The sequence below is a fragment of the Mesoplodon mirus genome, assembly GCF_964341445.2.
Source record: "Mesoplodon mirus genome assembly, chromosome: 11".
NCBI lineage: Eukaryota > Metazoa > Chordata > Mammalia > Artiodactyla > Ziphiidae > Mesoplodon > Mesoplodon mirus.
Window position 1 is genome coordinate 40503084 of NC_138987.1, and position 106560 is coordinate 40609643.

Here is a 106560-nt window from a genome sequence, read left to right on the forward strand (position 1 = left end):
TGTTGTATTAGTTTTCTATTACTGCTGTAACGAATTACCACAAACTGAGTGGCTTAAAACAACACGAATTTATTACCTTACAGTTCTATATACGTCATATGTCTAATGCACGTGTCACTATGCTAAAATCAAGGTGTCGGCAAAGCGCCATTCCTTTCTGGAGGCTCTAGGGATAAAGCCAGTTTCTTGCCTTTTCCAGCCGCTAGAGGCCACCCACTTCCTTGGCTCATGGCCAGTCCCTTCCTCCATCTTCAAGGCCATAAATGCCGGGTTTAGTCTTTCTCACATCATATTACTCTGATACTGACTCTCCTTCTACCTACCTCTTCCACTTTTAAGGTCCCTTATAATTGTATTAGGTCTACCCAATAAATAATCCAGGATAATCTATTTTAAGGTCAGCTGATTAGCAACCTTAATTCCATCTGCAACCTTAATTCCCTTTGACATATAGCATATTCATAGGTTCTGGGCATTGGGACATGGACATATTTTGGTGGGGGGAGGCTTTATTCTGCCTACCACAGTTGTATTACTTCTTGTACCTTTTCTTTGGGTTTAATTTTTTCAGAATAGAAATCTAAAGAAAAACCTCTGTTAATGTAGAAAACCCTGAGAACTCTACAAAAAAAGCTACTAGAGTGAATAAATGAGTTTAGCAAGCTCATAAGACACAAGGCCAACAAACAAAAATCATCTATTTTTACATACTAGCAACAAACAATTGAAAATCGAAAATTTAAAAATACCATTTGCAATAGCATCAAAAAACGTTAAGTGCTTGGGAATAAATCTATGAAAACGTGCAAGATTTGTATAACAAAAGCTGCAAAACATTGATAAGATAAATTAAAGAAAACCTAAAGAAATGGAGACATATACCCTGTTGATTGATTGGAAGGCTCAACATTGTTAAGATGCCTGTTCCTCTCAAAATTCATGCATAGAGTCTATGCAACTCCAAGCAAAGTCCCAATGGGCTTTTTTGTAGAAATTAACAAGCTGGTTCTAAAATCTATATGGAAAAGCAAAATAATTAGAATAGTCAAAACTATTTTGAAAAAGAATAGCAAAGTTGGAAGGCTCACACTACCACACTACCTGATTTCAAGACTTACTATAAAGCTATTTACCTTAAAACTATAAATCAAGACAGTGTGCGATTGGCATAAGCATAGACATAAATAAATGGAAGGATGGAGAGCCCAGAAGTAGACACACGTCTATACAATTGATTCATTTTTGACAAAGGCATCCTTAAATAGCAGGAAACAGCTTCTTATGAGCCAAAACCGTCCACCAAGCCCTGGTCTTCCCCGTGGGTAGTAAACGTCCCTTACCTGGGGGTATTTAAGAGGCTGGATGGTCTTTTGTCCTGCAGAGACTCTTCCTAAGTAATATGAATCTGGAAGTTCTCTGCCCTCTGAGACCCCTAAGGCTGCAAAGAGGCAGGGAAGCCGGCGCCGGTCGCTGTCCGCAGTGCTGAAAGCGCACAGCTCACCAGATCCTAACGTCCTCCCAATCTGGCACTCTGGGTAGCCACAACACCCAGGGGCCCTGGGTGTGCTTTGTTTTATGTTCTATCTTGATGCATATTTTCCTATTTGTATGTACTATCAAATCTTTAAGGTTACATTCTCCTTTATTAAGGAAATGTCAAACAAATACAAAATTAAAGAGTATATCATGATGAACTTCTATATCAATGTGTACCCATCACCCACTGTCAACTGTTACCAACTCAGGTCTCATCAGCTCTCACCCACCCCTCCCCACTCAGATTATTTTGAAGCAACTCACGTATTATATCACTTCTTCCACGAACATTTTGACACAGATCTCTAAAAGATAAGAACTCTGAAAACACATTCCCAATACATTAACACAACTAAAAAGCAATGATTATTCCTTAACATCACCAAATATCCAGTTAGTGTACATTCTCAGATTTATGGGTGGGATGCTAAGCTCAGAGGGTTTGAGGTATCTGTGGATGCCTAACGTAGCCAGGATTTAGTGCTGGGGCAGAGGTCACCCACGAGCCTCACATGACCCCAGACACAGACTGGCACATACCAGCCTGCTTGCCACAGGTGACATTAAGGAAGTCTGAGTCACAGGGTACTGGCTCAGGCAGGTGGTCATACCCACAGGATGGCCCCTGAGAACACTAGTGCCCAGGGACTACAAGCTCCAACCACATTCCTGCCCAGACAGGTCTAGATCAGGTTCAAGATCAGAATTTCTGCAGAAGAAACCTGAGCATCAATATTTCTACCCAGCATTCTAGTGTGCAGACGGGATGGAACCACAGCCTGACCTGGGCTAGAACTCTAGCTCTACCACTGACTTGCTGTGGGACGTGGGACAAGGCACATCACAACTCTTGAGCCTCAGATTCCTCATCTGTTTAACTTGCTACCCCCAACCTGCCTCTGCATCTGCAGTCTCCACTCCTGGAATGGCTTTCTGCCAATCTAAATTCTAGGCTTCCGTACAGACTCAGTTCAGAAACCTATTCCTCTGTGGCTAATCCCCTCCTGGAACCATCTCTCCTTCCTCTGACCACAGTGGTATTAACTGTCTATGTTATGGGCTCAGAGCAGAGCTGGAGGCCCCTTAGAAGCCAACTAGTGATTTTAAAGACAAAGAAATGAGGAATTGATTGAGGAAAGAACTTGCCCAGCATCGTAGACCAGGTGCACAATGAAGCTGTGATGCTCCAGGGATCTTTCTGCTGTCTGGAGCACACACTTGGACATTTCCAGCTCTACCACTTACCAATGCACATAACCTCTCTGTGCCTCGGTTTTGTCACCCATAAAATGGGGGAGAATAATGCTTACCTCCCAGAGTTGCTGTGAGAATTAACTGAGATGATTGGCTTTGAAAACTGTAAGTTGTGTGCACGTGTGAGGGTTAGATTCCCTATTACCTCCACAGACATAGCAATAAAGGCATGTGGGCTCCTTGGGGCAGAGATCTGCCTCAGGCATCAGGACACACACAGCAGACAATTGGCATTCAGAAAGCCAGGGCAGGGGGCTTGCAGTCAGCGTAGAAACGTGGCTCAAGAATGGAGCCACACGGCTCTACCAGGCCCCAGGGCCCTGAGAGGTCCTTGGCTGGGACCCCAGAAGAAAGAGGAGGGTGGTGGCCCCGTGACTTTAGCACACATGATGGGACACCATGGTGTAGGGTCCAGGAGGGCTCTGACATCATAAAGGTCCTGGCCCCATCTCAGCTCCCCTGACTTTTGTCTGGACTGTCCCCCACCCAGGGTCAGTATGAGGCCCCAAGGGGGCCCAGAGGTCCTCCTGGTCTGATGTCTAACACAGAGCAGAAGTGTAGCTAATGCACTGTCACTCCCTGCTCTCCCTCTCTGAGCAGCAATCCCTATCATATGACGTAGTCTGCAAGGAGCGTTTAATTTTCTCAAGTAAATATTCCATGAGGTATGTGTTGTTGTGTCCATTTTATACAGGGGGAAACTGAGGTTCTGACAGGTAAGGGGATTTCCCTAGGTCACTTCAATGCGAAGTTGCAGAGATGGGACTCCAACATGAGTCGACCTGAATTCAGAGCCCAGGATCCGTCCTCTGTTCTGTCATACCTCAGGGCTGTGTCAGGAGTCCGTAAAGGTAACAAATCAGGGAGCTCTGACCTGGATCAGCTCCTGGGCTGTCTGCTTTGTCAGCTGAACCATCTTTAGGCTAAAGGAAGAGCAAGGCACTGTGGGTGGATGGTGGCTCAGTGAAAGCCACAGGGGTTGCTCAAACCAAGCTCATTCTTTCCGAGACCACATTAATAGGGTGCAGTGACCAGGAGGTGGGAGGTGAAAGGCAATTCAGGCCCGGTGCTGCTCCTATCATATGGAGGGCAGTGCTGGACCCCATGTGTCTAGAGGGACTTGGACAAACAAGGGGCTGGAGCTTACTGAGCAGCCTGCCTGGGTTGGGGATGTCCCTGAGGAGTGGTCGTAAGGCATGGGCTGTTCTCCATAGGGAAGTGCAGCCTCAGAGGGACCAGGTCACCACCTTTCCATCCCTGCCAGGCTGCCCCCAGGCAGAGGGAGCAGGCGGGGTCCATGGGCTCAGAGTGCAGAGCTGGGATCAATGGGGGAAAGCCACATGAGACAGCGTCTAAGAGCTAAATAAAAGAGAAAGCAGGAAAGTACTTATGGACTGTGAAGTACCATGAGCAATGCTTGTGAAAAGTCTCTGCAATTATCAAGCTGAGAATAGATGACCTTGACACATGAGCCACAAATAATAAAGACCAAAGAATAGTTCTCAGAGTATTACAAGTAAGCCAGGAACATTTAACAACATGCAGCTGAGTGAAGGAGGATGATGGAGAGGAAGGCGGGATTCTCTCTCCCCATCTAAGACACAAAACAAAGCAATGGGGACAAAGGTGGCCCCAGGGCAAGCCCCAAAGAACTGACGAGAGAGGGGGTCATGAGGGGAGGCCTGATGCCCATGGGAATAGAGGCCTGTGTCCTTGATGGGGACAAAGGACAAGGGAGCAAGAATATTCTCAGAGGCTTCCTGAGTCTCTAAATCCTTAATCTGGAGACCCACGTGGCCAGGCCTCCCTCTCCACTGGCAGAGGAAATTCCAAGCCCAGAACGTGGGAGTGGGGACAGAGCATCCCAGCTCTGGTCAGAGAGGACCACCAGGGCCTGGAGATTACCTGACTCAAGGGAGGACAGCCCCCTTCCTGCTGCGGGGGTTAGTATCTGTGCCTGCCCCCATGCAGCTGACAGCAGGATGGGGAAAAGGCCAGCTCAGGCCCCTCGGCTCATGGAGATGGATTGGGAGCTGGAGACCCTCCTGCAGGTCCTCACTCTCCCGTCCCTCTCCTCTCTCCCTTTCACCTCCACCCCCATCCCCAAGCCCTCCTGGATGTCACTCACTCTTCACTCACCTTTTTGCTTCTCTGCTCCTGACCCTCCAATGACTGCCCAATCCAAACCCCTTATCACGGGGACGGTGCCCTCCATGCCCCACCCACAGTGCACCCCGTCACTCTCATGGTCCAGCCACACTGGCTGCTCAGTTTCTTGAACAGACCAACTTCATTCTCAGCCCAGGGCCTTGGCCCTCGCTCTTCCTTCTTGGCCCTCGCTGTTCCCTCTGCTCCCAAAGCTCTTCCCCAGCTCTCACTTCTCATCTCAGGTCTTACCTCAAATACCACCTCCTCCGAGAAGCCTTCCCAGACCACCTGGTCCCATGTTGCTCCTCCTGAAAACCTCCCCACCGTCATTCTCAGCCTCCCGTCTCCTCACAGCACTGCCACTCCTCGGGATGATCTTATTTTCATATTTTTCCCATTTGCAGTTTAGCATCTGCTCTTGCACCCACACCAGAATGCAAGTTTTGTTTACAGCTGTGTCCCCAGAGCCTATAACTCATTAAGTGTAAGTCAAATGCATGCATGAATATGTCTTTTGCTCACATATTTACCCCTTTGCTCCTTTTTCTCTCACACCCGCCTCCCTTTCTCCGCCCTCCCCACCCCTCCTCGGGCTGAGAGTCCCTACAGGGCCTGGCCAGGGGCGTAGTGTGGGCTCTGCTCTGAGGACAGGAACAGCAGCCATTCCTAGGAGAGGCCCGAGGCAGTGTGGTGCCCCAGCATCCTCTGTGCCCGAGAGGGGGAGGGGGCGGCGGGGCTGGAGGCACTGCTCCCTGCTAACCCTCCCTGAGGAACAAGGGGCGGGGAGCGCTGTGTGGTGGCATCCAGGGGCCTTTGGAACCCCAGAAGAAGCACATGCAGCTGGGATTCTGAAAAGATTTTAATCCCTCTCTCTCCTCCCACCCTCTCATCTCCAGTCAGGGGTTCCCTGCCGATGGACCCAGAGGAAGTCAGAGGTCAAGGTTTCTAGAGTGACGTAGACCATGGGTCACCCCCGAGGGCTGGTGCAGGACAGAGAAAGGATGTGAGGGGAGGCACACCCCACCCCATCATTTCAACTTGCTCCCCAATCTGATATGAGCATGTGGCATTTTTCCATCTTTCAGTGCCCTGCAAGCAGCTCTACAATGGCACCCAAAGCCCTCTTCTCAGGAGATTCTGCCCCCAGTCCCCCCATATGGAAATTCCAGAACCAAGATGTGTACCTCAGCTCCCGCCTTCCTTTCTGCCACTGATGAGACAGACGCAGGGTGTCTTGGGCACCTGGCAACCCAGGGTGGACTAAGAGGCTGCACCTTGCCCAGAAAAGAAGTACCCGGGGCCCCAGGAGCGGGGGCTACAGAAGGATTCGGGGGCCCTCTTCCAGCCCTTGGAGGCCACCTGCCCACAAGGCCTGGGACAAGAGTCTCTGTCCTCTCGGTCCTCCATGTGGCTGACAATTCCAGTGCCCACCCTGGGCTAGGGGCCAGGCTCTGAGCTCGGAGAGATGGGTCAGGACTCAAGGACTGGGGGCAGATGTAGGCACAGGACCAGGGCCACGATGGAATTCAGGAGAGGCCAGTCACTGGGCTGGTCCAACTTGGTCCCCTCAGGCCTGATGGGCAGGTCTGGGCTCCTTGGGAGGAGCAGCCTCAGGCTGGAGGGGGCTGGTGACCAGTAGGCTGCAGAGGAAGAAGAAGTCAGCGAATGTGGTTTTCAGAGCTTGGGGTTGGGTGAAGCCTGGATCTCTCTTCTCCCAGACCCTGCAATAAGCCCTTTTTCTGGCTGAGCAGAGACTGCAGGAAGGTTCCAGGGTGCCACTCCCTGGGAGCGCTGCACTGATTTCCACTGGGTGTGGGAGGACTGCCGTGATCTCCAGCCAGAAGGGAGGGCAGGTCGGGGAGAGGCGGGCAGCCTCACCCCAGACCCCACACAGGGCCCATGGAGATGTCTGGAAAGATGGCAGAAGGACCGGTGGGGACCTGGCAGACCAGGGAGATCCACTCGTCCTCCGTGAGCTCAGCCCATCTCTGTGAAGCAGGCAGAGTGACTCCCCCCAGACTGACCGATGTGCTGGGTCAGCTGCTGCATCTAGTCCATCACAGGTCTAGCCCACAGCAGGGACCAAACACATGTGCTGGGGGCTGCGCGGATGGATGGACAGGGAAACGGATGGTGTGACTGCCTGTCCAGGGTCCAGGGAAACAGCTGGTGCCTTCCCTTCCCAGCTCAGCCACTCCTGCTCTGCCCCAGTCTGCCCGTCTCACCTGACCAGCCCGAGGAGCTGGTCCTTCGTCCTGGAATAGACTTTGAGGACCAAGTTCCTCAGCAAGCCCCGCATCCACCGCAGGTCGGCCGGCATGTCGGGCAGCCACACCACCACCCTGGAGGGAGAGGCGGCAACAGCTTCGCCACCCGGCCAAGAGCAAGCGTGCAGCCCCGCCAAGCCCACCCTGCCCACCCCACCCCCCCCTCTGGTCCAGAGCAGAGCCAGGGGGGCCCTGCAAAGAGGCGCCAAGGCTAAAGGAAGGGGAAGGGGGGGTATGAAGCACCGGCGGTGTTGGCTCCACCACAGAGCAGGTTGGACACACAGGCACCTGCAGAGGCCTGAGGGGGTGGGGACCGATCCCCGAGGGACTCTGAACTTGGTGGAGGCCGCTGGGCCCTTTAGGTATTCAACTCCACAGGGCACAAGTGGGAAGCCCAGGGGTGGAAAGGGTGGGGCTTTGGGGTCAGGCTGGCTCGGGATGCAGCCCGCTCCCCTGTTCATCAGCTGCGTGACCTGGGTGGGTCAGGGAACCTCTCTGGGCCTCAGTTTCTCACAGCCAAGTGAGGACCATTACCTCACCTCCTCCGTGTTTCTGTCCCTTCCTCTCTCTCCTCCCCAGACCAGCCCCTGCCCTCCAACCTCCACGCCCCTTCATCCACTACCCTCTCGGCAGCCAGCGACTTCCTAGACACACATCTGACCTTGGTCCTCTCTTGCTCAGCGCCCTCTCATGGCTGCTGTGGCCACTCAGGACCAGCAGAGGGCAGCATCATCCAACTGTGGCTGAGGGGATACCTGGCCAGGCACCGTCTCAGGCTTACTGGACACTGCAGGGCCTCCCCTCCCAATGTACTGCCCTTCAAAGGGCCTCTAAACCAGAGCCTCAAACTGGGCAGACAGTCAGTCCACAGGGTGTAGTGTGACAGTGGACTGTCCCCTCATTTATTCTGGACCTTCTACCTCTATTATTGCAGCCTATACATTGAGATTGTAGGTTACAGAAAATACCAAATATGAATTTCCCTGCGGTCTGGGCAGGCCTCCCCATCAATACTCATAAATGGATTTTTTTTAAATGCAAAGGCTAGCACTTGAATTTATCCTTTTTGATTTCAACCTGTGGTTTCAGTCTAGAAGCTCAGCATAAGAAAAATTCATGTCAGCAGAAAGCTGTCTCCCAGCTTTGGGTCACCAGCAATTTAGACGGCAGGGATGACCTAGTCATTAACTCAGCATGGAGCAGGACAGAGACTTGTGGCTCACTGTCATAGACCTTCTTGTAGGGAATAGAGAAGTTTTAAAAATACAGATCTCTCCATGACACTTTCCTGCCCAAACCCTTCACTGCCTTCATGCAACCATCAGGATAAAGACCACACCCCTCACCTGGCTACAGACTCCTGTCTGTCCAACCCTTGCCAGCCTCCTCAGCCCCACCTTGTACGCACTCCACATTTTGGCCCCAGCCACAGCAGCCCCCCTTTCTGTTCCTCAGATGAGCCTTACTCCCTTCTGCCTTCTGCCCCAGGACCTTTGCACAAGCTCTTTCATCCGTCTGGAACACTTTTCCCTTCCTTCTTTGCCTAGAGGACTCCTACTCATCCTTCAGATGATAGCTCAAAAGATATCTCCTCTAGGTAACCTTTCCTGACCAGACAGTCCCTCTTGTGAACTGTCCCAGTTCACAGCCAGTGTAGACCTCTCCTAGGAATCCACAGCCAGGGTAGACCTCTCTAGGTATCCCTAGGCTCAGCTGGATTGCACAGGTGAATGTGTGATGATCGGTGGGCTGTGAGCTCCACAAGGCCAGGAACTGGGTCTGAGTCAGTGCTGCCTCCCAGCCCCCAGCCCAGACTTGGCCCTTGGTAGACCCTCAATAGCTATTGATGGAATGAACGAACAAACAATGCAGAGTGATACATTAACCAGCAGAGTTAGAACAGTTACTGAGGGCCTAACCACAGCCAATCTGCCCTGGAAAGGCCTCGTTTTGTAGAAAAGGAATCTGAGGCCCAGAGAGGTCAAGATACCTGGCCCGGGTCACACAGTTAATCTGAGGCAGACCAGCCCCTAGAGTTATCCTCGGAAACATCACATTTTCTCTGAGGCTCTGACAGGTGCAACAGTGGACCAAAGATCCTAGAGGCAGGAGGGGCCAGGCACTGACGGCCAGCCCTGTTTCCAATGTATTGATGGGTCACAGCTGCTACCCCGCCTCCCCATCAGTCCCATCTTGCAGAAGAGACCACAAGACTCCTCGGGGTCATGCAGCCAACAGCAGGCGGCGTAGGGACACCAGCCGGGCTCTGCCCCCGCAGTGTTCTGGCCACCCTTCCTGCCATGGGCACTGGTCTCAACGAGCCAGGCCCTTCCCAGGACCCCTGGCCGGGCCTCACCTTCTGCTCTGGAAGTAGACATACTCAAAGGGCAGTGCGCAAGGCAGCAGCAGGTACGTTAGCGCCCACCCAGGGCCCGCCTGGCAGAAGGAAGCCCAGGTGCGGGGGTCCCTCAGACAGGCTTTCTTCAGCGCTACAAGAGAGGCCGTGGTGGCCCACCCCTCCCCCCAGCCACCCCCTCAAGGTCACCCTTAGGAAAGATAGCCGGAGCCCCTCTCTACCTCGCACAGGTCATGGAGGACACCCCACCCTCGGCTGGTCTGCAGAGGAAGCAGCTGCATTTATGGAACCCCTACCAGGCTCCCTCGTTATTCTTGAAATGACAGTGCGGCCCTTTCGCAGATGAGCAGACTGAAGCTCAGAGAGGAGAAGTGACTCACCCAAGCCCATTGCCGGGAAGTGGCAGGGCCAGGATGGACCCAAGGCCTGTCGGGCTCCCCACGCTGCTTCCATCTCTCCCGCCCCTCTGGAAAGTCTGCTGTGGCCCCCAGGGTGAGACAAGTGTCCCTCCATACTTCCCTGGCTAACAGCAACACATCAGCGGTATTAATAACAGCAGCTGTGACCATGTGACCACTTCCCGAGCCCCAGCCCCTTAACGGACCAGAGTGGAAGGGCCCAGCATCCTGGCCGGGGCAGAGCCAGAGCCCGAATCCCGGCCTCCAGACCATGGCTCAGCCACGCACACACCACCAGCCTCGACTCGGGGTTCACGAACAACAGTCCCAGGACCTGGCACCCCGTTACATGCCATGTGGCCTAGGATGGGTCCCTTCCTGTTCCTGAGCCTAGGTCACCTCCTCTGAAAAATGGGGACACGGGCAGGACCTACCTCCCTGGGGAAGGTGAGGATCAAGGGATGTGTGTAAGGGCTAAGGGCGGGGCCTGCGGTGTCGGTCTAGTGCCCCATCTGAAAGCCTCTCTGGTGCCCCCATGTGGCTGCAGAGACACTGCCAGAGTCCCAGAGCCCCAAGCTTGGACCTCAGGGGCTCAGCGCAGATCCAGGCCCCCTTCTGCGTGCCCTGTGTGGTCTCCTACGCAGAAGGAGGTGCCCTCCTCATCCCCTTGCCCACCCCCTTGTCCCTGCTCTGGCCTCGACCACCATCATCTCTCCACCCAGCCTCCCACCGTGTCAGCCTGTCCCCTCCTGGCTAAGTACAGCAAACACTAGACCCAGAGATCAGAGCCGTAGCGAACTCTGAAAAGGAGGGGTCGCCCCCCACCCCGGGGGCTCTCCATCTCTCTCGCCTCCTGCAGCTTTCAAGGCCGCCTGCCCCACCCTCCCAGCCTCCCCAGGCTCATCTCTGCTACCCCACCCCTCCTTCAGCCACAGGGGCCTCCAACTCTCCCCCATCAAACCCAGGACATTTGCAACTGCTGTGCCCGCTACCTGGATGCTCATCTTCCCCCTCTTTTGCTTGGCCACCTCCTCCTTTCAAGTCTCACTTAGATGCCACTCAAACTCGCACTCCCATTACACGTGCCTATCCTTTCCCGTTGCGGCAATTGTGACGTGTAGGTCACCGAGCAGGGGAGCTGACTAAATGGTTTGTTAGCTGTGTGGCCTTGGGCAAGTCACTTAAGCTCTCTGTGCTATGGTTTCCTCAACTGTCCAATGGCGACAATTCAGTACCATCCTCAGAGAATTATTGGGGGGGATGACGAGTCCATCTCCATCTGGAGAGTCCAGAACCTTCTGTGTGTGCCTCTCCTCTGTCCCTCAGCACCTCTTGCCCTTCCCTGGGCAGTGGGCAAACACCTGGCTTTCTCAGACACAGACATGTGTTCGAATCCCCCAGTCGCAGGCTCTGAGACCTTGGTGAGCCCCTTCCCCTCTCTGAGCTTCAGTTTCCTCATCAGTGAAATGGGCTAAGAAAAACAGGCCCCCAGTTGTGGTGAGGAGTGAAGGGGGCAACATGAAAGGAGCCCCAGCACCATGCCTAGCACTTAGTAGATTGTCGATAAATGAGTCCTGTCCTCTTTCAGACCACGAGCACCTTCAGGGCAGGGTCCCTGGCCCCAGGACCCTGCGTGCAGGGCAGCTGGTAGGTGAGCAAGTATAGGACGGGAGGGGCAGTAGCAGCCTCCAGCTCCGGGGAGAGTTGCTCAACATCGAGCACATTCCTGACCAGCACATTGGGCGCTGCCCAGTTGAGAGACAGGCCCGCCTTCTGGCCTCTGTCACAGTCAGCATCCCGGGTCCCATCAGTTGGGGCTGGGGGCTCCTTAGATACCGACGTCCACAGCACTGGCTCCTTGGTGAGTCCTGGGTCGGGGAGAGGAGGGATACAACAGGTCAGCACATCTGAAGCCTCCCGGTGACAGTGACCTCCCCAGCTCTGGGGACCCGTTTGCCCCAGGATGGATGGACCCGGGGCTTGTCCTGAATGACTTCGTCCTGTGCTCCCCAGCCCTGCTCTGCCCCCTGATTCCTATGCACTTGCTAGTGGTTAACAGACCCCAGGCCCTGAAGACTCAGCCCAAGGTTCAGATCCTGTGGTCACCACCTGCTATAGCTCTGTGACCTAACAGCTCCATGCTTGCTTTCCCTCCCTGGGAAAGGGGAAAATTAAGACCTGCTGCATACGCTTGTTCCGAGAATTAGATGTGATAAATATATAAAGCTCAAGCCCAGGTCTGGAATTAAATGTGATAAATATGTAAAGCTCAAGCCCAGGTCTGGGCACATATTATGTGCTCAGCAAATGCTTCCAGCTGCTGTGTGTTTGGGGCTGTAGAGTAGGGGTCAGGGCAAGGGTTCTGGAGCCAGATGGCCTGAGTTCAAATCTCAGTTCTACCACTTTGAAGAGCATTGCCCTGTGGGATGACATCCAAGCTCTCCAGCTAAGAAAACCTCTCTGGCCCACCCAGTGCTCTGTCACTCACACAGTGAGTGACACACACACACACACACACACACACACACGCTCTCCTGCGGCCCCACTGAGGTATGTGCCCTCAAGGTACCAAGCTCTGTTCCTTTGCTCTTGCCCTTCTTCCCTCTGCCTAGAGTGCCCTCTTCCTTTCCATCCTCAATCTCTCTATAGTCTATATATGACTAGTTAAAACCCAGCTTATACATCACCACCTCCAGGAAGCCCTCCTTGCCCACCCAACCCATTGGGCTGGGTTTGGTGCCCCCGCTGGGCTCCCACGGCCCTGAGCATCCCTCCATCACCCTGGGGAAATGCTCTCTCTGGATCTGTCTCCCTCGCACCAGGTGGTGGGCAGCTTGAGAGTAGGACACGTGTGTGATTCTTCTCTGTGTCCCCAGCTCAGGCCAAACACAGAGCAGACGCTGAGGAAGAGAATGAGTGAGTCGAGGTCGCTAAAAACTCAAGCAGCTGAAAACCGGGATCCACCGGGCACTCACGTGGGGGGCGATCCCCAGCTACCGTGGAGGCTGCCACCTACCGCATCTCTCCAGGAACCTCAGGGCATCCAGGTGGCCTTGTCTGCAGTTGTCGGCCACTACCTGCCAACACATAGGTCAGGGTGGGATGGGGAAGGCCTGGACCTGCCCCTCGAGCTGGTGGTCACAGGCCAGAGACTCATCTTCAACAGGAAGTGATCCCAGGGCAGCCTCTGCTTCCCAAGAGACCCCTCAGCAGGGCTCAAGGACCCTGAGGGTCCCTGCCCAGCACTGGGCAGAGAGGGTCCCAGGACCTCAGGTGGAACAGATCTGCTTCAGCTGCCTTCTTCCCCGCAGTCTCATTCACTTTCTGTCTCTGAGACTCCCTGGCTGGGGGCTCTTGCTCCAGACCCTCCTCTCTGGCCTCAGTTCCATCCCCTGAGAAATAGGATAACAAGGCCTAGCCAGAGATTCCTGGTTCCCTGTAGATCAATACATGGTGGTTCCCTTTGCCCTTTGATGTTCACCACCAGAACCAGCCTGAGATGGCAGAGGAGTGTCGAGGCTCAGCCCTGTCTGTCTCAAACAGAGCCCCACTCATAGGGAAAAAGTACCCGCAGGTCCAGGAAGGAGCTCTGCCACTTTTAAATGCCACTTTGTTATAAAACAGAAACTAACACACCACTGTAAAGTAATTATACTCCAATAAAGATGTTAAAAAAAAAAGTAAAAAGAAAGAGGTAAGATTACTTTTAATAATGTATTTTATTTAACTCAATATATCTAAAATATTATCACTTCAACTTGCAATAAATATAAACAAGAATAAGAGATTTTATTCTTTTTTTCCCTAAGCCTTCTAAACTTTTTGCTTTTAAAACACACCTCAATTAGGATATTAAATTTTCAGCAAGCCATGTTTTAAGTGCTCAGTAGCACAAGTGGCTGGTGGTGATCACATCGGACAGTGCAGGTCTAGAACCCAAGAAAGAAAGAAATTGACATCTCCTGGCACGTACTGCTTCCTAGACCCCTGGTGTCTCCAAGAGGAGTGAGTGGGTGGCTGCCCCCAGGGAGCCCATCATCCATGGAGGAAGACACACAAGCAGGGATGACGGGCTGGGACGGGTTGGGATGGCCAGTGTGGGTTAAGAAGGGTGGAGTTCAGGGGCCAGCCATTCCTTGGAGACATGTCCAGGGATTCAGAGGAAGAGCAATGTTTGAGCTGGGCCTTGGAGATTGAGCAAGGATTCATCAGGAGGTTGAGCAAGGATTCATCAGGTAGGGAAAAGAGGACAGGCACAGAGGGAGGAGTATGAGCAAAGGCACTGGGGCAGGGAGGAGTAGGGAAGGATGAGAACCCAGTGTAGCCCATGTGGGCAGGAGGGGGGGCGGGACAGCAGGAGGCCTGGGTGTCAGGCTGAGTTTCTGTGTATTTTGTGCTTCAGGAACTGGATTTTGCAAATCTTGGGGTGGCTGTCCAAGGTCTCCCAGAGATAGGCACCTGGAGGCCAGTGTTGCACAGGAGCACATCCACAGAGCACCGGAGGCTGGTCACCACGTCCCACCAACCCTCCCTTCTCAATCGTGATCCCGCCTGTTTGCTCCCCAGTCCAGCCATCCTCTCTCCAGTGTCTACTGCTGTCAGAGCCCCGCCAGCCGGCCTGCCCCGCCCTCCCCCATTTTCCCAGTGAATTATTTGGGGAACAACCTGTATCTCTTGTGGTCTTCCTTGGCAGAGGTCAAGAATCCTTCGATGGGCTTCCCTGGTGGAGCAATGGTTAAGAATCTGCCTGTCAATGCAGGGGACATGGGATCGAGCCCTGGTCCGGTAAGATCCCACATGCCGCGGAGCAACTAAGCCCATGCGCCACAAGCACTGAGCCTGCGCTCTAGAGCCCACGAGCCACAACTACTGAGCCTGCACTCTAGATCCCGTGCTCCACAACAAGAAAAGCCACCGCAATGAGAAGCCCGCGCACTGCAATGAAGAGTAGCCCCCGCTCTCCACAACTAGAGAAAGCCCGCACACGGCAACCAAGACCCAATGCAGGCAAAAATAAATAAATAAAATAAAATAAATTAATTTTTTAAAAAAAGAATCCTTTGAGTTGGTTTCCTACGGTCCCTGGCTTTTACTCCTGCTTTTAAGAAGTAAACTAATCTGGTGAATTCTTGTGTGTTGACCACTGGGCCCTGAGGTCACCCAGATGCTGGCGCCCATCCCAGCCTGGTCCCGCCTTCCCCGAGGGACCCAGGTAGCCACATGCCCTACTCAGTCCTCCTGAGTGTTTATGAATCTCAGGCACAGAGGAGGTGGCCATGCCTGCAGCTTCCCTCCCTCTCCCTCCGGCCTCTCTGGGTAACAGGGCAGGCCCGCCCCATCTCAGGGCTGTTTCTGGAGACAGATTCTTGCCAGAAACTCCAGCCCAGGGGGTCTCGTGTTCCCTGAGGCTCCTTATGCCCCCTGGGGCAGCTACTCATGTGCTGGTATCTTGGATGACCTCATCCTTCCCATCTGTGCCCTGCCAGCTGGGTCAGCCCAGGGCTTCTGTTGCGAGTCAGCTGCCTTCTCTTCCAGAAAGCAGGCCAGCTGCTCCTGCTCAGCTGTGCCCCTTCTGAAGGCTGGTCTGTGAAGACCTTCCTTCTTCCAAGATCCGTCATCACAGCGACCACCATTCAGAGTTACTCTGGGCTTGCTGTTGGCGGGGATCCTTCTCCGATGTTTTCAAAGTGGGGTGCATGTTCTCAAGGCTGGCTTTGCCTCCTCTTTCCTCTGTAGCTCTCCTCCAAGTTTCTTCAAGGGGAACCTGTTGCTGTCATTGAAAATGCCTCCAGGTCACTTTAAATAGATACGAGGGGTTTTTCAAAGTAAAATTCTGTGTCTGCGTGCCAACGCACATTGTGGAAACACACATTCCAGTCTTTTCAGCGCACCGTACACTGTTCCAATTTTTTAAATTGGATTTCGAGCTGGGGCGGGCGGGGGCTGCATCAGAAGCACTTGGGGCCCTTTCCCCAAACCTCGTGGTCCCTGTGTGCCCTCCACCCCAACACACACGTGGGTTCTGACATCTCCGCACCACCCCCACCTGGCCCCAGCCCCCCATCACCTGGCGGGCTGGTGGCCAGCACCAAGGTGAGCCCTGCAGTCACACTGAGGAAGAGGGCTGGGGGCCAGCATGCACAGGCATTCACGGTGAGAGGAAGGGGCCAGTGATAACGGTGGCCAGTGGGGCGAGGGAGTGACGGGGCAGGGCTGATGTGAGAGTCTGTGGAAGGTGGGCTTGACCAAGGCTGTGAGAATCCCAGGCAGCTGGGGTGGGAGCTGGATGTGGACCCCACCCTGTCGTAAACGCGTTTTTTTTTTTTTTTTTTTTTTTTTTTGCTTTACGATGCTGTGTTAGTTTCTGCTGTACAACAAAGGGAATCAGCTCTCTGTATACACATATCCCCTCCCTCTTGGACCTCCCTCCCATCCATCCCCATCCCACCCCTCTAGGTCGTCACAGAGCACGGAGCTGAGCTCTCTGTGCTGTACCGCAGGTTCCCACTAGCTATCTATTGTATACAGGGTAGTTAAACACGCATTTCTGGCTCCTTCCTGTCAGACCCCAGGGAAGCCGTCCAGCAGAGAGATCACCCCCTCCCAGCGCGGTCCTGTCCTCACAGCACACTGCTGGCGGGGCCGCCCTCTCCCTGGTCCCTGGGGGACCGGCCCTGCCTTGGGGCTGGGACCCGAAGCTCCTGCTGCGAGGCTGGCGACGGGCTGTCCTGGTGAGCAAGACAGGCTGGCAACGAGGCCCGAGGTCCCGAGGTGAGGCTGAGGCTCCTCACGCGTTCCTTCATCAGAGTCACCGAGTCCCCTTGGCCTGCCCCAGGGCCTGCACTGGGCACTGGGGACAGAGATGTGGACCAGCCCACCTGTGTACCTGTCTCCAGGGGGGAGGTGGGGTAACTAAGATGTGCATGTGTAAATCCCAGAAAATGTCACCTTCTCTGAGAAGCCCTCCCTGACCTCCTTTCCTCCTCCCCAACTGAGGTGGCCTTTCCCTCAGTGAAGAAGGAATCTGACTGCCTGGGTTCAAGCTCTGGCTCTGCCTCTTGCTGGCTGTGGGCGCTGGGTCGGTCACTCCACCTCTGAGCCTCGGTTTCCTCATGTGTAAAAGGGGGCAACAGTATTACTTACCTCATAGAGTTATTGCAAGCATTAAGCAAAATCCAGGTACAGCTCCTAGCATAGGGATCATTACATAGCACATGCTCTCAGCAGCATTAATACTAGCTACTATTATTATTGTTGCTGTTGTGGTTAAAATCACTATTGCGGGCTTCCCTGGTGGCGCAGTGGTTGAGAGTCCGCCTGCCGATGCAGGGGACGCGGGTTCGTGCCCCGATCCCGGAAGATCCCACATGCCGCGGAGCGGCTGGGCCCGCGAGCCATGGCTGCGGAGCCTGTGTGTCCGGAGCCTGTGCTCCGCAACGGGAGAGGCCACAGCAGTGAGAGGCCCGCGTACAGCAAAAAAAAAAAAAAAAAAAAATCACTATTGCCCTGTTATAGGACTTCCTATCCTTGATTATACATGTATGTGTCTTGGCCACTAGCCCATAAGCTTCCAGAGAGCAGGAACCACGAAGCATTCATTTCTGCATCCCCAGCAAATTTCCTGGCAAACACCATATTCATAGTAAAAACAATGGGATTGACCTATATACACTACTATGTATAAAACGGATAACTAGTGAGAACCTACTGTATAGCCCAGAGAACTCTACTGAATGCTCTGTGGTGACCTCAATGGGAAGAAAATCCAAAAAAGACGGGATATAGGTATACGTGTAACTGGTTCACTTTGCTCTACAGCAGAAACTAACACAGCATTGTAAAGCAACTATACTCCAAAAAAATTAATTACAAAATGTTAAAAGGATAATAAAAAATAAATAAACAAAATGATTCTGTGCAATGCTGAAAAAAAAATAGCAGCAGTAACAATAACCGTCACACCATCAGTTACCATTTCTTGAGCGTCTACTCCCTGCTGGACACTGTTCCAGGCACTCCAGGTGGACTTTCATTCATCTCAGCGACCCTCCCAGGAAGGGGGCCTCAGCCCCATTTCTCAGCCCTGCCCCAGGTCACAGAGCTGGTACTTATGACCCCTATGCCATGCGCAAACCACAGTAGGTCTGGGGCAAGGTGGGGGGCCTCTGTGAGGAGGCCTGGGTCCTGATCAGCCCCCATGTACCCCCGAGGGCTGACTGGACCCTGCCCCTGTGGACATCACCCTGTCTGGGTGTCAGGGTGCTTGCTGGCCCAGACGGCACAGGGGTGGAGCGGGGGTCTGTCCTGCGGAGGCCCCTCCCTCCCTCCTTCACAATTTCCGGCTCTGGGCTCTCCACCCCGAACGACATTTGGGGCCTGTGGAGGCTCCCTCTACACCTGATCCTGGGCACTGCTGCTCCCAAGCGGGATGCAGTGAGGCCCACCCACCATGCCCAGCTGCAAATGTCCTGATGGGGTGGGGCTATGGCCCTGAGCGGGCAAGGGGCTGGCCCGGAGTCACATGGCAAAACCCAAGTTGCCTCTGATTCTGCCTGAGGGAGGCATCAGAGGGGCTTCCAGAAGCCCCTGGAGAAGGTGCTGGGATGAGGTTGGGCCCGCCTGGGCCTCTCTCTGCTCCCGCCCATTGCAGAGCTTTGCTTCATGTCAGCCTCGAGGCACAGACCTGGACAGTGGGTGGGTCTTCACCCTCTTGGGGTCACAGACACTTTAAAAGTTTAAAGAAAGCACCTGGGACTTCCCCGGGGGTCCAGTGGTTAGGACTCCACACTTCCATTGCAGGGGGCACAGGTTCGATCCCTGGTCAGGGAACTAAGATCCCACATGCCACTCGGTGCAGCCAAAAAATAAATAAATAAAAATAGGGAAAGCAAGCAAACAAGCCCCGGGCCCTCCACACAGACTCCCACACTGGGGCCACAGCATCAGGGACCCCGAGGCCTGTCACCAGAGTCAGCTCAGAACCCGTCTGCGGCGAGTCATCAGGGCCTCACCCCAAAAACACACTCACATGGGTGGGAACAAAACTACCTGCGCCTCCTCTGCATATGTGTAAAGAAGGCTGGTGAAGGCGTCCTGGTTTCTGGACATCTCTCTCCATACCAGGTGTGTAGATGGAGCACTCTTTTGAAGAGGGAAATTTCCAGAAGGGTTGAATTGAAGGTGTTCCCCTTTCCCACCTGACTGTCCTGCACTAGCTCCTGAGAGGAACAAGCAGGGGTTCACTTGTCAGGGGATTGGGGTGCAGCGATGGGGTGGTGTTTCTCCTCTAACACAAATCTTAGATACCTAATAAGATGCAGAGTGTTCAGACACCATCATTTTCCCACCAAATTCCACATTCAGGGAGACTTGGGCCTCTGCACTTTGTGCTGAGCTGAACACTGAGCCCCCAGGGGCCGTGTGCTGAGTACACACACCTATTTTACAGAGGCAGAAACTGAGGCTCAGCAAGAGTGTGTGACCTGCCCAGGTCACAGTAATCAGCAGTCAAACTGGGCTCTGCCTGGCCCCCTGGCTTGGTGAGGGGAGTGGAGGAGGGCTGGGGAAAAGACCCCCGAGAGAGGACAAAGAGTGGCTGCAGCTCAGCCCGGAAAGCACAGGTAGGGGGTAAAGATGCAGCGAGACCAGCCCACAGCCCGGGGCAGTGTTTGAAGTGCTCCAAGTTCCCTCCACCGTGTACAGACTGGACCTCGACAGCCTTCCTGCATCCCGAGGTCAGCCCTACCTGGGCTGGACCTTTGGGTCTCTCTCATCTCCCCTCACTCATCTCGGAAGCCCCTCTGCCAGGAAAAGGCCTCAGAGGCTACTGGGAGGGAGGTCCATAGGCATGACAGAATCCAGTGGAGCCAGGGTCACGGCAACACCCGCTCCAATGTGTGGAAAAAGTCAGAGCTGTCGCAAACCTAGGTTTGCACTTGATTGCCAAAGAGGGGGTGATTCCGTGGCTCAGGCATTGGCTTCTAAATACTAGAGAGGACGGTAAGTGATGGGGGAGGGACGGGAGGCTGGCTGGTGCCTTCACATGCCCCACCCCTCACTGCTCCAAACCTACACCTCTCCCCAAGGTGACAGTCACGCCCTCCCCAAAGCCCCTGACATATGAAACAGCAATCGGTTCCTCCTCCTTGGGAAAAAGATGGGGACGCTGCCAGTTGATTCTTACTGTGCCTCACCCTGCAGGCACCTCTCGGAAGGACAGCTGTCAGTTAAACATGTAACACTTACAGATTTTCGGTGCGAAGTCCTTGTTTCAAAACCGTGCCAGCCTGTGCTTGGTTGGATCTTCTAAGGACAAGTGGCCTCACAGTGGACAGTCAGCAGTGCCCGGTGTGGGCCTTCCCCCAATGGCCGTTTCGTGCCACACCACCCCTACCCCCACCAGAAGAGCTGGGGGTGCCCCAGAGGGCCAGATGTGCTTTAAAAAGTAGAGCACAGGACTTCCCTGGTGGCGCAGTGGTTAAGAATCCACCTGCCAATGCAGGTGACACGGGTTCGAGCCCTGGTCCAGGAAGATCCCACATGCTGCGGAGCAACTAAGCCCGTGTGCCACAACTACTGAGCCTGCGCTCTAGAGCCCGCGAGCCACAACTACTGAGTCCACGTGCCACAATTATTGAAGCCTGTGCGCCTAGAGCCCATGCTCCACAACAAGAGAAACCACCGCAGTGAGAAGCCCGCACACCGCAACGAAGAGTAGCCCCCGCTCGCCGCAACTAGAGAAAGCCTGCACGCAGCAATGAAGACCCAGCGCAGCCAAAAAAAAAAATATATATATATATACATATATATATATGTGTATATATATATATATAAAAAAGCAGAGCGCTAGGCAACGCTGTGCAGAGAGCACTGAGGTGTGGGGAGAACCGGGGACAGGTCAGTCATCCTTTGAAGGGTCTCCGGGCTCTGAGCCTCTGAACCACGGCCTCTGTTAAAAGAAGGAGAATTAGGTCTCTGGAACTCACCCCTGATTTTGACAAACCCTGATCCAAGTGTCTCAGGCCCTGCCACTTAGCAGGTGACCTGGGGTCCTCCCTCCGAAACCAAGCTCTGAGTCAGGGTCTCCCTCCACTTCGCTCTCTTTGGCAGCTAGAAAACTGCAGCCAAACCTTGCCCCTCTCCCGGCAGGCCCTGCATCCCTGCTGAGCCCCTTCCCATGCTGGCCCCCTCCCCATGGTCATTAGCAGCGCCCCCCCCCCATCCGCAGCCTCCGCTCTGCTGTTGCGCCCTGGAGATGCTGCATCTCACCAAGAGGCAGCCCCTTGTTCCTCACCTCTGCCTCCAGGCTGTCTCTCCACCCTCCGTCAAACCTATTTCACTCCCAGGCCTACTTCCCCATCCTGACCTGTCCCTGTCACCGTCAACACCCCCTGCTGGCCTCGTATCCTGGCTCGCTGCTTCCTCTCCACCCCGCTCCGGTCTCCATTCCTGGACACTGCACGTCCACATTCCACTGTCTCAGTCTCCGTGGGCTCCTCCGATGCCCTTGCCCTCCACCCCATGCCCATGCCACACCCTCACCGTGTCACCACCACGAACTGCTCCACGCCAGGACCCCATTACAATCCTCTCATCCCAGGACCCTCACCCTTTCCTCTGCAAGCTGCTCCCCAGCTCCAGCGATGCTCCAGCCCCATGGACCCCCCAGACACTGACCCTAAAGCTTTGCCACGAACCCACAGTTCCTTTCAGTCCCTTATGTCCTCCTTCCTCAGCTTACATTCTTCTGGTCCGCTCGTTCAAAGATAAACTGAAGCATATTAAAACTGTTGAGTTTTCAGGACTTCCTTGGCAGTCCAGTGGTTAAGACTCCACGCTTCCACGCAGGGGGCACAGGTTCAATCCCTGGTTAGGGAACTAAGACCCCACATGCCATGCAGCACCTCCAAAAATAAAGCAATAAAAATAAAAATGTTGAGTTTTTTTTAGCAAAAACCAATTCCATTGGGGGAGTGCCAAACGGGGAGTGGTTAGGAGCACCCCACCCACAGGAACTGGGGCGGGACCTCATAGAGAAGACTTGGGAAGCCAAGCCAAGCCAACAAGGACAGTGCTCCGTGGGCTGTAGCCTGAGCCATGGCCTTACATGGGAAGCCCCGTGGGCTGCGTGTGATTGGCTGTCCTCAGGCTTCCGTCTCTTCACCCCGAGGCGTTTACAGGCTTAGGTCTGGGCTTAGATTTGGCTGCTAAATCTAATCTAAGCGAACCTACGGGCTCCCATTCAATGAAGGAGCACGGGTCTCAGTGGCTCAGCATCTCCAGACAGCTCTGCACCTTCTCCATTTCTCTTCACCTCTATGCACCGTCCTTATAACCCGCACCCTCCTCCCCACTCGCATCAGTGACCTGGTTCTTTCCAGAAAGCACGCAATCCCTTCCTTGCTGACAACACTCATGCCCGTCCCCATGGTGCCTGTCCCCATCACAGTCGTTGATGGCTTCCCAGCGCGTCCAAAGGCAGTTGCTCCCTCGGCACCCTCCTCCTCCCACCGGGTCCTCTTCTCTAAGCACTGGCTCCAGCTACCTCCCCTTCATCTTCCATACCATCCGCGCCTCTCTCCTTGACCCACACCTGCTGCACGCAAACACACTTTAAAACCAGCCTCTTCTAAAAGGCCCTCCCTCGACTGACTCCCACCTCTCCCTCCACCTTCTTCAGAGAGCTGACGCCCCTGGCAGTCCCCATGCTTTTCCCCCACCCATCCCCCCTGAGATTTTTGTCCCTCCCCGACACCCCGAGCCCCACGGCCACCTTCAAGATGGTCTTGTCTGCGTTGCCAAAGCCGGTGGGCAGTTACCTGCTCTCATTGTTCGTCTCAAGGTGTCTAGGACACCTGCTCTCTCCTTCCTCCCAGACCTCCACGTGGGACCACTGCAGGCTCTGTCTTCCCTGTTTCTCCGTTTACCGGTCCTGGACGTTCTCCTCTAGTCTCGTGACTTTAAATATCACCTCTACCCCAGCAACCCTCAAATCGTGTGCTCTGGCTTCTGCCCTGACCTCCAGACCTGCACATCCAACTGTCGACTTGACATCTCACTTGCTGGTCCAGCAGCCTCTCCAGCTCAACGTGGCCAAGGCAGGATCCCCAGTTGTCTTTCCAAATCCTTCCCTGTCCCCTCTTTCCCTTCACACTCATCTCCAATCCACCAGTAAGTCCACTTTTCTCTATACCTCCAGACTCCTCAACTGCGTTCACTTCTCTCCATTGCCATCTCTACCCCACTAGTCTGAGCTGCCCCCCTCTCCTGGGTGCCTGAAGGGCCCCTAAGCGACCTGCCCACCCCCAGTTCCTCCTCCCCTCGGAGCCCCTTCTCCGCAAGCCGCCCCCAACCTGCTTCTCCTGGAGCCAATGGCCCCTTCTTAGAAGAATGTTTTTAAACATGTGAAATAAAATTCATAGAATCACAAAGGACACCACTTATTTTCAACTACAATTATAAAAGTACATTTTAATTGTGATAGCATAATCGATGTGCTTCTTTGTTCATGCATTAAATAAGATCTAGGGAATTCCCTGGCAGTCCAGTAGTTAGGACTCCGTACTTCCATTGTATGGGGCACAGGTTCAATCCCTGGTCGGGGAACTAAGATCCAGCAAGCGGTGTGGTGCAGCCAAAAATAATTAATTAATCAATTAATTAATACTTATTTTTTAAAAAAGATCTAACAGAGGGTCTTTTCAGACACCATAATTTCAAAGTAATAAGCATAAATATTATCTTGAAATTTACAACCATAATACGATGTAGAAAGATCTGTGATTTCTATTGGGAACAAAGTCACAGGTACTTGTAAGAGTATCACTATGGTTTGTTTCCCATACCTGTGTCTGAAGGAAATCCCACATTTCAGGTAGAGGTTCTGCAAATGAACATGTATTAATACCTCTTTCCCATCCAAGTTTACAAGCCTAATGAATCCTGTCCACTGAGGTTTGGACTCCAGGCAGATCTTCCCAATTTGTAAATAAGACTGTGTCCCTCCCCTGCCTAAGCCCTTGAGGGCTTCCTACTGCCACAAGAATCAGATCTAGACTCCATACTGGGCCCTCCCAGGCCCAGGTCGCCCCACACAGCCCTACTCCCAGCAACTCCCTCCCCTGTCCCCTTCTCTATCTTCCAGCCTCAAGGAGCTTTGCCCAAGACTTGAATTTACTGATCTTGTTAATCCAGCTCAGCTGTGTCTCCTTCTGGCTCCCTCCTTCCCTCTCAATTTCATAAGGCTCATCCCTCTTACCCCCCATGTTTTTAGGGCACTGACATTCCAAGAAGTTTTCTCTGGTCACCCCAGTAAACGACTTCCCCTGATACTGAGTAGTTTATTGTAATCACTGTTTCTTTTCTTTTTTTAAAAATTTATTTTATTGACATATAGTTGATTTACAATGTTGTCTTAATTTCTGCTGTACAGCCAAGTGATTTAGTTATACATATGTATATATTCTTTTTCATATTCTTTTCCATTATGGTTTATCACAAGATATTGAATATAGTTCCCTGTGCTATACAGTAGGACCTTGTTGTTTATCTGTTTTATATATAGTAGTTTGTATCTGCTAATCCCAAACTCTGAGTTTATCATCCCCCTGCCCCCTTTCCCCTTTGGTAACCATGAGTTTGTTTTCCATGTCTGTGAGTCTGTTTCTATTTCATAGTAAGTTCATTTGTGTCATATTTTAGATTCCACGTATAAGTGATATCATATGACATTTGTCTTTCTCTGATTTACTTCACTTAGTATGATCATCTCTAGGTCCATTCATGTTGCTGCCAATGGCATTATTTCATTCTTTTTTATGACTCAGTAATATTCCATCGCATATATGTACCACATCTTCTTTATCCATTCATCTGAATTTAGGTTGTTTCCATGTCTTGCATATGCACAGTTTCTGTCTGCTTCCCCGCAGAGACTGAATATAGGAATGGACAATAGCCAGATCATATATAAAAAGAGAAATCTGACCCACAACCTGCAGCAACCAGCCCAGGAAACCAATCTATCGTGTACAGTAGCCAGCCCGGGACACCTGCTGGGTAAATTAGACTTGTAGGAAGTCAGACCACTATCTCCAGGAAACAGCCCAGAAAGCCAAACAATAACCCCATAACGATCAACCTCAAAGGACCAGGACCTGATTACTCACTGACAGCTTCCCTCATTTTTGTCCCTGCTTCCAACTTAGTACTGAAGAAAGCCAAATACACTCAAAAATGGTTAAAATGGGGGCCTCCCTGGTGGCGCAGTGGTTGAGAGTCCGCCTGCCGATGCAGGGGATACGGGTTCGTGCCCCGGTCTGGGAGGATCCCATATGCCACGGAGCGGCTGGGCCCGTGAGCCATGGCCGCTGGGCCTGCGCGTCCGGAGCCTGTGCTCCGCAACGGGGGAGGCCACAACAGTGAGAGGCCCGCGTACCGCAAAAAAAAAAAAAAAAAAAAAAAAAAAAGGTTAAAATGGTAAATTTTATGTTCTGTATATTTTATCATGATTGAAAAAAAAAAGTGACTTAGAGCCAGAGCTGGGAAGCTGGGTGAGGGGCGGGGCTGAGGGGTGAAGTGAGGGGCCCCCGGGGGCTGGTAGTGTGGTTAGGAAATGGCAGGCCAGGTGTATGGGGGTGGAAGGGCCACGGAGGGCAGGACGGTGGTAGGGTCAAGGCATCCGGCCTCCCACAGTCTCAACCTCAGGCACTGGGACTTGGTAACCAGGTGAAGGAGGCCTTTCGTCATCCTGCCCCGCACTGTAGGGAGGGGTGAGTGGAGCCAGCACAGCCAGAGCAGGGGTGGGTGCGTGGGTGGGCTCTCTGGACATCAGTCTCAGGAAGGAAACAAACCCGAGTTCCAAGCACCTCCCACTCCCCTCCCTGTTCACAGCCCCTTATGTTCTAGAAATTCACCAGTTCATCAGTGAATTCCAAATCGCTGCTCCTAGGGGAAATACAAGGTGGGGTTCCTGCGAGCTTCCGGTCACAACATTTTCATCAAGTGATCAACATACAACCTTGTGTGATGGGTGCTTCTGTTTAAAGAAACCTTGTGTGATATACACTGATAATTCATTAACACTGAACTCACGGCCACCAGCACTATTACTCGTGCCGGAACGAAGCTCACCCGACACACGCATTTTCTCGGTAAGGCCGTCACAGCCTCTTGAGCTTGGCAACACCAGATGGCTCTTAGCACTAGGCTTGGGGCCCTTTTTTTTTTTTTTTTTTTTTTTTTTGGCTGTGTTGGGTCTTTGTTGCTGCACGCAGGCTCTCTCTAGCTGCGGTGAGCAGGGACCACTCTTCGTGGTGGTGCGCGGGCTTCTCACAGCAGTGGCCTCTCCTGCCGCACGGCACAGGCCCTAGGTATGCAGGCCTCAGCAGTTGTGGCACGCGGGCTCAGCTGCTCCGCGGCATGTGGGATCCTCCCAGGCCAGGGCTCGAACCCATGTCCTCTGCATTGGCAGGCGGATTCCCAACCACTGCACCACCAGGGAAGCCCTCTTTATTTTGGGGGGGGCCCATTTTAAACAGCAAAGTCACCACGAAAAAGCACCAAAATGTGAAATAAATAAATAAACCAGCCACAAGAAGGACTCTTGTTTACAGCAGGGACTGAAACAAGAAGGGACACCGTGGCCTTGTTCAACAGCAGCTGGGAATGCGCTTATGGGGCAACTCCAATTTTTTGGCTGCTCTGCAGATGTCCATGAATGGCCAAAAAAGAGCTGTGAGTATTAATCTGGAGTTACAAATACCCTTCAGCGAGTAGGCGAGTTTGCAAATAGACAGCCCATAAACAACGAGGAGTGCTGAGTGTTTGTTTATATTCCGAGCCGGTCTCATGCTCTGCACCTTCTCATTGGTCTCCCGGCCAGGGGTTTGGCCATTTCCTATTCAATAAGATGAATAATCCTAGGACCATCCTCTTGAAGACTTACAGGCCAGGCAGACCTACCCCTGATATTTCCAAGTGTTGTGGGGTTGACCCACGGTCCCAGTTCGTCTGGGACCAAAAGTTTTCCCAGGATGTAGGACTTTCAATGCCCAAACCAGAAAAGTCCCTGGCAAACTGAACCGAGTTGGACACTCTCTATACATGTGAAAATGATCTAAAAGTTTTAAATCTCAATTATTTAATATGGCTGAAAGTTAAAGCCTTATTAAATATTTGTATCAAGATAAAATCAGTTGCAATTCTACTGTCCCATACCCACCTAGCTGCCAAAGTAAAAAAGTATCAAGTTTCATGTGTTACAGCCAGGCCTGTGAATATACCAGCTTAATAGCAACATGAACTGCTTAATATTGCAAAGTATTCCTCGGTCTTCAGGTACAGCTGTTGCCAAAACATCCCTTGTTATATCACAAGTACCATGAATTAGAACATGAAGGGCCGCAAGAAAATGGACACTTGCTATTTCTGGGTAACGCCACCCAGGTGTCCTGCGACCTTAATTGCCTCTAGGCTATCAGATGGAACTTTGACCCTTCATTCCTAAATGCTCCGGCTGCCAGTAAAGTTCTGAGTCCTGTGAGCTGTTCTAGCAAATCATAAGGGGGGAGTCGTGGGGTCCCCCGACATTGGCGCCAAGTCAGACAGAAGTGTGGGTACCCCGGGGACTCGATTTGCCCCTGGCATCTGAAGCGGGGCCAGTCTTGTGGGACCGAGGCCTTCACCCGTGGGGTCTGTGCTAACTCTGGGTAGCAAGTGTCAGAACTGAACAGAACGTTGGACACCCAGCTGGTGTTTCTGAGAGTTGTAGAAGTGGTGTTGGAAAAGTTGTTGACATAATCGGGGTCAGAAGCGTGGTGGGTAAAAACAGCTTACCCTGGGGACTTGCCTGGTGGTCCAGTGGTTAAGACTCTGCGCTTCCATTGCAGGAGGTGCGGGTTCGATCCCTGGTTGGGGAACTGATATCCCGCATGCCGTACAGCATGGCCTCCGCAAAAAAACAGCTTACCCTCACACGGTTACTTTCTCCCTGATGGACCAGATAAGGAAACTAAGCTAAGAGGTAAATGATGCCTGCAAGGTCTAACTAACTCTGCTAATGAGTGGAGAAGCCTGCATTTGCGTTCAGCCGTCTGATGTCAAAGCTCACAGACCCAGCCACAGCCTTCCCCGAGGGAGCACTGGGACATGGGACCCCTGCCCAGTCCTTTCTTCTCTTTGTTTGGGCAAAGGGGGAGTCCACTTGCTGTCAACATGCAGCCACGAAGAGGAGGTCACTCCTCAGCCCTGCTCCTTTCCTACCTACATCTGGGTCATGCCAGGGAGGACAGATTTCCCGGGCGGCCTGCCGTGAATGTGTGTCTGTGGATAGGAAGAGAATACAAATGTCAGTGGCTGGCGGCAGGATGACTCATCTGGGGCCTGCAAGCACAGCCTCTAATTCCTGCCCCGAGCCTAGCCTTCCTGTCATTAGTCCTAAGGGTAGTCATGCAACGCAGGAGGGCTGGCAGGTGCAGGATGAAGGGGTCCCAGGTAAGGGGAGGAGGTGCGAGATTGTGGCCCCAGCTGACCCTGACAACAGGCTCAGTTTTCCCACCCAGAAATCTCATTTCTGTCCCAGCCCTGAGTGTAGGGTGGGTGTGGAGGGCAGTCAGCTGAGACGGGCCTGTGAGTGCTGCCCCCCCTCCCCCCGCCCAGCAAAGCCAACATGGTCAGGGACAGACAGAGGGACCAGTCCTTTCCTCACTCTGGGCCTCAGTCTATGAAGTGTCTGTGTGATGTCACTGTTGGCCCAGGTGGTCACTAGGGCCTGCAGCATCCACGCCCTGGGATTCCGGTCCATAGATGGGAGACAGAATGACCCACCCTGGGGGTCTGCTGTCCCTGAGGCAGCCCAGCCTCAGCCTCTGCCCTGATCCTGGGCCCCCCGACACCTCCAGGCACAGGTTCAGCCCAAGCAGGGGACGCCTCAGACTTGGGAAGCTGTGTGGGTGGGAGGGTCATGCATAACCCCTGTGTCCAGGGGCCTCACAGGTGGCATTTTGAATCCTGGCAGCATCTCCACCCGTCGTTTTACAGAGGACATGGGGTGGGAGGTGGGGCCTGATCCCAAAGCCCACACTCTGCACTCCATGTGGGCCTTGGTGGAGAGGGGAGGGGGCTTCTCTGTTCACAAAACAGGGGGTAGGATGGCCCAGTAACCTGGGTTGCTGGCTGTGCAACTCTGGGCAAAGGCCTAATCGCCCTGTGTGGGCTGCTCTGGAAATGCTCCGTGCAGTGTGGACACAGAGGTCAAGGGGATCCTAGACACTTCCTAAGGGCACCAGGAATCACCCAGGCCTGAGCCTCCAGAACTCCCATGGTCCTGCACTGCCCACCCCACCTCCCAGCACCAAGCACCTGTTATTCACAGTTTTTACTTAGAAGTGAAACTTTGAAAGGGAAGCTTCGTGTCATCATTAAATGAAAAATCTCTACCTCTTGCCATGAATTGAAGACATACAAAAACCTGCAGGAAATCAGACATGAAATTCTATTTAGATGCTGGTGTCTGCTGAAGGCTTGCTGACTCGTAAAAAGGGAAATGATAAAGCGTCAAAAAGATACTAACAACCTAAGTGGGCCACTGTTAGTTTCTCCCTGGTTTAAGGGATGAAAAGGAACGGAAAAGGAGCTGTTTCTCTCCACGACACCCACTGCCATTGGAGCGTCGGAAACCTCTCTCCACCCTCACGCGGGCACGGGTCCTCCCCTCTCCTCCGCCCGGGTCCAGGCCCTCCCAGCCCTCCGCCGCCGCCTGCGTGCTGCCCCAGCATTGGGCGGCCCACCGGCTCCCTCGCTTGGTCCGAGCGGGGGCGGGGCCGGCCGGGTGACGTCACGCCGGGAATGTCTGGGGTGAGTGCACCCAGGCCGTCAGAGAGCCAGAGTGGGTGCCGGGCGGAGCTGCGGCGCTCTCAGACCCCGGACGCCCGACCCGTCGCCGCTATGTACGACCTCGAGCACGGCTGGAACCTGTCCTTCGCCGGCTGCGGCTTCCTGGGCGCCTACCACATCGGGGTGACCAGCTGCCTGAGCGAGCGCGCCCCGTACCTCCTCCACAACGCGCGCAGGTTCTTCGGGGCCTCGTCCGGGGCGCTGCACTGCGCCTTCTTCCTCTCTGGGGTCCCGCTGGGTAGGTCCGGGCCGCCGCGGGGCAACGCGCGGGGAGGGGGCGCGCGATGGAGCCGGGATTGGAGATGGAAACTGCGGGGTACACCCGGGGTCTCCCCAGACAGATGCCTCCTCCAGTGCGTCTTTTTGCCCCGCACCGGGGAGCTCTGTTGCCGGGCCTGGGAGGGGGGCGCGCCGGGTGGGTGGCTCTTTTGGGCGTGGGAATCCGGAGCGCCTCCTCGCCCCGACTCCCTTTTGGCGCCCGGGCTTGAAGAAAGCCCCCCCGACCCAGCCTGGGACTGAGAGCCAGGTTGTCTCGGAGCGACGGGAAGGAGGGAGCGCGACGCCTGGGGAGGGGGGGGCGGGAGGCGGGGAGGGGGTGTCGGAGGCCCGATTTGCCCTGCTTCCGGCCAGGCCAAGAAGGAGGCTTTGGACTGTGGCCCAGGGTGGCTGCCTTCTTCTCTCTGGGGACCAGAGGGACTGGAGACCCCTGGCCCCCGGCGCCTTTGATCTCCGCCCAGCTTTCGTGGGAGCGCTGGGGGCGGCTGGGTGCCTCTCAGGTAGAGGGCAACTTGCTGGTTTGGATTGAAAGGGGGTTGAGGAGAGGTGTTTTGTGGAGCGGGGGAGAGGGGGGTGAGGGGAGGTAGGAAAGTTGTCTCCTCCTTTTCCGGTGTTTGAGACCCTTCTTGGGGGCTGGACATCCCACATCCCCTCCTCTCCTCCCCACCACACCCCTGCTCAGTGCCCTGGAAACGAGGTCCTGTGCATTTGAATCTTGTCCTAATGAAGCATCTCTGTACTCGTGGGTACCAGTGAGAGGGGCGGACTGGGGCTTGTGGCCAGCCGGCCTAAATTACTAGGGTATGACATCCTGGGCCTGGGATCCTAGCCAGGGAGCAGGGCCTGGAGCAAGTGGCAACATGGAGCTGTTGGCATCCAAAGGTCCCCAGACAGGAAGATAATGCACCTTTTCATTAGCCCCTGTTTGTCTCGGCTTCCTTAACGGTTTACTCTTTACTCTACCCAGGGACTGCTGTGTCAGACACTGCCAGCAGGAATCCCTTGCCAGTAAGCACAGCCCTGCCATTGGATAGGACCAGGGAGCAGACCCTGGGCTGATGGAGAGGTGGGGATCAGGAGAGGCCACCGCGGCCGCCTTCCCCATTGAGGGGGAGAGGAGCAAAGGGCAGGAAATGTGACCTCAAGGAGGATTAGACTGGCCACCTTGGGCTTGAGCAGTGATCAAAGCCAGCCCTTGTGTCCCAGGGTTGTTACCTGGAGACAGCCACATGGTCAAATGTTTAATTGGGACCAGATTCAAATGCACAGACCCCATCACGTGAAGTGCCCTGACTCCAGCGTAGAGGGCATTCGTAACAGGCAAGGACAGGTGCAGCCTGGGGTTGTGTCCTGCAGGGGGTGGCTTGGGACCACCAAGTCCCTGGAAAGTGGATCTGGAGGTCCTGGCAAGAACTACTCCGGAGGTTCTGGGTGCCCCATTTTCCTGCTGTGACTGCCTGTCTCACTTGGGGACCGCCAGGGAGCATTTCCCAGGGCCTGTGACTTGGGCGTGGCTCCTGAGAGCACCTCCAAACCCAGGCTGACTTGGCAGGAGAGACTGGCAGAACCAGCCAGCTGTGTGCAATTTTGTGCCTTCTGCCCGGGCTCAGTGGGGCCACATGTGCAGGGAGAGCTGAGTGGAGGTCAGAAGTGGGTCAGGACCTGCTGATGTGTGTCCGGTCTTCTGCATCCCAGGATTTACAGATGACTAGGGCTCGAGCTGGGACAGGTACTCTTGCCTGCTAGGGCAGTGCAGACCAGCCAGAGGGGACCAGGCCAGTGAGTGAGGTCAGATGGACCATGCACGTGCCCTGTGCCCACTGGATGGTCTGGTAATTCTGACATTAGAGGTTAAAAGTTAAGTCTAGTTGTTTATTAGGTGCTTCATCTGGGTTGAGCACCTATAGATTGTAGTGTATCTAATCTTCTCTATTTCCAAAAGGTAGTTGAGTGTGGTCCCACATTAAAAACATGCAGTCTGACACTCAGAGAGGCAGTGAGGTGGCTTATTTTTGTTGTTCAGCTAGTAAGAGGTAGAGGCAGGATTTGAACTCAGGTCCAAGGCTGCGCTTGCTCTCTGCTCCCTTCAGTGTTAGGCCCATTCACGCTCAAGCTCCGACGCTGTGAGTCCCTGGCTTCTGGCCTTGATGGAGGGATGGAGGTGAGGAGAGGGCTCACTGGACCTCTGGAGGCTCGTCCCTGTGGCCAGGGAGGGCCTAGAACAGCACTAACCAACAGAAATAGGCATAGCTTACATTTCCTAGTAGCCGCGTGGAAAAAGTAAAAGACATAAGTGAAATTAATTTTATTTATCCCAGTCCAGCCAAAATATTATCATTTTCACATCTAATCAATATAAAACATTATTCATGAGATATTTTACATTTTGTTGTTGTTCTAAGCCTTTGAGATCCAGTGTGTCTTTTACCCATTTCAGTTTGGGCTAGCCACATCTCAGGCCCGGGAGCCACACGTGGCTGCTGGATCAGACAGCCCAGGCCTAGAGAAAGGGAAAGGTCAGCAGCTTCCCTGCTGCCAGGTTTCTGGTCCTGCTGCAAAGCATTGCCATCTCCAGGGTGGTACATTCCTTTGTATATTTGTCTCTCTCCGCCCAGAGCAGACATTGCAGGCCTTCGTGGACCTTGTCCGGAGTGCCAGGAGTCGGAACATCGGCGTCCTCCACCCGTCGTTCAGTTTGAGCAGGCACGTCCGAGATGGTCTCCAGAGGTACCTCCCCGACAACGTCCACCAGCTCCTCTCGGGCAAAATGGTCATCTCGCTCACCAGAGTGGCCGATGGAGAAAATGTGCTGGTGTCTGATTTTCGGTCCAAAGACGAAGTCGTGGACGTAAGCAGTTTTCTTATCTGGGTGTTGTCAAGTCATAAAGACCGTTTCATTTCAGAAGCAACAAAGAGAGGGCTGTCGTAAGCCACCTGACCTGTTCTTTTCTTAAGATGCAAAAGAACCTGGTTGCCCACGATGCTGGTTAGCTTCCTGTACCAGGGCGATATCAGCTCTGAGTGCATCCAGCAGTCTGGTCCAGAGCGTATGCAAAACTGGAGTGTTCCAGGACAGTTTCAGTTTCAAATAACCCCTCCCCATCCTTCAAGACTTGGCTTATGACTGCTTGCTCCAGGGACCTCATCCCACATGTGTCCCTCCTCCCAGTGATGCCTGTTCCTTAATGAGGACCCCTCCAGTGATGTCCCACAAGGGTGGGAGTATGTCTTATTAGCCTCTAGCACAGAGCAGCTCATTGGTAATATGAAAATACCACTTAGTTTGGCTGATGCCTTTTATGAGAATTGCTTGGATATCATTTCACTTAACACAGGTCCCTACAAGCACGCAGCCTGGCACATATAACCAGCAGCTTCTCAGCAGCCAGTGCTATCTTCCACTTCACCTTGTTTGTGGAGGCTTTTTCTAGGCAGCCAGCACCTGTGCGTTCCCACGTGAGCCCTTTCTCTCCCTGCATCAGTGGTACATCCTGCTGAATGCTCGCTAGCGTGGCGCGACTCAAAGCGTGGGCCCCGGACCAGCAGTAGCAGCAGCGGCATCACCTGGGAGCTTGTTAGAATTGCAGGCTCTCAGGCCCCGCCTCCAACTTGCAGCATCAGAACCTTAGGGGTGGGGCCCCGAGTCTGTGGTTCGCCAAGCTTTCCAGGTGATTCTGATGAATGCCAGCGTTTGCAAAGCCCTGATCTAGCCCCTTCCCTGTCCATCAGCTAGTCGCCAACACTTGGTTCTGTCTCTGATGGCCCAGTGTGACCCTCCTGGGGAGCAGGGGCAAGAAGCTACAGCCTGCAGATGGTGTCGTTAGAGAATTGATACTTGGGCCTGAAATAATAAGTGTGTAGGTTGGTTCATGTTCATTCAACCATTTATTAAAGCACCTCCTCTGTGCCAAGAGTGTTTTCAGGCTTGTTGCTCTTCTCGCTTGGAGAAGGCTTATCAGGACCCAGGGGAACAAAAGGCAGCCTGCTCTGGGCTGTGGTTTCACTCCCTTTTGTCTTCACAGGCCTTGTTTTGTTCCGCCTTCGTGCCTCTCATCAGTGGCTTGATCCCCCCTTCCTTCAGAGGTGTGGTAAGTCCGCTTTTAAACTGTGTTTGAGGGAATTCCCTGGTGGTCCAGTGGTTAGGACGCCTCATTTTCACTGCCACGGGTCCGGGTTCGATCCGTGGTCGGGGAACTAAGATCCAGCTAAGCCAAGTGTCCAAAAAAAAAAAAAGAGGCACTGGGCTCAGGTACCCTGGGCCCCTGAGACCTGTCCCCAGACGTGGAGCCTTTTTGCCTCTCAGCCTTCAGACAGAGATTCCATAGCTGCCCCCTTCCAGGCTCTCTGGGCAGCAAAACCAACTTCGTGTAGAATAATTAGCTGGTTATCTGTAAGGTAAGCTCTTCACTTAATCTTTTTTTTCTTTTTATTTTGGGAATTTTTTTGACATCTTTATTGGAGTTTAATTGCTCTACAGTGTAGTGTTAGTTTCTGCTGTATAACAAAGTGAATCAGCTATATGTATACATATATCCCATGTCCCCTCCTTCTTGCATCTCCCTCCCACCCTCCCTATCACACCCCTCTAGGTGGTCACAAAGCACGGAGCTGATCTCCCTGTGCTATGCAGCTGCTTCCCACTAGCTACCTATTTTACATTTGGTAGTGTATATATGTCCATGCCACTCTCTCACTTTGTCCCAGCTTACCATTCCCCCTCCCCGTGTCCTCAAGTCCATTCTCTACATCTGCATCTTCATTCCTGTCCTGCCCCTAGGTTCATTAGAACCATTTTTTTTTGATTCCATATATATGTGTTAGCATACAGTATTTTTCTCTTTCTGATTTACTTCACTCTGTATGACAGACTCTAGGTCCATCCACCTCACTACGAATAACTCGATTTCATTTCTTTTTATGGCTGAGTAATATTCCATTGTATATATGTATCACATCTTCTTTATCCATTCATCTGTCGATGGACATTTAGGTTGCTTCCATGTCCTGGCTATTGTAAATAGTGCTGCAGTGAACCTTGTGGTACATGACTCTTTTTGAATTAAGGTTTTCTCAGGGTATATGCCCAGTAGTGGGATTGCTGGGTCATATGGTAGTTCTATTTGTAGTTTTTTAAGGAACCTCCATAGTGGCTGTATCAATTTACATTCCTACCAACAGTGCAAGAGGGTTCCCTTTTCTCCACACCCTCTCCAGCATTTGTTGTTTGTAGACTTTTTGATGATGGCCATTCTAACCGGTGTGAGATGATACCTCATTGTGGTTTTGATCTGCATTTCTCTAATGATTAATGATGTTGAGTATTCTTTTATGTGTTTGTTGGCAGTCTGTATATCTTCTCTGGAGAAATGTCTGTTTAGGTCTTCTGCCCATTTTTGGATTGGGTTGTTTGTTTTTTTGATATTGAGCTGCATGAGCTGCTTGTATATTTTGGAGATTAATCCTTTGTCAGTTGCTTCATTTGCAAATATTTTCTCCCATTCTGAGGGTTGTCTTTTCATCTTGTTTATGGTTTCCTTTGCTGTGCAAAAGCTTTGAAGTTTCATTAGGTCCCATGTGTTTATTTTTGTTTTTATTTCCATTTCTCTAGGAGGTGGGTCAAAAAGGATCTTGCTGTGATTTATGTCATGGAATGTTCTGCCTATATTTTCCTCTAAGAGTTTTAAGTGTCTGGCCTTACATTTAGGTCTTTAATCCATTTTGAGTTTACTTCTGTGTATGGTGTTAGGGAGTGTCCTAATTTCATTCTTTTACATGTAGCTGTCCAGTTTTCCCAGCACCACTTACTGAAGAGGCTGTCTCTTCTCCATTGTATATTCTTGCCTCCTTTATCAAAAATAAGGTGACCATATGTGTGTGGGTTTATCTTTGGGCCTTCTATCCTGTTCCCTTGATCTATATTTCTGTTTTTGTGCCAGTACCATATTTTGTAGCTTTGTAGTAGAGTCTTAAGTCTGGGAGCCTGATTCCTCCAGCTCCATTTTTCTTTCTCAAGATTGCTTTGGCTATTCAGGGTCTTTTGTGTTTCCATAAAAATTGTGAAATTTTTTGTTCTAGTTCTGTGAAAAATGCCATTGGTAGTTTGATAGGGATTGCTTTGAATCTATAGATTGCTTTGGGTAGTATAGTCATTTTCACAATTCACTTAATCTTCACATGAGCACTGAAACAGGTGCCCAGTGGCCTATTAAGGTATAAGATGCTTAAGAGTCAGTTACTCACTTAAGGTAATAAGTTTTGTTATTTTTTTTTCTTGGCTGCATTGGGTCCTCGTTGGGGCACGCGGGCTTTCTTTAGTTGCAGCAAGTGGGGGCTACTCTTCGTTGCGGTGCACGGGCTTCTCATTGCGGTGGCTTCTCTTGTTTTGGAGCACGGGCTTCAGTAGTTGTGGCACGCAGGCTCAGTAGTTGTGGCTCGTGGGCTCTAGAGAGCAGGCTCAGTAGTTGTGGTGCACGGGCTTAGTTGCTCTGCGGCATGTGGGATCTTCCCGGACCAGGGCTTGAACCTGTGTCCCTTGCATTGGCAGGAGGATTCTTAACCGCTACACCACCAGGGAAACCCAGTAATAAGGCTTTATTCTTAGGGGTTGAGGGTTATAATCCTCTCTGGGTCTGACTGTATCCTTTTCAGCCCGTGGCTTCGGGCAGAAGCTGCCGACAGGGCTGCGATTTGGTTCCATTCAACAAGTAGGTAAACACACGTGGCTAATCCTGAGCCCTGCCTCTGGTGGAAAAACAGAAGTTGAGGTGTTTGTCCTGCAGGCTCTGGACTGGATGCTGGGCTGTGCTGGACCACCTGGCAGCCTCCTTCTAGGGCAGCAGTTATCAGATGATTCTGTCCTCCCACCCGCGAACATCTGGCGATGTCTGGAGACAGTTTAGGTTGTTACAGCTGTGGGAGAGAAGACAACATTCCAGTGTGTCAGCAGGAAGGCACTTTAGAAACCCTCCTGGTTCACGCTTTAAGAGCAGCACGGTCCTCACATTCCAATCAAGTTGCAAAGGCAGGTTACATGTAGCCTCACTCATGCCCCAGAGCATCCCTGGGACAGACACATAGTTGCCCCTATTTACAGATGAGAAAACTGAGGCCTGGAGCCATGAAGTGATCACCTGCAATTCTAACAGCGCCAGCCTGGCAGACAAACCTAGAATCGCATGTCTGCTCTAGTGCACGTTAGCTGGACTACTTTGGACACATTTCTTAACCTCTCTGAGATTGAATTGGCAAGTGAGGGTTAATAATAATGAGGGTTAATAATAGTGCACAGTTGTAGTGTTGTTGTGGGAATTACATGCGATAATGCAGTGAAGATGCAGCATAGAGCCTGGCACAGGTAAGTATTCGGTAAATATGGGTGGCTTTGTCGTTGTTGTTATCTTTTCATTTCCCCCAGACTGCTCCAGCTGTGGTGCGCACACAGTCATCCCCCTCAGTGTACTCAGATGAAACCTGCTGAAAATTAGAACAAAACGTTGAGGTTCCACTGAGCAAACTCAGAACATTCCTGTAGAAAAGTTAAGGGTGGAGGGAAAATTATACAAGACAGAGGAGTCATTGGACTTTATCCCTTGAGTGAAAAAAGAGTGGATATATGTATATGTATAACTGATTGACTTTGCTGTACAGCAGAAACTAACACAACATTGTAAATCAATTATACTCCAATAAAAACTAATTTTAAAAAATAAATAATAATTTAAAAAATAGTCACCTGCTCCCTCCCTCCTCAGTCTTAACTAAAGATTCCCGACATTTGGTCCTGTGTCCCTTTCTGCCAGTGAGGGTTTTGACGCCTTCCTGTATCTTCCATAGAAATCATGTGGCAACAATTTAGAAACTACTGCTGTGTGCGCACATCTAATCATGTTTGGACTCAAGGCAAGAATCTCTTGATAGCCAAGCCGTGGCTGAACGTGCCTGATTCTTTTTTGGACTTGTTTTAGGCCAAGGTGTGCCCTGAGATTTCTCCCTTTGGAAGGATTGGCTGGGGAAATTCTCCCAGTTGTGATATTTGAAGGCCCCCCCGTCTGTGGGCACCAACAGCTGGGCTGTGATGGGCGTGGGTTTGGGAATCATTCTAGACGTTGGTTTCATAGGAGTAGACTCAGTCCAAATTGTACCAAAACCTGCCTGCCCCAGCCTGGCTGTGGGCACTAAGGTTGTTCAAGGATATGGCTACAGGAAAACTGATTCTCACAGGACTTAGCCCAAATGCACATTTGCTGTGGGATAAGATGCCATTTTCAGAGAGCTCAAGTCCCAGGTTCACCGCGTCATTTAAGTCTCCAGTGCTGCTTCTCATTTCCCAGGTGTGGACGGGCTTACAGGTTAAGTGTCTTGTTCAAGATTCCGCAAGCAGCAAGGGGCCTCTGGAATTGAACCCATGACCATCTGTCTCCCTTAGGGCCAGGTCTACATCACACTCTGTCCCCAGTGCACACAGTGCCCCTGGTCTAAGCAAATTACATGGGTATGCCTAGGGGCGCCCACCTGGGCTCGGGACTTGGCCATCATAACATGGGCCAGACGCCAGCCTCTGTCTGCCTCTTGGCCAGGCACTTTTTTATGCAGTGTGCAAACTACACAGCAGCATGTGGCAACCCTGAGCGCCAGCCTACAGCCTGGTCTGGCACAGAAATGCTCAGTAGGGATTTGCTGAAAGAGTGATTCAAAGCCCCTCACTGTATCTGCCTGCGGCTCTGAGAAGCCTCTGGCCATAATCTGAAACACACAGAAAACCCCAGCCCAGAGCTTCTGACAGTATGTCCTTTTTTTTTCTCCCTTAAAAGCGATACGTAGATGGAGGAGTGAGTGACATCATACCCTTCTCTGATACCAAAACGACCATCACTATTTCCCCCTTCTATGGGGAGAGTGACATCTGCCCCAAAGTCAAGTCCACGAACTTTTTTCACGTGGAATTCACCAAGCTCAGTCTACGCCTCTGCTCAGAGAACATCTACCTATTTACCCGGGTGCTATTCCCTGCGGATCTCAAGGTGAGGGGGCCTGGGGGCATTTAAACAGCGCTGCTGTTCAGATCCCACCTCCAGGGGCTATGGCTTAAGTATGGGTAGCCTGGATAGTAGGATTTTTTTTTTAATTATCCCAATGATTCTTATTTGCATCCGTGGTCAAGAACTACACTGCAGGACATCCCTGGTGGCACAGTGGTTAAGAATCCGCCTGCTGAGCAACTAAGCCCACACACCACAACTACTGAGCCTGCGCTCTAGAGCCCATGAGCCACAACAACTGAGCCCACATGCTGCAACTACTGGAGCCGGTGTGCCTAGAGCCCGTGCTCCGCAACAAGAAAAGCCACCGCAATGAGAAGCCCGTGCACCGCAATGAAGAGTAGCCCCCGCTCGCCGCAACTAGAGAAAGCCTGCGTGTAGCAATGAAGACTCAGTGCAGCCAAAAAAAAAAAGAACTACACTGCATTTGGTGGTTTAATTTTTTTTTTTTTTTTTTTTTTGGCTTGTGGAATCTTCAGAGATTGAACCTGGGCCCTTGGCAGTGAAAGCTTGGAGTCCTAACCACTAGACCACTGGGGAATTCCCAGTTTAATCTTTTTTTTTTTTTACGGTACACGGGCCTCTCACTGCTGTGGCCTCTCCCATTGCGGAGCACAGGCTCCGGACGCGCAGGCTCAGTGGCCATGGCTCACGGGCCCAGCCGCTCCGCAGCATGTGGGATCCTCCCGGACCGGGGCACGAACCCATGTCCCCTGCATCGGCAGGCGGACCCTCAACTACTGCGCCACCAGGGAAGCCCCTCATCTTTTTTTGATTGTTGTTTTAGCGACACCTAAAATAGTAAGAAAGTGGGTAGAATCTGCACAGTGCCAGTTCTCTGGGGAGAAGGAAGGCCGTGCCATGCAACATATACGACAGCGTGTGCTTGCGGGGAGAGGGAAGGCTGGACAGCAGGATTGGTTTGCCCATGTGGTTTGTACACCGAGGAGCAAAGGAGGCAGCTCTTACTGTCCCACGACAGGTAGATCAGGCCCTGGTATTTGTTAGGGTGGAGGCTCGTCCAGGGACCCAGGGAGACCAGAGGAACCAGCACCCGTCATGCTGGGGTGCCAGCAAGGGCTGCACGGAGGAGGTGTCATTCGAGCTGAGTCCTGCAGGAAAGCAGAGCCCTGTCCCACCCCTCAGCAGCTGCGCTGGGCACATGGCAGCGGCTTGGAGCTTGGAGGATTCTTGGCTTTGGGTCTGCCGTCTTCAGGTGATGTTGAAAGGAATGGTGCTTAGTGACTTAATTTACTTGATTTGTTCACAGGTGCTTGAGGAGCTATGCTTTCAAGGATATTTAGACACGGTCAGGTTCTTGGAAGAGAATGGTATGTATGGTAGGGCAACTGAAGTGCCCCTTTAACAAGCTTTCTGTTCATAGTCTTGGTCAACAGTCTTGGCTCCATCACTCAGCGCTCAGCACCTTCACCCACCGTCTCGCTTGGCCCTCTCATTAGTCCCGCGAGATAGGAGATATTTGCCCCATTTTACAGATGGGGAAACAGAGGCTTGGAGAGGCAGCCCAGGTCCGCACTCCACTCACTGGGAGCAGAGCTGGGACCTGAACCTGGATGTCACAGCCCCAGGGCTAGCTCTCCCTCTGCAGTGTCACCTATCTGTGTGCTGAAGGCAGTTCCTTTGTTTTTCTTTTCTGCTTGAACAATTGTGAACCTTTAGTTTGATAAAGAAGGAAGATAAACAGTTTCTGGGCCGCAGGTGACAGGAATCAGAATAGCTCCCGCTCCCTCGAGGCGGGTGTGGGCCACGCCCACTAGCCCAGCTGTGTTCTGGGGAAGGTTCCTGCCTTTGACTCATCCTGGCTTGTCCAAGCTGGGGGACTTGGGTTCTGGAAACATTAGAGTGGAACCAAATATGTTTGCGGCTATTTTTCTTCGATACTAACAGTTGGTTCATGCATTAATCCTCTGAATTAGTCTTTGTCCAAGACCAAGGAGATGGTGTGGTTCACGGGACATTTACCTACTCAGAAAATGTTTACTGCGTACCGTCTAGGTGCCAAGCAATTGACCACTCCACAGCAGACAGACAGATGTGGCCCCTGCCCTCCTGGAGCTTAGTCTCGTGGTTGTTGCCAAAATATTGGCTTCCCTGTGCACCAATGCCGAACAGAAATACGGAGACAGAGATTTTGGAGGAAGACAGAGATTGCTTTGTTTTTCTGCCAGGCAGAAGGGAAGACACGGCAGCCTAGGGCCTCAAGAACTGTGTCTCCCCTGCTTTGGGAATTGGAGAAGATTTTATATTTTATATGTGGGGCTCGCAGTCCGGGGTATATGATAAGGATCAAAGTAGTGAAGGTCTTGCATTCTTCTTCTTCCTGCTTTATTTCAAAATAACCACAGCTGGCGTCATGTCAGGCAGCCCAGTAACTGGGTTCATTTGTCTCTGGGTTATCGGCCTGTGACCTTTTTTCTGAAATGCAAATGCTGCAAGGGGTGATTTGCTACAAGGGAGTACAGGACGTAATTCACGTAATGTTACAGAGTAATGGGTTAGCTTTGTGAAGTACAGATTTACAGAAACTACAGATTAGTAACAGTTAAAAAAGAAAAAACAACAAACTAGGAGTGATTTAACTGTTTCAAGCCAGGTTATGTTTCTTCTCTAGCCTGCTCACTGTTACCTTTATTTTCCTTGTTCTCAGGAGAGGGAAAACTTCATTTCTGTGCTGCAACAAATTCCCCACTGCTAGTTCATTCCCTCCATAACAATGTAGGAAGGGAAACAGGCGTATTCTTGTCTGGCTGAGGAAAAAACTTCCGTTTTGCTCCATTTGACAAACACCAGCTGTCCGGCCCAGGGGCCCATCTATCTCCTATTTCAAATTCCCCGAGAGATGTGAACCCCAAGAAATCTTTATTGGGAGGATGAGGGACGACGGTCTGTCTTCTGTAGCTTCTTCAGGTTGGCAAGGGGCTTGTAGACCCTACCTAGTTGGGGTCATGGAGCTCTTGCCCTGTCTTATTAAGGGCCCCAGCATGACTTATGTTGTTTTGGCAGGATCTGTTCTGAGAAATGGCTGGAATCTTTGCATCATCATTATCTTGATGTGAACCTATTGTAATCTGGAAGAGACAGAATTTAACAAGTAGTTTTAAAAAAGAAGCCAAAGATTAATAAAAGAATTATTGTAGGGCTTCCCTGGTGTCTCAGGGGTTAAGAATCTGCCTGCCAATGCAGGGGACATGGGTTCGGGCCCTGCTCCGGGAAGCTCCCTCTAGAGCCCACGAGCCACAACTACTGAAGCCCGCGCACCTAGAGCCCGTGCTCCGCAGCAAGAGAAGCCACCGCAATGAGAAGCCCGCGCACCACAACGAAGAGTAGCCCCTGCTCACCACAACTAGAGAAAGCCCGCGCGCAGCAACAAAGACCCAATGCAGCCAAAAATAAATAAGTTTTAAAAGATAATAATCTGCCATCAATTTTAAAAAAAAGAATTATTGTAGCCAGGGGCCCAAGCAAGATTAAGAGCCATGTGTTTGGTAGTAATTTTGATCCTGATGTAGACAGAGTCAGTGCTTGGGTTACCCTGTTTAAAGGAATAGAGCCATTTGGTGTGGTCATATATATAATTTTATGTCCTATTAGCCCAGTGTGATTGATGTAGGTGTAACAGACCCCATTAGAAGTATTTGGAGGCGTGATGACCTAAACGTTAATAGACAAAATAGATCTCATTTCTTTTTAGCAGAATAAGCCTGAAACCCAGTCTAGGCCTGGCATTTCGGGGAGACTTGTAGCCAGGTAGCTGGTTATCTAGTTTCATCAAAGTAGGTTTTAACCTTTGATGTGGTATTAATATATAAATAAGAGGAGCTATTGGTCACTACATGTGTGTTTTCTCTTTTTGTTAACACATGACCTAAAGCAGTTTTATCGTGTAAAAGTGTAGTAGTTACAAGAGGACACCTTTAAGAAGTAAGGTTGCAGTTACCAGCGTCAGCAGACGTTGTTTTGGGAATGGCTGGTGGCATCCCAAATCTGACACAGCTCAGAGAACTCAAGTTCTTAGCAATAAAAGGACTTGGCTAAAATCACACCATAGTGTCACCGTTCATGATGTCAGTGTTTCTCTAGGTATGAGACGATTCAAGAAATGGGGCTGTAAAATCTTCTCCTGAAAGTATTTAACTCTCTGAAGGCCTGTCCTGTCAGTTTTTCCCAGAGCACAGAGGGCCTCATTTCAGATCTCCACCCTGAGCTCCTTGCTGGGGGTGTTGAAGGTCACCAGCTACAGCAACAGCTCATGATTTAATCCTTGTAGAAGTAGATGGCAAGTGTCAGTTTTCAGTCAGCGGGGCCCCTTTATGGTCATAATTTCAACCATGGTTTGGGGCATTTCATGACCATTTTGTCCCATGGTGCTAGGAACGCTCATTCCCAGGTCTGGCGAAGATTTTGCTGATAGGCCACTCCATGTGCAATTACTGGACTAGACCTTTACTAGTATCCAAAAGTCTCTGGACCACCTGTCTTCCTAGTCTCTTATGGTCCAGGACAATATTCCCTCTTGTTGTTTCTTCTCATATCTAGAGTTAGACTATTGCAATCATTGATCTCATATGGAACTATATATCATCATTTTATCGGAGGCTCAGTCACACATTTGGTAACGTAAGAAACAATACTTTTTTTGAAATAGGCAAAATACAAATAACATAGCTGGCAGTATTAATAAAGTCATACGTAAGAATTAAGCCAAGAACTTCCATTAGGTGCAGCCCAGTATATCCCAGGTCATCTGCCTTAGTCTGTTCTGTACCAATCCCTGTTGTTCAGGGAAATTGTCTATTGGCATTGTCCATAAGGTACTCAGCCCAGTTTCCTAGTGTTACTAGACTGATTATCCTTAGTATGATTTAACTGTTCCCAGCATAGAGTAGCCTTTAACCTTAAATTACCATAGCCTGGTGTTAATTACATAAATCCATCCCATAATTGTGGGAGGTTTTATTCCTTGGCTGAAATTTTGCTTGTTGTTCTGACTGAACTTTGAGTAATAGAGGAAAATTCATATTTATGGTCAGGGTCAGAGCAGGTATTATTAATTGGTCAGGTGAGGGGATCTCATCTAGTCATATCAATAGTGGCCTTGAACATGACAATAATTTTCCTTTTAAGATAAATTTCCTAAGAGTCAACCAATTAGAGCCTTGGAGTGGATAAACCCACTCAGGTAACCCAGAAGTACTAGACATAGGTAATTGGCCACAAACCCAACAATTGGATTGATTTTTAAAACTAGCATAGGATCGTGCCTGTGATAGAAAAACATTCGATTCATATGCAAAGGTCCAAGAAGTCAAGAAAACACTATAAATGAGCATATGAGATTTGGGAAGTTGTATCCAAAAAATCAAAAGGGTTTAGAACACTCAGTCAGATAAGATCATAGTCACTGTGAAACAATAGCTTGTGCACTTAGCCAAAGTAACAATGAAAGATTTTGAAGACAAATATCAAACAAACAAACATTAATACCAGGTGTTAGTTTGATATTGAATATTTCCCAGGTCACGTAAACCTGAAATTAATTTTTCTTGTATTTATCTATCTATTTATTTATTTATTTTTGGCTGCGTTGGGTCTTCGTTGCTGTGTGTGGGCTTTCTCTAGTTGGGTCGAGCGGGGACTACTCTTCGTTGTGGTGCACGGGCTTCTCATTGCGGTGGCTTCTCTTGTTGCGGAGCACGGGCTCTAGGCACGCAGGCTTCAGTAGTTGTGGCTTGCAGGCTCTAGAGCGCAGACTCAGTAGTTGGGGTGCTTGGGCTTAGTTGCTCCACGGCATGTGGGATCTTCCCGGACCAGGGGTTGAACCTGTGTCCCCTGCATTGGCAGGCGGATTCTTAACCACTGCACCACCAAGGGAAGCCCTTTCTTGTATTTAGAATTGTTTGATTTGTAAGCGCTTACTTTTCTTTTAAGCCAATTAAATAGAGCACATTTACAAATTAACCTCAGCAATGTTATGCAAAGACAAAAACACATACTGAGACATACACAGATAACAGACAGAGATCTCATAGTTTCCACTTGAGATTTAAAATGTCTCTTTGCCTCTTTTTTTTTTTTTCTTGGCCTGAAGTTCTACTAATTAACCCAAGGCTGAAGTCTCAGGCAAAGTGGGCTTTGTTTGTAGCTCAAGGACATTATACGAGTTAACTTCAAGCTTTGTCCTAGGCATATTTGTGTTCTCTCAGGGTCAGAATTTTGAAGAAAAGTATTTTAACAAGCTAGCTTTTTCTAATTGCACATGCAAAAAGAACTTGTTTTGCAATTTCAAGAAAAGTTTTATTTTAACCAATTTTCTCCAGAGTCTGAAGAATATTGTGGCCATACTGTCAAAAATCATCTTCCTCTTTCTGTGGTCATGGTTTCATAGCTAAAATTTAAACCAGATAGTGCTCAAATTGGCTCTGATAACAGGGGCAGACTGGCTGATAAAATGTCCCAGCAGGGATTGTCCCTCTGGGGAGGTGGGGTCTTAGTTTGGTCAGAAGAATCTGAAGAAGTGAGGGAACTTGCAGGAGTGGGGAAAGCTTGGTTCCCCCCCCACCCCGGCACCTGAGAGCTGGGAGAAGTTAGAAGAGGATCATTTAGAATGTCAAGAGAGTGGATTGTTTTGTTTTGTTTTGTTTTCTGATTCCTCAGGCTTTTGATTATGGAGCCACCTAGAGCGGGATTATAATAAAAGGGACATAAAGTCCTGAGCATAAGGGAACCTCAGTCCATTTTTCCCATCCTGTGGCAATAAAGATCTAATCGTAGGAGACCCATTTCTTTGTCATTGGATCATAGCTATAGGTCCACCAGTCATTTAAAATTTTCCCTAAGGGTTCCCAGGGAGAAAGTGCTTCCCATTTTAGCTCGAGCAGTTGGTAACAGAAGTTAGGTGTTAGCACGCTCAAATCAAAACATAAACCTTCACCTCATCAGCTGGAAGTCACACATAAAACATAAAACATAAAAGGAAAGAGCAAATGGATGCTCAAAAAGAAAAAGGAGAAACATATGGCGGAGACCCGCCCAGACGTGACTTCTGAGTCCCACTCGACCTGAACCGTTGCCCCAAAGTGGCACCTTACATCAGAATCTCCCTTTGCAGGGAGAATTCCACATCAGGATTTCCATTTGCAGGGAAATCCCCAGATTGGAATAGAAGTTCCTGTAAGGGGACAGTCAAAGGTCAGGGAGTGCACTCCAGGAGACTCACCGTAGGTGCTGACAGGTGCGTTGCGCCCTCTTTCTGATCCTCCAGTATTCAGTGTTTTCTCGGAGTGGAAGTCCAGGCCGGTGTGGGCAAGAGAAGAGAAGGTGTCCTCAAGGCAAAAGGAGCCTTGGCCGCTGCTAGGTCAGCCTCTCCCCCATTCTCCGCCGCAGCCTCAGAGTTCCACCGCCAAGTAGGCAAGGCAGGCCGGGTGTGATCGGGGCACAGCCCCCCTGGTGATCTGGCCTCAGAGAAATCCTCCAGCCCTCTGCTTTCCCAAAGGAGGCTGGTGTGGAGAGAGATCCCCGAGCTTTCGATCAAGCCTAGGGGCCCTGCGGGGCTGCCTGCCCGCGAGCAGATCCCAGACAGGCCCGCATTTTCTTGCCGAAATCTCAGCTTCTCTGTGCACCGAGGATGAACGGAAATACGGAGACAAGAGATTTTGGAGGAAGAGAGAGATGGCTTTATTTTTCTGCCAGGCAGAAGGGAAGACACAGCAGGCTAGTGCCTCAGGAACTGTCTCCCCCTCCTTTGGGAATCAGAGAAGATTGTATATGTGAGGCTCGCAGTCCGGGGTCTATGACAAGGATCAAAGTAGTGAAGGTCTTGCATTCTTCTTCTTCCTGCATTATTTCAAAACAGTCTCATCTGGCATCATGTCAGGCAGCCCTGTAATTGGGTCAGTTTGTCTCTGGGTTATCGGCCTGTGACCTTTTTTCTGAAATACAAATGCTGCAAGGGGTGATTTGCTACAAGGGAGTGCAGGATGTAATTCACGTAATGTTACAGAGTAATAGGTTAGCTTTGTGAAGTACAGATCTAGTTATAGAAACTACAGATTAGTAACAGTTAAAAAACAAAAACTAGGAGTGATAAACTCTTTCAAGGCCAGGTTATGATTCTTCTCTTTCTCTAGCCTTTATTTTCCTTGTTCTCAGGAGAGGGAAAACTTCATTTCTACTTTTGCTGCAACATGGTTGGGGACAGATGTGTAAAGAGAAGGCTGACGGCGTGCTCAGTGCCGTGGCAGGAAGATACAGGATGCTGTAGCATCACACAGGGAGCGAGGGGATCTGCAAGGCAGGGGAAAGCAGGGCTTCAGGAGGATGTGAATCCATGTTGACACTTTGAGGGTGAATAGGAGCATTCTAGGCATGGGGGACATAAGCATGAGGTGCAAAGAAGGCGTGTGTAACTGGCGTGGCGGAGGTGGGGCACCCAGAGAGATGGACAGAAAGGAGAGGGGCAGGAATGGGAGTAAATGAAAAGTGGAAGGACAAGGTTGGGCCTCATGGACGTGGTGAAAGGGTCTGCATCCCACAGCAATAGGGAGCCATGGAGGGCTGCCGAAGTGGGAGCGAGGGCGGTCAGAGGGAGCTTTAGAAGGCCCCCCCCACCGGCCGCAGTGCAGAGAGGGTGAGGGCAGCATCCAAGAGGTCAAGGAGGCCGCCGTGGGCTTGGCCGGGGTCACGGCAGCAAAGGAGGTGGAAGGGGCCTGAGGGAACAGGACTTGGAGGCAACCAACCAGAGATTCGGGAGGAGGAAGACTTAGGGATGAAGTCCTGGCCTCTGGCTTCTGCAGCTGGCACTGGGGGAGAGGGGCTCTGCTCAGTGTTCGGGCCCTCAGGAGGGCGAGGGTTCTGCAGGGAAGCTCAGGCCCCGTGTGTGGTGCCCCGGGGGCATATTTGGGTGGTTGTGCAAGGAGCACAGTGATGTCAGAGTCCAAGGTTCTGGAAAGCAGTCTGGACTGGGGATGCAATTTGGGAGCAACTTGGGAATAAATAACAGTGATGGACCCTGTGGAAGTTACTAGGTGACTTTGGGCAAGCCACCTCCCCTCTCTGGGCCTCCGTTTCCACATCTCTAGCAAAAGACATTTGGATTAAATGACGCCAGGTGATTCTTAGTAATTCTAAAGACTGGCATGCAGCTGGGCGCTTGCAGCATCTGTGCTGGGTTTGGGTTTAATGATCTAAGAGAGGTCCTCCCTCGGCCAGGCTGGCCTCCTCGGGGTCCTGCAGAGGACGTGTGGGGCTGGGCCAGGTGTCCTCTGGGAACAGACATGCCTAAGGGAAAGTAAGTCCCAGGGTGTGAGCTATGTGTCTAAAAGAGGCCGGAAAGATCCAGGGGAGCATAACTGGGAGCTGTAACTTGGGAGCAAGGTGTGGGCATCCAGGGGCAGCCCCTGGTCTTTTGTGAATTCTTCTTCTTGCATCCTCTTTTATTTTTTTTAAAATTTATTTATTTATTCATTTATTTTTGGCTGTGTTGGGTCTTCGTTGCTGCACGTGGGCTTTCTCTACTTGTGGCAAGCGGGGGCTACGCTTTGTTGCGGTGCGCGGGCTTCTCACTGCGGTGGCTTCTCTTGTTGCAGAACAGGGGCTCTAGGTGCCCAGGCTTCAGTAGTTGCAGCACGCTTGCTCAGTAGTTGTGGCTCACGGGCTCCAGAGCTCAGGCTCAGTAGTTGTGGCGCACAGGCTTCGTTGCTCCGCGGCATGTGGGATCTTCCCAGACCAGGGCTCGAACCCGTGTCCCCTGCCTTGGCAGGCAGGTTCTTAACCACTGCACCACCAGGGAGGTCCAGCCCCTGGTCTTTTAAGCTGAGGTTGGAAGCAAGAGGTGAGCCGAGGCAGGCGTGGGCATCCGAAACTACCTGTCCCGCTGCCCCCACCCAGTGTGCGAGCAGGAACCACCCACTGGTATCGGCTCCTGAGCCCCGGCACCTAGGGCAGGGCCTGCACAAACCCCCTGACCTAATGCTTCTTTCGAGGCCGTGTGATGGAAGGGTGCCATCTTTGACATCATATCTCGATTCGATTCTCGCTGTGCCACGTATTGGCTGTGTGGCTTTGGACAAATCTCTTAACTTCTCTGTGCTTCTGATTCCTCAGCTGAAAAGCAGAGATGATGATAATGGTAGCAGTTGAATGGCTGCTGCAGGGCCTGGACCGCTGGCTTAACCAGTGGTTCCGTTACTATAAATTAGTTATAACCCTTAGCTTTGAACATCAAGAATCCACACGTGGCTCCAGAGCCCACACAGCTGGTGAGTGATGGAGCCAGGCGCCCTCGTCACATCCATCCGGAGTCAAAGCCCCGCCCTCCTTTCTCCCTGCTAGGACTGCCTGCCCTCGTTCATCTCCGCCTTGTACTAATAACAGGCCTGCGGCTTCCCTCTAATTTGGTGGGCAGGTGTGTGTGGGTGAGGACTGACCCCGCCACCCGAAATTGCCTGACGGGTTTGTTTCTGTGCCCTTCGCAGGCATCTGTGACAGGCTCCCTCTGTGCCTGAGTGCATCCTCAGCAGAGTCGGAAGTCCTCGAGGCCCCCTGGGAGCACGGGAGCCTGCAGTCTTCCCCGGGCATGGCCGCCCGGGAGGCGAGGCCTGAGGAAGACAAGCTGCTGGATCAGCCGCACCTCAGCATCCTGCCCTCGGACGAGAGCATCCTGGAGACCCTGTCGCCCAAGCTCACCATAGGTGCCGGCTCTGGGGGCGGGACGGCAGAGGCTCTCTGTGACCCTTTATGAGGCAGAAAGGGTGGCTTCCCTGTGTGTCGTAGAGGAAGGTCATGTCGCCGCGTGGGAAGAGATGGGGCGGAGCGACCAGGGCAGGCCCGTGGGGACCCGCACCGCCCAGCACGGGCCTCCCATCCCCCTGGGTCCTTGCCCAGCCTCCCTTCCCATGGGGTCCTGGCCAGAGGAGAACACCCTCCAGCTAAGTTTTGTGTTAACTGGCTGTGCTCTCTGCTCCTGAAGTCCAGGCACGCTGGATATTGGGAACCCCAGGGTGGCCTGTTCTTTGAGAATGCCGTTCTCTGCCTGTCCTCCCATCTCAAAGCCTTTTCTCTCTCGAGAAGCCCCTCCTAATTTCTCCCTCCCCGCAAAATCACAGTTTTGAACCTTCACTGAATCTGCTTATTTTATCATGTCATCGATTTTTTAATGGATAGATGAATGCACCGTCCAGCTTCCAGCTGGGCATTTGGGGAAATTCAAAGATGAACAGGACAGGGATTTCCCTGGGGGTCCAGTGGTTAAGACTCCGAGCTTCCAATGCAGGGGGTTAGGGTTCAATCCCTGGTCGGGAAACTGAGATCCCACACACCGCAGGATGTGGCCAGAATAGAATACAATAAATCAAAGACGAATGGGATGCCGTTTCTTGCCCCTGAGGCACTAACACCTCAGGAGTTGCACTAACCAGAAGCTGCTCAGATTCATGCGATTTGAGGCATCCGCAAGGTCATTGCAAAGGGGAAATACAAGGCTAGGGGGTTCCAGGCAGAAGAGATGGAATCCAGCTGCAGGTGCAAAGAAGAGCTCATAAAACTGGGGCCAGGGGCACTTTGAGAAGTTTGTGTATGCCTCCAAAAATAGTCAGTTTAAAAGAGAGTCTTTAAAAGGGACCCTATACCCTGTAGTCGATCCAAGGGCTACTTGGGCACATTCCCCACCTGATCTCATTTGTGGACGCTTCTGATTCTTGGGCTGCCAGGATTTGTATATTTCACAGAAATTCCAAGTGTCCCCCGGGGAAGATGATTTGGTTTTTTTACACTGGTGAGAGACCTCCGAATTGTATTTTTCAGCCCTGAGGGAAGCAATTAGAAACCAAGATGGGTACATAAGCAAGATGTGCAACTTCTTACCAATTAAGGTCATGTCCTACATGGTGCTGCCCTGCACGCTGCCTGTGGAGTCTGTGATTGCTGTGGTCCAGAGGTGAGCGCATCACATGGCTTTGTGGCATCCTCATGGAAGTGGGGAGAGGATTAAGTGGGAGAAGCTGTGGAAGGCCCTCGGCCTGGGGCCTGGCTCCTTAAACATCGGGGTGGAGTTCACGGCCAGCGTGGAACACCCTGGAAAGGTGCCTCGTTGGCAAGCCCCTGCCCACCCCTCCTCCTTTCTCGTTGCTGTTACAGGTTTGTCACTTCTTGTAGGTCTGCACTTCTATTTTGGGATTTTATTCCTGGTGTGTTGGAGGGATCTGAGGCCAATGCTGGGATGCCTGCTGGATTCCTGGGCATTTGTTTTCCCTCAGTTTTCTTCTGATTTACTTTGGTGTTTATTTTCTTTTTAGCGAGTTAGTCAACATGTCCCTCAGTCCATCTTTTAAAGTCCCAACCGTCCTTCAAAATCCAGCTCAGTTCTCCAGGTTTGGGCATCCTCCCCAGAGCCCTTCTCCACCCTGCCAAATCAGCCACCCGTTCCCGCACAGCCTTGCCCTAGGTTGAGGGCTGCTCTGGCATTTCCCAAAGCCCGAGATGTGGGGTCCTTTTCATGTCCTGGGTGCAGGGAGTCTGGAGGGCAGTGGTCAGGCCTCCTTGGGCAGCTCCCTCTGCTGCGCTCGCACGTGGCCAAGCCCAGGAGACCTGGGCGCAGGGGGTGGTTCTCAACCGCAAGATGCTCTGCATCGGTGGCCATGTTGCCACAGAGGAGGAGGATCCTGGAAAACCAAGGTCTTTTCCTTTTATTTCCATGTAAGTCCCTTGAGCGTTCCCAAATCAAAAAATGGCCTAATTTTCCTTTGGGCTTTTAGGTTGGCTTGTCTTTGGGAATTTATCACAGCGGGGTTAGAAGTGACCCTGGCAGTTTACCTGGACGATGGTATCGTTGTAAGATGTCTGCCTTTGGTTAGGGTTTGGTTTTGTTCTTTTTGTTTTGGTTTGTCTTCCTGCTCATACGACGTGGGTGTCTCTCTGTTTTATTCCTGCAGACTGGTGACGTGGTTTCCAGACATGCCCAGCGACATCCAGTGGCTGTGGTGGGCGACCTCCCGGATTTGTTCTCGAGTGATGATGCATATGCTCCCTGTGGAGCCCTACATCAAAGACACAGGACAAAAACTCTTGAATTAACGAAGCCGCTATAGCAACTGTTGCCATGGGCTCTCCTAATATAAACCGGACAGCCCCGCGACTGCACAGTAGGTAAAATATTCACCATGTAGCAACCTTGTAGCACCCTGACCAATCGCCTGATGCCATCCTGCCAGCAGGAATTTTCTTTGTCTTCAGGCTATAAAAGTTGGCCACTAACCCACAAAGGGGGTCGGCTCTGCCTGGTCTGTCAAGAAGTGGGCCCGCTGTATTCGCAGCGCCCCTCACTAACTCTGCGCTTTATTCTCAGTAAACTCACTCTTTTCCAAGATACTTCTTCGTGTCTGGAAATTCTTCTTCCAACCCACGTGCGGACCACGACATTTTGGTGGCCTGTACGGGGATATCTCCTGGGGGGATCTCCTCCCCCACCTCCTCTCCTCATTCCTTGAGACAGACTCTCTGTGAACAGGCAAGCTGCTGTGGAAGCAACGGAGGAACTCTGGCCAGGGCCACACCCTGGTGTGTTCCGAAGGCTCCGCGGCTCACTTCGCCCCAGTAACTGCCGCCCAGACGGGTGAGGATCCCTCTGTCTTCCTTCCGGCTGAGGACTAGGCCGATTGTTATCGTGCAGGCACGGGTCAGGCATTTAAAAGCCATTAGGGCACCTGCCGCTTGAAGACTCCGTGAAAGGATAAGGGGGTCACGGAACAGACCAGGCTGTTAGAGCATCTGCCCCCAGCAAGACAACTTCCGTGCACCGTGAGGCACATATTGGTTCAAGCAAATCACGGAGCCCCCTCCCCTTGGCCGCCACCTGCCCGGCAGGACTATGAGGCCGATTCCTCAGCCTGTCTTCTCTGTTACTTTCACCTTTTTCTCAGTCCGGATTGACTTACAGGAGCCTAGGCGTTGCCTCTGAGCCGTCCCCGGAGTGCCTTCCACGTTTCAGGGCATCGCCAAGCGGTGAGCCACCCGGTGGGTCCCGGGAATCTCTCTCTCTTTTCTTTCTTTCCCTGCCTGAGTCGCATGGTGCCTCAGTCGCATGCTCAGGGGTCACCTCTCACGGTCGGACACGATTGTTGGGACGGTTGGCCCATTTTGTGCCTTAGTCGCCCGGAGAGATCACTGGGACAAAGGGGACGCCTCTCTGTCAGCCGGTGACTCTCAGTATGCCCATTCTATGGCGTACAGGCTAAGAATGGGTTTTGCGACGTCTCGGGAGCCTCCCTCGGACTCACCCCTCGGCTGTATCCTCAGGAACTGGGAAAATTTGACCCTGAAAATCTCAAAAAGAAGAGGCTCATTTTCTTTCGTAACATGGCTTGGACCCAGTATAAACTGGGGGACCGAGAACAATGGCCTGTCAATGGCACACTAAATTCTAACACGATCCTCCAACTTGATCTCTTTTGGCGGAAACAAGGAAAGGACTCAGAGGTTCCTTACGTCCAGACCTTTATGGCCCGTAGTCAGAATCTGGACCCGAGGGACTCATGCCGCATGTGTCTTTCTGTTGCCGCCTTATCCCCCCGACCCCCTCTGCCTCCCTCTCCAGCAGATCTCCTAGGCGACCCTCCACTCGACCTCTCCTGTCCCCCACCCCATGAACCCTCATTGCTTCAGCCCCTGCACCCACCTCAGCACAGCTCCCCAGTAGGTACCCCCTTATCAGGGTGAAAGCCCCCCTCCCCTCCCCACACAAGATCCAGGACTGCCCAACGCCAGGAAACAGATTCTAATATACTTCCCTTAAGGGAAGTGGCAAATGGAGACATGGGCACTATTAGAGTCCATGTTCCCTTTCCCGTGTCTGACATTTCCAAAATTCAAAACAAGTTACGTTCCTTCAGTCAGGATGGCCACAATATTCTTTAGAGTCCAGAGAAAATTGGTTAAGATAAAAATTTTTTGAAATTGCAAAACCAGTTCTTTATGCATATGCAATTAGAGGAAGCTAGCTTGTTGAAATACCTTTTTCAGAATTCTGACCCTGAGAGAACAAAAATATGCCTAGGACAAAGCTTGAAGTTAACTCTTACAATGTCCTTGAGCTACAAACGCAGCCCACTTTGCCTGAGACTTCAGCCTTGGGTTAATTTGTAGAACTTCAAGCCAAGAAAAAAAAAAAGAGGCAAAGAGACATTTTAAACCTCAAGTGGAACCTAGGAGATCTCTGACTGTCTGGATATATGTGTATGTCTCAGTATATGTCTGTGTCCTTGGATAACATTGCTGAGATTAATTTGTAAATGAGCTCTATTTAATTGGCTTAAAAGAAAAGTAAGTGCTTACAAATCAAACAATTCTAAATACAAGAAAGGGCTTCCCTGGTGGTGCAGTGGTTAAGAATCAGCCTGCCAGTGCAGGGGACACGGGTTCGAGCCCTGGTCCGGGAAGATGCCACATGCCACGGAGCAGCTAAGCCCGTGCATCACAACTACCGAGCCTGTGCTCTAGAGCCTGCAAGCCACAACTACAGAGCCCACGTGCCACAACTACTGCAGCCCGCACACCTGGAGCCTGTGCTCTACAACAAGAGAAGCCACTGCAATAAGAAGCCCGCGCACTGCAATGAAGAGTAGCCCCCGCTCAGCGCAACTAGAGAAAGCCCACATGCAGCAATGAAGACCCAATGCAGCCAAATAAATAAATAAAAATTAATTAATTAAAAAAAAGAAAATACAAATGAGATAAGAGCTTTGAGTGAACTTTTTAGGAATAATTATGTTTTAGGAATGTCTACTTAAGAATAATCTCTCCAGATATTTGACAATTTAAAACATTTAGAGTTGTGCTAAATTAAATTAAAGGATGGAATTTTATTAAGTAACTAGTCCATTTCCAAATAAAATAAGATACTGAAACATTAATTACTGAACACTGGCTTCCTTTTACAGAGAAACAAAAGGTTTAGAACTACTAAGAAATGTGTGGTGCTCACTGAGATACTTTCTGTAAGAAGCATATTTTTCAAGGAATCATTACTTAGATTTATGTTTACCAATCTACAGAGTGCTGCTATGAAGGACAGTTCATGGTTGCTTAAGGAAAGTAGGATGTATGTTTTCAGTAAAGAAGGTGTGAGGAATGGAATTACATTTTATTAAGAAAAAAGGAAGTAGGTCTAATTTAGAGTTGACTGCTTCTGAATGGGAAAATAAAGTGATGGATACAGAAAGTGATAAAAAGTTTTGTGAAAAGTGGACCCTGAGGAAAGAGTTTTTTGTTTTTGTTTTTGTTTTGCGGTACGCGGCCCTCTCACTGCTGTGGCCTCTCCCGTTGCGGAGCACAGGCTCCAGACGCGCAGGCTCAGTGGCCATGGCTCACGGGCCCAGCTGCTCCGCGGCATGTGGGATCTTCCTGGACCGGGGCACGAACCCGTGTCCCCTGCATCGGCAGGCGGACTCCCAACCACTGCGCCACCAGGGAAGCCTGAGTTTTATGCATGGTCAGGATTGACTAAGCTTAGAATAAATTTAATTAAGTAAATGAATTTTAAAAGTAAGCTGGTGCAAAACTTGAATTTGGCTTTTCTTTCTGTTAAGAGGACAAGTTTTCTTAAAGTGTTGAACTGCCTTTGATAACAGATTTTAAATTTCTTTACCTCTTAAGTGATCTGTTCTGTATTTGCCTTTGAAATCTTTTATTGTTACCTTAGCTAAGTAAAGAACTATTGCTTCCTTACGTGTTGTCATCTGTCATAACAGTAACCAAGTTACTTTGTTAATTTTACTGTAATCAGATTTTAAATGCGCCTTCTTAACATGCCTTCTTAAGTCTTTTTTTTTTTATTTTTTTTTGCGGTACACGGGCCTCTCACCGCCGTGGCCTCTCCCGTTGCGGAGCACAGGCTCCGGACACGCAGGCCCAGCGGCCATGGCTCACGGGCCCAGCCGCTCCACGGCATGTGGGATCTTCCCGGACCGAGGTACGAACCCATGTCCTCTGCATCGGCAGGCGGACTCTCAACCACTGAGCCACCAGGGAAGCCCGCCTTCTTAAGTCTTTTGTCATTATAGACACTTACAGTTTCACTCTAATGCCTTTGCAAAAATGCTTCCTCTTCAAGAAGATTTATAAAAAGGACTTTTGGATAAATACAAGTTTCTGACTTTCAGACTATAATGATAACTAGGTAAGAAATTGAAGAATTCTAATGAAAAACCTGATGGCTTCATAAAGCTGTTAACAAAAAGGATTACAAAGGACTGAATGAACTGGTAAATACGGTTATAATTTTATGGGTTCTATCTGAAAAATTACTGGTTTGAATCTGTTTTCCAGGTGTAAGGAAAACCTTCCCCTCAAACTAATTCTGACTTACAGTAATTTGGTAAATTATACCTTTGTAAGCAAACTTGAAACATTTACATTTTTCCTCTGTCTGCTCACTCCAGAGATGGGAAACTCTTAGGTTCCCAGCAGCTTTATCAGATAAATTAGGAAGGCAACCTCACCAACAGGTACAGAAATCTCAAGGTATTTTGGGAACCTTGAAAAGGGAGGAATTCACCTAGATCTGGTAAGCGAAATCTATGACAAGCCCTTGGTGTGACTTTCCTAGCCCTGAGAGGGCTTTTAAAAGTTCAGTCTGAGACTCCTTATGAAAATTGCTGCAAGCAAAAAGCCTATATGATATTAAACTTAAAAATAAAAAAGTTTATTGAGACCAGGATGAAATTTGGTTCTCTCTCTGTTAAGAGAACAAAGTTTTCTTGGAATGCTTTTAATAACAAACTATGTAAATTCCTTTGCCTTTAAGTGATTTGTATTTACTTTTAAAATCTTTTGTTACTTTAGTAAAGTAAATAAATATTATTTCACAATGATCTATGAAGATCATGGCACGCATAGATAAAGTTCATTCTGCTTCTACAAAAATTAACCCCTCATTGCCAGACTTTTGCCATCCTGATGTCCTTGAAACATGATGACAGTCTACTCCTAAATCAGGGAATTTAAAATGGGTTAACAATAGCTGTCAGTCAAACAGTCAGGGCTGTGGAAAACCCAAGACGGCTGCTTGGCTTTTTCCAGCTCCCTGACAAAGCTCATTTTTTTATTTGATGGGATAAAGCCTTCCCTGGCTGCAGAGTTAATTCCCTCACAATGAAAAAAAAAAAATTACATTTCACTGAATATTCTAGTTTTGTTCATTAAGGTCTGTGTTACCAAGACTCACTTCCCAGTTAGTTCCTTGCTGTCGTGTTCTATTGCTAAAAAGTTTAATTGAATTATTAAAGGACACTCTTAAATTCGTTTCTAAAGCTTATCTCAGTAATCTATTTTCGGATGAAGATCAGATGCCCCACGACCTACAATCAGGGGATTATGCATACTGGAAAAGACATAATTTAAAGGACTGTCTCCAACCTGGATGGATGGGGACCCATTTGGGGCTGGCTAAATGACTCTCTTTGTAACTACACCCTCAATTTTAATCACACTAGCCTGGAGTGGGATCCCTAGTCCGAGGAGGATGAATATGATGTACATGAAGGTAATTTCACTTTATGTTGGGGAAATTCAAGGAAAAATGCAACTAAGAAATATATTAATGAAGACCATATCCCCATAAATAGCTCGGCCCTGGGAACTAAATATGTGGGGATCGGTGTGACCACCGGACACTTACTTAGTTTAACCTCCCGACAAGACTCTCCTCCAAAGTATAACATAATTCAGCTGATATTCAGAATTTTGTTATGCCAATGCCCCTGTGACACTCATAATCAGTCAGAGCCCAGATTCTCCCCTTTATGTATAGATGATTACTTCCTCGGAGTTTGGCCTTCCCAGTATAATCTTAGGCCGTAGGACCCCAGTCTGTTTCCAGAGGAAAATTCCCAAAAGGTCAGGGCCTGGCTCTGGGGACCCACAATGGGGGTATCCTTGAGGGGCACCGGATTTTCATTTCTGTGCGGTAACGGGGTCAATCTGGATCTTCCCACACTTTGGAGGGGCTCCTGCACAATTATTGCTGTGGTCCCAAGGCGACCATTATGACTGCAAAGGATTTAGCTTCCTTAGGAGACATTCCCAACCTTGGGTCCTTCCTCCAGGAGGCCTTAAGACCTGTCCTGGAGAGAAAAAAAATGAACCGCTGATTGCGGGGGGGACATGCTTATGATAACCCAATTTTTGTTTGCCCCGAAATAGTGCATAGTGTCTTTAGAGGGCTCTCCTGGTTTGCAGGCATACCCCTTAGAGAGGAGCGTTCGCCACCTCACCGTCAAGGTCCAGGAACCTTGGAAGGCTACGGTAGCAGCCACTGAGGAACAGCAGTCAGCCCTAGGCTCTCTGGCCAAGGTGGTTTTACAAAATAGGAGGGCCCTTAATGTTATAACAGCTGAGGTGGGGGTGTCTGTGCCCTACTAAATGAGACAGGCTGCTTCTATATTAATACCTCTGGCCAGGCTGAAGAAGACCTCCAGATTCTAAAGAAAAACATCAAATTAATAGAAGATTTAAAAGAGAGCAGGACAGGGCCCCAGCTGGCTTTCCAGCCTCCTCTCCTCTCTGGGGATCCAGATATGGACATGGCTATTGCCCTTGCTGGGACCATTAATCCTGATAGCCCTTGTTTTGTTGTTTGGCCCCTGCATTATTAACGCATTATCTAAGTTCATTTCCCGACAGGTTCAAAAGATTCAATTCCAGATCGTGCAACAACAAGGGTACCAGCCAGCTGGCACATCGACTACGTCGGAACAAGCTGCCTTATCATTCCACGGGCTCTCATCTCCCTCCATAAATACACCCTGACAGAGAGCGGGCATTGGGACCCAGGGCCCCACGACGCCCCTGTCCAGCAGGAAGAAGCTAGGAACGGTCATCGCCCCTTTCCCCAATGACCTGGGTTCCTATGGCCTGAGATGGGGATAGGCAGATAGTCAGTCATGAGCGGGGTGTTAAGGGGCCAAAGATTTGGCCCATATATAAAAAGAGCGGGAAATGTGGAGCCCTACATCAAGGACACGGGACAAAAATTCTGGAATTAACCAAGCCCCCATAGCAACTGTTGCCATGGGCTCTCCTAATCTAAACCGGACAGCCATAGTCTAGACTAGACTAGGGCTCTCCTAGTCTAAACCGGACTCCATAGTAGGTAAAATATTCACCATGTAGCAACCTCGAAGCACCCTGACCAATCACCTAATGCCATCCTGCCGGCAGGATTTTTCTTTGTCTTCAGGCTATAAAAGTTGGCCACTAGCCCACAGAGGGGGTCGGCTCCCCCTGGTCTGTCAGGAAGTGGGCCCACTGTATTTGCAGCGCCCCTAACTAACTCTGCTGTTTATTCTCAATAAACTCACTGTATTACAAGATGCTTCGTGTCTGGAAATTCTTCTTCCAACCCGCGCGCGCGGACCGCGACACTCCCCGCTTCCACGCAGATGATTTGGCTGTGGGGCTGTGAGTCCGACAGTCACCCTCTCATCTGCTCAGGCCTCATGTGCCATTCTGGAAACGTCGTCGGGCCCCGGATAGGTGGCAAGGAGCTTACCCTCTGGTGCAGGAGTTCCTGTCTTAGGGGAGGCAGCTGAGCAAATCAGAGGTCTCAGAGCACCTGCTGAAAGCTAATAACCAAGACTTAGCTGCACAGGAAGCAGTGAAGCCCAGGGAGGGGGCGGGGAAGCGCGTCCACTGGGCTTAACTTTGACAGCAGAGGGGGAGAGAGCCGGCCGATGGAGCTGGGGCAGGGCAGAGGGACAGGTGCAGGTCAGGGAGGGTCAGGTAGCATTGGTTTTCCTAAAGGAAGTAGCTCTGGGTGCTGGTAGCACAGGGAGGGGGTGGAGTCCGGAAAGAGAGGCAGCGCCAGGCAGGGCCCCTCAGAGTGTGTGTGTGTGTTGGGGGGTGGAGGGTGGGATGAGGTGCCTGTTAATGCAGATTCCCGTCTGACCTCAGACTTGCTGAATCACCGTCTCTCCAGATGGAACCCGGCAATCTGCGTCGTTAACGTGGCCCGGATGCTGCTGCTGCTTTCTGAGTTCTGAAAACTAACTCGGAGGAAGAAGGGCCTGGTGTCAGTTACCAGGATGGGATCTTATCCCGAAGATGGTGGGCCCCGGCTTCCTCACCTGTTCCATGGGGGTAACCCTCCTCTCCTCAGTAGGTTTCTGCGAGGCTTCAGGGAACCCCTAGCACAGTCCTGGCCACGTGGTGGGCCCTCGGGAGAGGAGCCCACGGTTGTTTTTGCTATTAGCAGACACGGAAGTGTTTCATGTAGGGAGCGGAGGGATCCGGTTTGCTCTGGGAAATGACGGTAGTGGCCACGTGGAGGAGGCCGACCACCCGCAAGAGGACTTGCCGCCCGCTCAGCTGTCCTGGTGGAGGGTCCTAGAATGACTGGTGTTTGGAGGGGGTGTGGGGTGGGTAGAGGGAACCCTGTGGCTGGGGGCTGGGCTGCCCTTTGTGCAGTCTTGGGGGTTGGAAGGAAGAAAGGAGTACGGTCCCATCTTTCCGTACAGGAAGCAGTTACTGTGGGGCGAGGGAGGTGCCATCGTCCGAGGACACCCCTGGTTAGGGGGGCATTAAAAGATGGTAACTTATTTACATTCTGGTACATCTTTTTGACCTACTCTAAATATTTGATAGTTTTATATTAATTATAAGGGAATCTTCGTATTTCCTGTTGAATTATGTATTATGGGAATCAGTGAGATATTAGTAGAAGAAGCCTTTAAAAAAAAATCCAGTTCAGGGACTTCCCTGGCGGTCCAGTGGTTAAGACTCCACGCTTCCACTGCAGGGGGTGCAGGTTCGATCCCTGGTTGGGGAACTAAGATCCTGCATGCCGTGCGGCGTGGCCAGAAAACAAAAGAAAAAAAATCCAGTGCACAAGATGGTCACCCTGGCACCCCCAGGTCCTTACCTGGCCTCTCCACTTGCAGAGCCCTAATGGAGATGAGCAAGAGGTAGGCACCCACCTTCTCTCCAGGGTGGTAATTTGTTGGCAAGCACAGTGCAATATGACCCGAGGTGAAATGTGTGTGTCTGTTTTTCTTATTTATGCATTTGAGTATAACAAAAAGAAAAGAAACAATGGTAAGCTCAAAATCCTAAATGTTGGCCCCAAAAGTTGCAACTCTCACCCACACTGTGTATGTGTCCTGGAGTTGAAGAACCAGCAAGGTCAAACCCAGCACTCCACTGCAAGGACGTACACTTTAGAGGAGAGTGTGGTTCTGGGGGCAAAGCCTGCGTGAGCTTTGATGTGATCGTGAGCACCTAGAAGGCAGCGGCTGCTTGTGAAAACACGGGGTCGTCACGCGGTGCAGAGCTGAGCTCCTCGAGTTTCCAGGGGCTCCCATGCTGGTAGCGCTCCCTCCCTGAGTGAGGCAAGGCTGTGAGTGGTGGGCTCCCCCGGCCACCTGGGCCCCAGAACAAAGCACTGCCCCCTATGCTGAGCTGGCCTGGAGTGGGGGAGGTGACGCCTGCCTGACACCCGCCTAGACTCCTGGTGACGCGCCCTCATACCTTCCCGGAGCCCGGCTGTCAGGGTTCCCAGTGGCCTTTTCCGTCAGAACCACAGCGTAGGTCAAAGCAGATACAACCACACTTCAGCAGTGTTTTATAGTAGCCAGGATATTTCCATGTAGATAGTATTCTATACACCAGTTCTGTGATCATTATAAGGAAAGAAATATGTTAAGATGGGATTACATGGGACTTATTTTCTTGCTACTTTTTGTAATTATTCAACCTTCTTATGATGAGCATGTGTTTTATAATTTTTAAAAACTGGACAGTGAGACAAAGAAGTGAATTACTTTCTTAGAAACAGCCAAGGCTGCTCTCCCACCTGTGCCTTAAAGTGCTACCCCATCTCCTCCTCTTTGTGCTCCCAGAAGTCACTCGTCCCACATCCTCACCAACCCCTGACCAAGGCCCTCACCTCTCCAGCACGGCTGGTTTCTCATCAGCATGCAAAACATCCTCAAGTTCCTCTCACCTTGTTAAATAAAAGCCTCCCTCTATTTATGGTCCATTTACGCCCTGGGGAATCATCAGTGTGCAGTCTGTTTAATGCCAGGGAGCAACGGTCTATTTGGTAAACAGCAGAACTTGGTGCAAAGCATGAGCCCAGTCCTGTTAAAAATTAATATGTGGGCTTCCCTGGTGGCACAGTGGTTGAGAGCCCACCTGCCGATGCGGGGGATGCGGGTTCGTGCCCCGGTCCGGGAAGATCCCACATGCCGTGGAGCGGCTGGCCCGTGAGCCATGGCCGCTGAGCCTGCGTGTCTGGAGCCTGTGCTCCGCAATGGGAGAGGCCAGGGCAGTGAGAGGCACTGAGTCCCCCCACCCTCTCCTCCAGCCTGCCCCTGCCCTGGGCTGCTACCACGACTTCCTGGCGGGCTCCCGTGGCCTGCACCCCGCCTCAAGCCATCCTTAGGCTCAAACCCGGTCAAGTCACCCCCACCTCCCCACACGGAGAAGCCGCCTTCCTCCTGGGCATCCCTCCCTCGGTGCCCCCCAGCAGCTCGGAGCCTGGTCCTCCGGCACCTGCCTGCTCACCCCGGGCCTCTGCCTCATGCCAGTGCCCAGAGGCCCGTGCTCTTTCCTCTCACCGGCTCACCTTCACTCCTCAGGTAGCAGGCGCTGGGGACATGGGGGATGGAGGCGAGCCCCTCACTCGGTGCCCACCCTCTGGGAAAGGAATAAGGAGGCCAAGGCTGCAGCCCCAGGGAGTCCACACCACAGAGTGCCCCAAACTAAGAGTAGGGGTGACCTCTGCGGCGATCTGTGAAGACCCAGCATCCCTTCCTCGTGGCCTCTGAGATTTGGGGTTTGACTTTATCCAGGGAACCAGCGTAGTCACTAATCTTCATTTCTCTGAGTGATGGGACCAGATCAGGACTTCATAAACCAAATTTTCTGGAACGTTGTGGGGCTAGGGATTTTATCAGATGGCACTAGGGATTTTATCAGTTAGGATAGACGGGGTTATGCTGTGTTTAGCAAAGACTCCTAGACTCCCAAAAGGTTCACTCCTCAGACTACATGCCTATCGGACTTGGCTGACCCAGGCTGAGCCTGTCCCAGGCCCTCGAGGGTCGGGGTGGATGGTGGGGGAGGAACACGGTGCTTAAAGGTCTCCATCCAGAGTGACACCTCTCCCTTCTGCCTATAGCTAGTGGACCAAAGCAAGTCACATGGATGAGGGCATGGAAATGCAAGTTTACCTTTTGCCCAAAAGAGGAACAGCAGAAATTCTGGTGAACAGTGCCACTGAAAGCCACAGAAAACCTCAAAACCCAAAAAATCTTTAAGACAGAATAAATAACCCAGGAAATACTGAGTTAAAGAAAGCAAAACAAGTGTATGTACTGCAGGATTTCTGAGAGCGTTTAAAATGTTAATGTACAAGGAATTCCCTGGCAGTCCAGTGGTTAGGACTCCGAGCTTCCACTGCAGGGGGCACAGCATGGGGTGTGCCCCTGGGTGTTGGAACTAAGACCCCGCACGCTGTGCAGCAAGGCCAAAAAAAAAGTGAATGTACATTGTGACCGTCAGAGCGGGTAGAGCTGTGTTTTTGTGTTCCTGACGTGTCCTCTGCCACCCTGGCCCTTGTACACAATAGGCCTCTCAAATGTTATATTTGGCTCAGGACTCTTGTTGTAATATGCAGGGCAAAGTCATGGCTTATCTTTGAGAGGAGGCTTATTTAAGAGAATAACAAGGAAATGCAGGAAGAAAAATTTAGTTTATTCAGTGTTTACAGTGTGCCAGGTCCCATGCTTTATTTCATTAAATCCTCACTTTATGCTTTAAGAACTACTATCCCCATTTTACAGATGAGAAAACTGAGCTTCAGGGAACCAGGAGAATGAATTTTTGAATAAGTGTCCAGCCTCTGTGACTTGTGCTTAAAATTTGTTTGGTCTCATAGATTATCTTTAGAGATCTCTGTCCAAGTTTTCACACCTCAAACAGCCTTTTGAGTTTGAGCAGGGGGTCAGTGAGACCCATGAAACCCCACTTTGGTGGCCAGAGGCAGGTTGGCCGGGCCTGTGGGCATTGAGCCCTGGGCACTCGGAGTCTTGCTAGGTAACAACTGGGCAGTGTTTTGAGCTTCTCCCACTCAGACACCTGGTGGCTGCAGCCTGTTATGTATGCCCCACCCACCCCACCCCCCCTTTAAAAATTGCCAGAAGAGGGGAATCCAGGGTCGGGAGGCTTCTGAGACACCATCTACTCCACCCCCACGCCCCCCACCGCCCCCCGAGACCCTGGGACACGTGGGCATCATTCAGAGGTGGTTAAGAGCCAGAGGTGGGACCATGTCACATTCTCCTTTGTTTGGGTCCCACCTGGATTTAGGGTAAGTCACTTAGTCTCTCTGGCCCTAGGTTTCATCTTCTACAAAAGCCTACCTTACTGTGATGGTTAAATAAGACCATTTATGAAAAGCACTTGGCACCTGGCCTGGCACATGGGTATAGGGACAGCTAATCCTTGTGGGGGGGCACTCTCCCTGGGCCAGGCACAGCTTTACATCTATTAATTCACTGAATCCTCAAAGTGATCCTGTGAGGTGGATGCCATTACTACCCTCACTTTACAAAAGAGGAAACTGACCCAGAGAGGTAGGGGCCCTGCTTACAGCCACACAGCTTAGCAGTGGTAGAATCACGGCTGAACCCCAGCCAGCGGGTCTGTCCATAAAGCCAGAGTCATAACCACTAAACGGGAGCTAATCTGGTTGTGATTCCCTGGCAAGTGATGATCCAAAATGACTTAAAAGCCTGCAAAAGCCCAGGACCTATTACTTCCTAGTGGGAAATACAAGCCAATTAAAAAAAAAATCTTTTGTACAACTGGCAGGGTCCTTAGCAATCTCATTATTTTATAGTGGAGAAAAGTGACCCTTAAAATGGGTGTGACTTGCCTGGGGTCAACAGCTAACTTACAGCCCAGTTCTTTCATCAGCTTGCAGCCTCTTGAACACACGCCCAGGCCCAGACGTCTCTCCCCGCAGGCCTGGCCCTGCACACCTTTCCTCTTTACGTTCGAGGCCGTCTTGCCTGCCTGTATCACGGCCCTGCATCCTCGCCCCCATCTCCCGCGGATGCCCTGCTGCCGCCTCTGCCTCCCCCTCCTGCTGAGCTCCTCTTCCACCCATTTCTGGCCAAGTTCCTTATAAGCAGGTTAGCGGCCCCATGTCTTCAAAGACGTTATAAACTAGTGATGAAGTCAGACATGGACATAAAGAGTTTTTTTTTTTTTTTTTTTTTTGCGGTACGCGGGCCTTTCACTGTTGTACACTCTCCCGTTGTGGAGCACAGGCTCTGGACGCACAGGCTCAGCGGCATGTGGATTCTTCCCGGACCGGGGCACGAACCCGCGTCCCCTGCATCGGCAGGCGGACTCTCAACCACTGCGCCACCAGGGAAGCCCTAAAGAGTTTTTTAAAATGAGGGGTTCTTTTTTTTTTATAAATTTATTTATTTTATTTTTGGCTGTGTTGGGTCTTTGTTTCTGTGCGAGGGCTTTCTCTAGTTGTGTTGAGCGGGGGCCACTCTTCATCGCGGTGCGCTGGCCTCTCACTGTCGCGGCCTCTCCTGTTGTGGAGCACAGGCTCCAGACGCACAGGCTCAGTAGCTGTGGCTCACAGGCTTAGCCGCTCCACGGCATGTGGGATCCTCCCAGACCAGGGCCCGAACCCACGTCCCCTGCATCAACAGGCAGACTCCCAACCACTGCGCCACCAAGGAAGCCCAAAATGAGGGGTTCTTAAACCTAGTTGTCAAAAGAATTACCTGGCACACTTAAAAAAAAATTCAGATCTCCAGGTTCTGCTTTCCAGAGGTTGGTTCAGTAGGTCAGGGCTGAGGCCCAGGAATGTGCAATTTTAATAAGCAGTGTGTGTCTGTTTGCCCTAGCCTACGGCAGGGGAGCAGTAATTCAGCAAATATTCACCAGGTCCCTGCATCACGCCAAGCACTCTGCTAGCCTCTGGGCTCGTGGAGGGAACCAGACAGACTGGTCCCCACCTCTGGGGACTGACAGCCCAGCTGGGAAGACAGATGGATAGGTCAACTGGCAAGGGATGCAGTGTGGGAAGGAGAAGGGCCTGGGAGGCAAGAAGGGGAATGTGGACTTAATATTTACCCCAGGGATGCTGGAGGATGTGGGTGCTGCTACTCAAACAGAAAAGTGTCAGGGTCTCTGGGAAGGGGTGGAAACATTAGTGCACATGATACTGAAAATCCTTCTCTCATTTTGTCTCTTACTTGTTTCTCTCACTGCATTTATCGCCACGTGACTATTACTTATTATATACTGTCTTCTGAGCGGGGGAAAGCTGTTTCCACCACCCAAATGAAGCCCCAGGGCTGTCCTGTTCTCCGATGTGAGTGGCCCCCATGCGAAGCCCCGATGACATGCACGGGCATTTACTGCAGTTGAAAGAATAATGGTCATTTATTCGCTGCTCACTAAGTGCCCTGCCCTGTGCCAAGCGTTAATAACACTCTCTTGCGAGCCTTGTAATCCATCCTTGCGAAGCAGATAAGACCGTCACACTTCATTTTGCCAATGAGGAGGCTGAACCCTGTGGGGGTTCAGTGACTTGAAAGCTCCGTGAGGCCATCAGGAGAGGAGCAGGGCGCTAATCCGGATTTGTGCGGCTCCAGACGCCGGGTGAGGCCACTGTTGCAGCCGGGTGTGGCGAGCCTCGGCCAGAGCATGGGGACAAGCACTGCACCATTGGGCCGAGGTGCCAGGAGGGTTAAGGGAGACACGTAAAAAAAAAAAAAAAAAAAAAAAAAGGGAGACACGTGAGTGAAGTCCCGGCGCGCCCACCAGCTGGTCTGGTCTCACCCAGGGCAGCTCCGGCACTCCCAGCGGAACCCTCACGCAAACCCCCCACCACGCGCCAGCAGCTTCCCGGGAGCCACAGAACGCTCGGCGCTCTGGCGGTCTCCAGGTCGCAGAGCTTCCCGGCGTAGACGTGAACATCCGGGTCATAGATTCTTAAGGACCAATGAGCGGAGGAACCGTGAGCCAGGAGGCGGGGCGAAGGCGGGACATGATGGCCGCCCCCAGTCAGCCGCGTCCGGGGTCTTGTGGCTGTTGCACCAACCGGTAGCTCCGCCACCGGGGACTCGCCCTCTGCCTCACCCGCCGAGCCTTCGTCGGGCCAGGGCAGCTCTGGGACGCGGCGGCCAGAAGAGGAGCCATGGGGACAGTGCACGCCAGGGTAAGAGGCCCAGCGACCCACGGGCTGCGTGACCTCTGGGTGGGCGCCGCGGGGGACGCCCTCGCGGCTGCGCCCGGGGTTCCCTGGTTAGGGGACTGTAGGGCCCCGAGGCCGGTGCGGAACGGGGCCGGGGATCTCCGCCTGTAGCGCCCCAGCGCTGGGCCGCCGTGGGCCGGGTGGAGGAGGCCGCAGAGATGCCGCCAGCGGGTACCGCCGGCTTCCGAGCAGAAAACGGATACTCAGAGGAGGGGCGTGACTTGCCCAAGGTCACTTAGCGAGGCAGTGGCCCGGAAAGGACTCTCGGGCTTTCCGTGATGTCCTACAGCGGAGGAATAAATTCTTTCTATCCTCAGCGGTTTCGGGCGTCTTAGTTCCTTACCCGTCACCTTTTCCGAACTCTCCCGCCCAGGCGCTCCTGGGGTCTTGCTAGACTCTTAGAGCACGAAGTAGTGTCTTCCAACCCAGACCCAGCTAGGAGTCCTCGTGTCTCTTGGTTACCGTGCAAAGACAGAACCTCGCTGAGCTTTAGTTCCTCCTTTTAAAGTGGAGGCAGTGATAGTACTCACTCACCGAGCTGTTAGGAGAATTGAAAGACACAATACACGTAAAGCACTTGCTTGGGTGCTTAGCGCGGCACCCAGGCTGCCCAACTGCTCTTTATCGTAATCTTAACTGAGACCCAGAGAGTGACTATTTGTCCAAGGTCACACCGATAGAGTCTCAGAATGTTCTAAAACTCAGACCTCCTGAGTCCCAGCCCTCAACACAACTTCTCTTCTACAACGTGGATTGTTTCAGTTGCCCTGCTGCGAAGTTTTCAGGAGTTTCCCAAAAGAGTTTAGCACAGACTTCTCAGCCTGGTGTACGGGAATGGACTTAACTTCCATTTCCAGATGCTTCCTGCAAATGAAACACCGTTCCTCTTCCGACACACTTTGGACGGAGCTCCCTCTCTCATCACTCACCCCCACTCCCATCTTCAGCTGGCAAAATAGTCCCATCTTGTAGAACTCAGTTCAAGTCACTTCCTCCATAAACCTCCTTATCTCTCCTCATTTCCTCATTTTGGATGTGTTGCCAACCTCCTTGACATTTCTACTCTGGTGCCCTGTTTTAGCTCTGCATTTTTGACTTATACTTTTAAAGTCTAAGTTTCTAGATGACGGTAGGAGCTGCATCTTACTTGCCTTGCATCCCTTGTAGCATCTTGGCAGAGTAAGCATTCATTCGTTTGTTCAACTAATATTTACCAGTGGTCAGCTCTGTGCCTGGCACTGTTATAGGTGCCAGGAGTATAGGAAGAAAAAGTCTCTGCTTTTATTAAGCTCCTTTGACACTAAAACTGCTGCTCCTTTGATTAATGTATTGACAAGAAATAATTTCAGTTCTTTAATTTGGCCTTTACATTTCACTAGCCAGTGTTGTTTGAATTTTGGTCAGGACTCACAGTAAGAAAACATCCCATATTTGCTACCTAGTACCTTCATGCGTATGTGAAACAGAAGTTTTTGGAAACAGTATTTAGCCTTGATACCTATTATTTTTTCTTGTATTTTCTATCTGATTCTAGTCTATATCACTTTAAAGATGCTGTTCATAACTCATTAAATTTATTTCATGTCCTATTTCTTCAGTTAGCACTGGCTTGCCTAGTGCCTGGCACGTGGCGTTGGATAAAATTTGTCGACTCACTAGTAGACTGATCTGCTTAAAGGTTAGAGGCTAGATCCAAATATTTATTTTATTTCATTTCACTAAATGCTTACCCAGACACTGGAATGTAAATTCTGTGAGGGTGAGGACCTTGTAAGCGCTTATCACATAGTGGGTGGATATTTGGTGAATGAATGAATCTCTAGTAGTGAAACAGTTAATTTAGGACATCGAGCTTTAGTGCAGTTGTGAAATTGTAAAGACATCACCTTTTGAATTAAAGACTAAATTTCAGATTTAAGAATACAAATGGGTCTAGCATGTCTTTGGTGAGGTGTGTTTCATGCTTTTGAGGTTTTAGGAACCGTAATGGAAATTTTTTAGCATAGACTTTATGCCCAAAGTCTATTTGTCAAGCATTCAGATTAAGAAGAATGAATATGTGCGTATATTCCTAACCATAGTATATGCTCTGCGTAGACACACCTGCGAATCTATAATATACTTTTTTGCACTACATAAACTTAAATACAGAAAGCATATTCATGAAATGTTGCATTAAAAAGTTACTATTTTAATTTGTTCATATTTTTGAGAAATATAGTAATGATCTCATTTTAAAAATATTTACACAACAAAAACGAGAGGATAATTATGTGAAATAAATTCTGTTTCTTTGCCCAACGTTATCTTCCCTTTTTATTTATGTAAATAATCCACTTCAGCCACTGAGGGAAGGAGTGGTTCTGTCTTATTCACGGCTGCGTTCCCTGCTCTTTAGGGGACAGTAGGCACTCAGATGTTTATGAAATGTGAGAACAAAAGGAAAAAATCATTCACTCACCCATTCCGTAAATATTTGAGTATTTCTGATATAGCAGGGCAGATAAAAATAAGAAAAAAACAGTACCTGTAAAGGTCATAAATTTTCTCCAAGAGGTGTCTTGTGAAGGCGGGACTGATTCTCCCTGAAGAAGCCAGGGGCGGCTCCCAGAGGAGACGGCACTGAAAGTGGTTCTTTCAGCTCTTTCTGGGGAGGCAGGTAGTTAACCTGGGCAGAGAGAACCAGGTGTGCACAGACACAAAGGTGAGGGTCGGGGGTGGTGGGAATTTAATCTGGAGTAGCAGGTGGGGGCTGCATGGTGGAGTTCCTCATGTGCCCTGCTAAGGAATCTAGTTGCATTTGCCCCTGAGAGCACCTTTGAGGACTATCAGAGTCTTTTAGGGCAAGGATGGGAGAGAGGACATGGCGCTGTCAGGTCATTACCTTTCCAGAGGACCAGTGGCATGATGGAGGATGTGCTGACAAGAGGCTGTGAACATTCCAGGGAGAAGGTGAGAGGGGCCCGGGAGTCCCCACTGCTCCACATTCTGCAGATGTCAGATGCTCCTGTGCCCTTCAGGTGTGCTTATCTTTAGAGAACTGGTGGAGTGAGGAAGCAGCCAGATACTGCTTCCCATAGTTTTCCCCAGAGTTGCCTGTTTATACCATCACCTAGTGCCACACTAGACCTTCTGAATCCATTTCCACGAGTGTCTGGGAATCCCTGTATATATGTAATAAATACACAATGTTACGTGTTCATTATTATACATACTATTATATTACCATGTCTCCATAATTATTATTATAGAATCCTTATTCAGAAGATGCTAGAATGCTTTTGAGACAATGTCAGTTTAGACTGAAGGAAGGGACTGCTTTCTGGCTGGCCCGTTTTATGAGCATATGCAGTTCCCCTTAGTGTGTGAGACTTTCTGGACCAAAACGAATTATCAGAGTCCAGAAACATATTTTTTACTAATTTGGCTGGTTAATGTAATTATCCTAGAATGTATCCAGTTTTGATTTTAAAAATTAGGATACTTTCTATAACGGGAAAGCAAAAAAAAAAAATTTTTTTTTTGGGTCTTCAAATGGGCCTCAGGTGTACAGAACTAGGTGCAGTATAGTCCTCGGTTCATGGCGCAGCCATTGTAGGTGTGTGCCTGACCCTTTCGCTGATGAATTTTCGTCTTTGCTTTATGAATTAACAATACTCTGGACAGCGAGGGCTCAGTGCCAGCCTAACACCTGTGCGTCGACAGCCGCTTATGCTGCCTGTGTGCCCCCCACCCTGCTGCCTTCAGCCCCAGAGGGGACCGCGGTCCTGAGTTTTCTGGGGCACCATCTAAAGACAAAACTAAAAGCTATTTTTTAATTAATTAATTTATTTTTTATTTGGCTGTGTTGGGTCTTCATTGCTGCGCACGGGATTTCTCTAGTTGAGGCGAGCGGGGGCTACTCTTGGTTGCGGTGCACGGGCTTCTCATTGCGGTGGCTTCTCTTGTTGCGGAGCACGGGCTCTAGAACGCAGGCTTCAGTAGTTGTGGCACACGGGCTCAGTAGTTGTGGCTCGCGGGCTCTAGAGTGCAGGCTCAGTAGTGGTGGCGCACAGGCTTAGTTGCTCCGCGGCATGTGGGATCTTCCCGGACCAGGGCTCGAACCCGTGTCCCCTGCATTGGCAGGCAGATTCTTAACCACTGTGCCACCAGGAAAGTCCCAAGCTTTTGTTTTTTAATATAAGTTCATTTATCTGTGGTTTCTCACTCCCTTTCAGAGTTTGGAGCCTCTTCCAGCCAGTGGACCTGATTTTGGAGGATTAGGAGAAGAAGCTGAATTTGTTGAAGTTGAACCTGAAGCTAAACAGGAGATTCTTGAGAACAAAGATGTGAGTATCCTGTTGAGGGCTGGATAGAGTTGTTACTAGAAACACTGGCTTCCACAAGCCGCTGGGGAAACATAAAGGGATTAACCTGTGTCGACACCTTTATCAAAGGAGAGTTTGCAGCCAACTACATTTCAGAAAGACTGGACACTTGGAGAAATAGTTTCTGGTTTTAGAGGAATAGTTTTTCCTTGGTGATTATTTACGTGGCCAGTGTAAACAAACACATTTTTGAATTTATGTTACAAAAAAAAAACCCAAAAGTATTTCAAAGAGAAACTCTAATTATGCTTAAGTTTATTCTTTGTTCCCTGCTCCCAGAAAAAAGACCTTGGGTTTTGAATAAAAGTTTTTCTAAACTTTGTTGCCTTTGAAATTAAATACAGTGGGAGAAATGTAAGCACATTTTTCATTAATTCTTTTTTTTTTTTTTTTTTAGATGTTGGGGATAGGAGTTTATTAATTTATTTATTTTTGCTGTGTTGGGTCTTCGTTTCTGTGCGAGGGCTTTCTCTAGTTGTGGCAAGCGGGGGCCACTCTTCATCGCGGTGCGCGGGCCTCTCACTATCGCGGCCTCCCTTGTTGCGGAGCACAGGCTCCAGACGCACAGGCTCAGTAATTGTGGCTCACGGTCCTAGCTGCTCCGCGGCATGTGGGATCCTCCAGACCAGGGCTCGAACCCGCGTCCCCTGCATTATCAGGCAGACTCTCAACCACTGTGCCACCAGGGAAGCCCCCATTAATTCTTTGATTAAGATCTTAGTATAGTATTCTGATCACCTGTAAGTCATACGTTTCCCTACCACTCCCCATTATCCCTGCTTGGTTTGTCTCTGTTGCTCACTACCATCTACTGCACCGTGTATGTTGCCTATTTCTCTGCCCTTTAGAATATAATCTCCATAGAGGCAGGAATTTTTATGTTTTGCTCACTGCTATGTTCTCAGTGTTCAGAATGATACTTGGTTCATAGGTAATCAGTGCATTTTTATTGAATGAATGAATGAGCATTTATAGACAGGTGAGAGGCTCTGAGCCAGCATTCATCAGGCTATATTGAAATCCACACAAGATCTCTGGCAAAATACATGCCGTTACTAAACCAGGTCACAGTCAGCGTCATCCAGAGGCCAGTGCTTGGGGAACATTTGGGGAAGGATGTGTAGGGGACCTCTGCACCCTGCCTGGGTTTAAGACTGACCTGGTCCTTGGTCACCTGGCTGCAGAGACCTTGTTGATCTCGTTCACAGGAAGTAAAGACCTAGTCAGTTCAAGTGACCAGTTTTTTGAAAAGGTGAGGAATTAAGAAGCGTGGATCATTAAATTAAAAAAAAAATCTTTGAAACTAATTTCAGACATTTGTCTTTAGCCTCAATGCCTGATCTCTTGCCCTGTCTGGTACTCAGTAATCTGCGTCCCCTTGTCACGTCTAGGTGGTCGTCCAGCACGTTCATTTTGATGGGCTTGGAAGGACTAAAGATGACATCATCATGTGTGAAATTGGAGATGTTTTTAAGGCTAAAAACCTTATCGAGGCAAGTATTCCCTCTGCTTGGCCTTCTTGTCCATTCCCTTCTGAAGATCCCATGAAGCCCTGTGTGCTCACACACTGAGTACCCCGCCCCAGCCTCCGCGGATGGCCTTGCTGCCTACGCTGAAGGGGGCTGAGCCCCCTCAGTTCCCAGAAGCCTCCCACATACTGACGTGCGTTTGCCTTCGCCCTTATCCTGGTGAAGAGGTGTCTGTCCTCCCGTCCACGGCTGGCCCCTCTCCGTGTTCCTCACAGCTGTCCCAGCGCTGCCGTAGAGCTGGTGGCAGTGGGTGCCGACCCTTCCCGCACCCCGTTAGCGCTCAGCGAGCTTCCCCTTGAGGGCCCTCAGCGACCGGGCGCGCGGGCTCTTGGTAGTTCCCCACCCTCGCCGTCTCCTCGGGCCTCTACTCTGTTTATCCATTGGCGTCTTTCCTGGGTTGCACTGTCGTCTTCTCCTCCGTGGCTTCCTTCTGTCCTTCTGCCCTCGGCACCACATCTCCCTGCCTGGGCAGAGTCGCCAGCAGCCTCCTGAGGCCACGTCCAGCTGCCTTCTTCCAGTCCCCGTTTTACTTGACCTTTCAGCAGTGTTCGGCCATTCCCGCTTTAAAAAACTGTATTTTTATTTTTAAGCTTAAAGTAACTTTTTACTAAGGAATCTTTTTACTCAAGTAGCGGCTCACTTGTCTGGTCTTAGTGGGGCTCTCTTCTCAGGGATCAATACTTCACACCACATGCTGGGCCCCCGGCCTAAATGCTACAGCCACCATTTACAGTCCTGTATCTTAGAGGAATACAGTCTCTATTTTTATTATTGTTTTCTTCTCTCTTATAGGTAATGAGGAAATCTCACGAAGCCCGTGAGAAACTGCTTCGTCTGGGAATATTTAGACAGGTGGATGTCTTGATCGATACATGTCAAGGTGCATATTATGGTGCAGTTTCTCTTTGATTCCCTCCGTCCTCCAGGATCACAGACACCTTGTGTCCAGGCAGAGAGTACCTGTGGCCTCAAGGAAGTAACTGGATCTTTACGTCAGGCCAAGGGAGGATGGGTGACTTTGAAGATGCTGTTGCCCCTGGATGGTACCAGGGCTCCGAGAAGGATCTCCTTCCGAGAAGGAGAGAGCCAGGCTTTTCTGGATAGCCCACCCCAGCAGGTGTCCGGATGGGCTCTTAGCAGACTCCACCAAATGTGTGTTAAAAAGAGGAGGGCGGTAGGAGTCGGATTTCACCTTTGGTTTTGGTTCGTTTGCTCGTTTGCCGTGTGATACTGGGCAGTTCTGTCCACTTGGCCAGTGTTTATTCTTTCGTTAATGAGTCCCTGCCACGGGGGGAGACAGTAGCAGACAAGGCATAGTCTCCTTCTGAAGGAGCTTCTGGTCAAGTGGGAGCGCGTCGGGGGCAGACGGAGAAGTGAGGACAGTTCAGCTGATAAGTCGTGCTGTAAGCGCGGGGTGCTGGAGGAGGAAACTTTGCCTCTCCTGGTGGGGCGGAGGGAAAGACGGATCAGAGATTTCCCGGAAGGGGTGATACATAAGCTCAGACCTAAAAGATGTGTGTGAGTTCGTTTGGGGAGCAGGGCTGATGAGGAATGTTCCAGGGAGAGAGAGAGAGAGAGCGTTTAATAGGTCCAGTGGCCAGAGAGAGAAAGGGTCATTGGATGGACCACAGGGCTCCGTAGAGCCAGAATGCAGATGTGGGGAAGGAGAGTGATGAAAGATAAGGCAGGAAAATGATCAGGAGACTGGATCGTGAAGGACTTGCTGTGTGGCTGCGGGCTTCATTCTGAGTGCCTAGATATCTATTGAAAAATACATATTTGGAATGAATCAAGGAACAAGTGAACTCTTCAGGATTGAGTGGAAGATAGTTTTGAGAAGATAAAAATGAAACAGTATATGAAAGTGCTTGCAAAAATATAAAATACTATATGAATGAAACGGATTTCTATTAACTGGACTATAGATTCATCTGTGACTAACAGAGACACCAAATACCAGTGGCTTAGGCAAAGGAGATCTCTTTCCATGACAGAGGGGAGGCCACCATCTGGGGCTGGTGTCCTCATAGCTCTGCTCCCTGAGGTCACGACCTGGGGCGGGTGTGGTTTTCTTCTGGTGCTTGTCACTTCACCGTCTCTAGGGTCCCCTGGTCCCTGCGATGGCTGAGCACCGTTCCAGCCTCAGGAAGAAGGAAGGAAGGGTGAAAGGGCACACCACTCTCCATGAGTGCCTGTCCCAGGGGTTGTACACGGTTCTCCCCTCTCATCCCACGGCCACATGGAGCTATAGGGCAGGCTGGGAAGTCAAGTCTGTGTGGCCACAGACCCAGCCAAGACGCGAGGATTCAGTTATGATGAGAACCGTGGTTCTCAAAGTGCGCCCCCAGCCAGCAGCTCTGCCCTCCTGGGGACCTGGCAGAAAGGCACATCCCACTGAAGCCGTCTGGCACGGCGGGCCCTGCAGGTGGCTGATGAGTGCTGAAGCATGAGACCCACTGGACTGGTACGCAGCGAGAAGGGGTGCTGGGAGACCGCCGGCTGTCTCTGCCCCCTCGGAGTCGCAGTGGTAATAACAGAAGTGTCTGTGCTGGGCTCCGCAGGGAGGGTTTCTGCACACGACCCAGTCGGGGCCTTACAAAAACCTGGTGAAGTGTCATGGTTATTCTTTTAGAAAAAAACATTTTTCAGCTAAGGAAACAGGCTCAGAGAGGTTTAAGCGACTTGCCTCTGGTTGAACAAATGCATGACAGAGTGGCCCTTGCTGCTGCTCCGGAGGGCTTGCTTGGTGGCAAGTCTTGTGGGTGGCATTTAGTTTCAGCACTCTCCTGTCTGTCGCAAATGTGACGTGTACGTGGTCAGCTGGTCCACTTCTGTCAGTGGTTCTCCGCCCTGGCTACCTTTAGAATTACCCGGGAGCTTTCAAAAAAGGATGGATGCCATCCATTTGTCAAACACCTAGAATGTACAACGCCAAGAATGAAGCTTAGTGCAGATCACACTTTAGTTCGTAGTAACGTCTCACCGTTAGTTCATCAGTTGTAACAAACGCACCACACTACTGCAGACTGAATGAGAGGGGAGATGTGTGTGAGGGGGTGAGAACTTTATGCTCAGTTTTTCTATAAGCCCAAACCCGCTCTAAACAGTAAAGTCTGCTAATTAAAAAAAAAAAGTGGTGCCAGGGCTCCACCCTAGACCAGCTGAATCTGAGTGTTTGGGAGCCAGTGCCTGGGCGTCTGTGAGTCTGACAGCTCCCAGATGCGGCTGGTGTCCAGCCAGGGTCACAGGGTCAGCCCCGACCTTTCTGAGGGGTGCCCAGGCTCCTGCAGCGCTCAGCCCTGCTCCCCTGCCCCCCAGGGCCCACAGCGGCTAAGGGGTAGCTGCACTGAGCTCAGGCACCACGCCCCCGGCTTGAGGAAGGACAGAAAGATCCACGTCCTCCATCTGTGTCGACTTGTTGCTTCTCCGCCAGGGTTCCTAGAGCCCCTCTTGTCACAAGAATTCCACGTTTTAATGTCAGCTGAATTGAGGCCCCAGGTATTCTCAAGGACCTCACTAGTAGGGGAACAAGTACGTCTGGCAAATAATGTAAATAACGTGTGTTTAAGTAACGCTGCTGCTGCTTATTCCTTGCAGCAAAGTCCGTTTTTGATATCTTCCACCACGGAAACCAGACCCAGGTTTTTGGCGTCGAGGTGTAATGGGATTTTGTGTGCGCTTGTTCTTGGGCTTTAAACCCAAGCGTTTTGTCATTTACAGCAGTGGGACCAAACATAAAGCTGCGTACTCGAGCTGTCTTCATCTTTTTCACTTATTAGGTGACAATGCGCTTCCCAACGGGTTAGACGTTACCTTTGAAGTAACTGAATTAAGGAGATTGACGGGCAGTTACAACACCATGGTCGGGAACAATGAAGGCAGCATGGTGAGATACAGGTTTTTCCCTTCCTAACAGTGGAACTTTCAATTGGGAGCTTTGAAAACTCGACTGGTGGTAGTTCTGGAACTCTTTCACGCCCCTCAACCTTTGTTTGTAAACTGTCCCGTGGTTCTCATTCATCTTAGAATTGATTATAACATGCTTTGTTGTAAATGTGGATTGTTTGGGAATGATGTGGGGATATCACATGTTCATATTAAGAGTTTCCTATTGAAATTCCCCTAAACTCCAAACCCATAGAGTTGACTTCTCTGAGCTTCAGTCAGCAGGTTTAGCCTTCTTGAATTTACCTGTTGTGTGCATTCAGCAGAGGCAAGCTTGAAGGCAGAAGAGCAATCACAAATGAAAGGCAGACCCGTATCTACAGTTTTGTTCTGTTTTTGAGTGAGTCCCTTAGCTCACACAGTTTCTAAACCGTTATCATTCCTTCTATTTAAACCCCTGCTATTTTTTTTTCCTCCTAGGTACTTGGCCTCAAACTCCCTAATCTTCTAGGCCGTGCAGAAAAGGTGACTTTTCAGTTTTCCTATGGAACAAAAGAAACTTCGTATGGCCTGTCCTTCTTCAAACCACAGCCTGGAAACTTCGAAAGAAAGTAGGAAGCCAAACAGATCATTGAGTTCAGTGGCCTTGTTTAAAAGTTAAAATAGGTGGCTTGATTGTGAAAAGAAACTTTGCAGAATCAGCTTACCCTTCTACAGTGTTACAACAAGCCAGTAGATTTCCTCATGAAGATGAACCCCTGAAGTCTATTTTTAAATCTGTTGATTTAAATGTGTACAAGTTATAATCACTGTTTCAGCTTTTAAAGCTCTGTCCCATTGTCTCCTAGTTTCTCTGTAAACTTATATAAAGTTACGGGACAGTTCCCTTGGAGCTCACTCCGGGAGACGGACAGAGGAATATCAGCTGAGTATAGTGTAAGTAGCTTTTCAGTCCTTCCATTCAGACACTTGAGTGGGACCAAAGAGTCTGTTGATTGATTGATTCCCAAAGACGGCAAGCGTGGGCGGGGCCAGGCACGCACAGCCACTGTGTGGTCTGGTGCTCGGAGCCTCAGGCACTGCTGCTGGGGTCGCCCTCTTTTCTCTGCCCTGCCGGCCGGGCACCTCTTCACTAGCTAAGTGCACGTGCCGGGGCCAGAGAGTGGCTAATCTCCATGGTGGCAGCTCCTTTGACCTGGTCAGATTTCTTCCCTGCTCCTGACTTCCTGGGACACCATCTGTTTGTCCGTCCTTGTACCTGCTAAGATCGAAACCTGACAGCCAGTGAAAGTTACTTCAGGTTTCTGGAAGCTTTCATCATTGGTTTACAGTTAGTTGACGTCTAGTAGGATGCAGTGCATGGAATTACTATCGTTTGACCCTTTTTTGGCTTTACGATGAACGCTGCTCTTTTTTTCCTTCATTTCTAGCTCATCCTCATTCCTTCCGTCCTGTTCTAGGCTTTAGTTAACAAGGAAAGACCTTGAGACACAATCCCGTATAAAAGTAGTTCCCCAAGTCTTCAGACCAGCAGCCTCGGGCTCACCTGCAAATTCATGGTCCCGAGTGACCTGCTGAGTGAGCATCACCAGGAATGGGGCCCAGGAAGCTGTCTCAGCACGCCCCTCGTCACCCCTGCCCCGTGACTGTGGTCTGAGAGTCCCAAGTCCCTGCCCAGGCTTGCCTCCTGCTGTGTGCTTGGCCCCCTGTGGGCACTCGAGAGGCATCAGCCACTCATGCTTCTTACCCTTGCAGCCCAAAGTCATGAAAACTCTGAGTGCTCCGAGGTAGCCAGGAGGGCGCAGCTCAGCATGGAGACGCACGTCCATTCTCACCTCGGTGTGGCCGCCCTTCTCCGTGTGCAGGGAGTTGCCCTCAGACCTTGCTGCCCAGTGCTGGGGATGCAGCAGCTGACACCCTGGCAGACACTCTTCTCTCCAGCCCTGCCCTCCCGCAGGACGCAGAGGCTACCAGCAGGGTGGGAGGTTTTTCCCCACCTTTCTCTCCCGAGTCCCCTTTTATCTCTTTCTTTTAAGCCTTTTTGAAAGAGCAGATCCTCAGGAGAGTAGAAACACCTTGTTTGTCCACATGGGATAGAGATGCAGGACGTCAGAGTGTTGGAATATGCCGCGAGGGAGGGCAGGCAAAGGGACGCAAGGGCTGGAGCTCCTGCAGCTGCAGCCCTGCCGTTGAGAGCAGAGGCTGCAGAGGAGAGGACTGCATCCTCCTCATGTGTGTCCTCAGGGTCTGCACCAAGCAGGTGCTCACTACACAAGCCCAGCGGCGTCATCTGGGCCCTGCCTCGTCCTCCTGCCGGGAATCCAGAGACACAAATGTGTCTCCTCTGAGCAGTAGTGTTTCTCCTGTTAAGAGCCGCCTTATAAGGGAGGGAGGAAGGCTTTAGGTCAGCTCTCCCCCTCCCACAGGCATTGGGAAAGTAGCTGAATCTTGGGGCCCTCAGTGCAAAAAAGGCGGCTGGGAAGGCCTGCCCTCCCACCATCTGCCTCCCCAGGGCCTGGCCCGGTGCCTCGTGGCAGCTGCACGAGGAATCGTGCTGAGGTAGTGGCCCCACGTTGTCACCCTGGAAGCCACGTGGGCTGTCTGGGCCTGAGTGCCACGAGAATGCCCAGCGTGGGACTCGCTCTGGGGACTGTGACGTGACCTGGCTCCCTTGTAATGGTTGCATCACTGTTATCCTTCCCAAGGCCACCAAACTACGTCATTCGCTGTTCAAAACCAACCTGGGCATTTCTCTAAGACGGAAATCTAAGGCTGGCTTGGCTTCGAGGGAAGAGGGTCAGGCCAAGAGGCAGGTCCCGCTTGCCCGGACCCCAGCGTTCACTTGGCTCAGGCCTCTCTGGCCGCAGGGAGGAAGCTCTTCACTCACGTGTAACCTTGTCTCCTGGCTCTTCTCCAGGGGCTGATGTGGGTCCTCTGGGTCACCCTTCCTGGCTGCAGACAGCCGGCGGGGTGTGTGTCCGATGGTCTTAGACTGGAAAAGAAAGCAGTCAGTTACAAAGCTGTATGCAGCTTTCAGACGAGCGACCCTGTGTCCTCACCCAGAGCACAGCCCTACCCCTTGTGCAGTTTTTCCCTTTGATTGCGGCCACGGCTTTCTCCCCTCCTCCCTCCTGCCTGCCTGCTCTGTTCCCTCCTTCCCCAGCTTCCCTTCGTCTCTTCCTGTCGCCCATCCATCATTAAAAACATTGTGTCTTAGCTTTTAGTCCATCCACTTAGTGATGCCTCATCCCAGGACCTGATTTGGGATGGCCCCCTGTCTGCACAGCATAGAAGGCTGATGGTTTCCCATGTTTGCCTGCAGTTTCCCATTTGGAAGACCAGCCACAGTGTCAAGTGGGAGGGCGTGTGGCGAGAGCTGGGCTGCCTTGCCAGGACAGTGTCTTTTGCCGTCCGAAAAGAGAGCGGGCACTCGCTGAAGTCATCTCTCTCGGTAAGGGCAGATGTGTAGATACTTTGATGCAGCCGTGCCTTAAGTTGGGAGAATAGCCTTTGCCTCCATCGGGAGGGATTGAGAAGCGTCACAGTTTGGGTGGCTAAAATGGTGCCTCCTGGTCACTTTGAATTTCTAGACACAACCTTATGTCATTTTTTCTAAGTAACATCAGAGGTAACGGGCAGTGGCGTGCGTAAGAGCTGACCGTGGCATTGTAGTCAGGAGCTGGCTGAGTTGACTGGTCAGTGTGTCGAGCTCCCTGAGAGAACAAGGCTAGCAATGGCGTCGGAATGGCCCACCCAGTGGATGTGACTTGTTTCTCCGACTCTCCCAGGTCCCTCACATGTAACATGGGGTTTCCGTAAAGATTAAGTGGCAGAAGAGTTACGGAATGCTTAGCACAGTGCCTGGCATACAGTTCGTGCCCAGTGAGTGTCTGGTGTTGTGTCAGAGGCCTGTTTGAAGTGCAGACGCCCCTCATTTCTTTCAGCACGCGATGGTCATCGACTCTCGGAACCCTTCCATCTTACCGAGAAGAGGTGCTTTGCTGAAGGTTAACCAGGTAGTATTCCTTCCCCCGTGACCTCTGCAGGCTCCGTGACTGTGGTGGGATAGGGCATCACGCAAGGGTAGTCACGTTTTTAATACTGACATTTTCCTCTCATTGTGAAAGTCCTTCTAGAATGGCTTGCAAGGGTGTCCGTCCCCCTCAGGGTTCCTAGCCCTGGGTTTGCTCCCTGTAGCTCAGGTTTTGCCTTCACAGAGTGCAGAGTCAGGATAAGGTTCCGGTCTCTGATGGTGTCACTTACTAGGCCAGCAGGAAAGTTGTGATTTGATGGGAGTGATTTCCCTGGTGACCCTTGAAGAACACCCAAGGCAGGGGTTGTGACTCACATGCCGGCAGGGCCCGGCAGGTGACCCTGGGGAGAAGCGGGGCTCCGACGCTCTGTTTGCCTGATCTCAGTGTCAGAGGAGCAGCTAGAAATCAGATTTTCATAGGAAATGTGCCAAATTGTAAAAGGTGGGCTGATTTTTTTTTTCCCCGCAAACACTGATTAGGCCAAACAAGCCGTATCATCCTTAGCAAGCTCTGTAATGAAATGTGATGTCGCCAGTGTTTTACTCTCACACATAAGGAATGACATTCTCTGCGGTTACTCAATGTGTTTGGTGACTGTGTAGCTCTGTCAGGCCCCTGGTACCATCCAGAGCAACTAGGACGTAGCTTCTAGGAGACAGAAGTGGTGTGTTGCCTTTCTGAACATACATAACAGCAGACTTAAGGGCAGTGACGCTGTTTAGAACCCTCTGGAACAGGTCTGTTGGCTCCCTTTGACCTGAGGACCCTCGCCCACAGGAGCTGGCAGGCTACACCGGAGGGGATGTGAGCTTCATAAAAGAAGATTTTGAGCTTCAATTGAATAAGCAACTCATACTTGATTCAGTGAGTATCTCGCCAGAGTATTGTCACCTGTGTTTTTATCTCTTGTTTTTGGAATCTTATTAGAAGATCTCAGTTCCCGAATATCTAAAACACTAAAGAGGAAGTCAGAACACCTGATGCTTGAAAGTCAAGCGCTTGATCTTTTCAGTTTAGCCAGACTTGAAGCTACCCTGGGGAGAAGTGATGAGCAGTCCCTTTAAAACCCGTCTGTCAGTCATCTTACGTAAAAGAGCCCCTTCCCCACTTACCAGCTCAGGGCCGTCAAGCAAATGTGTCTGGAGGACAGGGCTGCCACTTTCTTTGCCTCCTGATGTTACTTGCAGAGAAATTCTGTGTCTTCACCTCGTTCTGCTAGGTTGTCAGGGCTCTGGGTGCCTCCAGGAATTTCTGTGTTACCCAGTTTGGTTTAGTTCCTCCTGATTCCCTCAGGACCTTAGGAGTAAGTGACTGGATTCTGAGTAAGGCAGTGGAGCCCCAGGCTGGGAGACGCCATATGCTTATTCTCCAGTTTCCCAGCGCCCGGGCGACTGAGGGACAGCTCTCCACATCCCCACTGCCTCCTTAGACCCTGGGGGCCAGGAGTGAGTTTTAATGAAGTGGGACATGCGTCTCGTTTTAGCATCATTTGTTGCTGCTGCCGGTCAGTCCTGGACTCAGTGCACTTCAGATTTGGTTCCTGCCTTTCCCCTGCCACTGCTCTTCTGGAGGCTGCCAGGGGCTTCTCGCTCAGTTCAGCAAGCTCTTTCTGGTCCCCTCTGTGCTCCCCCCATGGCACGCTGTCAGCCACTGTTGACTCCATAATGACGGCTTCTCCTTCCACGCCTCGGTTTCTCTTTCTCAGCCTCCTTTCCCCCCATCCATGCGGCACCCACCCCTCCCTCCTTCCCACATATACTGGCTCCCAGGCAGTGTCGGGGCACTAATACCTCAGTAAAAAACACAGTTCCTGTTCTTACATGCTAGTGAAGGAAGACCTACAAGCAAATAGATTTATATACAGTTTGGCAGGGGTTCACAGGGGATGAAGAACGATCCAGCAGAGTTAAGGGACAGAATGCCGCCAGGGGGGTGCTGCCTTATCTTAGAGGGCCAGGGGAGGCGTCTTCGATGAGGCCCGTAGCACTTAGAGCGACTTAAGATGAGCCCTCCACCCTCGGTGGCGTCTCCCCAACAGCCGGTCGCCCAGACACAGCTGAGGGGGCAGGGCAGGCTGACCAGGCCCAGGGCTGCCAGCTGAGCTAAGACAAGTCGGTGAGTCCTAGTGACCGACCGTGGAATTTCAGCTGGGTGAGGAGGGGAGGGAGGGCAGGAGAGAACGAGGGGGCCGGTTCGTAGGTCCTGCTGGCACTGAAGACTCGGGGGGCTGGTGCTAGAGGGAGCAGCTGGAGAGGTCTAGGTGCTGGGGGTGACTGGGGGCCTCGGGCCCTCGTGGTCGCCGAGGTCAGTGAGACACGAGGCCCGGTGGGCTTGTCTCAGGTGGGGAATCAGTTCTCCTTGTTGCCCCTCCTTAGGTTGGGACCCTTAGGCGAGGGAGGAGGGCAGTGCCGGGAGTGCCGGGAGCTCCTCGTCGCGAGGGGGGCTGCTCGAGAGCGCGCGGGGCTCTGGCGCCTCGCTTTGTTCCGCAGCATCTGTCACGCTGTTGAACAAAGACTTGAATTTCTCAGAATAGAGTGTTCGCTTGGCCTGCTCTGCCCACTCTGTCCCGGTTTTCGTCTGTAATCCTTCCTACGGAAGCTTCTAAAAAAGAGACATCTGGGGGCTTCCCTGGTGGCGCAGTGGTTGAGAGTCCGCCTGCCGATGCAGGAGACACGAGTTCGTGCCCCGGTCTGGGAAGATCCCACATACCTCGGAGCAGCTGGGCCCGTGAGCCATGGCCGCTGAGCCTGTGCGTCCGGAGCCTGTGCTCTGCAACGGGGGAGTCCACAACAGTGAGAGGCCTGCGTACCACAAAAAAAAAAAAAAAAAAAAAAAAAAAAAGAGACATCTGAGCAGCTTTGAAGGACATAGGACTTTGCTCGTCCGAGAGAGGACAAGGTGGGCAGAGGTGTGGGGATGCTCAGGAGAGGTGGGTAGGTGGGGGCCACAGCGGAGGCCTGGGGTTGGGAGCCCAGAGAGCCTCGCTGTGGTTTAAGGCATCCCTGGGTCAGTTCTGTGCATGGATTACGTGGGTGTGAAGATTGGATCCCTGACCTAGGGTTAGGTCACTGCCCCTGACCTGTTAGAGGCAGGGCTCCATCCCCGAGGGTTGGATTGGAAGTATGTCTCTTTGCATTTCTTAAATGTAGCAGCCTTGCACCCGCTACCTTCCTTCTCCTGAGATGCCGTGTGCCCTCAGTCCTCTTAGGTTTTGAGGCCGAGCCAAAGAGGCCTGGGTGGATGCAGAATCCCTTGTCCAGGGCCCTGGTCTCCCCCTTCAGGCCATGGCTTGTCCCACTGGGCTTGGCTTCTCGGAGAGGAGGGAGCTGCCCTGTGTCGGAACGGAATCCAGGCCCTGCTTAGGGTTTGGGCTTATGTATAGTGTGTCTTTATTCGAAATTTGAAGTTGCCGGTTATAAAAGTATCCACAGAACACTTGGAGCTGTCGCTCTTCCCCTGCAGGAGCCAGGTGTTCCCCTTCCGCAGCCCTTGTGCCCCGACCCAGAGCTCTGCATGCTGCAGGCACTGGGCACGACCGGGTCTCAGGGTGTTTTCTGTCTGCTAATGCTCGCTGGAAGGAAAGAAACAGTGGAAGAAAACGGTTGTTTGTTTATATTTCAACAGGTTTTTTCAGCATCTCTCTGGGGTGGAATGTTGGTACCCATTGGTGATAAACCGTCAAGTATTGCTGATAGGTAAGTAATAATAAATGAATGGGTGGTTTGCACATGGTTTCCTTTGGATCTTTCTGCTTGGTTTATTAGAAGATGTTTTAGAGAAGTTTAACTATTCAGGAAAGCAAATATTTCAATTTTTAATTTAGTTTTTATGTTTAAGCTAATTTCAAAATACCCAGTATACCTCATACTTAATATTTTTCGCTTTTGGGGCAGAGAGGTACTTTATTATACTAACAATTTTGTATTCTCTTTGATTGTGAAAGAATACAGTTCATACATGTTACAGAAATATAAAAACAGAGAAACATTTAAGGAAGTGACAGAATCCTGCTCATTGATGAGCGGAGTTAACATTTGGGACCACGGTCGACTCTTGAACAACCTGAGGGCTAATCCCAGTGACTCTTGTAGTCGGCCCTCCGTATCCACGCTCCCTCCACAGCCAGAGCCAGCCAGCCACTGGCGGTGTAGTGCGGTAGCGTCTGCTGTTGAAGGGTATTCACCCATAGGTGGGCCCATGTGATCAAACCCACGTTGTTCAGGAGTCAGCTGTATTTCCTGTTAGCCAGTATTTTTGCGGGTGTGTATTTGTGTGAGCTTGTATCCATATAAATTCATGTACACATCTATATTAAAGTGTTGAGATACTGTATTTTGCATACAATTGTGTGTCCTTCCTGCTTTTTAAAAATGATAGAGTAAATCACCGAGTCATGGGAAATTTTTCGTAAGCAGCGTTTTAATATTTCGTTATTTGCATATACGTAGCACTGTGAAGAATATAACTTTGTAAATAATTTTTGTTCGTTTTATTTTCTGAGGACAGATTCCTCAATGTGGTATTACTGTCTCAAAAGAATATGAATGTTTCTAAGGCTCACAAAGAATATTGCTGGAGCCTGCTTTTCCGAAAACCTGCTTTTTTAGGAGTAGCTTCTGCTCCTGCCAGCAGAGAATGAAGTTGTATTTGTTGCTATTATTAGTTGCTATTAGTAGAAATACTCACAATTGTCTTGGGGTCAAGGAACTCTTTCTTTAATCTTGCATTAGTTAAACTGTTGTTTTAGCTTAACCTAGTTCAACCTTTTTGGATGGCAGTTTAGGAGTAGAAAAAATTTTAATTTCTAAACTCTGAGACTTAACAGTTTCACCTCCGTGAGTCTAATGTACAGAAAAACATTCATAAGAGTACAAAGATTCATGTACAAGGGTGTCCATCGGGGGCATTATTGAGAACAGCAAATATTCTAAAACTACCCGTAGGGAAATGATTAAATTCAAACACAACCATTCTAAAGGGACTGTGTAATCATTAAAAAGGATGAGATAGGTGTCCCTAAGTTAAAATTTGCATGGAAGTATGTTGAGTTGCTTGCTCTCTGATCAGGGGCAAAGCTTCTGTGTGCACATGTGTGTTTGCAGGTAGCACCAGGGGTCTGGAAGTCAACCACCAAACCAGTGACAGTAGTCACTTCTGGAGATTCGAACACGGTGGACAGTAGGGAGGAGAAGAGCCTTGTCGCTTTTTGTGTTTCCTGGATCATTTTAATTCTTTCAGAAGAATGTGTGTGATTTATCATTTAAAAAAATAATAAAGGGACCTTGCTCTTTGTTTCTGTAATTAATGTTAATGAGGTATTCAGAAAGGCTTTGCTTAGAAATCCCAGATAGTAAAGACACATTTATAGACTTTTAAACTCAAGTTCAAATGAATAAATTCATAAAGGCTTTTATCCAGCGGGACAATGAGAAAAACAGCGCCCTGTTCCCTTTGTGCTGAGACGTGGGACGTTTGTGGCACCGCAGGTCAGTGAGAGGCTGGGGGCGTTTGCTGGTGTGGCTTCCATGACAGCCATGTTGGAAAGACCATACACAGCTTCTCTGGTCATTTTAATTCATTATTTAATAATTACCGTGATCTGACAAAGGATTAATCTCCAAAATTTATAAGCAGCTCATGCAGCTCAATAGCAAAAAAACAAACAACCCAATCCAAAAATGGGCAGAAGACTTAAATAGGTATTTCTCCAAAGAAGATATACAGACTGCCAACAAACACATGAAAGAATGCTCAACATCATTAATCGTTAGAGAAATGCAAATCAAAACCACAATGAGATATCATCTCACACCAGTCAGAATGGCCATCATCAAGAAATCTAGAAACAATAAATGCTGGAGAGGGTGTGGAGAAAAGGGAACACTCTTGCACTGCTGGTGGGAATGTGAATTGGTACAGCCACTATGGGGAACAGTATGGAGGTTCCTTAAAAAACTACAAATAGAACTACCATATGACCCAGCAATCCCACTACTAGGCATATACCCTGAGAAAACCATAGTTCAAAAAGAGACACGTACCAAAATGTTCATTGCAGCTCTATTCACAATAGCCCGGAGATGGAAACAACCTAAGTGTCCATCATCAGATGAATGGATAAAGAAGATGTGGCACATATATACAATGGAATATTACTCAGCCATAAAAAGAAACGAAACTGAGCTATTTGTAATGAGGTGGATAGACCTAGAGTCTGTCATACAGAGTGAAGTAAGTCAGAAAGAGAAAGACAAATACCATATGCTAATACATATATATGGAATTTAAGAAAAAAAATGTCATGAAGAACCTAGGGGTAAAACAGGAATAAAGACACAGACCTACTTGAGAATGGACTTGAAGATATGGGGAGGGGGAAGGGTAAGCTGTGACAAAGCGAAAGAGGGGCATGGACATATATACACTACCAAACGTAAGGTAGATAGATAGTGGGAAGCGGCCGCATAGCACAGGGAGATCAGCTCGGTGCTTTGTGACCGCCTGGAGGAGTGGGATAGGGAGGGTGGGAAGGAGGGAGACGCGAGAGGGAAGGGATGTGGGAACAGATGTATATGTATAACTGATTCACTTTGTTATAAAGCAGAAACTAATAAAAAAATTAATAATTACCGTGATCTAAAACCGGGTTCTAAGAAGCTGTTAGATTTTATAGCAAGTAGATGGGATTTCTGATTTTTTTTTTTGGCTGCGTTGGGTCTTCGTTGCTGTGCGTGGACTTTTCTCTAGTTGTGGTGAGCGGGGGCTACTCTTTATTGCGCACGGACTTCTCATTGCAGTGGCTTCTCTTGTTGCGGAACACGAGCTCTAGGCGTGTGGGCTCAGTAGTTGTGGCTCGCGGGCTCATTAGCTGTGGCACGCGGGCTCTAGAGCGCAGGCTCAGTAGTTGTGGCGCGTGGGCTTAGTTGCTCCGTGGCATGTGGGATCTTCCTGGACTAGGGATCAAACCCGTGTCCCCTCCTGCATTGGCAGGTGGATTCTTAACCACTGCACCACCAGGGAAGTCCCTTTAATATTTTTTTAATTCATTGTTTTCATTTTACTCAGATATAGTTTAAAAGAGTATGGTAACCCAGTCCATTAAGGAACACAAGGAATTCATTAAAAAAATTTTTAACATATACTTTTTTTCTAATTAAAAATCACTGTAATAATACAAAAAAATTTAAGATAACAATGATTCTATTTTGGTCTGTTTCCTTCTAGTATTATAAAATTCAGATCATACTATTATATAATTTGTATCCTGCTTTTTTTTGAAAACTTAATTAACTTAATTATTGTGGGCATGTAGGAGGTTGTTTTGAAAAGGTGCTGCGTGATGAATTCTCGTAGGCTTCAGATAATTCCTTTATAACAGACAGTCCACCCAAGTGTCTTTATTTGTGCCTTGTATCTCACCTGTGTCCCCAAAAGTTTGATGTGTTTGTTTAGATGTATAGTCTTAGGTTAGATTACAAGCTTGGGTCTTTAGGAAATTTACCATCCTCCCGTGCGTGTTCCTAATCCTGAAATGTTCCACCACGTGGAGATATGGACGACCCAGTAGCAAGTGTGCGCCTTTTGCACTTTCGTTGTGCGATGGAGACTTTCTCCAACGACTTTACTCTGACGTCTGCATCCTCTTCCAGGTTTTACCTCGGGGGACCCACAAGTGTGCGAGGGTTCAACATGCACAGCGTTGGGCCACAGAGTGAAGGTCTGTCATTCCCCACAGCACACCAACTTGAAAAACTCGAAATTACGGTTACTTCTCATTTTTGAGCGCATGTATTTGTTTAAATCACCGCAATAATAGATACTCATATTTCACCAGTGAAACTGGCACCTAACACAGCATCCACCACACAGCAGGCACAGAAAGGTGTTTGTTGAGGAAACTGTAGAAAGTGAGAAAAGATAGCTAAGCAGAAGATACACGACAGTCCCTTGTGATCCCATTGACCAGAGATGACGTATGTGAGCATTTTGTTGTTTAAACATGCACATCCATGCACACGTGTGTTGTTTACATAACTGTTCTAACCTGTTTCTCCTACCACCCCTCAGTAACAGTATATGAATAGATTTTTATAGGAATAAGTACTTTATCATTTTGAATGGTGGTTTATTTCATCTTACAGACAAACTATAATTTTTTTAAACTAATGCACTTTATTAAAGTTTTTAAAAATATATATATAAAATAACTTTAGTATTACAGTAAACGATAAGCATGCATTTTTTTAAAAGACTTAGGGAAAATACAGCTAAACATTAATTATGGTTTTATCTGGGTGATGGGAATTATGAATAATTTTAATAAGCCTTTTAAAATGCATTTCTGCACTTTCCAAATTTTCCACAAGTTTACATTAAGCTTGTTTGTTTATTTATTGAGGTATAGTCAATTTATAATATTATATAAATTTCAGGTGTACAACATAGTGATTCATAAAATATTGACTGTATTCCCTGTGTAATGGACTTTATTTTTGAGAGCACTTTTAGGTTAGCAGAAAAATTGGACACAAAGTACAGAGTTCACCGTACGTGCCCATAGCATCCTTTATTATTAACATCTCGCGATAGTGTGGGACACTTGTCACAATCGATGAGCCAACACTGATGTGTTACTACTAACTAAATTCCATAGTTCACGTTGGGGTTCACTCTTTGTGTTGTAAAGTTTCGTGGGTTTTGACAGTTGCATAATAGCATGTATCTACTATTACGGTATTTCATAGAATGGTTTCACCACCTTAAAAATTCACCAGGCTCCACCTATTCATTCCTCCCTCCCTTCCTCCCCCTCAGTTACTGGCAACCACTGACCTTTACTATCTCCATAGTTTTGCTTTTTCCAAAATGTCATATTCTTGGAATCATACAGTATGTACCCTTTTCAGACTGGCCTTTTTGACTAAATAATATGCACTTAAGTTTCCTCCATGTCTTTTTATTTTTTGGTCAGTGTACTTCTTAAATTTTTGTTTATGTATATATATATCTGTTAATTAAAGTGTAGTTGATTTACAATATTATATTAGTTTCAGGTGTACAATATAGTGATTGAGTCCTCCGTGTCTTTTTATAGCTTGATTGCTCATATCTTTTTATCACCACATAATATTCCATTGTATGGCTGTACCACAGGGTGTTTATCCATTCACCTATTGAAGGACATCTTACTTGCAGGACATCCAATTTTTTGCAATTATGAGTAAAGCTGATATAAACATCTATGTGCAGTTTTTTATCTGGACATAAGGTTTCAGCTCATTTGGGTAAATACCAAGGAGTATAATTGCTGGATTGTATGGTAAAACTATGTTTAGCTTTGTAAGAAACTGCCAGGCTGTCTTCCAAAATAGCTAACATTTTGCATTCCCACCAGCAATGAATCAGAAAGATAAAAGCCTTATCATTTTTAATGGCTACATATTTCATCTTCTTGCCTTACTGCGATCTTTTTAAACCAAATCCCAAGTTTTAGACACTTAGTCTGTTTTCTTCTTTCTTACATTTATATAACAGTGTATCAGTGAGTAACCTAACTGAATCTTTGTGCTCATCTATAAGTTTTACTTTATAATATAAAGTTCTAGGTGTGGAATTGCTAGGTCAAAGGATTTTGAGTATCCTTGAATATCCTTAAGGTTTTATATTGTCTCAAGAAAGCTTGTCTCAATCATACTCTGTCCAGCAATGTGTGAGAATTCCAGTTTCTGGAACTCTCTCCAGTACTTGACATTATATCAGAGGATCTCCACGTGTTATTAAAAACTACAAAAACATCATTTAAGTAGATTCATGTTATGACATTATAAAATATTCTATCCTGATTTTCTTAACTTTTTTTAACATCTTTGTTGTTTCCACTTTATGTTATTATTATTATTATATATATATATATATTTTTTGCAGTACGCGGGCCTCTCACTGTTGTAGCCTCTCCCGTTGCGGAGCACAGGCTCCGGACGCACAGGCTCAGTGGCCATGGCTCACGGGCCCAGCCGCTCCGTGGCATGTGGGATCTTCCATGACCGGGGCACGAACCCGTGTCCCCTGCATCGGCAGGCGGACTCTCAACCACTGTGCCACCAGGGAAGCCCCTAGAGTACTTTATTAGTGTGTCTTTTTTTTTGAAAAGTAACATAATTTCTTTTTCACTATAACAAGTATTATTTAGTGACTAGATGAAAGTTTTGGAGTCTTCCATTTTCCTGAAAATTAAAACACAGTGATATTTCATTTAATTACCTATTAAAAGGCTATTGGTAAGATTATATGAGCAAGAATGTAAATTGCTGTAACTTTTCATGAAAAAATTTGACAATATTTATCAAGAGCCTAAAACATATATATATATACAAGGACTGTTGATGATAGAACCAGACTGAAAACTGGAAGCCCAAATGCCCATCAACAGTAGAATAGGCAACTAAACAGTGGTGTCTTCACACTGTGGAATATTATACAGCAATGAGGATGAGCAAGTTAGAGCCACTGGCTGGGTGGCATGAACAGGCCTCAGAAACATGCCAAAAAAAAAAAAAAAAAAGCCAGATCCAGAGGATGCATGCTGTATTATTCCATCTGTGCAGAGTTTAGAGACTGGGTAAAGTGACCTATACTGTTGGGTGAACAGGTAGACAGGTAGTGCTGTACTTGGCGTGGGTGGTGGGTAGTGATTAGGAAGGAGAACAGGGCCTTCCCTGGGGACTGCACTTGTCTGTTTCTTGGTCTGGGTGCTCATTATATGGTGTGTTCTGTGCCTGGAAATTCACTGTGCTGTACACTTAGGACGTGTATACTTTTCTATGTGTATATTATACTTCAAGATGGTTTAAAATACCTGTGTGTGCAAGGAAGTCCATCACAGGTTAATGTCCACTATCAAGAAATTCAACACCAACATGACGGTAGTCAAGGGGTAGATCATTATATTATGTTACATATATGTGATTATTCAGGCATCAAAATCACATTTTCAAAGAATATAAAGTATTAAAGGAAAGTGCTTATAATATAGTAAACTAAAAAAAAATATCAAGACTGAAATGTATAAATATAAAATGACTTACATTTTGTTTTCTTATTTAATTATTCATTATAATTCACTGGATGAAAGAACACCACGTGTTAGCTGGTTATCTCTTTTTTTTTTTTGCGGTACGCGGGCCTCTCACTGTTGTGGCCTCTCCCGTTGCGGAGCACAGGCTCCGGATGCGCAGGCCCAGCGGCCATGGCTCACGGGCCCAGCCGCTCCACGGCATATGGGATCCTCCCAGACCGGGGCACGAACCCGTATCCCCTGCATCGGCAGGCGGATTCTCAACCACTGCGCCACCAGGGAGGCCCTAGCTGGTTATCTCTTAATGGTAGAAATTAAAGGAGAATTTCCTTTTTTTCTACTTCCATATACTTATCACATTTTGTACAATGAGTATATTACTTTTATGTTGAGAATAAAATAGGTTATTTAAGAAAAGAGGGGAACACTTGCTGGGAAACGAGAAGCAAACCCAGCTGACCTCCTGCTTTTCAGTCCGTTCTTTGTTGCCTCTAGAACTTCAGTATTAATAGCGGTTGAGGAGATGCCGGAGCCTTTAAGTGAATAAGCAGTTCATTCCTTGAGGTTAATCTTGGAGACAGCCATATTTTTCTTTTTCATGGTCTGTCATTTTTTATTAAAGGGGACTAAGGCACTTTACAACTAGTATTTTGTAACAAAGTATAAACATTTCAGGGTTTTTTGTTGTTTGTTTAATGTTGTGGCTCTTTATAGTAAAATGAAATGGTAGGGACTTTTTTAGAAATAACGCAAATGTATACTCTCAGTGGATAGTCTTGAATTTTGGCAAAAGTAACCAAAAAAAAAAAAAAAAACCCAAGTGGTCATGAACCTTTAAAAACGAGCCTCTTCTCTGAAGATGTTGAGCTGAGACAGCGTCCTTGTGCAGCAGGGAGCAGACACTGCATACCTTTGTCCGGCCACTTCCAGAAACTGCAGAGACATTTTCTTCATTTTGTCTCTCTATATTGTGGTCTTGAAATTTTTGCAAAATAATGCATTTCATTTGCCGAGTGACAGGGATCTGGTCATCTGCAGTTGTGGAAAAAGTGATTTCCATGAGTTTACTTGTTTTATTCCAAGCATTTTACAGATATGGTAAATTACTGGCTTCATTCTTTCCTGAATTACACATTAGCTTTTTTTTTTTCTTCTCCAGTTGAAGCAAATCAGGAGAAGAAGAAAGATTATTTAAGAAAGGCCGACAACGTCAGGAGTTATAAGGGCAGCTTGTCACAGAGCTCGGGCACTGAGTGTGTTGTGTTCACAGCACACACCTCGCTCGTGTACGTGGTGGGACGTCAGCGTGGTTTTGAACCTGTGACCTTGTTTTGATCCGCACTCCTTCCTTGACTAGGAGACTACCTGGGCGGAGAAGCGTACTGGGCCGGTGGCCTGCACCTGTACACCCCGTTACCTTTCCGACCGGGCCAGGGCGGCTTCGGAGAGCTCTTCAGAACTCACTTCTTCCTCAACGCAGGAAACCTCTGCAACCTCAACTATGGTAAAACTTGGACTATTTAGCAACCATTCGGCACAGCTGACCTTATGTTTAAAACACAGGACACAAGTGGGTGTCTGTGTCGCATTTAGATTGCATCGTCTCTAAGAGTAGGCACTGTGCCTGCCTGAGGCACCTGCAACACCTGATGCAGTGCCCAGAGTGAAGCTGTCGGTCGAATGGCTGGAACACGCATAACGAATCATCATCGAATGCTGCCTTGCAAAGAGAAGCCTATCTGCTTAGCAAACATTTCTTGAGCAGTGACTCTGTGCCAGTCGTTACGGCCACAGAGCTGAGTGAGACCTGGTCTCTCCCCTAGGAGCTCAGGGCCGGGCGAGGCACACAGATGTCCGCGGCTTGGGGAGGTGTCTGGAAACCAAGGCTTGGAGTAGGGCTTCCTGGGCGGTCAGCGGTGGGCAAATGCCATTGTAGGCAAAGGGAACAGAACGTGCCAGGCCCAGAGAATTGAGAGGACCTGTGTTCTTCTGGGACGGTGAGGAAGTACGGTCCCCAGCCCTGTCTTGAGTTTGGGCCTAATCTCACTTCATGCATTGTCCTCAAGTATCTAGGCCTGGCTTAAAAGATGACCAGAGGCCACACAGAGGGGGAGAGCCAGGGCTGTCCAAGGACAACGTGTGCGGGGGACCACGTGCTATTGGTCACACCTCCTCTTCTCTCTCTTCAGGGGAGGGCCCCAGAGCTCACATTCGAAAGCTGGCTGAGTGCATCCGCTGGTCTTACGGCGCCGGGATCGTGCTCAGGCTGGGCAACATCGCGCGGCTGGAGCTGAACTACTGCGTTCCCATGGGCGTGCAGGGCGGGGACAGGTAGGTGCTGGGAGGTTCTCTCCACAGGTACACGGCACTGTCTTGTCACTTTGTTGTGGACATAGTTAATCACTTCACCAGCGGCCTTTACAATTCAAGACTTCAGGAGAAATTGAATAGTTAGCAAAAGAATGAAAACACAGGGATTTTTGTCCATGGGGTTCTCCATTACAGTTTGGAGGAAAGGCTGTGTGATGTGTTCCCATCCCCCCACCTTATGCTGTTTGCACTTGTCATCAGGTAGAGGGAGCTCCTCTGGCGGCCTGGATGGAGGTGGTGGCCGCCATTTTGGGTCCTGCGCTGAGCAGAATGAGGTGTTGCCAGTGGGGACTTTGCAGGCCGGGAGCCTGGAGGCTGGGTGGGCGCAGCTCTGCTCGGGCCGCAGAGGACCTGCCTTCTGGCCCTTCTCCACCGGTCATTTTACTGAACAAGATCTCCTGAATATTCATGGATGAATATGGTATAAGGCCAATTACAGCTACAGAAATTAATTCTGTTTCTTAAAGTATTGGGTATGCATTGTAGAAATTTCAAGAAGTTCAGAAGTATTGTCATGATAGTATGTAAATAATACCATGGACTGGGGGCTTAAACAGCAGACTTGTATCTCTCACCGTCTGGAGGCTGCAGATTCCAGGACCGGGGTGCTGGCAGGTTCGGTTCCGGCTCAAGGACCCTCTTCCCGGCTTGCAGACGGCGCCTCCTCACTGGGCTCTCACCTGAAGGGGGCAGAGAGCAGGCTCTCTGGTGTCTCTTGTTACAAGGACACCAGTTCCACCAAGGACCCCATCTTAATTAAGTTGCCTCATCTAAGGTGACTTAGTTACCTCCTCAAGGCCCCACCTCCAAATACTGTCACATGGCAGGGCTGGGGGGTGGGCGTTTAGTGCTTCAGCCTGTGAGGATTGGGGGACACGGACATTCTGCCGGTCACCTAGTGTTTCTGTACATTTCAGGACTCTAGGCTGTATTTTGTTCTTCTCGGTGTTCTGTCTACATTCAGCTGTGATGCTGAGTCATAGCCGGGCTTCCAGCGTGAAGTTGTAGTTTGTCCTCGTTTAAGGAAGTACTGTACCAGTCTTACTCTCCCTGTCTTCTGCTTCAGCGTGGTGGGTGATGGTGTTTTGAAGGGAAGCCGCATTAGGAAGCTTTTAACAAAGCTTTGTTCTTAGGTGCACGTCAGTGTCTGTCATCCAGATCCTCTGTGGCCATCGCTTCAGGAGAGTCTGCCCTCCTCCACTCTCCCTGGAAGGCTGGCTCGGCACGGGGCCGCTGTGCCGCCCTGTGATGTTGGAGCCCTTCCTCCCCGTGCCCTCACGGGTCTGCTGCTCTGACGACTGTTAATTCCCCTCCACGCCTTGCCTGTTCTTGGCACAGAGCAAAAGCTGAGAAAGGTCTAGTTGCTCAGGCTGAGTGTGCACTGGAGCCCAGCTGCACAGGCTCAGAGCGCAGCCTGGCCGCCCCGTGGCTGTGTGGCCCGGGGTGAGTTACTTAAGCTCTCTGGGTCTCCGTTTTCACCCTGTAGAATGGGTGCTAACGGTAGTGATTACTTTGCAGGTTTGAGGACTGAATGAATCAACACGCGCAGCTCGTAGAGCAGCGCCCAGCGTGTCAGCACATTACTTTGCAGGTTTGAGGACTGAATGAGTTAACACACGCGCAGCTCGTAGAGCAGCGCCCAGCGTGTTGTCAGCACATTACTTTGCAGGTTTGAGGACTGAATGAATTAACACGCGCAGCTCGTAGAGCAGCGCCCAGCGTGTTGTCAGCAAAGCTGGTTATTTCTCGCGTTGTTGCTGCTACTGGTACGCTCGCCCTGGCCAGCTGTTCACAAAGGAAGCAAACCGTGCGTGTGTCCCCCGCCATCCGCAGTGGCACTGTGCGCGCCACCCGGCTGGCTATGTTTGAGACATGCCGTAGATGGGATGATGTGGCCTGATTTCAGGGATAGTGAAATGTGGGGAACTGAGCACCTTCCCTAGAGCAAGCTTTGTGCATTAGATGACATCGTAGCTTCAGGAAATGAAGCTAATGTTGTGGGTTGCTTTCTGCAAAACCTTGTTCCCACCGCAGGCATGGGCGTGGGGCTCCCTGGCGTAACAACCAGGTGCTAATTGAGTCCTTGCAGGGAGCGGCAGAGGTGCAGGAGATGAGCCTGCACCAACACCGGGATGAGGTCAGATAGAGCCATCTAGGCCTGCGCTTCTCAAACTGTAATGTGCTTGTGGGTCTGGAGTGGGCTACACGGCCAGCCCCTGCCCTGTCCGTCCCTGGCTGTGTGACCTGGGCAAGCCCTGCTGGCTCTGAGCCCTCCGGTCCTTCAGACTGGAAGGCGCTGCCGTCCTGTGGCTGCAGCATCATCGGAGGCCACTGGGTGTCGCTGTGCTCCCGGAATCCGGGTGCTGCTCTTGGGAGCCCGGCTTCGACTACTTGCCTTCCCGAATCTCTGCAGGGGGTGGAGCGGGTACGTTCACCACTCCACTCTGCTCTCTCTCTTCAGGTTAAATTTGAAAAATGTGTGTCAGCCGTTCATTTCCAATGTGGGTTCTGAAAGGAGGGAGCATGCTGTGCATGTGATATTTAAAGACCGGAACATAAGGACGCTCCTCTGCCCCCCAGGCTGCTCCGTTCTGGGGTCATGGTGGTTGCAGCAGATGCTTCTCATGTGCAGCGTCCCTGAGTAGGGGGGCTCGCCGTCACTCAGCGTATGGCTCTGTTTGAAGTTTTGTCATCAAAATTGGAATTTCGTGACGTTTGAGTGATCTTGCCAGGGTTTAATCTTCATTTCTAAAATTAAGCAGCTAGCAGGATGGGGTGTTACATGTGTGCCAGTCATCCATAGGTGCCCTGCCCAGTGAGTGCAGTCGCTTTGTAATTAGGGTTTCAGGCCTTTACAGAAATGGAAACCGCTTTGAAATATTTGGCAAGTTTTATACCAGAGGTGATGTGCGACACCGTTGTCTCTGCGCTCCGATGGCGAATGCTCTGTGTCTTACCGAGTGTGGTCCCTGGAAATGCGCTGGTGACTGAGGCAGCTGGCGGAGAGGGCAGCGCACAGTTAGTAACAGAGAAAGACCAGGCAGGGAGTCGTGGAGGGCTTCCCGGGGGAGGTGATAGCTCCAGGCTACAGAGCAGCTGGAGCCAAGGTGTGCACGCATGGAACGCCTGTGGGCGCCAGCGTCTACCCTTGCGCAGGAGCAGAAGTGAGGCGCGGGGCGGCCCGTGATGCAGGCGGGGCCTGAGTTCCGGTCACTCTTGTCCCCCACCCGTCTCTGCCTTCCAGCCTCTCTGGCCTTTTCCCTTAGGGCACACGCCAGGGTCCCTGAGTTCTGGCCCTCGTCGGCCTGCTCCCTGCTGAATTCCCCGTGATAGACCAGCGCCTGGCGTTCCTGGGGGCCAGCTGGGGGAGGATGGGCGCCTGACGCTGGGGGACCCTGGTGTGGCCTTCATCACGAGCCCTTGGTGCTGAGTCCGAGGCGGGCTGGGTGCAGGCAGGGAGCCTCCGGGTGGTGCTGGAGTGGCGCAGCTGGGCCGCCCTGAGACTGCCGGTGGGAGGGGGAGGCTCGAGACTCGGGGCCTTTTCTGAGGCGCCTACTGGATTATAAGCATATAGGCACAGGGGACACAGAACAGGAAGATGGGCGTTTGGTGAGGCTGTCTCCGTGCACCTGGCGTCTGCGACACTGTTCTGGATGTTTGTGGTGGGTATTTCTCCTGTGACACGTTTCTATGGTCTCTGGACACAAACCTGTGCTTGTAAAGTTGTTTAACCTGTTTACAGTTGGAGTGGACGAGCCTTTATCGGAATGCCTGCTTGTTTCTGAATCGTGTAAACCCGGGGCTTGACTTGCTTTGATTTTGATCAAGCCTATTTTCAGACATTTTTCTAAACAGCGAATGCAGGCAGGGACCACTTTTAAGGACCTAATGATATAAAAGGTAAAAACACCTCGTTTAGATCTGAGCGGAACGAAGTTGTCCAAGCACAGTCATGGTTCTGACTGTGGATCTTTGCCTTTTAAGGACGGTGGTGAGGTTTACTCAGGGTCACACGGGGACTGTAGCTGTCCCTTCTGGTCAGGTGACTTCTGCTGATATGGTTGATTACTGAGCCCCCTTGACCCTGCAGAAGGTCAGGGACAACAGTTAAGAGTCTCTCTCTTGAGTCCCTTAATTGATCAGATATTTCATTCCCACGCTGAAAAAGAAAAACTTTCTGCCAGTTTTCAGGTGCTGTAAGTTCTGAGATTGGGTGACGGCACAAGTGTTGTGACAATAGAAACATTAGCTTTCCTCTGAATGAGGGGGCTGTTCTCATTGTCCAGTTTTTCTGGAAACTCTCCAGAACTTGCAAAACTGCTGTGTTCCGCAAACACTCCGTCAGCTGCTGGTTGGGATTCGGAACGTTTTTTCCCTGGAAGCTCATGCTTCCTGGTGTTCAGGTCCCGGGGTTAGGCCCTCTGTCCCGAGTACAGTACTGGTTCTGCCCCTGGGCACAGCCAGCAGGTGGGCAGCACGGGAGTCCATCCTCCACAGCGCGGGCTGCAGGGGGAGCGGTTCTCGGCCTGGCGGCGCACCAGCATCACTGTGGAGTCTCAGGAATACAGCTGCCTGGGCTGCGGCCGGTGATTCTCACCCTGCATGTGGCCGGGGCTTGAACCAGGACGTCATGGAAACAACAAGGCCTGTAGCGGGGCCCGCGGACGCGCTTGCGTTTGGGTCCAGAGTTCTGCTCTGAGGCTCCTGCCGTGACCGCAGCCATCTCCTCACTGCCCAGCCCGTTTGCTCATCTGAAAATGGGCTCAGTGATCTGTCAGCCGGTGAAAGAGCAGCACACTGAATGTAACCTGCACAGCGTCAGCGGGTACCAGATGTTGCAACCCACGTGCCCTCTTTGCATCCTTCCTTTCCTGGGAAAGGAGCAGGTTCTAAAGAGGCAGTCAGGTTACACCCTTCGGGGCTGTGGGTTCTGCCATCCTCCCCGCCCCCTCCTGGTCCTCCCTGTGTCCTGTGTTTTGCCAGGGGCCCTTCCACGGCCACGTCTCTGATCACCTCTCTGCTCTGCGCTGCGCAAAAGGGGCCTCTTCTCTGGTAGCCTCAGAAATAAACGCGAGGCTTTTCTTCCCGCCCCAGAGGTTTTGTTTTCATGAATATTTCTCTCCCAGGTCCTTCTCTTGTCTAGTTGCCGGTTGGGTCAGGACTGGGGAGGAAACAGAGAGGAGTAGAGGGGGGAGCAGGGGAGGGGGATTCGTGTCTCCGTTTTGTTCCCTTTTCCATCCTCCAAAGGCTGGTTTTCAAACCAGCAGAGGAGGCAGTGCCTGGGGACCTCTGGTGAAGCCGGGTAGCCAGGAGCCGGGGAAAGAGGCGAGAGGCGGGCAGGAAGAGCCTGGGCCTCCCGAGAGGCAGGGCCGCCCAGGCATTGCTTCTGAGACGTGCATGTTTCTGGAATTGTGCAAATGGCAGGGTGAGCAGAGCGGACCACAGTGTTGATTTTCTGCCTTAAAAACAACAACAACAACAAAAAAAAAACCAAAAAACTTTTTTTTTTTAGGATCTGTGATGGCGTCCAGTTTGGAGCTGGGATAAGGTTCCTGTAGCTGATGCAGAGCGTCCTCTGTCCCCTCCAGCAGGAGCTCTGGGACTTGGGCAGCAGTGAGTCACTCGGTGCCACACACTTTCTCTCCACATACACACGTTTCATGTGATTCTTTGAATGCAGTCCTTGTGGGCAACCATGTCAATAAATTTTACAGACAAATACTCAGATGCACTGTGGATGTGATTTGCTTTCCACAGCCAGCGTGCCCCACGCCGGCTCTTCCTGAGGACCAGGTCAAGTCGCCGAGCGTTCTCTCACGTGTGCCCCACCGCGGGGAGGGACATCAGATGTCTCCTGATTCCTCATCATCCCGCACTCTTCGGGTCTCAGTGTTCGTTCCCATGAGTCAGAGTGGTCGGCAGAGAGCTCGGAGGAGGCGCAGGCCCACCGCTAGGGAGCGCGTGTGCTCTGGCTTGATGCCGGCTGACCCGAGGGGCCCGCATCAGCGGGGGCTGCAGTCTCAGGGTCATCTCCGTGTGTGCGAGCGCCCTGCAAGAAGGAACCGTGTGTAACGTCATGGACGGGGAGGCAGAGAGGGAAGAGTGTTCTCTGGAGGGAACAGCAGCATCATTTATAAAGATGCATGAATCAGCTCCCTGTCGCTGCTGTAAGAAAGCACCACAGACCTAGAGGCTTAACTCGACACAGAGCAGTCACCTTGCAGTCTGGAGGCCAGGAGTCCAAAGTGGGTCTCACTGGGCTGAAACCAGGGTGTCAGCAGGGCTGCGGTCCTCCTGGAGGTTCTAGGGGAGGATCTGTTTCCCAGCCTTTCCCAGCTTCCGGAGGCGCCCCGCTCCTTGGCTCGTGGCTCCTTCCTGTATCTCAGCCAGCAGCTCAGTGTCTTCCAGTCTCCCTCCGGATCTTTGCCTCTCAGTTCCGTCTTGTGGGCCCTTGTGACTATACTGGGCCCACCTGGACACTCCAGGATGATCTTACTATTTTAAGATCAGATGATTAGCAACCTCAACTGTATCTGCAATCTTAATCCCCCCTTGCCATATTACGTAACATGTTCACAGGTTCCAGGAATTAGAACGTGGACATCTTTGGGGGACCATTATTCTGTCTGACACACCTAGTATCTCTCAAAGTAATACTTCAGGATATACTTTGTTAGCCACATGAGAAAAAGAGTTTAAAAAATTTGAACCTCCTTTGAATTCTTCTAAAAATGGTACCATATAAAAATGTCCAGGGGTGCCCGTGGTGCCCCAATAGGCCTTAGCTAGAGAGCTTACTGTTGGATATTCCCCCCCCTCCCAGCTGGGACTGAGTCCCCTTCCCCTTCATCCTCCTGTAACCTGGTTTATGTCTCTGCCAAGGGCGCTTGGGGTTTCAGGAGCAACCTGAGTCCAAGGACCCACCTGCTCTCAGGCCTCCGAGGGCCATCTCACCCTCACTGCCCGCATGAACTATAGGGATAGAGAACATGTAAGGGGAAGCAGTTTACCTTTCTTAATAGTTGGGAACCTGGGAAAATACACATTTTTCCCATGAGTTGTTTTATTGTTTCCAGTTTCACATTTATGCATTTGGCAAAATAAGAAACCCATGTTACAACACTGTAATGTTCAGACTATAAGTTAAGAACAATAAAATCCAGATAACACAAACTCTCAGACACCGTGACCTTTGTGAATTCATCTCCCACTTCGGTGGAATATCCAAAAAGGAGTCATTTTTGAAAAGGTACATGTTTAATCAAGCAGGGCCAGGTTACCCCAGGTCACTGGCCCAGATCCTTAATGGAAGCGCGTCAGGTCTGGCTGCCCGCCGTGTCGGGAGCCAGGTTTCAACAGCAAACACGCTCCCGAGGCTGCCCGTTTGCAAGGTGAAGTGGAAACAGCGGAGACACTGGGTAAAAATCAGGATTCTGTTCCTTCTCAGAGGTGTTAAGTGGGCAGACCGGAGCAGAAAGCCAGGAGCCCTTCACAGAGCACTTTCCATGAAAGACCAGAACCCAGGCGAGTTCACTGTGGGGGGTAACTTCATAGCTGCTGTTTTGTTTGTTTTTTCCATGGCCGCTGTTTTAGGGCATCTGGCGTCATAGAAAAGAAGCATGAAGAGCATCACAGACTCCTTCCCAAAGTACCACCCTGACTCAGTGAGGCTTTGCAACTTTTTTTTTTTTTTGGCCGCACCGTGCGTCTTGGGGGATCTTAGTTCCCTAACTAGGGATGGAACCCAGGACCCAGCGGTGAAAGCACGGAGTCCTAACCACTGGACCACCAGGGAATTCCCTTTGCATCTTAATTTTACTCCATTTTTCTCTAAATACCTGAGCATTTGGGATTAGAACAGAGTTCCATACTTGTTCAATCAGCTTTTCACTCCACTGTGCAAGGAAAGGGCCCCGAAGCCTTCCGTGGCTTCATTCTGAAGGGGAACGCTGCCGTCTCCCTTGCTGGAAACTTGCTGGGTCAGTCATCTTGCATTTGTAACAGAGGCTGACTTTAGCGAAGCTGATAGTCACAATGCTCACAGAAGAAAACCCACTGTGGTGGGTCTCGTCACCCGTTATCATGAACTTTTGGTGGTCTGTGTACACACTGACCTCTTACAAGGGTTTTATCAGCCAAGTGCTCTCCGAGCAGTGCCATGAGCCACTCGTGTCCCCGACTGTTGTCTGCAAGCCTTTTATGATCCAGTGAGGAAACAGGCTGTACTGCCAAGTGTCTCAGCTACTGGAACAAAGGGCACTCAAGCAGGCCCCGCTGATGAAGATCAGGCCACACTTCCCCTTAGGTTGATTCTTGCAAAGGCCCTGCACTTTGACATCCTCCTCATACCCTGCAGCTCCTGAGGCTAAGAATTCTCTTCTGTGCATTTGCTTTTTCTTTTTTAAAGACCAGATAAATTTACCTTTAGGATAACTAGATGTCCTCAAATGCACCGTGTGTTTAAGGATCACCAAAGAGTGAGACTCCCCTGGTGGTCCAGTGGTTAAGACTCTGAGCTTCCACTGCAGGGGACGTGGGTTCGATCCCTGGTCGGGGAATGAAGATCCCACATGCCGTGCAGCGCAGCAAAAAAAAAAAAAAAAAAAAAAGGAAGAAAAAATTTAAAAAAGATCACCAGGGGCTTCCCTGGTGGCACAGTGATTCAGAGTCCGCCTGCCAATGCAGGGGACACAGGTTCGAGCCCTGGTCTGGGAAGATCCCACATGCTGTGAAGCAACTAAGCCCATGCGCCACAACTACTGAGCCTGCGCTCTAGAGCCCGTGAGCCACAACTACTGAGCCTGTGTGCCACAACTACTGAAGCCCACGCGCCTAGAGCCTGTGCTCCACAACAAGAGAAGCCACTGTGATGAGAAGCCCGCACACTGCAATGAAGACCCAACGCAGCCAAAAAATAAATAAATTTATATATATAAAAAAAAGATAATCAAAGAGGAGCGGATTCCTTAGTCTAGGATAAAAACCGCAGAACTGCGTTTGAAATGAAATGTTTAAAGTAAGGTGGCTGTACTCAAAATTCACATTTCTAGCTACTCTTAAAAAACTGTGTCTGACGACACAAGACCTTCATTCTTACAGGGAACGGGGCTAGAGCTGGAGTGGGGTTCCTTCAGCCCCGAGTCTGCACTCCTGGGCGCCCGTGGGCCCTCTCTGGCTGCTTCAGTTATGTAATTGTCCCTGCCTGTGGCCCATCAGGAGGGGAAGCATCTGAACATGTCCAGGGAGGAGGAGGCAGGTTGGGGGCCGAGGGAGCCAGGGCAACCGTCAGAAGGTGGAGTCGTGGCCCTAGTCATGATCCTGGCTCTAGTCCTGTGGGCTTTTTTTTTTTTTCACCACACCGCGAGGCATGTGGAACTTCCCTGACCAGGGATGGAACCTGGGCCCCCTGCAGTGGAAGCATAGAGTCTTAACCACTGGACCGCCAGGGAAGTCCTCCTGCGGGCTCTTTACCAAACCCACTCCCTTCTTCCCTCTGGGCCACAGCCGGTCTTCTGTCAAGGGAGAGGATTTGGGTTTGGTACCTTCCAGTTCTGGATTCCACAGTCACAGGGATGCCGCCTGTGGGTTTTCTGAGGCTTTGTGCCCCCGTGTAAATGCGAGCTGATGTGTAACACTGTAGATCGCTTTGCCTGTTTTCGAACATTAGCTACGAGGAGTGAGCAGTGGGTACTTTGTGATTCAGACTGGACTCGAACCCCAGCGCTGTCACCAGCCAGACACAGCATTTTCTGAATCAATTATGATGCTTTCCCAGAAATTCTCTCCCAAGCCATCAGTACCCATTCATGAAATATTTACATAGTCAATGATCTCCACAGCATAACCACTTATTGGATGGTTTTTAAAAGCTTGTTTACAGCATCCAACATTTAACCTCAGGAACAATAACTAAATATAAATTTCTTTGCCTCCTTTTTTAGCTTTTTACTGATTTCTTCAGATGATTGTGTATAACAGCAGTTCTCAAACTTTTTGGCCTCAGGACCCCTTAGCACTGTCAAAAATTGTGGAGGACCCGCAAAGAGTTTTTGTTTATGTGGGTCGATGCTAATACTTACCGTATTGGAAATTAAACCAAAAATTTTAAAAATAACAAACTCATTGCTTGCTAACATAAATAACACTTTATGAAAAAACTGTATTTCCAAACACATATAGTGAAAAGAGTGGCATTGTTTTGCAATTTTGCAAATCTCTCTACTGTCTGTCTTCAAAAACACATGGATTCTCCCATCTACTTCTGCATTCAATTTCTTGCAATTGAAGTGGTTTAAGAAGAAAATCCATCCTCACATAGATAGGTATTTGTAAAAGAGGAGAGTATTTTATTTTATTTTATTTTTTAACATCTTTATTGGAGTGTAATTGCTTTACAATGGTGTGTTAGTTTCTGCTTTATAACAAAGTGAATCAGTTATGCATATACATATGTTCCCATATCTCTTTCTTCTTGCGTCTCCCTCCCTCCCACCCCTTCAGCTGGTCACAAAGCACCAAGCTGATCTCCCTGTGCTATGCGGCTGCTTCCCACTAGCTATCTACCTTACGTTTGGTAGTGTATATATGTCCATGCCTCTCTCAAGAGGAGAGTATTTTAATAGCCTTTTCAGATGACAGTGAGTATCCTTTGATACTTCACCAAAATTCAACAAGTGATAATTTTTCAAAGGTTAGTTGCAATTTGGAATTCAGAACCACATCAGTGACTTTTCACGTTCAGTTCCATCAAATGCAGTGGTCCATCTGGCACTGTGACTGGGTCTGTTACCCAGGCATGATTTTGTAGCATCATACATTGATCATTTGGGAAATACTGGTTCACAAATTATGCAAATCTTCCAAATACTGACACATGTCATGATTATGCAAAATTAAAAGATCAGTTCATTAATGTCACCACTGATCTCATCAGAAAAATCTTTTAAGTACTGAAAGCTGCCAAGCTCATGGTGGTGGATACAAGTTTCTCCAAATTCCAGTTTTCACATGAAAGCTCCTTTGTTCTCATTGGCAGCAAACACTGTTAGTTGCTTTCCTTGAAGCTCACTTCATTTCATTTTCAAGGAAACATCTGCCAAAATAACTCAAGTCGGAATAACCCTAGGGTGTCAGTCATTCCTTCAAGTAACAATGATTGATGCTCCGTGGGAAGAGTGGCTGGTTCCCTGCAGCCCAGCCACACAGTTTTTCCCTGAGACAGATGTGCCCTCTGTGCTCCCTGTGTCAGCAGGCAGAATGTCAAAGGGCTGGGATTTAATGAAACTGAGCATTTTACCTCGAGGATGTTCTCCGGTGAGCCTGGCATTTTCTTTCTTTCTTTTTAATATTTATTGATTGATTGATTGGGCTGCACTGGGTCTTAGTTGCCACGTGCGGATCTTTGTTGCGGCGTGCGAACTCTTAGTTGTGGCATGTGGGATCTAGTTCCCTGCCCAGGGATCAAACCCAAAACCACCCCCCCAAAAAAAACCAAAACCAAAAACCTGGGCCCCCTGCACTGGGAGCATGGAGACTTGGCCACTGGACCACCACAGAAGTCCGAGCCTAGCATTTTTGTTTCAGTCCCTGGGTGCAGGATACAGTGACCACAAATGTGGGCTGGGGCTCCGCCCTCCCCCGTGCTCACACCCGGGCACTTTTACCCACTGTCACCTTTGGATAAGTGCAAATGTCACCCCAGTGAACTGAGTCACCAAGTAACATCTTAGTGTTATTATAAAAATTGTTTTGACCTCGCAAATCCCCTGAAAGTCTCAGGGGCCCATGGACCACACGTTGAGAACCCCTGATCTATCATCATCCAAAGCAAGTTATTTCAGG

The 106560-nt window shown here is 50.1% G+C and overlaps 3 protein-coding genes across 3 annotated transcripts; 2 read left to right on the forward strand and 1 right to left on the reverse strand.

The window, feature by feature from the left end:
- Positions 1–6505: 6505 nt before the first annotated feature.
- PNPLA5 (patatin like domain 5, triacylglycerol lipase) lies at positions 6506–14534 on the reverse strand (the record flags this gene model as incomplete). The annotated part of the gene is made up of 6 exons (XM_082635301.1): positions 6506–6578; positions 7164–7280; positions 9562–9694; positions 11642–11827; positions 12976–13036; positions 14418–14534. 6 exons carry the CDS (start codon positions 14532–14534, stop codon positions 6506–6508), a joined length of 687 nt encoding a protein of 228 aa, XP_082491427.1.
- A 15308-nt stretch (positions 14535–29842) lies between these two features.
- PNPLA3 (patatin like domain 3, 1-acylglycerol-3-phosphate O-acyltransferase) lies at positions 29843–56266 on the forward strand. Its single transcript, XM_082636405.1, has 8 exons — positions 29843–30090; positions 32744–32976; positions 34151–34216; positions 38939–39148; positions 40437–40497; positions 49660–49875; positions 50987–51119; positions 52114–56266. Exons 1-8 carry the CDS (start codon positions 29904–29906, stop codon positions 52253–52255), a joined length of 1248 nt encoding a protein of 415 aa, XP_082492531.1. The 5' UTR covers positions 29843–29903; the 3' UTR covers positions 52256–56266.
- Positions 56267–67229: 10963 nt separating this feature from the next.
- On the forward strand, positions 67230–100444 carry SAMM50 (SAMM50 sorting and assembly machinery component). The gene is made up of 15 exons (XM_082635889.1): positions 67230–67424; positions 71678–71788; positions 73219–73320; positions 74149–74236; positions 77136–77242; positions 77722–77852; positions 78090–78177; positions 80564–80692; positions 81186–81257; positions 82053–82139; positions 84900–84970; positions 88925–88992; positions 93707–93853; positions 94539–94680; positions 100232–100444. The coding sequence occupies exons 1-15, from the start codon at positions 67404–67406 to the stop codon at positions 100275–100277; spliced, it is 1410 nt and encodes a 469-aa protein (XP_082492015.1). The 5' UTR covers positions 67230–67403; the 3' UTR covers positions 100278–100444.
- Positions 100445–106560: the final 6116 nt, after the last annotated feature.

Coding starts and splice junctions, on each gene's coding strand:
- PNPLA3 (XM_082636405.1), top strand. CDS start 29,904: ATGTACGACCTCGAGCACGGCTGGAACCTGTCCTTCGCCGGCTGCGGC. Junction 40,498..49,659: donor CAGGTTCTTGGAAGAGAATG/GTATGTATGGTA, acceptor TGCCCTTCGCAG/GCATCTGTGACAGGCTCCCT. Junction 49,876..50,986: donor GTCGCCCAAGCTCACCATAG/GTGCCGGCTCTG, acceptor TGTATTTTTCAG/CCCTGAGGGAAGCAATTAGA.
- SAMM50 (XM_082635889.1), top strand. CDS start 67,404: ATGGGGACAGTGCACGCCAGG. Junction 67,425..71,677: donor TGGGGACAGTGCACGCCAGG/GTAAGAGGCCCA, acceptor ACTCCCTTTCAG/AGTTTGGAGCCTCTTCCAGC. Junction 77,243..77,721: donor GGAACAATGAAGGCAGCATG/GTGAGATACAGG, acceptor TTTTCCTCCTAG/GTACTTGGCCTCAAACTCCC.